The sequence below is a fragment of the Schistocerca piceifrons genome, chromosome 6, assembly GCF_021461385.2.
Source record: "Schistocerca piceifrons isolate TAMUIC-IGC-003096 chromosome 6, iqSchPice1.1, whole genome shotgun sequence".
In the NCBI taxonomy this organism is placed as follows: Eukaryota; Metazoa; Arthropoda; class Insecta; order Orthoptera; family Acrididae; genus Schistocerca; species Schistocerca piceifrons.
Window position 1 is genome coordinate 513106199 of NC_060143.1, and position 144179 is coordinate 513250377.

A 144179-nucleotide genomic window follows, 5' to 3' on the forward strand; every position below is an offset into this window, starting at 1 on the left:
TTAAACGCTAAGCCCAAGTAAAAAAGCAAAACTGCGGCCTACTCGTAAGTACAATGAAAGCTACTTAAGCTATGGTTTCGCTTAGACTGGGAGTGAAGATTATCCTTTCCCCCTACGTTTGGTATGTGGGTATAAAATGGAAAATGAATCTCTGCTGCCTAGTAAACTGAGCAAACATTTTAAAACAATGCATTCACATTTGCAAGATAAACCTGTAAGGTGTTTCAAGAGATTGTCTGAACAGCACACAACGGCAGAAAATTCTTTTAAAAGTGTAATATCTGATAAAGCTCTGATCGCTTCCTACCAAGTCTTCTAACTAATAGCAAAGAGTATGAGAGCTCATACTATAGGTGAGTCACTTATTTTGCCTGCTTGCAAAAAAATAGTCATGACAATGCTAGGAAATGAAGCAACTATGAAAATAAGCAATATTCCTTAGTCAAGTGATACAGTCCACAGGGGTATTATAGAAATGTCTAATGATATTGAGAAAAATGTACGCAGTAATAAATCAAGCACTCAACCTTTGTATTACAAGTTGATGAATCAACAGACATTATCAACCAATCGCAATTCTTAGCGTTTGTCCATTTCATTAATCAAGATCAAATAGAAAATCAGTTTCTTTTTTGCAAAGAATTAAGTATATCTGCTAAAGGTGAGGACGTTTTCAACATTTAAAATCATTATCTTAATAAGTGTCAGTTAACACAGAAGTCGCGTGTAGGCATTTGTACAGATGGCGCCCCCTCAGTGATAGGCTGTGTTAAGGAGATTATTTCTTTTGTAAAAAGCAAATTGAAGATGTTATCGTAACTCACTGCTTTCTTCATAGGGAGGCCTTAATAGCAAAAACGTTGGCAGAAAAACTGAGAGAAGTCTTAGAGCAAGTTGTTCAGATGTTAAATTTTATTAAAACAAGACCTATCAAAACCCGTTTATTCGAAAAACTTTGTATCGATATGGATTCAGAACACAGACGGTTGCTTTTACACACAGAAGTCAGGTACTTGTCGAGGGGGAAAGTACTTACTCGTGTTCATGAGCTACGACAAGAACTTCTCGTGTTTTTCGAAGAAATTAAACATTTACATTTTTGAAACCTCCTTCAGAGTGAATTTTGGATTGCCACATTGCAGTATTTGGCCGATATATTTCAACAGTTCAACACTAGCATTTTCGAGGTCATATTTATATGAATTAGGATTTTCTGCCCTCACCACAATTAAATGTAAAAAGAAAATATCCTCACATGCACCGACAAAATTAAAGGCGTTTCGCAGAAAACTACAAATATGGAAAAGAAAATATGTTCAAGGTAACTTGGAAATGTTCCGATTGATGAGGAGCACGTGCATAAATGACATACGTCCAATAGTAGTAGATCATTTAATAAGATTGGAAGAGAAACTGAGTTCATATGTTCCATCGGTCAACACTGAACTGTACGACTGGATTTCAAACCCATTCATGGAAACTTCAAGTGATCTCGTCTTAGCAATAACTGAAGAAGAGAAGAAGAACTGGCAGCTATTTCTACTAATCGTGGACTGATGATTAATCATAAGGAACTGTCTCGAAGGCTTTTGGATTTCTATAAAAGAAGAATGTGTGTCGATATCTAAAAACGGCTTTGAACATTTTACTTCAATTTTCGAGGTCATATTTATATGAATTAGGATTTTCTGCCCTCACCACAATTAAATGTAAAAAGAGAGGAACTCTCCCATGTATTGACGAGGAAATGAGTGTCTATCTTTCAAATATATCTCTAAACATTGAAGAAATAGCGAGGACAAAACGGACTCGTGTTTCTCATAAACACTATTAAGAGTAGACGTAAGGTACGTTTCATTTGTATTGCATTACTACTTTTCTCTATAATTTGAATTAATGGTTAGTTTTATTGCATTATTTCATTTCAACACGTTTCACTTAGTAGTTCCTCTTGCCTTTCGTCTAGGCAGGGTAGGAGGCAACACTACGCTCGGCCGCCGCATTTGAGTGACAATCGTGCTTCATGAATATCTCACATTTTTATACAAAAATTTATTGTTCATGCGTTTTTTATTAATATAAATTGTATTTTCTGTAGTCTGGACGCGGATTTCAAAATAAAATGACTTAATTTTTGTTTTATCACAATATTTCCTGTTTTGACTGTCGTAAAGTAGTCCTCAGAAATGTGTACATAGTGCGCCCACAATTATTTGCTGCCTTTTAAATGCGCCCGAAGCTCAAAAACTTTGAGAACCACAGGTCTACGCACTAATGTTCTAATAATGAGAAATCTGTGTTAGCAGAACATACTCCATTCAACCGTACAAAGCACGCTTGAAGACTTTCAAGATACATTGACCTCCACAGAAACGCGCGAGGTTGACAAGTGGGAAAGAAGATATGTTCATTCACTCTGTCATACATTCATATTTACGTACGCACAGGATATGGACAGTACTAAAGATGCTCATAATATTCATATCGGGTCTCCAGCCGGGACATAACACCATCATGACGAAATATTTCGGCGGTCCACTTAGCCATCATCTTCAGGTGATTAATCCGTCGCGCTAATTCGCCGGAGCAGAAATCAAACAACAGCGGCGGTTCCTTTGTACACCGCCCGTAGGTCCACCCCTCTAGCGCAGAAACCCAAAGCCCAGCAGCGTTCTAGTCTTAGCAGACGCACTAAGTACACTTTAATGTCAAATTTCTTTAAGATTCTCTCACACCCCCGATCCCGTCCGGGTGCTTAGATGCCTTCAATGTAAGTTTTCCTCAAATCTGCTCTCTCATCTGCGCTTCAGAGTGAAATTCCCAATGCACTCCTAATGTAGATGCCCTCGTACCGAATGTTGTTTCGACTTTTCTGAATCAGTTCTTCCCACGACCATTTCTTCATCGATTTTTTCATATTTTTCCTCAGCCATTTCTTCCCGTGAAAGATAGGAACGCCACCGATTTGCTTGTTTCTTCTTTTGGTTCCCATGAACGCTCAATCTGTACAGCACGACGGATTTGTCGGTATAACCATTCTGCTTGAATACCGCTTTTAAATTATCCAGTTCTTTTGTCAAACTATCTGCATCTTAGACGGCATAAGCTCTTTTTACTGACTTACGTAGGATATCTTTGCGTTGCTACGATGGATGAGAGTCTGAGGCATGAAGATTTCGGTCCGTATGCGTGGGCTTAAGATAATGACTGTGTCCTAATATACCATCGTACCTCCTGTAGCCCAAACAATCTAAAAATGGGAGTTTTCCATTTTCAAAAATAGGAAGAATTTTAAAGGGATGTAATATTAAAAGTATATTATGTCCGCTGGCTAAGACTAGAGGCTGCAGGGCTCAGTGAAGGATGATTTGGGTTTGAGGAAGCCCGTTGTCTACAAAATTCTCTGCCATTGCGGGAAAGCCTATATTGGGCAGACGATTCGTACAGTCCAAGATCGACGCGGGGAGCACCATAGCCACACGCGTCTATTCCAGCCAGAAAAATCTGCGATACGGAACATTGTCGTACTGAAGGACGTCAAATGTTGTGCGATGAGACAAGTGGTTCCCAGTGCATGGTGCTATAGTATTATAAACAGAGACAAGAGGGTATCCATTAAGTGAGACTTAGAATCCTGTTTTGTTTGACATTAAAAAACAATGCTCTTTCTTTCGGTCATCAGAAGGAGTCAACATTGATACTGATTTATCCTTTCCGTGTGTTTTCACCACCGGTGCGGTGTTGTGCTTTGCGCTAGAGGGCAGTTATGTTCTCTTAAGCGCGGTGGACCTACAGGCGGTAAGAAAAATTGGGGGGGGGGGGGGGGTTCGATTTTAGTTCAGCAAGATAATGCAACGGCTTAAGCACTGAAAGACGGTGGGCAGGTGGAAAGCCGAAATGTGGTAAGGTGACTGAGCCAGATCGCTGGTCGATCATCAGCGATCGGCTTGTTATCTTTGGCGCGTCCCCGGGCATGAGCATCTTTGCCTTTTCGGTTGGGGCGCGCGGGACGGCGAGAGGCAGTCGGTTTGGGGCGGCCAATGGGACTGGCGGAGTTGCGGCTCGGGCGTAAGCACACGTGTGATGTCTGTTACGCTGGGGCTGTTTGCTAATCGTGAAACTCCTGTGGCTGTTACTGGTTGCCTGGAAGGCATTTCATATAAACTGTGCCAAGCCTCGCAGTGAGAGGGGAGTCCGGAGTTGGTGTTGGCCCAGATGATTGTACAAATTGAGGTGCCTGTGTGAGAAGCACGGCGTGGGCATGTTGTTTGCTTCGTCCTTCTGGCAGCCACTGCAAGCGGATGTTCGGCCAGAATGTCTACAGTTTGTGGTGAGCATAATGTGAACAAGTTCTCGTAGGATGTGCTCCCAGCCTGACTCTTAGCCTGTGTTATTTGTGGATGCCGACCCCTTGTCTGTTACTGCTTCCCGGTGTCCTGTAAGATTTCACAGCAAAACTGTGTGTTTGGGGCATTCTGTGTTTCTGGCTCAGCCTCTGCCTAGAAAGGGGAAAGAGTTGTGCCTCAACTGAAAAGGGGGGGGGGGTGTTGGATTGGACATCTTTTGGAATTCCTTAATGCTGTAATTTAAACATGTAAAAAAAATTGTTCTTTCAGAATAAGCGCATCTTTCTTTGGGACACCGTAGTTCAAACAGGAGTGGCGTAATGTTAATGACTGTTTGTTATTCGTCAAATGAAGTGTATTTAATGTCTTGCTGTTTTCTGGGGCAGGCAGCTGTGTTATTGAACTCATTTTGAAGTGCTCTGTCGGGTGAATGATTGCTCCCCACTTCAGTGTATTCTTTTGAGTACTACTGTACGGTTTTTTTGGATATTTGTCAGTGGGGTGTATTGATTCAAATTTGCTTTTCTCTTTCTTTTAAATTACGGTGAATTGTTTATCTGGTTATTGGCTTAAGTCCTGCTTCACGCACTAAATCAGCTGATATTGAAATTCCTGTTTAATGTCAGACAGATTCAAGTGTAACTTGATTTATGTTATTTGAAATAAATGTGTTGCATTGACCTTAATGAATTATGTGCAATCGAAGTAAGGGACCCAGTCCTTCATTAGTGCTTCACAGTGGCGTGTGGTTCGGGTTGTGAGCCCCGTGCTCGAGCCAGTGACATTATTTTACGGCTGGAGAATCGATATGAATATCATTTACTACGCCGGAAAAGTTTACGGAACCACAATGCTGCTGGTACTTTTCATAGAGTGAAATGAACCACACTCCTTTTCAGCAGGTACGCTACTGTCACAATTGTGAAACGATTGGCAGAAACGGCTACACAGAACGCTTAAGAATTATGAAAGAGTTCTAATGGACATCATTCAGTCTTAACACGTCATATGACGTCTCCCTTCTTGCTGACGGTGTTTTCCATATGTTGCTTTCTACGCCGATTTTTCGAAGAGCCTCCTCATTCCTTAGCTTATCAGTCCACCCCTAATATTCACCGTTCTTCTGTAGCACCATTTCGATGCTCTTCTGTTCCGGTATGCCCACAGTCCATTATTCACTACCATACAGTGTCGCGCTTAAAACGTACCACCTTCTTCAGATTAAGCCAGACTTCACTTTTGGCCAGTAACGGTCTCTTTGCCTGTGCTAATCTAATATCGTCCTTGCTCCGTCCGTTATGTATCACTACATTTCCAATGTAGCAGTATTCCTCAATTCTGTGGTCCCCACATTTGATATTATGTTTACCGCGAATATTATATTTGTTACTCCTCATTACTTTCGTTTCTTTTTTTATTTTACCCTGAGTCCATGATCTCTACTCATTAGACTGTTCTTTCTATTTAAAGCGTCCTGTAATCTTCTCTGCTTCCACTATGGTTACCAGTGTCAGCAAATCTTATCATTGGTATCTTTCGCCCAGATCTCAAATTTTTCTTTTATGTCTGTTTTTGATTTTTCTAAGTATAAACTGGACGGTGGGTGCGATAACTTGAGACCCTGTCCCACACTATATTCAATCCGTACACTTCGTTTCGGAGCTGCCAACCTTAATGTTCCCCCTTGGTTCTTGTACATGTTGTGTATTACCCGCCTCTCCCTATACCTTGCTCCTATTTTTCTCAGACCTTCGAACAGCTTTCACCATTTTCCATCGTTAAATGCTTTATCCAGATCGACAAATCCTATGAACGTGTCTTGAGTCCCCTTACTTCTATCAACAGCAACATCAGAACTGCATATCTAGTGCCTTTACCTTTTCTACAGCCAAACTGACCGTCATCTGACAGATCCTTAATTTTGTTTTCCATTCTTCTGTGTATTATTCTTGTCATAAAATTGGATGTATGAGCTGTTAAGCTGATTTTGCGATAGTTCTCGCACTTACCTGCTCTTCCTGTCGTCGGAACTGTGTGGATGAAATTTTTCCGAAAGTTTGCTGGTATGTCTCCAGACGCATTGACTCTGAATACCAACTTGGATATTTACTTGGTTGGTACTTCCCCCAATGATTCCAAAAGAATGATATCTAGCATTCCGCCTTATTTGAGCGCAAATCTTTGTGGAATCCTATGTCTTTCATATCGACTCCCAATCCTCCCTCAGTCAGATCACGCAAGTCCACACCCACGATCCCTCCCGGGTCGTAGATGCCTTCAGTGCACGTTTTCCTCAAATCTGCTCTCTCATCTGCGCTTAACAGTGAAATTACCCATGCACACTTAATGTAATGAAATGAGTGATTGGCGTCATTGACCGGGAGGCCCCTTACGGGGCAGGTCCGGCCGCCTTGGTGCAGGTCTTATTACATTCGACGCCACATTGGGCGACCTGCGCGCTGGATGGGGATGAAATGATGATGAAGACAACACAACACCCAGCCCCTGAGCGGAGAAAATCCCCGACCCAGCCGGGAATCGAACCCGGGCCCGTAGGACGGCAATCCATCACGCTGACCATTCAGCTATCGGGGCGGAGCACATCTAATGTAGATGCCCTTGCACCGAATGTTGTTTTGAGTTTTCTATATGCTGAATAAGTTCTTCCACGACCATTTCTTCCTCGATTTCTTCTTATTTTTCCTCAGCCACATCGCCTTGACATCCCTGCACTGTCTAGTTATTTCATTCCCAAGTGACTTATTTCTGTATACCTCAATATCCTTGAACATTATGTTCTTCCTTCTTTCGTGGATAAAGTAAAGTATTTATTCTGTTACCCAAGGTAACAGTATCTACGTCCGTCAGCACATCAGGTGTAAGTAGGCTGTTTATGTTTTCTTGTTGGCAACGTCGTGCGCCCTGTATGAAAATCACTGGCTATGCTGTGTGCAGTCTGTGGCTAGTTTGCATTGTTGTCTGCCATTGTAGTGTTGGGCAGCGGCAGCTGGATGTGAACAGCGCGTAGCGTTGCGCAGTTGGAGGTGAGCCGCCAGCAGTGGTGGATGTGGAGAGAGAAATGGCGGAGTTTTGATATTTGTAAGAATGGATGTTATGGACTCCTATATATATTATGACTTTTGATGATATTAAGGTAAATACATTGTTTGTTCTCTATTAATATCTTTCATTTGCTAACTATCCCTATCAGTAGTTAGTGCCTTCCGTAGTTTGAATCTTTTATTTAGCTGGCAGTAGTGGTGCTCGCTGTATTGCAGTAGTTCGAGTAACCAAGATTTTTGTGAGGTAAGTGATTTGTGAAACGTATAGGTTAATGTTAGTCAGGGCCATTCTTTTGTAGGGACTTTTGAAAGTCAGATTGCGTTGCGCTAAAAATATTGTATGTCAGTTTAAGCACAGTCATGTATAATTTTTCTAAGGGGACGTTTCATATGTCGACCCTTAGCCGAGGATACCTCACTGGAATCTTCTGATTTTTTCTTGTAGTTTGTGTAATTAGTGTAGCTTTTGTTTATTGCTAGCGCGTAATTGTAGAGAAAATCTCCTTTGTAGTTGCAGTCTTTCGTTGTTGTACAGTAAAACAGTTGTGGCATGCATGTAGATTTGCACGAAGTATTTCGCAGCTGCAATTAACTAGATATCATTTTCAGTATTATGTTAATGTGTTCGCTTATTTTTGCTCTTCAAATTGTGCTTTTCTGTGTTAACGTGTGAAATATTGTGACAATAATGGCGTGTGAAAAACGTAACACTAGGGTCCTAAGTAAACTGAGAAATAATAGTGACGACGAGTGTAGCTTACCAGCACCGCTGTGTAATGAATTAACAGACATTGAAAGTAGTAATTTGGTAACTGTGCATAGGGAAATGGAGCGGGTGTCAAATAATGGTGTAGACAGTGAAACAGGTAGTGAACAGGGAAGCATTATCGATCGATCGGTCGGCAACAGCTCGCCTCAGGAATCGGGAATGACAGAACACAATATTGCAAATACTGTAGACTCGGGTTTTGGGTTCTCACCGTTTTCTCAAATGAGTCAAGAAACATTTTCTGTTTGTCAAAATGTGAATGTTGCCGGTGCAACTTCACTGCCGAAAAGCACTGAGGAACATGTTTCAGACACCAGTGCATTGTTATTACAGTTAATGCAACAAATGGGACAAAGGCTACAAAAATTAGACACAATGGAACAAAATCTTCAAAAGTTAGACACCACACTTGAACAAACACGTGAAGATTTAACTACTGAGTTACATAACATTGAATCGAAATGTCAAAAAGTCTGTAATGACGTAAAAACACAAATTTGTGAGCATTTTCAACCTATTTTTTCGCGGCATGAAAATGCATTACAGAATCACGAAGCAGCCATAAAAGAACTGCAAAACCATTGTTCATGAAAATCATGAGACCTTGTGGGCTAAAATTGACTCAGTTGCATCTAACGATTCGGTTACGCAACTTGCAAAAACTCAGGAAATCTTGAAGGACTCAGTAGATTCGATTTCAACACAAATGGACACTCTGAAACTTGGTTCAGAAAAACACATTGAGGAAATGTGTTCACTATCGGAGAAAGTAGCCGAACTTTCGGATCAGATCACTAACTTATCTACAAAGGTAGATGATGATCTGAATAACACAAGACCTGTAGCCTTCACTGACACAGAAGAGTATGAACAAATTAGAAAATACAAACAAAATCAAAATCAAATCAATACACAGTACAAAAGAGAAATCCGGGAAGTACAAGATCAGTTGACGCAGGTAATACAAGAATTACATATTTCAGAGGACACTCGCGCTCCAGTACGGGAAGAGGGACATAGAAATACGGAACAACCACAAAATAATAACACAGGACACTTCGGAAATTATGAAAGAAATTGGCAAGGCGCATTGGATTTTGAGATGGAACCGCTGACACAACGTAACAATGACCGATATGCTACTCGCCGACACGATGATTTTGACTATAAGCTGTTCATTACTACACATAAATTCAAAACGTTTAAGAATTCTTCCAATGACATTCATCCACAAGCGTGGCTCCATCAATTCTCTCATTGTTTTCCTCCCAACTGGTCACTGGAGCACAGGTTGAATTTGTATGTGGCTACTTGGAGAATGAACCAGCTGTAAGAATGCGATCGGTCATTCACGATTCTCACAGTGAAGGAGAATTTTATCATGCCTTCCTCTCAGCGTATTGGTCTCAAGCTACACAAGACCGAGTAAAACATAGCATCATTATGATGAAACGTTTCGAACAATCTGAATTTTCCAGTCTTATGAAATATTTTGAAGACATGTTGCATAAGAATCAGTATCTTTCAAACCCATACAGCCCCTCAGAACTCATCCGCATTTGCTTAATCAAATTACCTGAACATTTAAGACATATTATTTTGGCAGGACGTCGCAAAGACGACATTGAAGCTTTTCAGGGACTCTTACAAGAATTAGAAATTGACACTGACAGTCGCGGGATGCGAAAACAGGAAAACAATCACTACAGGTCACATCCGTCACAATTCCGTGACGACAGAAGCAATAACTGGACACAAGCCTATTCTTACAACGTAAATTGTGACCAAAACAGACACCACCCGTATGACAACCGTTGGCAGAGTAGTAATAATTACAGGGAAAGATCACCTCTCCGCGGTAATGACTACCACAGAGACAATCAGAGAAACAGGCAATATGGGAACCAAAATAATTATTATCAAGGGAGACAGAATAACTTCAGATGCAACGGTCCAGCGCGCAGTTACGATTCAGGGAGAAATTCTCCACCACTTAACCGACAAGAAAGAAACTACACGAACTACCGACATGACGACAGACGATGTGATCGTAACGACAGACCTGAATTGCATCAGAACTGGCAGGATTTAAACAGGGCAGGGCCCTCTCGTCACGGTGAATTTGTAGAAGTTAGGTCTCCAAATCCCAATAACGACGCGCGCCAACAAAGAGACAATAGGCAATGACTCACACCGCTGGCAGCCACAAATCGTACTTATGAAACTGACGACGCAGCTGCCGTAGCTAGTAATTACGTAAAAATGGAAGACATTAGGGACATCTTACTCCAGGAACACGACGTAAAACATAACAACAGTGCATATCCTGTGATTCACATTACTGTAATTGACTTAAAATTTACGGCAGTACTTGACTCTGGCAGTCCCATTTCAGTAATTAGTGAAACAGCCTTTAGCAAATGCAACAAATCGAACGATTGCCCCACACTTCCGTTACGTAAGACTAAATTACAAGGTGCAATCTTTGGAAAAAGTGTAGATGTACGCCAACAAACCAATTTAGAATTCTTTTGCCAAAGCCACAGCTTCTCTATGAACTTTCTTATTGTTTCTTTATTGTCGACGGAAATTATATTGGGAGTAGACTTTTTGAATGAATACAAAGCAATCTTAAACTTTCACGATGCTGAAATAAGTTTAGAGAAGGAAGGTAAGTCAATAGCTTTGAAATTTGAAGATTGGCTCTCAAACCATGACGAAGAAATTAATCAGCTTTACCTTCTGTTGGACAACAGTTCGGAATTTTCTACGGAACTAGACACTAACAATCACTCTGCAAGTACTGACAGGGATGATATCGACGGCATATTTGAAATTAATGAGTTAATTCACAATAAAATTCAAACAATTGAGAATTGTAATGACACTGATAGGCAGGACCTTTTTCAGATTTTACAAGAACATTCCACAGTTCTTACTCACAAAACAGGAACAATCAAGGGATTTCAATACCAATTTCGTGTTCGTGAGCATACTAAATTTTGTGTTAGACCATACGTAATTCCAGCACATTATAGGGACCGTGTTAGAACAGAAATACAATCTATGCTTGACGAGGGCATTATTGAGCCTGCAGTAAGCTCATACAACAATCCATTACATGTTGTTGAGAAGAAAAATGGATCGATCAGGCTTGTCTTAGATTCGAGACAAATCAATACTATCATTATTCCTGAAACAGACAGGCCGCAAACGTTGGAAGAACTTCTTCAAAATTTTAATGGTGTAAAAGTGTTGTCTTCCATTGATCTCAGATCCAGCTTTTATCAGATCGAACTTCATCCAGAATGTAGAAAATACACAGCTTTCCTTTGTTTCGGCGTTTGTTATCAGTTTCGGAAACTTCCTTTTGGTTTGAACATTTCTTCGGCAGCATTCATTCGTGGGCTAAATTCCATATTACCTGAGTTCTTAAAACGTCACATCACCTTATATGTGGACGATATTCTAATAGCAGAAGCTTCATGGGAACAGCATAATCGCATCCTCAACAGTTTGTTACGTATTTTTGCAGAATCAGGAATTACAGTTAACTTGGAAAAGTCTGAATTCGGTAGGTCAAAGGTGAGGTTTTTGGGACATATTATTTCTTCTGAAGGTATTCAGCCGGATCCTGAAAAGTTAGATGCAGTAAGAGCCATTCCAGTTCCATCCACAAAAAAACAAGTCCGCATTTTTCTAGGTCTTGTAAATTTTTATCGTCGTTTTCTGAATATGCAAATTCTAGTTACACCAAAACTTTGTTCACTCACTGGAAAAAATACTATTTAGAACTGGGACGAACAAGCACAGTTGGAATTCAATTCTTTGAAAGAATCGCTACTTAACGCGCCAATACTAGCTCATCCTGATCTGTCACAAGATTTCTGCCTTAACACGGATTCTTCTAAAGTCGGTCTTGGTGCCTATTTATTTCAAGAAACCACAGAAAATGACACTACTGTTCAGAAAACCATTGCTTTTGCTAGCCGAGTGCTAACAAAATCTGAAAAAAATTGTTCCGTTACCGAATTAGAAGCTTTAGCTATCGTTTGGGCATTTAACAAGTTCCGTTTCTTTCTTTCTGGTAAGCACGTAAAAGTATACAGTGATCATCGTGCATTACAATTTCTTATGTCTTCAAAACTAAATCATGAAAGGTTAAAACGTTGGGCATTCTTTCTGCAAGAATTTCACTTCACAATAGTCTACATTCCCGGCAAGGAGAACATTGTTGCGGACGCACTGTCACGCGCACCGGCTAGGCTTGAGAAAAGTAACACAGAAGGCAACCTCGAAAAAAATTTCAGTATTCTTTACATTCAGAAAGTCGCCTTTGAAAACTTCATCACCACATCTTTAAAGGACATTGCTCATGAACAAGATAAAGATCCGATTTGGAAAGACATCAAGAGCAAATGGCATGGGAAGACACACACACAGATTCGGCATTATTATCTGGTTAGAAACAACATACTGTTCAAACGCTACACTGTTGATGGCAAGCTATGGGTACTTTGCATTCCAGATGATTTTGTTAATAAGCTCATTTGGTACATTCATTTCAGCTATGCACATTTTGGCCCACGAAAATGTTATCATATTCTTCGAACGACTTGTTATTTTAACAATATTGAAAAGAGAATTCGAAGAGTCTTGTCTATTTGTAAACTTTGTCAAAAGGCGAAACCATCTACCATCTCCCATCGTGCTCCGCTGTTTCCTATCATTCCTTCTAAATTAAAAGAATTTGCTGCTGTTGATCTCTTGGGACCGCTTGTCAGAACATCTAATGGATTTGTGTACGTTCTAGTTGCTGTTGAACTCACTTCAAAATTTGTTTCTTTCACTCCGTTACGTAAAGCCACTGGACGGTCTGTATCCAACGCCTTTGTTAAAAATTTCTTACGTGAAGTTGGCCACGTTGCTAAAGTCATTTCAGATAATGGACCGCAATTCAGATCTGCTGTTTGGTCACGCATGCTTCAGAATCATAAAATCAAACCTGTTTTTATTTCATTGTACTCACCACATTGTAACCCGTCTGAACGGATTATGAAAGAAATCAATAAGCTGTGCAGACTTTATTGTGACAGAAAGCATCAGCATTGGGACAGATATTTACACTTATTTCAAAATGTGCTGAATGAAATGCCTCATGATTCCACTGCTTTACCACCTACTCTTGTACTAAAGAATGAAGAACCACCAAACAGAATCAGAGAGCTTGTACCTTTCCCGAATACACGTAAACTTCGACACAAAGGCATAATTGATTTGGCTCTTAAAAATATAAAATCTGCAGCAGACAAAAGGAGAAAACTACACGGTAAAGCAAATGCAAAGAAATTGTATATTGGTCAAAAAGTTCTCATTAAAGCTCATTCATTGTCACATAAGAAGAAACACTTGAGTCACAAATTCTTTCTAGTTTTCAATGGACCTTACAGAATCCGACGTATACCACATGATAATTGCGTTGAATTTGAAACTCTGCGTACTAGGAAGAGTAAAGGTGTACACCACATTTCACATGTAAAACCGTTTATTGAAAGATAATCTGCTTTTTAACTTTGTCTTTGCCATATAACTTTTCACTTTACATTGCTAGTATGCTTTGCCAGACTTAGAATCTGTTAACATACAACTATGTTTGAAGTTAAATATCCAATCAAGAACCAAGAGAACTTATTTAAACAGAAATTACGAATGCATTGTTATAGTGAACAGACAACACAGTGTTGTATTTGTACGTTCTTGCTTGTTAGTTGCATGATTATGTAATGACTAGAAGGCTTACATACTTAGAACATTTACCAGTACTGCTAATGAGATTTTAATGCAACATTTTGGTATACTTGAAAATACATTCTGGATTTAAAGTACTTTCAGTGAGATACCAGATGACACAGTGGTTAGTTTATGTGACAGCTACACGATTTTATCACGACGCTACTAATGAGTGACAATTTACAATGTTGCTTTTGCAGTGTTTCTGTTTTATATCTGCACAGTTTTCTGTTTTATTCTGGAAAGTAAAACATGTTTTAGTAGTAACTTTTGTGGTATAGCTAAAATGAGACTGCTTTTTCCGTAGCACAACAATACGTTACAGCACAGTGCTTTCTTCATCATGGCAATAAGCGTAATAACTAAGATATCTATACGCAAAGCATTTCACTTTTGTTTATCATGAGGTAAGTACATTGACTTCTGCAGAACTTAGCTTTCGGAGGACGACAACTATGACACTTCCACAGAGATTATCTTACAACAAGACGCACAGTTTAGCGCTACATTACATGTATTTGAGTGATTAATTTTATACTTAAAACATTTATTTTTAAAGGTTTTTGAATTACAAAGAAAGTTTTCTGTGATACATTTTATTCCATTGCAATAATCTGTAACACCTGAGGGTATAATTACATTAATCCTCAGGGGGGTACATGCTTACTTTGTGTATCATGTGTTTGGCAAGCACAAGGAGCCCTAGCTAATATGGTATTTGCTTATACAACTTTACACATTGGTACCATATTTCTCTAACACAGAATTACACAGCTATCTGATCGTTTAACAGAGAAAGAAACTTTTTTTTACTACATCAGTGACACATGTTTACGCAATTACACAGTTGGGTAACTTCACACCTATGAAATTGTATTTTGTCTGTACTTTGTGAACTGTTCATATTTTTTCAGAACCATTGTGATACTATGAGAGCTTTGAATGATGTATTTGGTAAGGGAGCATGATTTTAAAGTACGTTTGAGGTAGATGACACTATTGAAATCAGCAGAGAATTTTCTTTAGGTTTTGAAATTATTGCATAAAGCTACGACGTTTTTGAGATTTGACTGAGGTGTTTTGATGTTATTTTTATGACGACGAATATGTATATGTTTAATAAGGTAAGGAATAATGAGTAGTGGTTAGGGACTCTGACTTGTGAAAAAGGATGTTGGAAACCAAGAATCGTACTTTGAGTTATGAAATGTGTGTAAATGCGTGAATGTATCACAATGCAATTTTTTGAACACTGTTATATTCATAGGATTTTGCTTCTACACATTTGTAACGCAAATTCTCAACCTGTGATTTTTTTTCATATGAGACTGTCACTGTAGCGGAAACTGGTGTCGTAAATATTTCGGTAAGAAAGTTAAGTGACCACCTGCACGTAATGCGTCGTGGGCACCCAGCTGGGCGACAGTCGCCTGGAAAAAAAGCCATTAGCATGTGCCCCTTTCAGAGGCACAGGTGGAGAAAAAAAGGGAGGCCATTATCCTCGCTATTGACATTCCTTTGTAGAATCTCCGCAAATACGACACGCTCATTACTTGGAAAGATACTTACATCTGCACACCTGATTATGACAAGCGTCTTTCTCGAGAATTGAGAGAATTTTTTACTACCTTATGAAATGCCATATGGCTAATGAATGATGTTTCATGCCTTCCTTTGTACATATTTGCTCATTTTCTTTAATATCTAGTTTCTAGCTGCATTGCAGCATTGATTATTATAAAATTTAATAGATGTACTAATATCACTATTTTCTGTCTACAGACCCAGTAAAGAATACGTTTCTGATAAACGTTCTTAGAATAGAGAGCACAAATAGACACTTCCCTTCACAGGAATTGCATAAATACTATTTTTAATGACTTGGTAATTTCTTTTCTAGAATTAATTGTGATGCATCACTCTAGTATTAAGATGTGACATAGGATTAGACATGGCCATTTTTAGTGTAATATTTTTTCTGCTTGAGCTATGTCATGTTTAGATATAAGTTTTTGCATTGCTGCTGCTGCTTGCCAGGCATAGTGTTACTGAATTTGACTTTGTATTACTCTGTTAAGCCAGTTTTACTACTGATTCATTTTTATTGTTTGCTGCACATTGCCTTATATTAGTTGTAATATTGCAATTGCTCTGCTAATTTATGCTGCTTGCTTTGGCATTTGTATTTTTTATCATTGCTGTTTGTGTTAATTTATGTGCTGCTGCATTGCCTCATACCTTGGTATATATATCTGAGCTCAGTAGATTTAAGTTAGCTTAAGAGGGGGTAGACTATATAAGAAACTAACTATGATGAATGGGAAGAAATGCATTGAGAAGCTATAAGAAAATGGTTTGGCCAAAAAGTAGTGTATAGTGGAGAAAAACTATTTTTTTGAAAGAGGATGTGAACAGAATACAGAAAGCATGCTTGGATAGGATTTTTTTTTGGCTGGAGCAAATGTTGAAATAAGAGGGACGATCTATGGAATGAAGTTTTGGGTTGGACTGCAGTACCAAATATTACACTGAAAACAAACCCTACCCTTTTCTCTTGTGTTATCCTGCTGTGTGTTTGTGTACACTTGTGTATTTGTGTTTTTCCTGTCTTTATCTGTTTAGCTGATGAGATTTACGTTGTAGAATTTTTCTAATACTATGTTATTTACTTTGTAAAGATGTTTATACATTATTTATCTGTTCTGTTCTGTTGCTCATATGTGAAGTTGATGTTTCGAAAGTTATTCTGATCTTTTATGTATGTACTTATGTCATAATTCTTGTAACACTGATGTACATGTTTATTTCTATTCTTATGTAAAGCCTGCATTACCACAAATGTTACCTGTATTGTTATGTTCTTTAATGATGTATTTTGTACCTTTGTTATTGTATTCTTATGTTATAAAATTGTAATTGACACCAGTTCATCAAATTAAGTAACTTGTAAGTTACATTTCACTGCACACGTTTCTGTTGGTCATAGTATATGGACAATATGTGAGAAGTAGGGACAGTTAGTGTTTGCACGTGTGTTAATAATTCAGCAAGGGACTGGATAAAAGCATTGCTGGTTCTAAGAACATTTCAAAAAAAATTTTTGTGAGTGCACAAGTGGTGGTTCATGGACTTGCTATATTGTCCACAAGACTCTTCTATGGTAATTGTGCACCTGCACAGTTGCAACAGATGGCTGCTGGCCGTCTCTACAAGGACTACAGTGGGTCTGCATTTTTGATGGCCCACCAATACCATTATTTCTGCAAGGACTGCAGTGGGTCTGCATCCCTGGTGGCCCACCAATACCATAATCTCTACCAGGACTACAGTGGGTCTACTCTGTGATGACCTACGTACCAATATTCTTCAAAACTTCGACTGACTCTGTGGTGGGTTTGCTCTGTTGTGGCCCATTACCTGTCTGCATGTCAAGAGTCAGCACTGTCTTTTCGTTGGAAGGACAACACTACTTCTTCCAGACTGCATGGAAATCCACTACTTCCGTGTGCATTTTCTGTTACTACTCAGATTTTGAGAAAAACGCTGCTATTTTACTGTGATGAACGATCAGGACTGTCTTTAGGACTGTGAGAAAATTTTAGCTTTTGACCAACATTGTATCAATAAGTGTGTGCATTTGATTTCTTTATTATTGTAATTATGAAAAATTTTATCAAATCATTATTGGCCACTGCCCAAAACAATTTGTAAAATTTTTTGTGGGGAGCATGGGGGCTATGTAAGTAGGCTGTTTATGTTTTCTTATTGGCAGTGTTATGTAGCGCACTGTATGAAAATCACTGGTTATGCTGTGTGCAGTCTGTGGCTAGTTTGCATTGTTGTCTGCCATTGTAGTGTTGGGCAGCGGCAGCTGGATGTGAACAGCGCGTAGCGTTGCGCAGTTGGAGGTGAGCCGCCAGCAGTGGTGGATGTGGAGAGAGAAATGGCGGAGTTTTGATATTTGTAAGAATGGATGTTATGAACTCCTATGTATATTATGACTTTTGATGATATTAAGGTAAATACATTGTTTGTTCTCTATTAATATCTTTCATTTGCTAACTATCCCTATCAGTAGTTAGTGCCTTCCGTAGTTTGAATCTTTTATTTAGCTGGCAGTAGTGGTGCTCGCTGTATTGCAGTAGTTCGAGTAACCAAGATTTTTGTGAGGTAAGTGATTTGTGAAACGTATAGGTTAATGTTAGTCAGGGCCATTCTTTTGTAGGGATTTTTGAAAGTCAGATTGAGTTGCGCTAAAAATATTGTATGTCAGTTTAAGCACAGTCATGTATAATTTTTCTAAGGGGACGTTTCACAGGGCCACTCTTTTTTGCACATTGATTCTTCGCGACAAGTCTGTTACACTCTTGCATACTCTTCATCATTACTATGTAGCCATCAGAGGCTACATCTGCTCCTTATAATTCCATTATGTGATATCGTCTGAAGCGTAACTGCAGTTCTCAATTAGGCATTCTCTTCTTTCATTCCTGCTACCAAATCCATATTCGTTTGCTGCTCTTTCTCCTATTCATCCTCCTACTAAAGTGTTCCAGTACGTCATGTTTATTAGATTATCATTTACTTTTAGGTACGGAAGTACACTTTCAGTGACCTCATAATTCCTCCACCTGTTGATCTGTTTGTGACTTCGGCATACGTACCTATACAGTTGTTGGTGTTTGTTTGCTGTCAATTCTGAACAGAACTAGGCTATCACTGACATCTTCTCAGTAACTCCCTCTGTGCACTAGTTCCCATTCATACCGAGTCCTACACCCGTTGTACCATTTTCTGTTGCTGTTGACGTTACCTTTAATTCGTCTGACCAGAAATCCTTATGTTCTTTCCATTTCACTATATCTAGACTGAGCATTTGCGTTGCCCTTTTGAGATTTTCTATCTTCCTTACCACGTTCAAACTTCTGACGTACTACAGTCAGACCCTTAGTATGTTTCCATTTCGTTGTTTATTCAGTCTTCTTTTCTCGGTCACTTCCCATTTGCCAGCCCCCTGTTTGCGACACTAACAAGGAACTAAAGTGGAACCTTTTGCCAGTGACGATATTATCATATCACTTTTACTATTATAAGCCACATGTCCCGTGTATGTGCATTGTGCGTCATTGCGTCCTGCATCGTCGTGTGGTTGATGATTGCCCACCACTGGGGCAAATGTTTGCCCTGAAACTGTATCCACTACACCGCCCTCTTGACACGGCCGTTTGTAGAATGATCAGGAGTCTTTGGCCGCTATTGCTGGAGATTTTTATTAAAATCTGTGGCAGTGGTATGTTCGAATCAGGGACTGATGCGGCGTGATCATTTGTCAAAGACGTTTCCCCCATAGTGCAGGTTCTAACCTGTTACGTAACAACGAACGGTAGTGTCACTACATCAAAAGTTAAAAACTCGAACAAGGGTTGTTACTAGGCACACGATCACAGCGCTTATACTTCCTTTGTTCACCTGTATGTAGTTTCATTTCCAACTAATTAATTTTCGATTGGTTTTTGCTTAAATTAGCGAACACTAATCAAACATTTTAAATGTGTGATTGGGAGGAGGGATATTTACTACATCTACTATTAAGCTCTAAATTAACGCAGCAGCAGTTGCCTCAGTGTTGAATTGCATGAGGAAGATAATCACGCAATCTGAAGCGCAGAGGTTTAACGTGATAGCGCAGCTCTTAGCCGTGCAGTACCCGTTTTGCTGAGCATCGAATCCGCCCTCTGCGGTAAATGCAACTTAATACCTTACAATTTACATGATTTCCCTCCTCTCGTTCGCTTGCAACGTAACTGCTGGCGTGGTGTCGGAAACTCTGTCTCATACTCTAATTTAATTGAGCATGAGTTTCGCTATGACTTCCCGCATTGCAGTGTCACTCCACATATAACAATTCAACTGTTCGTTGTTTGTTATATTCTAGCTTGGCATGGTTTTGAATCAGAATAAAAGGAGGATTTCCAGTTGTGAACATTTCTGTGTTTAATTTTGTCTTTGCTCGTAACTTCGACAACCGCCACCTGGAATGTAATGCCGGTAGTATTTTCACACAACTACAGACACGAAGGACGTTCAGGGAGTAGCGCATAATATTTTCAAATGATTCAAATGGTTCAAATGGCTCTAAGCACTATGGGACTTAACATATGAGGTCATCAGTCCCCTAGAACTTAGAACTACTTAAACCTAACTAACCTATGGACATCACCCACATCCATGCCCGATGCAGGATTCGAACCTGCGGCCGTAGCAGCAGTGCGGTTCCGGACTAAAGCGCCTAGAACCGCTTAGCCACTGCGGCCGACCATAATTTCTTTTTCTCGTCCAATTTCTATTGAACAAAATATATAATTAGTTCTGGGACATGATGGAATGTTCTCACTTCAGCCCCTATAGTTTTACAAAGTTCCGATAGACGGCGGCGCTCTATGTAGCCTCCAAAATGTCTTCTATAACTGAGGTGCGTTCCGAGCAGAGAGCTGTCATTGAACTTTTTTGGCGGAAAACCACAGAATCGCAGATATTCAGAGGCCCTAGTAGAATGCCGACGGAGACCTGCCGGTGAACAATGTTGTTTTGGTCTAGGGGCATCCACTTTGATGCAAATCTCGCTGCCGCTGAAGAAGACTAATAATAATGTCCTGGTAGGATGGATTCGTGGGTTCTAGGACAGCACATACACAATGAAAGTAACCCAGAATAGTGAATAGTAAAATATATTACTCAACCGTGGTAACACTGGTTTCAACAAGACTGCAAGTTTAACTTAGCCGCCCTGCTCTGACTACGATTCCAGACACAAAAACTAAATGTTCTCTGGTCTAAAGTCGTAAGAAAACTAAGCTTCTGTCTTGATGTACTATTTGAAGAACAGTTCCAGACCAACAGCGCTTAGATAAATCTCCAGGCAGGCGGTCTCCGAGCATACACGATAATTCTATTAACTGTTCTGTTCTTACTGAAGGCTAAACGCTGCCTGTCGGCCACTGTCTATCTGACTCGACGACTTTAAGGCGAATGCACGACGAACTTTCTGCAAGAACTCCTTAGCAATACCCGGACTGACTTACAACTTGCAACTGACGACTTCTGCTGGTGCACGTTTATTTAAGCGCACGTCTGTTCCTGGTTGCTCTGTCGCCCCAGAAGGCGTGATTATCACGGGCAGTGTGGTTTGCGCACAGCGATGTTTCTGCTGCGGACGGACATCCACGCTACTTCTCGTACCAACTGGCAGCCCATTCTTCACGGACTGCTGCACTGAAGAGATGTATCTATGTCGGTCGGCCTGGCACGAAGTCGGCGTCAGAAAACATCCGAAAGGTGTCCTACAAGATTTCGGTCAGGACTCTGTGCAAGACAGTCCATTATTGTCGTGTGACCACTTCGCCACAGGCCGTTCATTATGAACAGGTGCTCGATCGTGGTTGAAAGATGCAATCGCCATCCCCGAATTGCTCTTCAACAGTGAGAAGCAAGAAGGTGCTTAAAACATCAATGTAGGCCTGTGCTGTGAAAGTACCACGCAAAAGAACAAGGGGTGCAAGGCCCCTCCGTGTAAAACGCGACCACACCACTCGCCACTGCCTCCGAATTTTACTGTTGGCACTACATAATGGCAGATCACGTTCACCGGGAATTCGCCATACCCATACCCTGCCGTCGGATCGCCACATTGCGTAGTTAGGAATTCCTATGTGATGGTCTGGGTAGATGTCTGCCTATTATACATTACGACCCTCTTCAACTGTCGCCGTCTCTGTCAGTCAACAGACGAGGTTGACCTGTACGCTTTTGTGCTGTACGTTTCCACTATCACATCGGAAACAATGGACCCATGGATGTTTAGGCGTGTGGAAATCTCGCATACAGACGTATAACACAACAGACACCCGATCAGCTAACCACGTTCAAAGTCCGTGAGTTCTGCGGAGCGCCCAATTCTTCTCTCAGAATATCTAATCACTACTGACGTCGCTGATGTGGTGTACCTGGCAGTAGGTGGCAGCACAAGGCACCTAATATGAAAGACGTATGTTTTTGTGGGTGTCCGGATACTTTTGATCGCATAGTGTACATAGTCGCACGTCTAAGAATATTTATAAGGTAATAAATACAGTCTCTGTATCTAATCCATTGTGTTCTGTTTTCTCTCTAAGTACCAACGTGTCTCACAAGTAACTGTTTGTCGCTCCTTCCATGTTTAACTGTTACAAGGCGTTTCTTGAAGAAACCTTTTCTTCTGTTTATGTTCTTATTTATGCACAGTGTTGGCTATTTCTTTGTCCAGGTCTTGTAAAACCTAAAGCTTACACGCTTTCAAATATTTGGTCTCTATTGTAGAGAAACATTAAGCAAAAACTACGAAGTCCTCACGTAACTATCGAAATCATGAAAAAACGCAAAGAAATAAAACGAAGATTAAGAAGACACAAAACTAGAGTGAGTACGGCGTAAACGGGTAACTTCTGATGTTAGTAGATGACATCACAGTTGCCCCACAAACATCAAAGTCAAAACGTTTTTCCAGAGGCTTCTCGATGTTCGCGCCCCGTTTCGTTGATGGTATGTGTGAATGCTGGCGTTTGAAATGCATTGTGGAGTGTTTTGATACTCAATTACGTTCCGTTCAGATCCTTGACGTATTGTGCGAATCGACCTCAGTGGATAAAAAGCAAAGGTAAGCTGGGTGAAAGAAGAAAAAATCAGCGTGGATCAGCAAGAAATAGTCCGCAGCTCGTGGTTGTGCGGTGGCGTTCTCGCTTCCCGAGCCCGGGTTCCGGGGTTTTATTCCCGGCGGGGTCAGGGATTTTCTCTGCCTCGTGATGACTGGGTGTTGTGTGATGTCCTTAGATTAGTTAGGTTTAAGTAGTTCTAAGTTCTAGGGGACTTATGACCATAGATGTTAAGTCCCATAGTGCTCAGAGCCATTTTGAAAAAAATGGAAATGAAGTCCCATGCTTCTTTACAGAGCGTAGGGGAACGATGCGGGAGACCCGCACCGCTTTACTAGGCAAGGTCCTAGTGGAGGTGGTTTGCCATTGCCTTCCTCCGACCGTAATGGGAATGAATGGATGAATGATGAAGATGAAGACGCTACAACACCCAGTCATCTCGAGGCAGGAAAAATTCCTGACCCCCGCCGGGAATCGAACCCGTGACCCCGTGCTGGGGAAGCGAGAACGCTACCGCGAGACCACGAGCAGCGGACCAGAGCCATTTTAGCCAACAAGAAATAATTGAACGTGTAATCAATGTTGTAAATAATGTAATGCAGAGCTTACAGAGCCTAAGCAAAACGATCTCAATGTCGGAAGGGGCGTTTATGGAACGCGGGGCAGGTCACGAAGCATCGACGTTGAGTCATCGTGTCTATCAGCGCTTGCACAGCCAGTGTCCACGGCAGGCGAGACGCAACTGGCGCGTCGTGCGTGCGCCGGTAGTGGCCACCGGCGACTTTATTGTGTTAGTCTGCTCCAGTGACGGCCTTTGTACGCACGCGCCCGCTCTCCGTAATTAGGCAGGCAGAAAGGGCGACCCGGAGTGGCTCGCAGGGCCGCAGCCTCTTACGTACTTAGCGGCGCTCTGGAAGCGACGGCCGGGATGCGGGGCCGCCGTAAAGTAGCGTGTTTAGAGGCTCTCTGTTTAGCTGGCCGCCAAAGGCCGGCTGATCCTCTGGGCTGCCTGCTGATCTTTAGATCCTACCTCTGTGACGTTGCCGCGAGTATTACGTGGTAACGTCTGTCCTCTGTTTACGGTTAATGCTACACCTGTTAAATGTTGCGAGTAATGAGAGAGCTGCTAAACAAATTAATATAATGTGGTGTGCGTACTGTAAGACCTTCGGTACACACACCGTCAGATTATTTGACTTGTCGCTCTAACGAAGTAGGCGAGTGTCAGCAATATGTCTCATGGTCTTATCGTGGCGTGTTTACCTTCTGCCGTTAGTCAGACGATAGAAATGCCACTTGCACGCTTAGAGTAGCAGATTGACGGTGACCAACTTTAAACAGAACTTGATTGATTTTCACACACATTTATTAAAATAACAAGCATAAAAATAACTTAACTTAGTTCTGGATGCTATTTACAATCGACAATCTGAAGTTCCTTTGGTCTTGGTACGTTAATCTTATTCTCACATATGTCTGATACTTGACAAATGGTCTATACGTTTCTCTTCAAGGCTTTGTACAGGAATATGGTAATCTTATTAGGCGCAGACTGAAACTTGACTAGAGACTAATGCAGACTAATGCAGACTGGTGCAGACAAATGCAGACAGGCTAATCGGAGGTCTGTACACTCGTTATAATACCTCGCGTGTTCAGGTATCACTGCGCGAGTGTGATCCGCGAGGAGAAAAGGTTCTACGTTAGCAACAATCTCATTGGCTGCGTTACATATTAATACGCGGATCGGCGGAAGCAGAATTTGGTCCGTCTCTAAGATAGCGCCATCTCGTAATGCGGAGACGGACGAGCGCTGCGCCTGCGCTGTTGTGCTTTGCGGGGCGCGCTCTATTGGGAAAGTTGTGTACGCGCTGACTACGCAGAACTATGTACACAACATATAATAAAGGGCATATGACATGAGTTTCCTACAGTGACGAAAGCACGAATAGAAACCCAGGAAACACACACCAATCTTCATCAACGGGCCACCCTTTTTCAAGAGAATTAATGGCAGAAGTAAGGCTGTGAGGACGCAGTGTGTGTCGTGCATGGGTAGCTCAGCCGGTAGAGCACTTGCCCGCGAAAGGCAAAGGTCCCGAGTTCGAGTCTCGGTCCGGCACACAGTTTTGATCTGCCAGGAAGTTTCATATCAGCTGCAGAGTGAAAATCTCATTCTGGAATTAATGGACCAGATTTTTGATAGGTTATGGAGAAAACAAGTGACTTGTAATGTAACTAGTCATTGTTACTGAAGAGTGATGAAAATGCCAATCTGCTTACCTCCAGATTGACGAACGAGTAACCTTTAAACGAAGTCTGGACATCAAAATGTTATCAGTGTTAGTTGCTAGACTCCGCTTCAGACTGAACTTACTCAATCAAAAGAACATTGTTAGCTGAAATCAGCAGGTATATCGCCATGACTTTGCCACGCAGAGGGGTTGTCAGTCGCAGCATAGAGATAGTGCTTACCGTTGGGCAATTTCATAACAGGAAGTATATCAAAGGAGACACTGGTAAGGTGGTGCGTAAACAACATGTGCCGATGCAGGATACAATGTAATTTTTTTGCCTTTTACTACACTGCCTCCACCCCCACCCCCTAAAAAAAGAGAGAAAAAAAAAAGAAATAAGCGCTCAAACCAGAAAACGCGGTCGAATGTCAGTGTAACTTCATAGTCATGCACACCATCGGCCAGTTTGTAAACAGTTGTGACAGGTAGAAAGGTATATAAGTGGGGTGAACAGTGTCAGATGTTGAGTGACCGGTGTGCCAGCCGATGTGGCCGAGCGGTTCTAGGCGCTACGGTCTGGAACCGCGAGACCGCTACGGTCACAGGTTCGAATCCTGCCTCGGGCATGGATGTATGTGATGTCCTTAGGTTGGTTAGGTTTAAGTAGTTCTAAGTTCTAGGGAACTGATGACCTCAGATGTTAAGTCCCACAGCGCTCAGAGCCATTTTTAGTGACCGGTGTGAAGGACATGAAGAGGCTGCGAACTTATGTGAGACAGCGTTAGCAGCATCTGATTGAAGTCTGCAGGCTTTCGTGGCCGTTGTCACTGAAGTTGAAATCTTCTGGGTTATTAGGCGTCGTCATGTTTCTTCTAAAATTTTCGACGTTTCGACCCCTCTGCTGGGATCTTCCTCAGGGTCTTTTGGTGTCCACTACTGCTAAAACCCTGCTAGAGTGTTCTAGCAGTAGTGGACACAAAAATATCCTGAGGAATATCCCAGCAGAGTGGTCGAAACGTCGAAAATTTTACAAGAAACATGTCGCGGCCTAATAACCTAGAAGATTTTAACTTCAGCATCTGATACAGTTTGGCAGGGGCATAGTGATGTGTCTATTTGTCCAGTTGGCGATTCAAACAACATCCAGATTTGTGGGACATTCCAGTGTGACAGTGGTCAGGTGTCGCACTGCACTGGAACATGAGGGCAGGCTTACTCGCCATCAAGGTTCCAGTCGATCACGTTTGACTACCATACGGGAGGATCGCCACATAATACTGAAACGGCTGCGTTTGGATTGGTGACCTGACCGGGAAGGATGTTCATCAATGAATCGCCGTTATGTAGTACCCCAGATGACAATCGCCGATGGGTATGGTGGCGAACTGAGAAGTGATCTGTTTATTTCAAGAGTGAGAGCTGTGTTACTCGTGGCATTATGGTGGGGTAAGCCATCAGGTTTGATTTCAGGTCAAGGCCCTTGGTGACTAACTCTGGCGGCACAAACGGTAAACGACAACCATCCTGCATTCAGATATGTAACCTCTCGCGCGATAGTATCGTGGTGCCATTTTCAGCAGGACAACGCTCATCCACACTGCCTGATGCTGAGGAACTCCCGTGGCTATGAAGATCTCCATCTGTCGCTCACTGAGCATGTGTGGAACCAGCTCAGTCATCAGCTCCGTTCCCTTGCCAGCTTTCAGGATATCAAGGAGCAGTTAAAACAGTCGTGAGGCACCTCGATCCACAAGAGGATGTTACAGTCTTATGACACCTTTCCCAACCCAATCAACACTCTCATCAGCAGGCCGTAGGGGTTGCAACGTCATAATGATAAAAGGACTAATGTTCATAATGATAAAAGGACTAATGTTGTCAAGTTCCTTGTAAATTTGGATCGATTTTATGATTACTGAAATAACATTGCATACGATCTCAGTCTGTGAAGTTTCAGTTGGTTTTCTCTTCTGGATGCTTCACTTTTTTTCGGACTTCGTGTATTCATTACAAGATTATAGAAACTTGGAACAGATTGGGCCTCGCAAAATTTAGTTAAATAAAATAAATAATGAGTAAGAGAACTGCTAATTATGTAGCCTATGTTACTACTGTAAAGCAGTCTCACAGTATTACTCCTAGCTGCCTAAGAAAGGTTTTACACCATCCTCGTAATTCACGTTGTTTTGTTGATTGGAGACCGTTTTATCAGTATTCTTCTGCCCACAAAAAATAACTAGGTACATTGAATGTATAATGATGGTAACAGTAAACATGTACTCTGTGCACTGTAATCGACTGTGCTGTTTTCCAATCGTGAACGAGACAACGCAGCTTCAGTATACTGTTCAGTGGGTCGATACCCCTCCAACGTAGCTTAGACTGTGCACTCATTAGAACTTTACGTTACAAGGGTTGTCAGCACAAGAAGCTGCCCGCAGAATTGTACATTACAGTAATGCCGATGCTACGAGACACAGTTCGTCGTAGATTGGTCTAGAAGTCATCGCTCGCGACCGAGAACACCAGCTGACAATCAGTACCCAGATATTATGGCTAGTAGACATTTCGAGTAGAAAGGAACAGAAAAGGCCACTCCCTTTTTGAAGGCAACTCAGGGGTCGATGCTGGCCCAGACACTGCATAACGGAGCAACTTTGCAGCGGAGGGCAACAGCAGCTGAGGGAAATTGTGAATAAGAGGAAAAGCACTCAATAAACAACCAATTGCAACAAAAATTATAACAACTAAAAAAAGTCAAAAATGAATAGTTGTTCCCAAAAACCGCATACCTGGATCCCTGTTCACATTGGCGTCCTATTCACTATTTGCTCCGTGATTTATTCCTAAGTCTAACTCGTTTAGTAGTTTCTGACAAACAGCTTTTGGGTGTACTCAATTTTATTACGACAAACCACCAGTGTGGTTTAACTTTTAACGTGGAACCCCACAGTGAATGAAGCTGGTTAAGTCGTGTTTAGCACCAGCATCCTGTCTGAATATCGGAGGCCTCTTATCAGTGCCGAGGATAGTTTGAGGGCTGTGCAGTATCGGGTAGGGATCATCCAACATTGTTTAGCCATACGGTCAACATTTCGGCAATGCTTTCGAGACGACAACGCACGAACAAATCTCGGCTACCTCGTGGACGCCTTCCTCCACGAGTCATGGATAAAATAAATGGAATATCCGGCGGCATCTGAGGAAACGAATACTTTTCAACATGCTTGATCCAAATTAAGAACAAAAATTAAAATACAATAAACTGTCCTTTGAAATGGAACGGTCGATTTCCTTCCCCGACTTTGAAGTATTTCGAGCTTATGCTCCATCTCTTCCTCTTTTACAGGTTAAAATTGCCAGTACGTCGTCCAAGGAACCAAAGCACGCTATCGAACAGAAGGCAAGATGGAAGAGCAACGTCTCGTAAATCTTGTTTACAGCATGCCAATGGCGATCCCAGCAAGATACGATGGACGGGATGTCGCAACACATTGTAATATAACCACTACTGTTGTTTCCTTGTTCATTGGATGTCATATCTGAAGTTCCCAGTGCCTAGCGGAATTACACACTACTTTGAAATGTTAACATGTCAAATTGAGACACTTCAATACTTCACTTGCTGTCCATCATTGAATAATGGGTGGATGGTTTGTCTTTTAGCTACCCCAAAAATGTTGCCTGTGCTTCCATCTTTTTTGCACTGCCAGGCTACTTGAGACGCATTACCTATAAAATGATTAACTCGGAATCCAGTATGTGTGGCTTTAAAACATTTATTACAGATTTTTAGCATCACGAAACGCAGTCTCGATACAACAAAACGTATTACAAAGCTGCTTCCAATCGTAGATTATATGAAGTTGCAATAATGAATATCCAACAATACATTGTTGTTTACTGTATTATCACAAATTAAAGTTATATAATTTCAAATAATTGATTAGTAAATGTAGAAGATGTTTTATATGAACTTTCGTACGTAATATGCTTAAAAGAAATGCACTGGCTAACTTGTGTGAATATGAGATCTAAGTTGTGTGAACAATACAATAAAATGTTAATTAATTCTCTATAATGTAATATTTCCTAGTGTATATTTCCTGCACTCTTCTTATACGTTATCTGATGCTAAATTACTCTCCTGGCGTTTTTTTTAAAAATCTTATGGGACTTAACTGCTAAGGTCATCAGTCCCTAAGCTTACACATTATTTAACCTAAATTATCCTAAGGACAAACAGACACATCCATGCCCGAGGGAGGACTCGAACCTCCGGTGGGACCAGCCTCACAGTCCACGACTGCAGCGTCTGAGACCGCTCGGCTAGTTCCGCGCGGCTCTGCCGGTTTTGTAAGTATATGAATAACTATGTTTCTTTACATTACTGGCATCAACAAAGATCCTTACAGTACAGTATGGAGGCAAATTCATTGAAATAACCTAGTATATTGACTAATTACATCTCTCCCCCTGCGAGTCCGGGGTAAGAATAGGCCTGAGGTATTCCTGCCTGTCGTAAGAGGTGACTAAAAGGAATTTCAACCGTTTCGGCCTTTCATGTGATGGTCCCCCTTGGGGTTTGACCTCCATTTTTCAAAATTCTACAGAAGTACGAGCCTTTTCGGGAAGGACGCCTTACGTGGTGTATCACTGGTCCTCAGTGCACTAAGACCTTGGCACTCAGCATTGTAACGGCGTTGTAACCACACCCACTATTCCTCAAATTGGGCCTAAACGCCTGATGGGTTGCACAAGTTATGCCCATAGTGCGTCCCTATCTGCACCTACGATCATGATGGACTTTCCATGGCACCCGAAATCCAGCACGGTAGCCAGCCCGTTGTGGTGGGGTCGTCATGTACCCCCTAGGTTGTAGCCCCCTGACAACACAGGGATCGTACTGCCGATACCTGAGCTGCACCCTCCCCACGTCAGCCAAGGAGTAGATACCCGTCTCCTTGGGGCATCAGGACTCCCGGCAACGGTCATCCTGCCAGGTGGCCCTTGCTGAGGCTGGGTGGCGCCCGTGGGGAGAGCCCCTGGTCGGAGTGGATGGTATGGGGCGGACGTTTCGCAGATGAAACGTCAACATGTATCAGGTCGCTCTGCGGCCGAGTCTTTTAAAAAGAAAGGTACTGTCTCTGGTTCTGGTTCTCCTGCCCTTTCCCCCTTGGCCGCTCCCTGGGAGGAAGGACAGGCCCACCGGCTTGGGGCGAAGTACTTCCCCCATTATTTAGTCTGTTCTCGGACCGATGGGGGGACGTTCGCCACCTCCAAGCCCATGTTCTTTGTCCAGCACATCGAGTACATCTTCAGGGAAATCGAGACTCTCAGTAAAATGCGTTCGGGGTCCGTTCTTATAAAGACTACCTCCGCCACTCAGTCGGCGGCGCTCCAGGCGTGCGACCGACTAGGGGACATCCCAGTGTCCATTGTCCCGCATCTGGCACTGAATAGGACGCAGGGGGTTATTTTTCATTGGGACCTCCTGCTGCAATCTGATGAGGAGCTGAGGGCCAACCTGGAGCGCCGAGGCGTGCATTTCGTCCGGCGAGTCCAGCGCGGCCCCAAAGACCGTCGCATCGACACCGGGGCCTTTATCCTCGCCTTCGAGGGGGACGTTCTCCCAGAGAAGGTAAAGGTGATGTGCTACCGGTGCGGCGTGTGACCTTACGTCCCGCCTCCTATGCTGCCCTTCCTACGCAACCCGGGAAAGCGGCCGCAGCTGGCGACGACTCGATGGAACGGGATGCGCCTCCCGCCAGTTGTAGCATTGTTCCCTCGAAACCTGGCCCTGTGCGGCCGTCAAGATGACCAGCTCTTCACCCGTTTCGTTCCCCCTTTTTTCTGACTAGCGATGGCTTTGTTACATTGGAACATCAGAGGTATTCGATCTAATCGGGAAGAATTACAACTGCTCCTCCGCCTGCACTGTCCACTCGTCCTTGGTCTCCAGGAAACCAAGTTGCGCCCAACTGACCATATAGCTTTTACCCACTATACCTCGGAGCGGTCTGACCTCACCCCTGTGGACGGTATTCCAGCTCATGGTGGGGTCATGTTGCTCGTTCGAGACGATGTCTATTACCATCCCATCCCATTGACCACCCCACTCCAAGCAATAGCTGTCTGTATTACTCTTTCTGCCTTTACTTTTTCCGTTTGTACTGTCTACACTCCATCGTCATCCGCAGTTAGTCGGGCTGACATGATGCACCTGATTGTTCAGCTTCCTCCGCCGTTTTTATTGTTTGGCGACTTCAATGCCCATCATCCCCTCTGGGGCTATCCTGCATCCTGTCAGAGAGGCTCCCTCTTGGCGGATGTCTTCAACCATCTTAATCTTGTCTGCCTCAATACTGGCGCCCCGACTTTCCTCTCGGACTCTACTCATACCTACTCCCACTTGGACCTCTCGATCTGTTCTACCACTCTTGCCCGTCAGTTCGAGTGATATGTCCTTTCAGACGCCTATTCGAGCGACCACTTCCCCTGTGTCGTTCATCTCCTGCACCACACCCCATCCCCACGTCCTTCGAGCTGGAACATACCGAAAGCTGACTGGGGACTTTACTCCTCCCTGGCGACCTTTCCGGACCACGATTTTCTTAGTTGTGACAGTCAGGTCGAATACCTCACTGCTGTTATCAATGCTGCCGAACGTTCCATTCCTTGTACTACCTCTTCTTCACGTCGCGTTTCCATCCCCTGGTGGAATGTGACTTGTAGAGACGCTATCCGTGCTCGACGACGTGCTTTACGCACCTTTCGCCGCCATCCTACGTTGGCGAATTGTATTGGATACAAACGACTCCGAGCGCAATGCCGTAGAGTCATCAGCTACAGCAAAAAAGCTTGTTGGGCCACTTTCACCAGCTCCTTTAGCAGTTTTACTCCCTCTTCTGTCGTCTGGGGTGGCCTGCGCCAGCTGTCGGGCATTAAGGCCCACTCCTTGGTACCTGGCCTGACTTCAGGTAATGAGGTCTTTGTTAATCCTGTGTATGTCTCCAACGCCTTTGGCCGCTTTTTCGCGGAGGTTTCAAGCTCCGCCCATTACCACCCTGCCTTCCTTCCCAGGAAAAAGGCAGAAGAGGCTCGGCGACCTTCCTTCCGCTCGCTGAATCTGGAAAATTATAATGCCCCCTTTACTATGCGGGAACTCGAACATGCACTTGTACTGTCCCGGTCCTCTGCTCTGGGGCCAGATGCCATTCACGTTCAGATGCTGGCCCACCTTTCTCTGGCAGGCAAAAGCTTCCTTCTTCGTACCTACAATCTCGTCTGGACCGAAGGTCACGTCCCCATGCGTTGGTGTGACACCGTCGTTGTTCCTATACCCAAACCCGGGAAGGATAGACACCTTCCTTCTAGTTACCGCCCCATTTCTCTTACAAGCTGTGTCTGTAAGGTGATGGAGCACATGGTTAATGCTTGGTTAGTTTGGATTCTTGAATCTCGACGGCTACTTACCAATGTTCAATGCGGCTTTCGTCGCCGCCGCTCCGCTGATGACCACCTTGTGACCTTGTCGACATTCATCATGAACAACTTTTTGCGAAAGCGCCAAACGGTAGCCGTGTTCTTCGATTTGGAGAAGGCTTATGATACCTGTTGGAGAGGAGGTATCCTCCGCACTATGCACAGGTGGGGTCTACGCGGTCGCCATCCCCTTTTTATTGATTCCTTTTTAACAGATCGCAAGTTTAGGGTATGTGTGGGTTCCGTATTGTCCGACGTCTTCCTCCAGGAGAACGGAGTGCCTCAGGGCTCCGTCTTGAGCGTAGCCCTTTTTGCCATAGCGATCAATCCAATTGTGGATTGCATTCCACCTAATGTCTCAGGCTCTCTTTTTGTCGATGACTTCGCGATCTATTGCAGTGCCCAGAGAACATGCCTCCTGGAGCGCTGCCTTCAGCGTTGTCTAGACAGCCTATACTCATGGAGTGTGGCAAATGGCTTCCGGTTCTCTGAAGAGAAGACGGTTTGCATCAACTTTTGGCGATATAAAGCGTTCCTTCCGCCATCCTTACATCTCGGTCCCGTTGTTCTCCAATTCGTGGAAACAACTAAGTTTCTAGGGCTCACACTGGACAGGAAACTTTGTTGGTCTCCGCACGTCTCTTATTTGGCTGCCCGTTGTACACGTTCCCTTAATGTCCTCAGAGTTCTTAGTGGTTCATCTTGGGGAGCGGATCGCACTGTCCTGCTTCGCTTGTATCGGTCCATAGTCCGATCAAAGCTGGATTATGGGAGCCTCGTCTACTCGTCTGCTCGGCCATCCCTCTTACGCCATCTCAACTCCATCCACCATTGGGGGTTACGTCTTGCGACCTGAGCATTCTACACCAGTCCCGTCGAGAGTCTTTATGCTGAAGCTGCCGAATTACCATTGACCTACCGGCGCGACGTACTGCTTTGTCGGTACGCCTGCCAGCTGTTGTCAATGCCCGACCACCCCTCTTATCAGTCCTTCTTCGCCGATTCTCTCGACCATCAGTATGGGTTGTATGTGTCTGCCCTGTTGCCCCCTGGAGTCCGCTTTCGTCGCCTACTTTGACAATTGGATTTTGCCCTCCCTACCACCTTCAGAGAGGGTGAGAGCTCGACACCACCGTGGCTCCAGGCTCCGGTTCATATCTATCTCGACCTCAGCTCGCTCCCGAAGGATGGTACTCCGGTTGCAGTGTATTGCTCACGGTTTGTCGAACTTCGTGCGCGACTTGCCAGTCACACCTTTATTTACACTGATGGCTCCAAAACTGACGATGGTGTCGGCTGTGCCTTTGTCGTCGGGGCCGGCACCTTTAAATACCGGCTCCTCGATCAGTGTTCCAGCTTTACGGCTGAGCTTTTTGCTCTCCATCAGGCCGTTCAGTATGCCCGCCGCCACCGCCATTCATCGTATGTACTCTGCTCTGATTCACTCAGTGCTCTTCAGAGCCTTGGAGCTCCATATGCAGTCCATCCCTTGGTGCAACGGATCCAGCAGTCCCTCCATTCTTCTGCTGCTGATGGCTCTCCTGTCAGCTTTCTGTGGGTTCCCGGCCATGTAGGAGTGCCTGAGAATGAGGCTGCTGATGCTGCAGCCAAGGCTGCAGTCCTCCCGCCTCGGCCAGCCTCCCATTGTGTCCCGTCATCTGACATTAGTGGGGTTGTTTGTAAGAGGCTTGTGTCTTTGTGGTGGGATACTTGGTCATCACTTCAAGGAAACAAGCTTCGGGCAACGAAACCGTTCCCAACTGCTTGGACAACTGCCTCATGACCATCTCGGCGAGAAGAGGTCCTTCTGACCAGGTTGCGGATTGGGCATTGCCGGTTTAGCCACCGCTACCTGCTCTCCGGTGACCCAGCCCCGCAGCGCCCTTGTGGTCATACATTAACAGTGCGCCATGTTTTATTGTCGTGTCCCCGTTTTAGTCAATCTCGTGTTGTCCTGTCTCTGCCATCTACTTTAAAGGATATTTTAGCTGATGACGCTCGAGCAGCTGCTCGTGTTCTTCGTTTCATTACTTTGACTGTCTTGTCCAAAGACATCTAACTCCTTCACTTATTTTATCTGCATCTTTGTAAGAACTTACTGTTGTCCCCCCCTCCCCCCTTGAGTTTTACTAGATTCTATGTGCTCTAACAATTGTGACTGGGCGCTAATGACCTCAGTAGTTGAACGCCCTTAAACCCCAAACAAAAAAAAACAAAAAAAATAATTACATCCCAAACTGTTGTTTGTGAATAATACAAAACATTGGAAACACGGAAATTGTATAGGGACGCAGCAACTACTGAGGTATCACAAATTTCAGTGAACCTGGTATCAATACGTCCTTAATGTGTATTACAGAATCTATCCTTCCTTAATACATGTCTGTGGATGACACTGATTTGCTTATTCTCCATCAGCAAACTTATGAAACAATAGTGAAATCTATATTATTTCACATACCTGTTGACACTTTCCATTGAAGCTGCAGCATTGCACTGTTGCTTGTCACCTACTGTGCAGCATCTGTTTTGTTGTTCCGTGACATTTTGTGACTTTCATACTATGTAGCAGAACGACTTTGGCAGAATAATTGGCTATTCTACTCTACCTAGTGGTGTATCAGTGGTTGAGGTTATAAAGGCACATTTGCATGCCGTGCGTGAGTTTCCTCGGAAACGCGAAATCTTAATTAAATAATTAATCTCTGACAAATAAATAAAGCCTATGACACAGAACTGCAGCGCTATGCCGCTGATAAAACAAATTACAATTAGGACACTCTTATGCTTGATTAAGAAGGGGGAGGTCTTGCAGAACAGCTGGTGCGGAAAGCACGTATATTTTATTAACTGGCACACCGCCATATTTGAAGTTATATAAGAACACTGCGAGTTGCAATCTTACTAGGCACTCGATTCTGTAAAGTATTTATATTCATGAAAGTAAGTAGAATTATTCAACTGTAGGCTTATTCGTTGAATATATCTGATTTAACTAACTGTGTAAACTTTTTTATGTTTAGTAGACAGTCACCTCTGTACGACGTATTGACGTGGCTCGCAAATTATTCTAATATTGAGATTTAGATTTTGAGTCCGCATCTACCGCAGCAGTCTTTGGAAACGGTTTATATACGAAGTCCGATTATTTGAATCACATTTCACGGTCAACTACGAATAACATTGCATTTACGAAAAAGCCATTGTCAAGCGTCTGATACCAAATAATTAAACGTCCACGTCCCAGATAAGCAAATATTAATTACAACCAATCACTATCATTCATATACAATAATTAATACTTTATTATATTTTATTTATTTTATAAGGTGGCCAATAGTACAATAATCTACAAAAGGGTAACACATTAATAAGTTTATTTACAATATGTACACTTAATAATTGAAGTATACGTAACTTTATATATCTGTGATATTCTTTTGTGCCGCTGATAATGAGAGTATTCTTGGTAGAAAAAGTCTTGTACGCTGATAGAATGCAGTGAGACACTGCCAACTAATCATTCTTTGTAGTGTTGTACTACGACGTCATAATTTTCTCACTGTATTCTTCCTTACTGAGGTTTATCTGAGTCTGAAAGTTCACTGAATCTCGGGTGAAGCTCTGAGTAAAGGTGTTTAAAAAGGTGCTGCCGTAAAAGGCAGTGAGCTCATCAGAATTCTGCGTCGTCTGGCGGTGTGTATGCCTGACGTCTGCCATCGTACACAATAAGCGATGTTAAAACGACCTTTGCCGGCCTCGGTGGCCGAGCGGTTCTAGGCGCTTCAGTCCGGAACCGCGCTGTCCGGAACACGTTCGAATCCTGCCTCGGGCGTGGATGTGTGTGATGTCCTTAGGTTAGTTAGGTTTAAGTAGTTCTAAGTCTAGGCGACTGGTGACCTCAGATGTTAAGTCCCATAGTGCTTAGAGCCATTTAGTGCGACCTTGCCCGGCGGCCTGCTGTTGAGAGACTTGGAAATGCCGTCTTTCTTCCGTATAGCTGTGAGTGGCAGTGAAGACGCTGTCGATACCGAACTTACAACAGAACACTTCTTTATGTACGACACACATTTATTTAGGCTTGTGTCTTATGATGTTGGCAGTTCAGTATCGACGTCAGTCTGAATATACACGGAATATACATAATTACGTCATCAAATTAACATACAGTATTCGGTTCGTGACATTATTTGTACATAAATTACAGATCTAACTGTCTTAAGCTGAACAATTCAGATAATACTTCTGTTGCATGCAGAGGCCACAACTCCATTACACTATGCCCATCATCTGATAATTTTGATTGCCACTCTGAAACTCCCAAATAATTTTTTTTTACTTAAACTGACATAACTGAGAAGGTGAAACTTCTACGGGTTTTACTTAAATTGCTTAAAGCAACTGAACCTTGTAAAACTGCAGAGTGAAACTGGACGTACTGTCACTTTGCTTGTCTTTATCGTTTCAACATTTTTGCTTGACTAATACAGCCCAAACTTATACTATTCAATTATGAGCCACAATATACAAACGCAACGCAATCTGTCTAATAAGGGGAGCCAGAACGATCCATCTCCTCCATGTTAATTTTAGCAAACAGAAGGAACATTTTATGTAAAACAATTAGACATATTGCTCTGAAATTTGAACTACATGTTCAGTGAATATTTCTCTACAAAGTTATAATGCCATGTTAAGAAATAGCTATTGGTTTTTGTTTTACAATTTTTTTTAACATATGCTTATTTTCTTCTCTAAAATTTTGCACTTTTTCTTCTATAACTCTTGAATTATACAATATTTTTTTACAATTTGTTATAAAAGTGAAGGAAGAGAAGTAAGAAATATAGTTTATAAACTTCATTGATATACTGTTAGCAGTTTTTGGGAAATTGTTATTCAAAGATGAAAATTTTAAAGTTACAGGAAATGGCTTCCAAAGTTTTTAATGCATTGCTGCCCCATACGATGGATTATCAGCATCCTCTTCTTTTTCCAGTGTCAGTTTCTTTTCACTGGTCTTTTCTTCCATTTAGCTGCATGTGTTAAGCTTTTGTCTCTTCTTCCTGCACCTCTTAGTCCTTCTTCATCAATTAGGTGCATTGTGGAAATGGTGTTGTGTCCTGGTTGGAAACCTAAACGTTTCAGTACATCACATTTGATAATGTTTTCTTCATTCTATGTTGGCACTGCATCATACCCTCCAAAATGTAGTGTTTTTATCTGTACAAACACTCTTTTGGGATTCCTAATGCAACTTAAATTATTTAAACCTTTATTTGGATTTTGTGTTTTCCCATGTAAACACTTTTCCAATAAACTTGGCTGTGATAAATCTCTGAATATGAGCTTAAATACATCAATTACAGCATTTGGCAAGCCCGCATCTCGTGGTCGTGCGGTAGCGTTCTCGCTTCCCACTCCCGGGTTCCCGGGTTCGATTCCCGGCGGGGTCAGGGATTTTCTCTGCCTCGTGATGGCTGGGTGTTGTGTGCTGTCCTTAGGTTAGTTAGGTTTAATTAGTTCTAAGTTCTAGGCGACTGATGACCTCAGCAGTTGAGTCGCATAGTGCTCAGAGCCATTTGAGCCATTTTTTTGAGCATTTGGCAAACTATTTTTATGGGCATGTTCCTTTCCCGATTGGTACTTAGTACAGTGCATGTTGTGGGTTCTCATTTGTCGATGCAGTATGAAAAATTAATGCCCATACTGCTCTCCTCATATGCTCAATGCTTCTTGTATTTTGCCTAACTGCACACCCATAATACCTCTGCAAACCATCAATTGCTTCATCTGTCAATCTTCGTCTTCCTCCAAGGGTCTTACCATCACTAAGCTTCTGGGATCCTTATGTCAACTTTAGTTTGCACAAGGAGCCCCCATGCGCTTCTGCACATGTCCAGTGCACTCCTGTTTTTTAATGTGAATTTCATTGCCATAAGGTTTGAGTTCCTCTACAGCTATATATCACTTAGAATCACCATCTCCTAGATAGTTAGTATATCGTACATTATACCACTACTGTGATCTGGAAAAAATTGCTTTCGCTCCCTCTACTTCCATTGCTCCACTTGTGCCGTGAAAATTTGTTTCACAAATTTCACTATGTTCGTCCTTGGTATTGCCCTTACATCTATAAAGGTTTGAGAGAATAGCAACCTTTGCAACTGTCTCCACTGGTAGCTGTCACAACTCCATTTAGAGATTTATGACCTCTACGTTGCTATGATTCATCTAAAGCAATAGTTAAATCTCTACAATTCCCAATATCTGTCACAGCTTCTTCAACTTTTCTTCATTGTTGCTTGAGCAATATCTTCAGCAGAAGGTCCCACCAATTCACTATAAAATCCAAACTTGGTTGGTGGTTTTGGCAAGTTCATAATTCCACATAACATTGTCCCTGCAGCACTGCCCTTGCCAATGCAATGCAAACCATACACTAGCCTAACTTTCATATCATACATCTTCTTTCCACTATTACCACTACGAGGAATACTGTTATAATTAGCAAACGAAATTTCTGCACCACATTTGTTACACTTCAATAACATTTTACATGCCAAACCAATGTGTGAAGTTATTTTCAATTCCAGTCCTCTTTCTTTGCAAACTTGGCATAGTACGTTATGTTTCAAAATATTAGAGAGCAAGGAAATGCTACTTATTTCATTCACAATTACTGTCACTTTCATAGTTTTCAGATTTTTGTTTGCTGTCACAAAGTTTCTTGCTGGAAGAAGTTCTATCACATTCATTTGGAGTAGTTGGTGAAGCAGTCTGTGCAGCATCTCCCTTCGAAACAACAAAAGATTTCTTCTTCCACTCATTGTGCCTTTTCTTAAACACTTTTTTGCTGAAACGGGGCATATTGATATCCACAAGCCAAATATGTAAAACAGGTGCGAGCAAAATTCGTCAAATACGCAGAATTGAACAGCTAAACAACACAAAGCAAACTCCACAACTCAACACACACAGTATAGCGTTTATGTTTACTGATATGAACAGTCACTTGTCACAGAGATAAAGCCATACAACGTTGGAAAACAAAACCCTGTCTAATTCCGCAATGATACCCCGCTTGCAGCTAGTGAGTGGCGCTGTCAGGGGTGACACAGCAAGTCGCGTCAACCGTTTACGTGTTTACAGCGATAAAAAACACACTTAGAATTCACTTATAAGGGTGAAACTTGATTTGTTTTATTCAGAAAACTCCAAATAATTTTATAGTGAAAAACCAAAAAACGTTAATTTTGTCATTTTCATCATTACGGCTCCCCTTAAGTATCACAAAAGAGTGGCCCTGAATCAGAAGAAATCCTAACAATAACCCATACATTTCATAAGTCACTTACCTCACATAAAATTTTCATGACACGAACTACAACAAATACAGCAAGTATACAGCCAGCTAAATAAAAAGATTCTAACTACTGTAGGCTCTAACTACTAACAGGCATGTGGTTTGCAAAGGAAAGATTTTGTTGCAGAGCAAACAATGTATTTAGCAGATTTTACCTTAATCATGTGACATACAGTTCGGAAAATTATATATTCGTCGATAATTGCATTACCCACATTTTACAATCCATGTCCAACAAATGACAGAGACACGTCCAGACCGTCCGCTCGCACTAACACTTGCCACAGTGCTGTCAGTGATATTAATGCAGTCTAAAGTGTTGCCATTATACAAACATATAAACATGCTACTTACATAGCCCCCTGCTCTTCTCAAAAATTTTACAAACTATTTTAGGCAGTGGCCAATACACGTAATGGCAGCGAAAACTCCGCCTATGTTTTGAGTAATCGAAAAACTGCATTGCCACGCGAACACAGGCAAAGAAGTGTGTAGAAACCAATTCTCATGAATAACAGCGTCCAAAAATTTTCGTCCGCTTCGTGGTACTCTTGTTCACATTTATACTCACATTTCATAACTCTTAAAGTACAATTCTTGGCTTCCAACATCCTTTTCCACAAACCAGAGTCACTAACCCCTACTCATTATTCATATACATATACGTCGATACTGCTTCAATACTTCATCATAATAAACATGTAGCATAATCACATTCCTCATATGGCATCGCCTTATTGATCGTAAACATATCTCAACATCATCATAACAGATGAATCAAATCTCAAAATCATCGTAGCTTCCTTCAATAATCTCAAAACCCCTAAAAAATTCTCTCTACTTTAAACGTACTTCAATAATCATGATTCCATACAAAATATATCTCTCAAAGCTCTCACAGTATCACAATGGTTCTAAAAATATGTGAACTGTTCACAAAGTACAGACAAAGTACAATTTCATAAATGCAAAGTAATTGAACTGTGTAATTACGTAAATATGTGTCAATGACGTAGTAAAATGTTTATTTCTCTCAGTTAAATGACCAGATAGCTGTGTAATTCTGTGGTAGAGAATTATGGTACCGATGTATACAACTGTATAAGGAAATACTATATTAGCTAGGGCTGCTTATGGTTTCCACATGCATGGTACACAAAGTAGGCGTACCCCCATGAGGGATAATGTGATGTCACAGATTAAGACTGTGGAATCAGATGTATTGCCATAAACCTTCTCTCTACCGTTGTGATTCAAAAATTTTTTTAAAAATGTTCCAGGTACAAATATTAATCACTCAAATGCGTGTCCTGTAGCGCTAAACTATGTTCTTGCTGAAAGATAATTTCTGCCATTCGGTAACGGTAAAAATGTACCAAGTGTCGTAGTTATCGTCGTTCATAAGCAAAGTTCTCAAAAAATCACTGTACGCACTTTTGTCATACACAAAAGTAAAGCACTATGCATATAAATGTCATGGGTATTACGTTCATTGCCGTGACCTTGAAAGTACTATACTGTAACGTATTGTTGTGTTATGAAAAATACCTGTCTCGTTGTACCTGTGCCACAAAAGTCATTTCCAAAACATGTTTTACTTTCCAGAAGAACGTAGAAAAACTGTGCAGACATAAAACAGATACAGCGCAAAAGCAGTAATGAAGATTGTGACACTACTAAGTAATGTCGTACTATAATCGTGTAGCTATCAAACAAACCAAATACTCTATCATCTGTGACCTCTCAGAAAGTACTTTAAATAAAAATGTCTTTTCAGGTAAACCAAAATGTTGCAATAAAACCACATTAGCAGTTTATCTTCCAAGAATGTAAACCTTATAGTCGTTACATAATCGTGCAACTAACAAGAAAAAATGTACACACAATGAGACTTTGTCGTCTGTTCCCTATAAAAGTGAACTCGTGAATTTACTGTATTAATTGATATTCATGCCTGCTACGTCGTCAGTTTCATAGGTACGTTTTGTGGCTGCTTGCGGTGTGAGTCATGGTATATTATCTCTTTGTTGTCGCTTGTCGTTACTGGGATTTGGAGGTCTAATTTCTACAATATAGGCTTGTCGAGAGACTCCTGCCCTATTTGAATCGCGCCATTTCTGATTAAATTCAGGTCTGTTGTCATGACTATAGCGTCTGTCGTCGTGTCGGTAATTTCTGAAATTTCTTCCTTGTCGATCACATGGTGGAGAATCTCTCCCAGAATCGTAATTACGAGGTGGGCTGTTGCGTCTGAAGTCATATTGTCTCCGTTGATAATAATTGTTCTGGATCCCGTATCTCTGTCGTAGTAAACGCCATGGATATGTGATCTTTCTCTGTAACTATTATTATTTTGCCAATGGTTGTCGTACGAGTGGTGTCTGTTTTGATCACGATTTGCGTTATAAGAAAAGCCTTGTCTTGTCCGGTTATTATTTCCGTTGTCACTGAATTGTGACTGATGTGACCTGTAATTTTTGTTTTCCCGTTTTCGCATCATGCGATTGTCGGTGTCAATTTCCAATTCTTGCAAAAGTCCCTGAAAAGCTTCGATGTCATCTTCACAACGTCCTGCCAAAATAATGTGTCTTAAATGTTCAGGCAACTTAATGAAGCAAATGCGAATAGTTGGCTCTGAGCACAATGCGACTCAACTGCTGAGGTCATCAGTCGCCTAGAACTTAGAACTAATTAAACCTAACTAACCTAAGGACATCACACACATCCATGCCCGAGGCAGGATTCGAACCTGCGACCGTAGCGGTCACGCGGATCCAGACTGAAGCGCCTTTAACCGCACGGCCACACCGGCCGGCTGCGAATAGTTCCGAGGGGCTGTACGTGTTTGACAAATACTGATTCTTGTGCAACATATCTTCAAAACATTTTATAGGGCTGGAACATTCTGACTGTTAGAAATGCTTCATCATTATAATGCTGTGTTTTACTCGATCTTGAGTAGCCTGAGACCAATATCAAGAAAGTAAGGCACGATAAAAATCTTCTTCATTGTCACAGTCACGAATAACCGAACGCATTCTTACAGCTGGTTCATTTTCTAAATAACCACACATGATTTCTAATCTGTGCTCTAATGACCAATTAGGAGGAAAAAATGACAATACTGATGAAGACAAACATGCGGATGAATGTCATTACTGGAATTCTTGAATGTTTTAAATCTGCGCGTTGTGATGAAGAGCTTATAGTCAAAGCCATCATGTAAGTGAGTCGCAAATCGGTCATTCTTACTTCGTGTCGGCGGTTCCATTTAAAGGCTCGCTGCACCTTGCCGACCCCTTTCAGAATCTCCGAAATATCCTGTGTTATTGCTTTGTGACATTTCCGTATTTCTAAATCCCACTTCCCGTGTCGGAGTGCGAATAACCTCTGAAAAATGCAATTCTTGTGTCACATGTGCCAACTGATCTTGTACTTCCCGCATTTCTCTTTCGTGTAGCGTATTACTTAGATTTTGACTTTGTTTAAATTTCATAATTTCCTTGTACTCCTGTGTGTCAGTGAAGGCTACCGGTCTTGTATCATTCAGATCATCCTCTACCTTAGTGGATAAATTTGTTAACTGGTCCGAAAGTTCGGCTACTTTTTACCATAATATGCTGATTTCATCCATGTGTTCTTCTAAATCAAGTTTTGAGTATCTACTGTGTCCTTTAAGATTTCCTGATCTTTTACAACTTGCGCGACCGTATCGGTAAAACTGAGTCAGTTTTAGCCTGAAAAGTGTCGTGATTTTCGTGAACAGTGATCTGCAGTTCTTTTATGGTTGCTTTACGATTCTGTAATGCGTTTTTATGTCGCGAAAAAAATAGGCTGAAAATACTCACAAAATTGTGTTTTTACATCTTTACAAATTTTTAGACATTTCGATTCGATTTTAAGTAACTCAGCTGTTAAACCATCAAGTGTTTGTTCCGGGGTCCAGAGTCCTTGAGCCACGAGCCTCGAAGCAATGGGAACAGCACCACACACTCCGACACTGCATAGAGGCTGCCAGCGGAGATTTCCTCGCTGCTCCACGCCAACCGACCAACTGCCCGCACACAGCCCAGCTGGAAACAATAAGCGCCAGGCCAAAGGTAGTCCAAGCTGCCAATATTGATGCACACCGCTGCTGCCACCCGCGCAAAGAGGGATAACAGAATAATCGCGATAACCGCGTGAGAATAAACACAGAAAATCAACAAAGGTTTAATCCAACGCATAGCATGAGCCAGCCACGACTCAAGTAGCACCGACGGTTCTGAGGTTCAAAGTATTGACTCATGCTGCATTACCACGTGGTGTAGCCTCCACGGCGGCAATGCAGGCACGTACTCTGGAATCCAATCAATCGTACAGTTGACTAATACTATCCTGGGATACATTACATTATGCCTGCTCGACCTGTCCACGTAGTTCTATAAGAGTTGCTGGTTGACGAGTCACGCGAGTTACTTCTCGTCCCGTCAGTCCCACACACCTGCTCGATTGGAGACAAGTGCGGAGATTGTGCTGGCCAGGGAAATTGCTGCCCGTCTTGAAGAGCACGTTGAGCTTCACGGGGACTGTGTAGGCGAGCTTTATCCTGTTGTAAACAACACACCAACTTCCTGTTTCAAGAACGGCGAAAGGACGGGTCTAACAACATTCTGTTTGTATCCAGTGGAGGTTAGCGTCCCATCCAGAAACACCAAAGGTGAACGAGAACTGTAGCTTGTCACAAGCCAGACCTTAAGGCCTGGGGTACGGCTAGTGTGTCTTGGAAGAACGCTCTCTGTGAGACAGCGCTCACCATCTCTATGTCGTGCACGCAGACGACCGTCACTTGTCTGCAGGCAGAATCTGCTTTCATTGCTGAAGGCCACGACGTGCCATTCCATTTTGAGCCGTGTCACGGCTCAGCTCATTTGATTTACCCGCGAGATTATTCACTTGTCTTCGCTGCAGCGATAGGGGGCGTGATCGCTGAGCACTGTTGGCGTGCGCGAAGGAAGAGTTTTTGGAGGACGGCTCGTTCGGGAGATGGCGAGAGGGTCAGTCAGTCAGTCAGCCTCGGCGAGTCTGGTCAGTCGGTTAGTCGCCCAGTCTGGGAGTCGGTGCAGTGCGGTGACAGAGTCAGTCAGAAGGCAGACACTCGCATGTTAGTCGGTCGGCTCTAAGTCTCAGTCGTTGTTGGCTTGTGCACTGACAAGGGGAGCCGCCAATTGTGAAATTCAGATTCGATTCATACTGCGCATAATAAAAGCTCATGGCCAGAGGTGTAATGTGGCAAAGCGCCAAGATGCACTTCTCAGCCGTTGTCGAGAAAATCGACAGTTAAAATAAACCGTTGCGGCGAAATATTCTATACGATTAATAATTTTGTACAGCGTCGTGGTGCAGCGGTAAGCGCTCGGGTTCGTAATCCGAAGGTCACCGGATCGAATCTCGCGCCATGCAACCTTTTTTTTTTTAGTATTTGTTTTTCGTAATTCAAATGTCTGTATACACACACACACACACACACACACACACACATATATATATATATATATATATATATATATATATATATATATATATATATATATAATATTTCCGGCAATCAGTTGCAACAATTATGCATATAATAAGTTGTTGAAAGTCGTTTGTCGTGGAAAAACTGGCGACGTCGAACATCATTATGTTTTCCGCCAACAATGTTGTATTTCACAAATGTTATTAATTGTCTTCATAATGTTAACCACGTGTAGTTAACGGAAGACGTAGAAACGATATTCCGAAACGAATACGTATAGCGTAAGTCAAACGTTCGAATTAGAATAGAGACCCCACGAACACAAATTCGCTGTGGCAGGTATGAAATGTAAACTCCGTTACTCGCTCGTTACACTTGAAGGACAGATGTTGAATGGGCCGAAACGAGCCGCCGCATAATAGCGTAACTGCCTGATAACTTCGAAAGAAGGTAGATGCGGTCCCTAGCGCAACTTATAACATCGTCGAAAATCAGTGCGGACGTGAGAGCTTTGCTACAACCTGTTAAACAAATGGAAAAATGGAGGCGATACAGCTGGCCGAAGTGGCCGTGCGGTTAAAGGCGCTGCAGTCTGGAACCGCAAGACCGCTACGGTCGCAGGTTCGCATCCTGCCTCGGGCATGGATGTTTGTGATGTCCTTAGGTTAGTTAGGTTTAACTAGTTTTAAGTTCTAGGGGACTAATGACCTCAGCAGTTGAGTCCCATAGTGCTCAGAGCCATTTGAACCATTTTTTGGAGGCGATACAACTGGAGAGCGATCCGCCTTCACCAACATGCATAAGCAATTCATTTGAATTACAAAAAGCTAATAATAAAAAAATGTTGCATGGCGCGAGATTCGATCCGGCGACCTTCGCATTACGAACCCGAGCGCTTACCGCAGTGCCACGACGCTGTAGAAAGTTATTTATCGTAGAGATTATTTCACCGCAACGGTTTCTTTTAACTGTCGATTTTCTCGACAACGGCTGAGAAATGCATCTTGGTGCTTTGCCACATTACACCTCTGGCCATGAGCTTTTATTATGCGCAGTATGAATCGAATCTGAATTTCACAATTGGCGGCCTCCCCTTGTGAGTCGAGTTCGTCGTTACTCCGCGGTTGGACGACTTGGCAGACAGTAGCAGGCGGGTCCGCTTGGTGCAAGTACGCGCTGGGGCCGTGGTCGACGCAGACGGAAGGCCGTTGGTCGATCGGTCGGCTGGTCGTCGGATGGCGACAGGACGGAAGCGGCTGGGAGTCAACTGGTGCCTGCCGATTTAGGACTGCGATTAGTGTGGCTGTTTGCGAGCATGTGGGGAGGACGGAATGCTCGCTTGCTTAGCGTGGTTCTCCATGACCAGCTGTTGTTTGTTCGGCCTAGCACTGGAGTGTATCAGGAAACTGTATTGGTGTGGTTCTCGTCACCTGGCTAAAGTCGAAATTTTCATACTTACTATTATTACAGTCCTGGAAATTGAAATAAGAACACCGTGAATTCATTGTCCCAGGAAGGGGAAACTTTATTGACACATTCCTGGGGTCAGATACATCACATGATCATACTGACAGAACCACAGGCACATAGACACAGCCAACAGAGCATGCACAATGTCGGCACTAGTACAGTGTATATCCACCTTTCGCAGCAATGCAGGCTGCTATTCTCCCATGGAGACGATCGTAGAGATGCTGGATGTAGTCCTGTGGAACGGTTTGCCATGCCATTTCCATCTGGCGCCTCAGTTGGACCAGCGTTCGAGCTGGACGTGCAGACCGCGTGAGACGACGCTTCATCCAGTCCCAAACATGCTCAATGGGGGACAGATCCGGAGATCTTGCTGGCCGGGGTAGTTGACTTACACCTTCTAGAGCACGTTGGGTGGCACGGGATACATGCGGACGTGCATTGTCCTGTTGGAACAGCAAGTTCCCTTGCCGGTCTAGGAATGGTAGAACGATGGGTTCGATGACGGTGTGGATGTACCGTGCACTATTCAGTGTCCCCTCGACGATCTCCAGTGGTGTACTGCCAGTGTAGGAGATCGGCCCCACACCATGATGCCGGGTGTTGGCCCTGTGTGCCTCGGTCGTATGCAGTCCTGATTGTGGCGCTCACCTGCACGGCGCCAAACACGCATACGACCATCATTGGCACCAAGGCAGAAGCGACTCTCATCGCTGAAGACGACACGTCTCCATTCGTCCCTCCATTCACGCCTGTCGCGACACCACTGGAGGCGGGCTGCACGATGTTGGGGCGTGAGCGGAAGACGGCCTAACGGTGTGCGGGACCGTAGCCCAGCTTCATGGAGACGGTTGCGAATGGTCCTCGCCGATACCCCAGGAGCAACAGTGTCCCTAATTTGCTGGGAAGTGGCGGTGCGGTCCCCTACGGCACTGCGTAGGATCCTACGGTCTTGGCGTGCATCCGTGCGTCGCTGCGGTCCGGTCCCAGGTCGACGGGCACGTGCACCTTCCGCCGACCACTGGCGACAACATCGATGTACTGTGGAGACCTCACGCCCCACGTGTTGAGCAATTCGGCGGTACGTCCACCCGGCCTCCCGCATGCCCACTATACGCCCTCGCTCAAAGTCCGTCAACTGCACATACGGCTCACGTCCACGCTGTCGCGGCATGCTACCAGTGTTAAAGACTGCGATGGAGCTCCGAATGCCACGGCAAACTGGCTGACACTGACGGCGGCGGTGCACAAATGCTGCGCAGCTAGCGCCATTCGACGGCCAACACCGCGGTTCCTGGTGTGTCCGCTGTGCCGTGCGTGTGATCATTGCTTGTACAGCCCTCTCGCAGTGTCCGGAGCAAGTATGGTGGGTCTGACACACCGGTGTCAATGTGTTCTTTTTTCCATTTCCAGGAGTGTATATTAGATCTTGTTAAACTTGGTGCGTTTAAACTGCAAATTTACAATTCTACTAATATTGCTTAGAATATAGATTTTGAGCTGTGTTGTGTAAGCACTTAAAATAACTGTTGTGAGTGAGAAGCATACTTGAGTGTGTAATGTTTTTTAGTTCCATTGCTACGAATTGACCATTATTTATATTGCGTGATTTGTTGGATTTTGTAGTGAGTGGAACTTCAATTCGTGTGATTCTGTTTTGTAGAATGTTTTTCGTGGCGGCATTTGAGAATCAGTTGTTACAAGAAGTTGCTAGCTCTGAAGTGCCACCTCGATAATCAATCATTTATTGACGGATGTGTTTGTCTGTCTGTAGCAAGTAAGAGGCAGCAACTGTAGGTTGTTCGTATAAAACTTTTATGGAAAAATTTGAATGGGAGAAAAAGCAGTCATCTTTTATTATAAAGTTGTTTTATAGTATGTTGGAAGATCATTCTTTTGAGCTGTGTTTATTCTGTATCAACCAAATTTAGGTATCACACAGCTGGCAGAAATGACTATTGAACTCATAATAGACTGTATGTGTGAAATAATTCGTGTAGTTTTGTGAGTGATGCGTTAAATTATTTATTTGAAAGTTGTTTTGAAGATGTGCATTTTTGGTGTTTTCACCTTATGTTGAACCAAAACTATTCTTGAGGTCTTGACGACTGCACATGATATACCTTTTACTAACAGTAACTTTATGTAATGTTTCAGAGTGGGGCTGCATGTTCTTCTGGAGGAAAAAAAACATTTTCTGTTGCTGAAATTTCCTTTAAACTGTTAACTGTATTAACTTGGATGTACGAGGTGTATTCAAGTTCTAAGGCCTCCGATTTTTTTTCTAATTAACTACTCACCCGAAATCGATGAAACTGGCGTTACTTCTCGACGTAATCGCCCTGCAGACGTACACATTTTTCACAACGCTGATGCCATGATTGCATGGCAGCGGCGAAAGCTTCTTTAGGAGTCTGTTTTGACCACTGGAAAATCGCTGAGGCAATAGCAGCACGGCTGGTGAATGTGCGGCCACGGAGAGTGTCTTTCATTGTTGGAAAAAGCCAAAAGTCACTAGGAGCCAGGTCAGGTGAGTAGGGACCATGAGGAATCACATCAAAGTTTTTATCACGAAGAAACTGTTGCGTAACGTTAGTTCGACGTGCGGGTGCGTTGTCTTGGTGAAACAGCACACACGCATCCCGTTCCGGACGTTTTTGTTGCAGTGGAGGAAGGAATTTGTTCTTCAAAACATTTTCGTAGGATGCACCTGTTACCGTAGTGCCCTTTGGAACGCAATGGGTAAGGATTACGCCCTCGCTGTCCCAGAACATGGACACCATCATTTTTTCAGCACTGGCGGTTACCCGAAACTTTTTTGGTGGCGGTGAATCTGTGTGCTTCCATTGAGCTGACTGGCGCTTTGTTTCTGGATTGAAAAATGGCATCCACGTCTCATCCATTGTCACAACCGACGAAAAGAAAGTCCCATTCATGCTGTCGTTGCGCGTCAACATTGCTTGGCAACATGCCACACGGGCAGCCATGTGGTCGTCCGTCAGCATTCGTGGTACCCACCTGGACGACACTTTTCGCATTTTCAGGTCGTCATGCAGGATTTTGTGCACAGAACCCACAGAAATGCCAACTCTGGAGGCGATCTGTTCAACAGTCATTCGGCGATCCCCCAAAACAATTCTCTCCACTTTCTCGATCATGTCGTCAGACCGGCTTGCGCGAGCCCGAGGTTGTTTTGGTTTGTTGTCATACGATGTTCTGCCTTCATTAAACTGTCGCACCCACGAACGCACTTTCGACACATCCATAACTCCATCACCACATGTCTCCTTCAAATGTCGATGAATTTAAATTGGTTTCACACCACGCAAATTCAGAAAACGAATGATTGCACGCTGTTCAAGTAAGGAAAACGTCGCCATTTTAAGTATTTAAAACGGTTCTCATTCTCGCCGCTGGTGGTAAAATTCCATCAGCCATACGGTGCTGCCATCTCTGGTACGTATTGACAATGAACGCGGCCTCATTTTAAAACAATGTGCGTGTTTCTATCTCTTTCCAGTCCGGAGAAAAAAATCGGAGGCCTTAGAACTTGAATGCACCTCGTATAACCAATTATTTTTAAATAATAAATTTGTGTCAATAAGGCTTGGACCAAATAAATGTGCCTACACCTTCCTCATCCTGGCTCTGCTACGGTCAGTACAACTCACATTTACCAAGCGATCATCTGACGGCACCAGTCGAGCTGTGCACGTCAGTTCTGTGGTGTGAGTGGGAGGCGGGCAAGAGGTGTGCGTGCTCGTAGTCCCAATGCTAATAACCTGTTCTAAACGGTTCGTGTTGCCACGTCTGGGCCCACAAGCCGTCTTATCTGTGCTGTGGCAGCTGTACGATCCGCCACTGCTGTCCTTACAATGCGAAGATTCTGGCGGGCATCTGTGCTGCGTGGACGTACAGAACCTTGTGTACGAGTGTGAGAATGTTCACGTGACCACTGACACTAGCATCGTTGCACAGCTTACGCAGCAAGTTCAACTCGGTGGCAGTCCTCTGAAAGGAAAATACCGCCACTCGGAAGGCCACAATTTGTTCCCTTTCAGACTCTCTCATTTAGCTGTAGGAAGCACGCGTGCGTCGCCATGGCATGGTCGTCTGCTTGCTTCAAACGTTTGCACCACACTGAGCCTTCGGGCTGCGAGCGTTCCCTATTAAAGAGTAGACGCAGATGGCGCTCTGGAAGCTATGCCACTAACAAGGGGAGGCCGCCAATTGTGAAATTCAGATTCTACTCATACTGCGCATAATAAAAGCTCATGGCCAGAGGTGATAGCCGGCACGATAGCTCAGCGTGTTCGGTCAGAGACCCGGTTGGCCTCTGTAATAAAAAAAACTGAGTCGAAGGATCAACCACCGAACTTGAACAGGATGTCTTGCGACGCCCGCAACGACCATACACAACGATCAATAACGAACAAAATGAAAAAAAAAACTCACGCCATGCAAAATTTTTTTATTATTAGTTTTTTGTAATTCATATATATATATATATATATATATATATATATATATATATATATATATATATACATTAATGAATTGCTTATGCATGTTGGTGAAGGCGGATCGCTCTCCACTTGCACCGCCTCCATTTTTCCGTTTTTTTAACAGGGTGTACGAAAGCTCTCCCGTCCGCACTGATTTTCGACGTTGTTATAAGTTGCGCTAGGGACCGCATTTACCTTCTTTCGAAGTTAGCAGGCAACTACGCTGTTATGCGGCGGCTCGTTTCGGCCCATTCAACATCTGTCCTTCAAGTGTAACGAGCGAGTAACGGAGTTTACATTTCATACCTGCCACAGCGAATTTGTGTTCGTGGGGTCTCTATTCTAATTCGAACGTTTGACTTACGCTATACGTATTCGTTTCGGAATATCGTTTCTACGTCTTCCGTTAACTATACGTGGTTAACGTTATGAAGACAATTACTAACATTTGTGAAATACAACTTTGTTTGCGGAAAACATAATGATGTTCGACGTCGCCAGTTTTTCCACTACAAACGACTTTCAACAACTTATTAAATGCATAATTGTTGCATCAGATTGCCGGGAATTATATATATATATATATATATATATATATATATATGTGTGTGTGTGTGTGTGTGTGTGTGTGTGTGTGTGTATGTGTGTGTGTGTGTGTATACACAATTGAATTACAAAAAACAAACACTAAAAAAAAAAAAGTCGAATGGTGCGAGATTCGATCCGGCGACCTTCGGATTACAAGCCCGAGCGCTTACCGCTGAACCACGACGCTGTGGAAAATTATTAATCGTAGAGAGTATTTCACCGCAACGGTTTCTTTTAACTGTCGATTTTCTCGACAACGGCTGAGAAGTGCATCTTGGTGCTTTGCCACATTACACCTCTGGCCATGAGCTTTTATCATGCGCCGTATGAATCGAATCTGAATTTCACAATTGGCGGCCTCCCCTTGTAAGCTGCCTGTTGGCGGACAACGACAAAACTATTATCACTACATCTACTAGTCTCCAAGTGGCATATGCTGTCATCGGAGCAAAATCCACGTCGTCTTTCGCGGAGTACTAATTTGTTTTCGGCAGTGTATTTTGCGTTGCTCGATTTCTTTGAAACAGCACTCCAGCATACTGATTATATGAGCTGATGGAACACAATCTGGACGTCATTACTTGTAACGACAGTAAAATATACTCCGTGGTGTGGCGATACTGACATGATTATAAAAATAGAAGATTTCAAGCTTATGGTTGTCCCTGACTAACCCATATCTGTAATGATGAATGATGATGAATCAGACTTAAACAACTGACAGACTTGCAGATCTAAAAATACGTTTAATGTTTCCTTTTTCTCTGTAAGACCATATGCCTCATGTTTTTTTAAGTCATCTACTATACTCCCAGACAGTTACGTAACAGTAAATCTCTTGTAGTTGACATTATGCACAACAACTATGGGAGGACAATACAAAACATCAAACTGACGTAGAACATACTTGTTAAAATCCATACCCAGCACCATGGTACAGCACAGACCTATTACTCTTTTGTTACTGCCACCTTCTCTTAGTAAGCGAAGCTAATTAGGGAAAGTAAATTAAATATTATTTGCTTTAAGTATTTAGTGAACTCTATAACACTATAAGCAGAATATCTGGTAGTGATGATCGGGGCCGTTTCGAGACCATTTTTCCACACACGTGCCTTATCATTAGGCGTCTGACTCCCTCCACCTACCCACCGGTCTCCCTCTTTCCCCTCACGCAATTTCAACCATGTAAATTTTCGCTGCTCTGATACGCACTGTTGTACATGTCTTGCACATGGACTGTCTTGGCGCTTGTGTCAACTTGGCGCACCCCACAGGCACTACTAAATGTTGTATGTCCTGTATGTAAGCCTCTAGCACCACTCTCAACTTGGCGCCGCAAGCGTCAGCTTTTGTCACTTGTGCCTTAAACCAGAACTGGTGACGACACCCTAAATGTTTGAGCCTAGCCTTGGATTCTCATGGAGGTTAAAAAGCTGTAATTTTAAGCTGACCATCACAAAACAGTAGTTAAACATCCTTGCTAGAACTGCACTAAATATTGCATTAACCCTCTCACATTTATAAGCATAGAATGAGATACCATAAATTCCTTCAGTCTCCATGTATACCTGAAAAACAGGCATACACTACAAATTTCTTAAGTGATCGAATAATATATATATTGTATACTCTGGTACAGTGCGTGCTGAAGAGGAAACACCCTTCTTATATCAATCTTTAGAGTATTGCAGTAATAGTTGGGAATAGTGAGTAATGATTTAATAATCTGATTGTGTTAGTTACAGTCTGATTATAGTCAGAGATTCTGCTGTGACTATGAACAGAAAGTTTCTTTCCTTATAAAGTTAATGTTCGAAAATTAATTTTAGCAAGATTCAGCATCTTCAGGTACCACATAATTGTTTCTGTTATCTAATTTCTACTACAGATATCTGCTGTTGACACAGTCTGTGAAAACAGAAGGCAGTCATGCTAAGTCCTGCTGTAAACACGTTCGTGTATGGCTCACTGCATGCAGAATAAACAGATCTGTATCTCCTGCCAGTTCACACTGACCTAATGTTCCAATCTAGTGTAAGTCCTGACACTGTAAATTCATTAGATCCGCCGTGAAAGTATACCATATACAGCTCCTCTAATATTACGCATTCTGAGAAAAGTGATGTTCTTCATTCCATCTTGATCCTTACACTGTAGCTATTAAAACTCAAATATTTGACGTATGTAAGAGGATCCTTCCAAAACAGAAATGGCTTCGTATGTCAGGAGGTTTGATGAGCTATGATATCCGAGTGTATTAAGTTGTTTGAGTTCTTTACCAAGCTAATGGAACATATGATTCTGTTTATGATTAGATGAGATGATTGGTATACAGGCATGTTCAGAATGAAACAGCATCGAACGAGATGAAAGTGTTATGACTCGGAAAACAATCGTTGTGCACCAATATAGGGAAATGAATGACTTCAATTTCTACCATTTTTAACTTGTTGCATATAATGGTACAGATAAAGTATTCACTGGAGTAAGACATCAGGAAATATATTGTCATGTTTTATAATGTAGATTTGGATCTTCTGTTTTTTGGCTTCATGATCTTTGGTTCCTCAACACAGCTGTAAACGAAATAAAATGATTTAGTTGGTGTAGCATGACTATGGTTAAAATGTTGCTATCACCTCTTCACTATATCTTCATTTTGTTTTGGTACTGTGAATGACTTGCCAACTGTATAACAATAACATTAACATATATTAAACAAATAATTTAGAAAGTTTGTTTATTTGATATGTCGTAAGTTACTGATGTGAGGAAAACCCGTTGAAAATTTCTGTGTAGTAGCGAACAGACCAATCAAATAAGCATAAGTATTACATGCTACCCAACTCTAAACTGTGTCTTAAGAGAGCAATTACATTTTTATTTCAGTAAGTAAAGAATGTAATTAAGTATTTTATGTTTCTTTTTTCCTTCATTCAAAAAATGCTGTACGTTTATTGACTGCTATGCACTCATGGAAATGAAAATCCAGCTTTATTTAAATTTTTAGTACACTACAGATAGTAAAAAAGTTACATAAGAAATGTTGGTATTCTAAAACTATTATTTACTACGAATACACATGGCTGTAAGGTCCACCGTGGGAGTAATGTGAGATATCAGTTGCTGCCATCAACATTTTAACTGTGGGCAGCACTGTGGGTATGGCAAGCTGGGATTCGGTGTGTCCAATACACATCCAGCCGCAACACCTATACTACCACATCTGCAACAAAATAACAAATTTTGAAAGAGAATATAATAACCATGACTTAACTACATAAAATATATAAAGCAGTGAATGCTGTAGACCAGCAACTGGAGCTAGAAATGGCAGTGGTGATGTCTTAAAAATAAAAAAAAAAATTAAAAGAAAATATTTTTAATTGTCTAGATCACGTACATTATAAAACAATAACGTGTGATGCCAAGTATCAATTCACTGAGCAAGTATCTTCAGCTCTGAGAACAAACTAAGAACGGAAAACTGCCTTAAGTTAAATTTTACAGACAAAACACGGAACTTATGACAATTTTTAAAGTGGTGAAGTAAATAAGAGTTAATGTACCACTCATGAAAAAATAAATGCCAGCTTGCAGCGTACTGTAAACCCTGCATCCTATATGTCGTTGGTTCTACTTAAGAGATTGGAAATGACCGTCAGATAAGCGTGGACTATATATAAATTAACAAAGTTACATCAAACAGGTTGTGTAAAACGTGCCATCTCCATGTGTGTGACACTTTCAATTTAAAACGGAATAACCAGCAACCTAAAACCAACTATTTCAAAACCTTTAATAACAAGAGAAACAAACAAAAATTTGTTCTAATCTGACAATGACTACAAAGATAAAAAAACGGTAGTGTACAAAAAGCAACCCACCATGTCTAATTAGATTGCAGTCAATCAAAACTGGTGTCAAGTTTTTACAAATCTAACCAGATAATAAACTGAGGTAGCACGAGAACATGAGTACATACGTTACCCAAAAAGCTCAGTTCTGCCTGCTTTGCACTTACAAATCTTTCTCACTGTGTGAAATTGCAAACAGTATTCCTGGCATGTGTAATGATAGCTGAACACCTTGAAAGTATCTTTAGGGACCTAGTGATTCTCATACTTGAGTGGCAACACATTTACTCCTAATAGTATTTATACTAAATACTGAGTGGATTTAGCGCGAACTATGAAATGCACAAGCACAATACCAGAATTGGACGCTTTATCCATTATTCTCATTGGGTTGACTGTTATGGATGTGTTGTACCCTCCATATCAGTGTACTTGTATCATCATCCAATGTCACTGGCCTTGAAAAGTCATCCACAGTCTTTGAGAAACAATTCACGAGAATGTAGGTCAAGAACAGGAGTGCGCCAAGCATCATACTCTGTGAGGAAACCATTTCCGAAGTTAGTTTTTCTTCTGGATCCTGTTTCTGTTCTGAAGCTACAAGCCCATCAATGCAAGGGAAACGTCTTCGATGCTGTACCATTTTAGAATTTTATGACGTTCGCAATTGAAGGGTTTGGTAGCATCATTGAAATGCCAACAGGATATTTTTTCTTCTTTAATTTAGCTTAGTTTCAAGACAATTGAGAGATATTTACTGTGAGACATATGCCACTGACAAACTGCCTACTGACTTCTTTCTCGGGTTCTTCGGCGGACGTTAGTCACATGATTTTTCTGACGTTTTGCCAGCACGGGAGGCTGGCATTGTCGAAGTTTCACCCTCCATTTCTGGTGGTGGACTGGAACCGGGCTTGCGGCCGCAGACTATATGTACCTGGCGCGCCCACGTCCAATGGCTTCTCCGCAGTCATTTCCGGTGCGGTTCTCCTCTTGCTGTTGCGACGGTCGTTCGCTGCACCACGGGAATCCAGGACCCGTGTGCCTTGAGACTTTCTTCTCTGTTGTTGAAGCTGTACTCGTGTTTATGTATTTCTACAGCTTCTCTGAGCAACGGATGTGTTAGTTCTTCTCTACAGCCACAACTTCCTTGGCGGCGGATTTTACTACGTGGTCCTTCTCACACAGCGCGTGCTCTGCCACAGCCGATTTCTCCACCTGACCCAACTTGCAATGCTGCTTATGATTTGTGATCCTGGTGTTAATTGATCGTCCAGTCATTCCGACATAAACTTATCCATATGTGCATGGTATGCAGTATATTCCCGACATTGCAAGTGGGTCCCTTTTCTCCTCTGCCGATCTGAGACACTCACCTTCATTATCGGTTTGAAATAGTCTTTACGCCGTGTTTGCGCCATATACGGCCGATTCTGTCTGTCTTTCTTTTTCTAATTTGTCATTTCGCCGAGAGTTTGGTTCTGTTGTATTTCTAATATAACTTGTGGAGTACCCATTGCTCCTCAGAACGCTTTCCAAGTGTTGTGTTTCGCGGCTGAAGTGCAGTGGCTCACATTTTCGTCTTGCTCGCGTTACGAACGTATTAATAATGCCATTTTTCTGGCTCGGTTATTGATTTGAAAGTTTGTGCAGGTATCTGTCTGTGTGTGTCGGTTTTCGGTGCACACCGTGTCTCAGGCTTTCACCATCCTTTGTGACCAGCACATCTAGAAATGGCAGTTCTTTGCCCTTTTCTACTTCCATGGTCAATTTTGATTTGGCATGGAGGCAGTTCAAATTTCTTAGGAAGTCAGCGAGCTTTTCTTCACCATGGCTCCACACGACGAAGGTATCATGGACGTATCTGTACCACACCTTAGGTTTACAAGGTACCAAATCCAGTGCCTATGCTTCGAAATGTTGCACTAGGAAACTGGCCACCACTGGACTAAGATGACTGCTCATGGCGACGTCTTCCAAGTGTTTGTGGAAGTTAATATTCTACTTGAAATAGCTCGTGGTGAGACATGCATGAAAGAGCTTCGCGATATCTTGCGGGAAAATGAACCGATGTACTCCAGAGAGTCACTGAGCGGCACTTTCGTAAACAAAGAAACAACACCAAAGCTGACCAGCATGTCGTTTGGTGCAGGTTTGAATTCCTTCAGTTTCTCAATGAAATGTCCTGAGTCATTTATGCATGCGCCAGTATTCCCCACCTACTGCTGGAACAGAGAGGCCAAGTGTTCTGACGGTTTATACATCGGTGAGCCAGGAGCGCTAACAATCGTTCTTAGTGGAGCGCTATTCTTATGCATCTTAGGTAATCCACACAGCCGAGGTGGTTGGGCTTCTGTGTTGCCCAGGTTCCTCAGTATGTCCGCAGGCAGACAAGACACCTTGATTAACCGATTCGTATCCCTTGCGATACGCTGTGGAGGATTTGTCCTTAGTTTTCGGCACGTCGTCGGATCTAATAGGTCCCGGATGTTCTGCTCATAATCTTCCGTCTTAATTACGACGGTGGCATTTTCCTTATCAGCAGGCAGTACCACATCCTCTTGTCGGCGTTAAGATCCTTGATAGCTTGTACCTCTTGTTTCTTCAGGTTCCAAGCCGGTGATTTTGCTCGGCGCAGTATTCTGGCTGTTTCAGTGCATATTTCCTCTGCTCTTTCACAAGGAAGGCCCCGAATGGCAGCTTCGGTTTTAGCAATGATGTCCTTGATAGGTACAGTTCTCGGGATGACAACGAAATTACCTCCTTTTCGAAGCACGGATACTTCCTCTTCGGTCAGTTGTCGTTCAGTGAGGTTGACCACTGTGCGTGACATGTTGGGAATCGCCTTGTCAGTCTGCTGCCGGCATCTTGCAAGTTTCTTCTTCTGCTGCTCAGTGCAACGCTCGAGTTCGTTCTGCATAGCCGCGCGGGATTAGCCGAACGGTCTTGGGCGCTGCAGTCATGGACTGTGTGGCTGGTCCCGGCGGAGGTTCGAGTCCTCCCTCGGGCATGGGTGTGTGTGTTTGTCCTTAGGATAATTTAGGTTAAGTAGTGTGTAAGCTTAGGGCCTGATGATATTAGCAGTTAAGTGCCATAAGATTTCACACACATTTGAAGATTTCGTTCTGCATGCTCCTGTGGGTGATGCTGTCGATTTTGTCCCAGTCGTCTCGATGCATGATGCTGCATAGTTGATAGAAAATGTCCAAAAGTTCCTGATCCGTTCTTGCCAAGTCTCTCCGTGTTGTATGAATTCGCTCACGAAGAAAAGCTCGTTCATTCTGTAGTAGATACGATGTGTTTGATCGGTAGTGAATAGGCGCTTAGGTTTGAAGAACTTCGGTGTAGCACCTTCATCCCGGCATCACGACAGAAAGGCGAGAGAGAGGACATCAATCGCGCTTCCTTCCTCCGTCGTTGATCAAGGCGTCGGTACAATCTGCAAATTTCCTCCCCGTAGCGGCGAAATACAAAAATTGTTAAGGCTTCCATGGCCGCTTGTTGACAAACTGCCTGCTGGCTTTTGTCTCGGATTCTTCGGCCGACGTCGCAGGTAGCAAGAGAGCCGTACCGGAAATGACCGCGGAGAAGCCCTTGGACATTGGCGTGCCATGTACGGTATGGTTTGTGGCCTCGAGCTCGGCTCCAGTTAACCACCAGCAATGGAGGGTGAAACTTTGAAAATGCAAGCCACTTCTTCTTCTTCTTCTTCTTCTTCTTCTTTATCGTCGCCTTGTCCCACGTCACGTAGGGTCGGCGTTGCTCTTCTGGATCCTTCTTCTCCATAGTACTCTATCCGTTGCCTCTTCCTTCTTCCATCCTTTCTCCCTTAGGTCCCGGATATCTTATCCTTCCACCTCATCTTCGGTCTTCCTCTCCTTCTCGCTCCTTCAGTCTTTATATCTTCAACTCTGTTTCCGATATACTCTTCCCCTTTTCTCTGTAAGTGTCCGTACCACCTTAGTCTGCTCTCTTGTATGCCCTTCCTGCCGCCAACCCCCTTCCCTTGTTAGAGGGGCGGAGGCTTGTTAGTTTTGGTCCGCCCTGGGTATTTTATTTCCCCAGTACCCACCATATCTGGTGAGCGTTTCCCTATCCGCCACCCGGGGAGGCGCCCGATGGGAGACTAGCAAATCCACACGGGCTTGAAAATACCAACCACTCATGCTGGTGAAACTTGGGAAAAATCATCAGACCAACGTCGGCCGAAGAACCCGAGACAGAAGCTAGCAGGCAGTTTCTCAATAAGCGGCCACGAATGCCTTAACAGCTTTTACATTTAACACTATTAGTTTTTATTCTTATGAGCTAAACTGAACAACAGCGTGGTAATAGTTATACCAGGTAAGCAGGATCCTATTGAGTTCTAAGGTCTCCCAAGCATGGAGTGCGCAATATGAGAAACAGCATAATAACTCCACGTGATATTTCATTTATGTTTTCCCTAAAACATTTCTGGCAAGTATTGCAGCAATTTGTTTAACAAGACCAATGCTGATACCTTTCCTCCCTTCCTCCTTTTGTAAAGTTACCCGTAAATTAGGCGAGCTAAACAACACCCCAGTACCGGTAAGAGATGAATTTGCTTGCACGCCTGAGCGCTGGTGGACAGCCCCAGGATCTCAAAGTGGCCGGCCGGTGTGGCCGAACGGTTCTAGGCGCTTCAGTCTGGAACCACGCGACGGCTACGGTCGCAGGTTCGAATCCTGCCTCGGGCATGGACGTGTGTGCTGTCCTTAGGTTAGTTAGGTTTAAGTAGTTCTAAGTTCTAAGGGACTGATGACCTGAGATGTTCGGTCCCACAGTGCTCAGAGCCATTTGAACCATTTTTGATCTCAAAGTGCCGCAGCTGGTCGAGAGGCAGCCGCCATTGCTGGCGAGCACATGTGTGGTGGGCGCAAAGGCTTCTTCGGAAATGAGGAAAATCCCGTTTCGACAACGCATCGATCGCTTAGGGGGACCGGCTAATCTCACAGCAATGGTGGGCTGAGACAAATTGAATGATTTCCTCTTACAGCTCTTTGACAATCTACAATAACTCACAGTCAAATAGTAGTGAAAATCTTAATATATCTTCGATCTCAGAAAAAATGAGGCACATCCAATGACACAACAGTATTTCAATATCTTTAAAACTACAGAAACTAATGTTTCACAGCGAATAAACATTTTCACAATGAACTTCCGATCAACAATTTTAATCGCTTCATGCAATAACAACAAACGATATATTAGATGATATCATTGGACGGCAGCTATCATACCTGAAAGCCACTCACCTGTATCTATTTTGTATATGGACTTATGACGTCTTTTATAAGTTGTTTGTTACGCAAATGTTTGTCAGAACATTGTACCCTCCACATTACACAGCAAATGAGACAGCAAGAATACCTCACATTTTGTCGTACTTGCGAATTTATTTAATGTATTTTGCCAGTAACTTCATTTAAATCTTGATTGCAGTTAATATTAAAAGAACTGTGCTGATTTAAAAATGGCCAGTCCTGTGTGCAAGTCGACACCACAATTGAACAGAGATCCAAAAGGCACTTGTGTCAAGCACGCCTAACAGTACAGAAAGACAATCTGTTGTCATTTATTGTGAGCACCTTTTTACAAGAATAGTGGCTTATTTATTAATGGAGAAATCTTGACTTATAATTACTATAAATTATCTGAGTGTGACAGAATGTTTATAAAAGTCCTTAATTTAAATGTTGCTGTCATGCGTTAGTTTAGTCCGGGAAGTGGTCAGCTTGAATCAAAAGAGACTTCTGGCGTACCCCAATGTAGTGTTATAGGCCATTTGCTGTTCCTTTTCTATATAAACGATTTGGGAGACAAACTGAGCAGCCGTCTTAGGTTGTTCGCAGATGACGCTGTCGTTTATGGACAAGTAAAGTCATCAGAAGATCAAAGCAAATTGCAAAACGATTTAGAAAATATTTCTTTATGGTGTGAAAATTTGCAATTGACTCTAAATAGCCGGCCGGCGTGGCCGAGTTATTCTAGGCGCTTCAGTCTGGAATCGCGCGACCGCTACGTTTCGAATCCTGCCTCGGGCATGGATGTGTGTGATTTCCTTAGGTTAGTTAGGTTTAAGTAGTTCTAAGTTCTAGGGGACTGATGACCTCAGATGTCCTATAGTGCTCAGAGCCATTTGAACCATTTTTTGATCCTAAATAACGAAAAGAGTGAGGTCATGCACATGAATGCTACAAGGAATCCGTTAAACTTCGGTTACACGATAAATCAGTCAAATGTAAAGGTCGTAAATTCAACTAAATACCTAGGAATGACAATTACGAACTTAAATTGAAAGGAACACATAGAAAATGTTGTGGGAAATGCTTACCTATGACTGCATTTTATTGGCAGAACACTCAGAAAATGTAACAGATCTACTAAAGAGACTGTCTACAGTACGCTTGTTCGTCCTGTTTGAGAATACTGCAGACTGGTGTGGTCCTTACCAGATAGAACTGACACAGTACATTGTAAAAGTTCAAAGAAGAGCAGCACTTTTTGTATTATCGCGAAGTAGGGGAGAAAGTGTCCCTGAAATGATACAGGATTTGGGATGGATATCATTGAAACACAGACGTTTTTCGTTGCGGAGGGATCTTCTCAAGAAATTCCAATCACCAACTTTCCCCTGTGAATGAGAAAATATTTTGTTGATGCCGACCTGCATAGGGAGAATCGATCACCATGATAAATTAAGGGAAATCAGAGCTCGCACGGTTAGATATAGATGTTCGTTCTTCCAGCTCGCTGTACGAGATTGGAATAACAGAGAATTGTGACGGTAGTTCGATAAACCGTCTGCCATTCAATTGAATGTAATTTGCGGAGTATCCTTGTAGATGTAGAAATCGAGTCTGTAGAACTTTTTTTTTTTGCTCATCAGTCTACTGACTGGTTTGATGCGGCCCACCACGAATTCCTTTCCTGTGCTAACCTCTTCATCTCAGAGTAGCACTTGCAACCTACGTCCTCAATTATTTGCATGACGTATTCCAATCTCTGTCTTCCTCTACAGTTTTTTGCCCTCTACAGCTCCCTCTAGTACCATGGAACTCATTCCCTCATGTCTTAGCAGATGTCCTATCATCCTGTCCCTTCTCCTTATCAGTGTTTTCCACATATTCTTTTCCTCTCCGATTCTGCGTAGAACCTCCTCATTCCTTACCTTATCAGTCCACCTAATTTTCAACATTCGTATATAGCACCACATCTCAAATGCTTCGATTCTCTTCTGTTCTGGTTTTCCCACAGTCCATGTTTCACTACCATACAATGCTGTACTCCAGACGTACATCCTCAGAAATTTCTTCCTCAAATTAAGGCCGGTATTTGATATTAGTAAACTTCTCTGGGCCAGAAATGCCTTTTTTGCCATAGCGAGTCTGCTTTTGGTGTCCTCCTTGCTCCGTCCGTCATTGGTTATTTTACTGCCTAGGTAGCAGAATTCCTTAACTTCATTGACTTCGTGACCATCAATCCTGATGTTAAGTTTCTCGTTGTTCTCATTTCTACTACTTCTTATTACCTTCGTCTTTCTCCGATTTACTCTCAAACCATACTGTGTACTCATTAGACTGTTCATTCCGTTCAGCAGATCACTTAATTCTTCTTCACTTTCACTCAGGATAGCAATGTCATCAGCGAATCGTATCATTGATATCCTTTCACCTTGTATTTTAATTCCACTCCTGAACCTTTCTTTTATGTACATCATTGCTTCCTCGATGTACAGATTGAAGAGTAGTGGCGAAAGGCTACAGCCTTGTCTTACACCCTTCTTAATACGAGCACTTCGTTCTTGATCGTCCACTCTTATTATTCCCTCTTGGTTGTTATACATAATGTATATGACCCGTCTCTCCCTATAGCTTACCCCTACTTTTTTCAGAATCTCGAACAGCTTGCACCATTTTATATTGTCGAACGCTTTTTCCAGGTCGACAAATCCTATGAAAGTGTCTTGATTTTTCTTTAGCCTTGCTTCCATTATTAGCCGTAACGTCAGAATTTTCCTAAAGCCAAACTGATCGTCATCTAGCGCATTCTCAATTTTCTTTTCCATTCTTATGTATATTATTCTTGTAAGCAGCTTCGATGCATGAGCTGTTAAGCTGATTGTGCGATAATTCTTGCACTTGTCAGCTCTTGCCGTCTTCGGAATTGTGTGGATGATGCTTTTCCGAAAGTCAGATGGTATGTCGCCAGACACATATATTCTACACACCAACGTGAATAGTCGTTTTGTTGCCACTTCCCCCCATGATTTTAGAAATTCTGATGGAATGTTATCTATACCTTCTGCCTTATTTGACCGTAAGTCCTCCAAAGCTCTTTTAAATTCCGATTCTAATACTGGATCCCCTATCTCTTCTAAATCGACTCCTGTTTCTTCTTCCATCACATCACACAAATCTTCACCCTCATAGTGGCTTTCAATGTATTCTTTCCACCTATCTGCTCTCTCCTCTGCATTTAACAGTGGGATTCCCGTTGCACTCTTAATGTTACCACCGTTGCTTTTAATGTCACCAAAGGTTGTTTTGACTATCCTGTATGCTGAGTCTGTCCTTCCGACAATCATGTCTTTTTCGATGTCTTCACATTTTTCTGCAGCCATTTCGTTTCAGCTTCCCTGCACTTCCTATTTATTTCATTCCTCAGCGACTTGTATTTCTGTATTCCTGATTTTCCCGGAACATGTTTGTACTTCCTCCTTTCATCAATCAACTGAAGTATTTCTTCTGTTACCCATGGTTTCTTCGCAGCTACCTTCTTTGAACCTATGTTTTCCTTCCCAACATCTGTGATGGCCCTTTTTAGAGATGTCCATTCCTCTTCAACTGTACTGCCTACTGCGCTATTCCTTATTGCTGCATCTATAGCGTTAGAGAACTTCAAACGTATCTCGTCATTCCTTAGTACTTCCGTATCCCACTTCTTTGCGCATTGATTCTTCCTGACTAATGTCTTGAACTTCAGCCTACTCCTCCTCTTGTGATTCTTGAACAGGGTATTCGCTATTACTAGCTGAAACTTGTTACAGAACTCAATTAGTCTTTCTCCTCTTTTATTCCTCGTCCCAAGCCCATGTTCTCCTGTAACCTTTTCTTCCACTCCTTCCCCTACAATTGCATTCCAGTCGCCCATGACTATTAGATTTTCGTCCCCCTTTACATACTGCATTACCGTTTCAATATCCTCATACACTTTCTCTATCTGTTCATCTTCAGCTTGCGACGTCGGCATGTATACCTGAACTATCGTTGTCGGTGTTGGTCTGATGTCGATTCTGATTAGAACAACCCGGTCACTGAACTGTTCACAGTAACACACCCTCTGCCCTACCTTCCTATTCATAACGAATCCTACACCTGTTATACCATTTTCTGCTGCTGTTGATATTACCCGATACTCATCTGACCAGAAATCCTTGTCTTCTTTCCACTTCACTTCACTGACCCCTACTATATCTAGATTGAGCCTTTGGATTTCCCTTTTCAGATTTTCTAGTTTCCCTACCACGTTCAAGCTTCTGACATTCCACGCCCCGACTCGTAGAACGTTATCCTTTCGTTGATTATTCAATCTTTTTCTCATGGTAACCTCCCCCTTGGCAGTCCCCTCCCGGAGATCCGAATGGGGGACTATTCCGGAATCTTTTGCCAATGGAGAGGTCTTCATGACACTTCTTCAATTACAGGCCACATGTCCTGTGGATACACGTTACGTGTCTTTAATGCAGTGGTTTCCATTGCCTTCTGCATCCTCATGTCGTTGATCATCGCTGATTCTTCCGCCTTTAGGGGCAATTTCCCACCCCTAGGACAAGAGAGTGCCCTGACCCTCTATCCGCTCCTCCGCCCTCTTTGACAAGGCCGTTGGCAGAATGAGGCTGACTTCTTATGCCGGAAGTCTTCAGCCGCCAACGCTGATTATTTATCAAAATTTAGGCAGTGGCGGGGATGGAACCCGGGACCGAAGACGTTTTGATTATGAATCAAAGACGCTACCTCATTTTTTTTACCAGGAACAGGGTAAATGAACAAAAGATCTTTATTGGTACAAACTTAAATACAACAGAAATGTCATCCTTCCGGCGAAAATAACACAAGACAATTACACTCGTACAAGGCGAGCAATTTGTTTTTTATGAACAAGGTGTAGGGAAAGAAAAAAAAAGAATAATAATATTGATGCAAGTTAAAAGGTGTGAAGCAATATACAGTGGAGTGAGGGGAAAACTAGTGCCGGCCGCGGTGGTCTAGCGGTTCAGGCGCTCAGTCCGGAACCGCGCGACTGCTACGGTCACAGGTTCGAATCCTGCCTCGGGCATGGATGTGTGTGATGTCCTTAGGTTAGTTAGGTTTAAGTAGTTCTAAGTTCTAGGGGACTGATGACCACAGATGTTAAGTCCCATAGTGCTCAGAGCCATTTGACCCATTTTGAAAAACTAGTGTTTTCTGGCGTAGTGCATAAAAGAAAGGAGGCGCGTGTCCATGTGCCTACTCCACTGTGGGTTACAATGTAGAAAGTAGCTTGGGGGGTCTCAGATGTCAGCAGGGGGGGCGGGCGTGTTGTCAGTGTGGGGCACCATCCAACTGAGCGGGGGTGACGTAAAGATCGCATGTAGGTAGTTGGCGAAGATGGCGCGGTAGCGCTGTCGGTGTTCGACTTCACTGTGGGCGGTTTGTAAGTACTGCCACAAATCAAGGCGAGATTTGTCGCCATCATTATACATGTAGGTGATCGTCCATCCCTTGACCCATACAATCGCATGATTTTTGGTGGCGGGGAAATAAGTATTCTGAGGATGGATAAAAGTCCGTGGGTCAATCGAGTCCGGCGGAATGCGGAGGTAACAGGCAACGAACTGTCGGGCAAGTTTCCAGACGTCACTGGTGGCAGCACAAGTCAGTTGATGGACATCGTCATCCACGAGGTGGCAAATGGAACAAAGTGGAGAGTCCTTTAGTCCGATGGCGTGAAGACGATGATTTGTGGCGAATTTTTCATTTGCGACTTGGTACCATGTTGCCCGGACGCTGGAGGGAAGAAAAGGCTCGTGGATGTGACGCCAAACCGTGGGCCACCGCGTGGACGGATGTCTCAGTTCGATATTGTTGCTGGATATGGAACGAAGGAGTGGGGTGTAAAAATATTTAGGTCGAGGAGAACGCGTGGTCGGTAAGTGTGTGTGAGCATAACTGAAGTCGACGATGAAATCAGAAATGTGCGTCAGCTGGTGCGTGATGTGTCCGACTGGTACTGGTGGTGTTATGGTCGCGGGCACAAGAATTTCCAGCAAGCTGCGCGTAAGGGAGGTGCCCCCGTGCCACTGCTTGTGCGTGGTGGACATGTACAAGGACGCCGCGCGGAGTCGCACATTGACAAGGCCGTGGCTCGCGGGGGAAGGGTGAGCGTGTCGTAGCGGACCTTAAAGAGCGTACCGGCCGTAAGGAAGTATCCGAAGGCAGCCTGGAGGCTGCGGCCAATAGTTGATGGCAGCGGGAGGACCTGTGCAATATGGACATGTTGATTGAGGTATTGGACACGTTGTAAAGAATCGAGTCGTCGGAGAAGATTTTGTCGCACCGTCGTGCGGATGGTTTGGAGTGCACGCCGAAAATTGATGGCAGCGGAGCGGTGCACGGTGGAGGTGAAAATGATACCAAGGTATCGTAGTTTTTGTACACACGGGAGAGGTGCTAAGTCGTCGTGTGAGAGGCCGCGTCCAATGGGCATCGCCGCGGATTTAGCCACATTCATGTTACTGCCCGCTGCAGTGCCGTACGTTGATATCAAATCAAGTACCGTGTGCGTTTCACTCCGTGAGCGGATCAAGAGGAGGAGGTCGTCCGCATACGCACGACATCGAAAACTGTGCTGTCGCAAAGTGAGACCAGAAAGGTGGCGCGTCAGACTCCCGATGAGTGGCTCCAGGCTTATGGCATAGAGTAGGGTCGAAAGTGGGCAGCCTTGCCGTACGGAACGCCGGATCGCCACTGGTCCCGCCACACGGCCATTAACCTGAATCAGCGATTCGGCGGTGCCGTACAGGCGCCGGATCACGTCGATAAAGGCTGGTGGGAAACCTATGCGGTTCATCACTGAGAACAGAAAAAGATGCCGCACTTTGTCGAATGCGCTGTCAAAATCAATGGCAACCACTGTGGCGCGGAGTCTGCACGCCGCTGTCAGTGCAATTAAATCGCGACATTCTCCTGTGGCCGTGTGTATATTAACTGAGCCGCCCGGAGTTGTCTGTTCCGGGGATAGAACGCTAGGCAGGACCTTGCGGCATCGCGTTGCCAGTAGGCGTGTAAAAATTTTACAGTCTGCGTTAAGCAGAGTCATGGGACGGTAATGTGCAGTCGTCACACCTGGTGTCGGTTTGTGGATGGGTATAATAATTCCCGTGACGAAGGACGGCGGTACGGCGTCAGCAGTTCATGAAACATCGTTGTCCACCGTGACGCCATTAGTGTGAAGAAAGCGCGATAAAATTCTATCGGCAATCCGTCGACACCAGGTGACTTATTCAGAGCACCTTTTTTGATTGGTTGGTTGGTTGGTTGTTTTGGGGAAAGAGACCAGACAGCGAGGTCATCGGTCTCATCGGTTTAGGGAAGGACGGGGAAGGAAGTCGGCCCTGCCCTTTGAGAGGAACCATCCCGGCATTTGCCTGGAGCGATTTAGGGAAATCACGGAAAACCTAAATCAGGATGGCCGGACGTGGGATTGAACCGTCGTCCTCCCGAATGCGAGTCCAGTGTCTAACCACTGCGCCACCTCGCTCGGTTTTTTTTGATTGCATCGTGGATTTCGTCACGCGTAATGGGCTCCATCAGCTCGTCCGCTTCGTCGCTGGTGAGGCTGCGAGTTACGTGTGGTAACACAGACTCCTCTGCGTGGTTGTTGGTAGTCTCCTCCTGGTACATTGTGCGGTAGTGGTCGACAAAGGCACTGACGATTTCGGCCTGGCAAGTGACGTGCTGGCCGCGACAGGTGGTGATCTCGGTGATGAGTTGTTGTCGTCGATGTTTCCTATCGGAGGCAATATGATGCATGGTCGGATGTTCTTGTTCCGCCGAATCTTGACATCGGGTTCGCACCACAGCCCTCTGCAGTCTACGGCGTGTCAAAGTTACAATTTGCGCCTTAATCCTGCTGCGTTCCATCTGGGTGTCGGGGGTGGGCGGTTGGGCGTCCAGGTCGCGGAGAACGGCGTAGAAATAGTCGGTAGTGTGCCGGCGCCACATAGCAACTTCCTTTCCATACTGAATCAAAGTACGTCGAATGGCAGGTTTGGCACATTCCAGCCACGAGGTCAAGGTCGTGCGGTATTTAGGTAAGCGACGTTCACAGGTGGCCCATGTCTCGGTAACACGTTGAAGACATTCGGGATCATGAAGATGGGAGGAGTTTAGCTTCCACGGTGCACGACTACGCCAGACCACTTGCTTGGGGAAGAGAATATTGCAGATGTAGGCACAGTGGTCCGAAAAGGCCAGGGGCCAAAGTTCTGCACCTGGGACTGCAGGTGTGAGTTCCCGAGAGACGTAAATTCTATCAAGGCGGCTCGCGGAGTGACTCGTCTGGTAAGTTTGTCCAGGCGCGTCGCCGTGCTGAACTTCCCAAGTGTCGCGGAGCAACAGATCTCGGACGACAAGACGCAGTTCTTGACAGGTGTTGTAGCGGGGCACTTGATCTTTGGGGTGCAAGACACAATTAAAATCACCCCCAAGCAAGTAATGGTCGCAGCGTCCAAGAAACAAAGGAGCGATTTCCTCTGAATAGAAGAGTGCCCTGTCGCGTCTGCGGGTGGAGCCTGACGGAGCGTAAATGTTGACGATACGCGTCCCCATGACGGTGACGGCCATGCCTCTGGCAGATGGAAGGTCTGTGATATCGGCCACTGGAATACCTTCTCTGGCGTAGATGGCTACGCCTCGTCCCAGGTGGTCACCAGGAGAAGGATAAGTGTTATATCCCGCGACGCCTGGAAGTGTGGCCAGGTGTACTTCCTGTAGCAGTGCGATGTCGTCGTCCGACGCCCATATCATCTCTCGCAGCAGTTGAAGTTTCACGGGAGAGCTATTCGGTAGGTTTGGAGCCGTACCCGGCCGTGGAGGGGAACTCCACCGGCGGAGGAAGAAGAGGGCGAGGCAACGGCGAGTCGTGCCGTACGCCGCCTGACGGTGTTATCAGCGGCGTAACGATGCTTCCGTCTGGGGTAACTCTGTCCCCAGCGTGTGGTCCGGCTCCTCATCGACGTCCTCACTCCACACCACTGAAGGCGTTGTCGTTGTGATGGTCGTACGTTCCACTTCGGTCGTAGGGGCGGAGGGCGTCTCGGCGGCAGTCGCATCGGTGGAGTCCATTGGTTCAGGAGCACCTGAGCGAGCCAGTAGAGTAGGCATCGACACATCCACAGTCGGCGTCATGTTGTCGTCATTCGTATCGTCGTGTAGGTTCTCCGAGGCCTCTTCGGGTCGGACGGCCTCTGGAGCATCAGGGGGAGGTGATCCGTCCCGTCCCGAGACCGTACGGCGCCTCCTCTTGCGCCTCTTAGGTGAACGTTGTTTGCGGGTTCGTCCCTCCGTGTCGGAAGACGGAAGGGAGTCGCGTCGCTCTGAGAGGAAAGCCGTCGCGGGAACGTCGAATGAAGGGGCGTCCGTATGTTCAGGCGGGTGGGTGTCGGAAGTCGTCTCTTTTGGTAGTGGCGCCGGAGTAGCGTCAGGCTTTATGCGCGACGGGTCGGCCCCGGCGGTATCCGTAGCAGCTGGAAGGGTCACCGGTACGTGGTCCGATGGGCGGCGGCCGGTGGGAGGAGAAGAGAGCGCCGATGCGTAGGGGAGCGGTAAAACCGTAGTCGGAGCCGGAGGTGCCACGGTAGCGGCTGGCAATTGGGTTATTCGTCGCTGAAGACACTCAGATCTGAGGTGGCCTTCTTTGCCGCACCCGGAACAGGTCTTGGGTTGGCCGTCGTATATGACAACCGCGCGGCACCCGCTAATTTGCAGGTATGATGGCACGTGGCGATGGAGGTCGATGGTGATCTGCCATACACCGTTAAGAACGGGGTACGTTTGGAATTGCGCCCAGCGTTCGGCAGTATGGCCATGTACAGTGCCATAGGGGCGGAAAGCCGCGATAACGTCTTCCGCCGGAAGCTCGAACGGGAGTTCGAAAACTCGTACGGTACGCATTCCTAAGCCGGCATGGTCGACAGTGACCGCTCCGACATTGCCGTCGGCGTGGCAAAAGCGTAATCCATGGTTGGTGTCAGGAAGTATTCTTTCACATACCGCGTCATTTCCGACTTTGACGTACACAGTACTGCTTAATATGGACAAATGGATGCCCAAGATGTCGGAAGCTGGGATCGTAGCAACGTCGCGTAGGAAGCGTTCCACTTCCAAGGCCTTTGGTCGTGCGTAGTCGTTGCAGAAGTTGAAACGTGAAGTTGATTTTCGAAAACGGTTGGCCGTGATTCTAGTGCACGTAAGCGACACGTAAGTGACGGCCGCTGAAATGTAAACAACAGCGAGCGCGCGCGCTCCGCAGGCGGAAATAACAACACGTCAGCACTGCACGGCGGCGAAAGCCGGACTGACACCTAGACCACGCGTCTAGGCCAAATTAAGAACGATGTATTTCTGGTGGGGATGGCCTTCAGCCAGTGGCAAATCACATAGTAGCGGAATACTATGGGAGTCGATAGAAGACCGGGACTTCTCGAATGAAGAAGTCAAGGGAGAGATTCCGGACACTTTATGTTTTGAAGAAGACAGACCTGCCTGCGGTAACGTGCGTAATTAGATCAAGGAAGTGTTTGATTCTGGGTGGTGAGCGTCCACTATCATACTTGTGAAGAGACCTTATATTTCGGGTGGTCTGAATGTGCTCCCGACTAGGGCTCTAACTTCTGCTCGTATCACGAAACTGACCATAGACAGAGTATGAGTAACTATTCGTTGCTTTGCGTGTGTCAGTTTGTGAATCATCACGCTGAACTTTGAACTGTTTTGAGCTGATGAATGTTTCGTGTGTTGTGATAACGAAATGGACTTCGTTTTAGTGAATCTTTCATGACTATTTGCTTTTGGCATTTCGCTACCATCCTCGTATTGCCATCAACGCGGCTTTACTGCGTTTGATAAGTGTATTTCCTCTCTGCATTTCAACTATATATCGTAGGACCACTTCCCTTTTATTTGAGATGTCCTTTCTAGAATAAACATTGTTCAACATAATCAATTACAGACTTTAGAACAGAACCTTTGTTATTAAGTTATTCATTTAAATTTTATTTTGCATTTCTGTATATTTCATAAACTTTCAATTCTATCCAATGCATAGATTGTTTGACTGCAGAATCACAGCTACAGTTTATTATTTGCGGCGAATTTTCTGCGGGGCATGAAAGCAGACGTGCGCAACTCGACTCTATGATTACGTCGAGCTATTCTTTTTAAACAGATCCGGACGTAGACCAAGTGCCTAAAATAGGAGTAACCACAGGTAAAGAGACAACTGGTCTGCTCGTATGGGAGGCTGTTTTGAAGAGCAACTACTCCGCAGTAACCATAGGGGACCTTCACACATTTTTCATAATACTCAGCCCCTTGCAACTGTGATGTCAAAACTCTTGTTTTGCATTTTAAATGGGTAATAAACCTTGTGCGCTTACTCACACTGATGACCTCATTTCTATAAATTTTCTGCAGCAGATTGTGGGTTTATTCCAATGACGTGACATGTTTCCAACTGTGGTGCACCAGTATTTTAACCCTTTGTTGCCTGACGGTACTTAAAAGTACCAGTAAGTTTTGACTCTCATTATTTTCTCGTGGTGCAGTTTCGTGATCTGAGAGCCTGTCGGTACGTAACAGTATCTCTGCTCTACTGTTTCATAGATGTTATTGTGCAATACATAGACCTCTCTGGCGGTCAGAGCTTGAAATTGTTTTTTGCGCGCTGCTGTGAAAACAGAAGATTGTATGTGATTGTTTCAATGGTGTTACCTGAGTTTGTGTGCAATTTATTGAAACTTCCGTTGAGTTTTCCATTGTACGTTCTTACCTTCTTTGCTTTTTTATAATACTTTGAAGCATTACGTTACAAGTGAATGAGATAAGGTGGAAAATACAAGTCGGACTTATTAGTACCGTCAGGTTGTGCGAACACTTTATTGTAGCAACAATGCGTTACCTCTCATTAGTTGTTCTGTTCACTTTTTCTCACACAGAAACAATTAGAACAAACAGGAAAGGTTTTCCAGGGAATTTACCTAAAGAAAAATGTCTAAACCATGGGGAATCAAATCACAGAGAGTCATCTTTAGACCTAACAGTATTTCAATGGAGGGAAAATAAAGTAGTGTATTTTGCGTCAAACTTCCATGGCACTGAACAGAGCGTAGTGACAAGAAAATAGAAAGATGGAACTAGTATGACTATACCACGACCGGTTATTGTATGTGAATACAATAAACACATGGGTGGTGTGGATCATACAGACAGATTACGTTCAACTTATGGTCTTGACAGGCGATCAAAGAAATGGTGGCACCGTCTCTTCTGGGGAGCAATAGAAATTGCTTTTGTCAATGCTTACGTCATTTTCAGTGATCTACATGGGGCACTGCCACTGCTGGAATTCAGGAGTGCTGTGGCACTAGGGCTAATGAATGAACAGCAAGTGCCAAATCTCAAAAAGAGAAACTCTGGTAAAGATGAAATAACTCCCCCAAAGAGAAGGAAGGATAACTTTTCTGTTCCGAAGAATGTACATCTTGGCAATCGAGAAAACCGTTTTGCAGTGTTCAGTTGTAAAAGAGGACGATGCGAAATGTGTGCGAAAATTAAAATTCAGTAGAGACCACATTCACAATGTAGTACATGTAAAGTGTATTTGTGCTCCAATGAGAAAAAGAACTGTTTCCTACAATTTCATGAGGTATCACTAACACGAAATATGTGATATGTATAGCTAAGTTACTATGTATTGTGAAGTTGCTCTAGAATAAATTTATGAGAAATTTAAAAAAAAATTCGGAAATATCATATCATATTTCTGTTAATTAATTTTCTAATGTAAAAATATTTAATGTTTATGTGGAATAAAGTACTAGTTATAAAAATTGGATCATTTTTCTGCGCATATTGTGATTCTGTCCAGGGAGTCTGACGGTACTTCTGAGTACCAGGAGAGAAAAAAGTTGTGAAAAATAAGATAAAATTTTACAAAAAATCCTACCGTCATTTGAGGCCACAATAGCATAAATTCTGCAAAGAAAATGATAAAAAGTAATTTTTTTCTTATGTCAGGAAACAAAGGGTTAAGAGACCCAAAATCGTACGTTGTTCCAGGTTAATTTTTTTTTACTTGGCCATCGAATATTACTTTATGTTCAACTACTGAAACACTAAGTTAGAAGAAGTACTTGAAACTTCGTATTGAAATTAGGCGTTGCTAGAACCCACTCGGTCATCTGCATGTGGGCGGAACTGGATAAACAGTTTTGTGACAACAGGAGTTACCATGTAATTCAGTGACACTATGTTTTGCTACAGTTTAGCAAGCAGTTCTACTCCATCTGTAATTACACTTGAAATTCAACCCCTGAACATTCACTTCCTATTTCTAATAAAAAATATGACAAAATATCTAATATAATCCACTACATAATATATATGGGAACGCTCCTCTGCATTCAACAAATTGTTTGAAAGGTTCGAGCTTTGTTAAGAAACAAGGTAAGTTATACAATATGTTGATCTGTAAGGCAGAAAGGATCTGTCACTCACTGCTCCTACTTCATATACCTAACATTTGATGTATTTGTGGGAAATAACTTCAGTGGACAGAAAAGGTAAATTAAAAGAAATGTTGATTAGGAATTACCTTCGGGAGGCCAAATGTAGGCATTGATATCCATATAAAAGTACATACACTATCCTAGCCTACGACAATATGGACAACATGCGGTCTGGTATTATTTCATTGAAGCACGATGTCACAGAGGTCTCAAAGGTAAGACATAGCTACTGGGCTTAATATTTCAGAAACGTAGTAGCTACCATCCAAGTTATTGGCTATACTTACCAGAAGTGACTGTATTGTATATCCAGTAGTAACACCTACAATCTTATCAATGAAATGCAAATCATCTGTATATTCAGGTTTGATGTTTGTCGCCTTCATGGTGTTGTAGTTTAAATGACCAGGATTCAAATTCTCCCGACATCAACTGGCGTACTTCAACTGCAGTTCGCTATTTTTGTTCTATTTCTGTTGATGCTTATCACATAACATCTTTGCAAATTACTAAGTGATGTTCATTGATATTGTAAATCTTTTTCTGTCTCCGACGGACTTACAGTGTCAACTGTAAAACTTAAATTTTTTTATTTATTCATGTTGAACTCCAATTTTCTTTCCATTTTTATTTCCTTTATTACTTATTGCGTTGTTTCCTTTCTCTTTTTTGAGTCATCAGTCCTCTGACAGGTTGATGCTGCAGGCTACGAATTTCTCTCCTGAGCCATTTTCTTCATCTCAGAGTAGCACTTGCAACCTCCGCCTTCAATTTATTTGCTGGATGTGCTCCGACCTCTTTCTTCTGCAGCTCCCTCCAGTACCATAGAAGTTATTCACTAATGTCCTAACAAATGCTATCATCCTATTCCTCCTTCGTGTCAGTATTTTCCATATGCTTGTTTCTTCCCCGATTCTGCGGAAAACCTCCTCACTTCTTACCTTATCACTCCAACATTCTTACGTGCATCACGTACCAAACTCTCCCATTCTCTCCTGTTCCGGTTTTCTACAGTCCATGGTTCACTGCTATATAACGTTTTGCTCTAAAATACAAGCCGGTTGATGTGGCCGAGCAGTTCTAGGCGCTTCTGTCTGGAACCACATGACCACTACGGTCGCAGGTTCGAATCCTGCCCCGGGTACGGATGTGTGTGATGTCCTTAGGTTAGTTAGGTTTAAGTAGTTCTAAGTCTAGGGGACTGATGACCTCAGATAGTGCTTAGAGCAGTTTGAACCTTTTTTTTTCTCTAAAGTACATCCTCGGAAAGTTCGTCTTCAAATGAAGACCTAAGTTTGAAAACTAGTGAACTTTTTTTGGCCAAGAGTGCCCTCTACGACTGAATTAGTCTGCTTTTTTGTGTCCTCGTTCCTTCGCCGGGCGCGGGTTTTTTGCTTCCAAGGAAGCAGAATTCCTCAACTTCGTCTATTTCATGATCTCAAATTCTGATTTAAAATTTGTCTGTGTTCTCGTTTCTGCTATTCCTAATTATTTTCGTCTGTCTGTTACTTTCGTCTTTCTTTGATTTACTCTCAGTCAATATTCTGTACTCATTTAGACTGTTCATTTCATTCGACAGCTCCTGTAAATCTTCTATACCTTCGCCGACATTATCAGTGTCATCAGCGAATCTTATGATTGATATTCTTTCACACTGAACTTTAATCGCACACATTTTCCTTTTCTCACTCATTGCTCATATGTATAGATTGAACAGTAGGGGCGAAACATTATATCTCTGTATTACAATTTTTTTTTAAAGCTGAGCACTTCACTCATGTCTCCCAGTCTTATTGTTCACTCTTGGTTCTTCTATATATTTTATATTGCTCGTCTTTCCCTATTGCTTACTCCAATTTCTCTCATAATTTCGAAAAGTTTGCACCATTTTACACTGCTGAAACGCTCTTTTTCCAGGCCGACAAATCCGAAGAATGTATCTCGATTTTTTTTTCAGTCTTGCTTCCAGAATCAAACTCAACGTCAGAACTGCCATTCTAGTGCCTTTACCTCTCCTAAACTCAAACTGACCTCATCTAACAGAGCCTCAAATTTCTTTCGCATTCTTTTATACACTTGGGTACAAGAACTATATGCACAGACTGAATTGCAAGGGAGACAGGCTACAACGACTCGACCTCTATGTACAGACTGAATTGCATGGGAGATAGGCTGTAACAATGATTAACTTCCTCTCAATTACTATCTCCCTTTCATATCCTTCGACTCTTACAAATGCAGTATGGTTTCTGTACAAGTCGTGGATGACGTTTCGCTCCCTGTATTTGTCCCTGAAACGCCTCAGAATTTTAAAGAGAGTTTTCATGTCATAATCGTGCAATGCATTTAGAAATCTAAAAAATCTACATAACATGAAATTGGTTCAAAATGGTTCAAATGGCTCTGAGCACTATGGGACTCAACTGCTGAGGTCATTAGTCCCCTAGAACTTAGAACTAGTTAAACCTAACTAACCTAAGGACATCACAAACATCCATGCCCGAGGCAGGATTCGAACCTGCGACCGTAGCGGTCTTGCGGTTCCAGACTGCAGCGCCTTTAACCGCACGGCCACTTCGGCCGGCTAACATGAAATTGAGTGAGTAATTAACCACTACAACATGCACATTAGTACTCACGAGCTGAAGAACAGCTGGAAGCCAGTGTCGGTAGTCCCACACGAGATGCGCACGCAGTCTCCTTTGGCGGGAGCGCTTTCACCAGGGGCGAGCACTAGCTGATTCTCTGGGTCGTAGCACTTCCCCGGATGGTCTACAAAGTACGAAACAAGCTACTTACAAGTTGTTAACTATACTGCTTAACAGCTGTCAGGTAACTACGAGATATTCATATCGTTGGTGCATCAGAGCGAAGTGTACGCCCTACGTTACAGGTAGCGTACAATGACAATCATTCTGTCTATAGAATAAAAATCCGCTTCAGTAGCGAAGCTTAAAGCTTCATCTTCAGATGACACAAAATAATTATGGGCACATAAATGTGTGGTGCAGCAGCCAGCGAACACATGACAGTGACCCGGAGACGCGTCTCCTTCGCCATGTCACGTCATGACCGTGGTCTACGGAGCGGGATAAAATTGGCCACACAGCGACAGAAAACCAGCATCTTATTCATATGACATGTGCACCGGCTTCCCTCTTGCTGACAACCTACACTGCGGGTTTGGACTACGTTTGGTGTTCGACTGGCTAGATTTCTCTTAGCAGTACGACGGACTTGGATTTTATTCGCGGAATTGCTGTATTTCGTAGTGTTGATTACTGACATAACAGCCATCCACAAGTTTGTGTTGTGCGACGAACTCTCAACCAGTACCGTACTTGTAGCTACTGTTTCTGTTCAAATAAAGAGGACAGAAGCAACATTCTAACGTTTGGATTTCTTGCTGTTTGTATTCGCAACACGTCTTCTATGTTTTGGAAAGCATATAATCTCCTTCTGTCTTCTGGCTGGCGCCTTTTATTGCCCACATGTGGGCAGACTGGCAGCTGCTAAAACCTACGCCACACATTGGTCCAATATGGCAAGGAACGTATGCAATGGCCGAGATACGACAGAATTGTACTACGTGATTCTCTGGCACCTTATGTAGCGCCCACTGTCACCAAACGTGAGGCCCAGGTTCAACACATCATCGCTAAGATGTTGGCCCTTACTGGCGTTTCCTTCGTTATCTGTATTCTGTAATTTCTAATCAATGAGTTAATTGTAGAGAAAGTGCCGTTGCATTTAAGAACTTTGATTATTATCTTCATGAACATAAATTTATTTGTTATCAGCATTCCTAATTGAAATATTGTACTTTGCTTTGCTGGAGTACAATTCTTGTAAAATTGAATTTCAAATTAAAGGCCTAAAAAGTTTGGAGGCCAACGTTAGTGGCCTGACTTTTTTTTGTATGTAGTTGAAATTTCTGCATGTTAAACAACTCTCTCTCTCTCCCCTTGTCTCTCTCGCTCTCAGTTATTGCTGTTCAAACGGTTTGCACGTTTTGATGATGTTGATGTTAGGCTAGGTTTTTATTTCTTAAAAAACTTGCTGAGTTCCCTGCGTTGTTCGGATAAGTATTTATTCTACGCTTCAATTACTCCATCTTCTCCTCTTTCCCACCCCACCCCACCCCCCTCTCTCTCACCACCTGCTCCACCCACAACTCTCGTCCACGTGCTGCTCCCTCCTCTATCTGCCCTCTCCTCTCTCCCCATTGTCACCCCCACCTGAATGGAAGTTTCCTGGTTCTTACACCGACAGTATTTATTGCCAGATAGTACCATGGGTATTAAGTTTGGTTGAAATCGATCTAAGGGTCTAGGTGGAGCTTTTTATCCCCGCATACTCAAATATCACATATATTTAACGTATTTCACACATACCGGGTGATCAAAAAGTCAGTATAAATTTGGAAACTGAATAAATCACGGAATAATGTAGATAGAGAAGTACAAATTGATACACATGCTTGGAATGACATGGGGTTTTACTAGAACCAAAAAAATACAAAAGTTAAAACAATGTCCGACAAATGGCGCTTCATCTGATCAGAATAGCAATAATTAGCATACCAAAGTAAGACAAAGCAAAGATGATGTTCTTTACAGGAAATGCTCAATATGTCCACCATCATTCCTCGACAATAGCTGTAGTCTTGGAATAGTGTTGTGAACAGCACTGTAAAGCATGTCCGGAGTTATGGTGAGGCATCGGCGTCGGATGTTGTCTTTCAGCATCAATAGAGATGTCGGTCGATCACGATACACTTGCGACTTCAGGTAACCCCAAAGCCAATAATCGCACGGACTGAGGTCTGGGGACCTGGGAGGCCAAGCAAGACGAAAGTGGCTACTGAGCACACGATCATCACCAAACGACACGTCTAGCAATATGGGATGGAGCGCCATCCTGCATAAACATCGTACGTTCCAGCAGGTGTTTATCAGCCAGGCTGGTGATGATGCGATTCTGTAACATACCGGCGTACCTCTCACCCGTCACGGTAGCAGTTAAAAAACCAGAATCACGCATTTCCTCGAAGAAAAAAGACCCGATAACGGTAGATGTGGTAAATCCAACCCATACCGTGAATTTTTCGTCGTGCAATGGAGTTTCCATGACAGTTCTAGGATTTTCGGTAGCCCAAATTCTGCAGTTGTGGGCGTTGACAGACCCTCGGAGCGTGAAATGAGCTTTGTCGGTACACAACACGTTACTCCACAAATCGTCATCTTCTGCCATCTTTTGAAACGCCCACACTGCAAATGGCCTCCGCTTCACTAAATCGCTAGGTAACAGTTCATGATGCCGATGGATTTTGTGCGGATAGCATCGGCGGGTACGCCTCAGCACCAACCAAACAGTAGTGTATGGGAGGCCGATGCGCCGTGTGATTGCACGAGCGCTGGCTTCCCCGTGCATGGACAAACCCGCTACAGTCTCCATTTCTTCCTAAACTGTCTCAGCAGCATTACGCCTTGTGCTCGGTCGGCCACTACGGGGTCTATCGTCTAAACAACCCGTGGCTTCGAACTTCGAAATCATTCTCGTCACAGCTGCATTTATCAACGGACCTTTACCCGTTCGAATACCCTTCCTATGGCGATAGGGTCGTAGCGCTGAACTAGCACATTCCCCACTCTGACAATACAGCTTCACTAAAAGCGCCTTTTCAGGTAACGTCAACATGCTGCGACTGCTGGCGCGTCTGATTCTCTCTCTCATTACAGCTCCTTCTATACACGATTGTCATGCACAGTCACTGACGTCTTGCTGTCCAGCGCCATCTGTCGGACATTCTGTGAACTTTTCTTTTTGTTATAATAAAACCACATGTCATTCCAAGCATGTGTGTCAATTTATACCTCTCTATCTACATTATTCCGTGGTTTATTAAGTTTTCAAATTTATACTGACTTTTTGATCACCCGGTATTTGTAGACGTATTTCACCATTTTCACACAGCTCAATGTTAATGGCGTCATATCTCCTGAACTATGTGTCGTACAATGATACAGTTCGCAATTTCATTTAGTGGCATATGTGAATACTGTCAGCAAAATGTGTTGCAAATCGAATTTATAATAAAGAACTAATAAATGGTCATGCCTAATGCGTACGTTTTATGCATAAAAAACGATTTTGTGACGGTGTCAGCGAGAAAACGTCTCTTAAAAGTTTTAAATTATGTGTAAATTTGGTTAGAAGTCACAAAGTGCTCTCATTCGAAAATACTGTCGGGATATACTCTGTTTTCGCCTCGTGAGGTGCGCTCCTTTCTCAACTACCCTTTTGAGAGTTAGGTACTTCTTAGCGCCACAGTGGTTCTTTCCATACATTAAGTGGTACCTGTACCAAGTTTTCTGAAACCGATCCAGTAGTTTAGGAGGAGTTGTGTAACATACATACATACACACACACACACATATATTTTTATACACGGTCCAGTCATGCTAATGAGACCACCGCATACATTCGACGTAAGCCATGGAAAGGGGGGGGGGGAATAATTTAGCCTTTGTCGTCATGCGGAAATGGAGCGATTTATCTGGCGTCCAAAACGACATTATCATTAACTTTCAGGTCAATGTCGTAACATTTTCGAAACGGCTAAGTTTGTAAACTGTTTTCAGGCCGCCGTGGTTCAAATATACTTTGTATGTGTAATGAAACTTGCCTTCTCAGAACTTTCGTGCTTCAGTTGAATGTTAGATTCCGTATACATTTCGGCCTGACTTGAGTTAATTTTTATATTTAAATTATACATTCCACATATGAAGATTTCATATATACACATCAAATAAAGTTTTGCATCACCTCGGTTCCGATAGTTCCGGAACCTGTACAGAAAATTGGAATAGAGATCAACATAAACATCATTTCCACCCTTTTTGTTGCTCATTGAAACCACACACTGCATGTTGTACCACCATACATCGAGACCTTCAAAAGTGGTGGTCCAGATTTCTGTACGCAATGGTACTTCTAAAACCCAGTAGCACTTCGTCTTGCGTTGATGCATGCCTGTATTCGTCGTGACATACTATCCACAACTTCATCAAGGCATTCTTAGTCCAGATTGTCCCACTCCTCAACGGCAATTCGGCGTAGATCCCTCACAGTGGTTGATGGGTCACGTCGTCCATGAACAGCCCTTTTCAATCCATCCTAGGCATGTTCGATAGGTTTCATGTCTAGAGAACATGCTGGCCACTCTAGTCGAGCGATGTCGTTGTCTTGAAGGAAGTCATTCACAAGATGTGCACGATGGGGGTGTGAATTTTAGTCTATGAAGACGAATGCCTCTCCAATATGCTGCCGATATGGTTACACTACAGGTCGGAGGATGGCATTCACGTATCGCACAGCCGTTACGGCGCCTTCCATGACCATCAGCGGCGTACGTCGTCCCCACTTAATGCCACCCCAAAACAGCAGAGAACCACCTCCTTGCTGCGCTCGTTGGTCAGTGTGTCTAAGGCGTTCAGTCTGACAGGATTGCCCCTAAACACGTCTCCGATGATTGTCTGGTTGAAGGCATAAGCAAAACTCATCGGTGAAGAGAACGTGATGCTAAACCTGAGCGGTCCATTCGGCATGTCGTTAGGCCCATCTGTACAGCGCAGCCGCGCGAGATTAGCCGAGCTGTCTGAGGCGCTGCAGTCATGGTCTGTGCGGCTGGTCCCGGCAGAGGTTCGAGTCCTCCCTCGGGCATGGGTGTGTGTGTTTGTCCTTAGGATAATTCAGGTTAAGTAGTGTGTAAGCTTAGGGACTGATGGCCTTAGCAGTTAAGTCCCATAAGATTTCACACACATCTGAGCACATTTGTACCGCGCTGCATGGTGTCGTGGTTGCAAAGATGGACCTCACCATGGATGTCGAGAGTGAAGTTGCGCATAATGCAGCGTATTCCGCACAGTTTGAGTCGTAACACGACTTCCTGTGGCTGCGGGAAAACTATTATTAAACATGGTGGCGTTGCTGTCAGGGCTCGTCCGAGCCATAATCCGTAGGTAGCGGTCATCCACTGCAGTAGTATCGTTGGGCGGCCTGAGCGAGGCATATCATCGACAGTTCCTGTCTCTCTGTATCTCCTCCATGTCCGAACAACATCACTTTGGTTCACTCCGAGACGCCCGTCCTGGCACAAAGTAACAGTGCGGACGCGACCGATCCGCGGTATTGACTGGCTAGGCATTGTTGAACTACAGAAAACACGAGCTTTGTACCTCCTTCCTGGTGGAATGACTGGAACTGATCGGCTGTCGGCCCCCCTCCGTGTAATAGGCACAGCTCATACATGGTTGTTTACATCTCTGGGCGGGTTTGGTTCAAAATGGCTCTGATCACTATGGGACTTAACATCTATGGTCATCAGTCCCCTAGAACTTAGAATTACTTAAACCTAACTAACCTAAGGACAGCACACAACACCCAGTCATCACGAGGCAGAGAAAATCCCTAACCCCGCCGGGAATCGAACCCGGGAACCCGGGCGCGGGAAGCGAGAACGCTACCGCACGACCACGAGCTGCGGACTGGGCGGGTTTACTGACATCTCTGAACAGTCAAGGGGACTGTGTCTGTGATACAATATCCACAGTCAACTTCTATCTTCAGGAGTTCTGGGAACCGGGGTGATGCAAAACTTTTTGATGTGTGTATTTGATCACCAAAACCCTTTTTTTTCTAATAACATAATTTTATTCTTCATATCGATCCATTTAGCGACATCGATCTTGTACCTTGAAAATTAGTAACTACAGTTGTTAACTTACGTGAGTCAAAAACAACTTTACAGTGAAACTAATGCTATTATGCTTTAATTTTCATACAAGCAATATCTCTGTTTTAATTTTTAATTTTTATACATTAATTTTACCATTGATAATTCAATCGATAAAGATACAAAGACAGGAAGATGAAATTTTTTATATTTTTAAGATCTGGAACTTTCATTATTAATTATTAAAAGCATAAATCTATATATTAATAATTAGTCCCAGAAAACATTATGTAATTTATATCTGAAAAATAATTTCAATTAAAACGTTCAAAATAAAATTCATTTGAACTACATCCTGTTCTAGAAGGATCTGGAAGCTACGTTCGTAATACGTACAGAAAATTTAGGTACCAAACGCGCCATAATAACGTCAGTTGTCGAGATTGGTCAACGTAACTATCAAGTCCTTGTGTTACGTTTTATCAGTAAATACTAACGATGTCAAAAAGCAACAATATTCCAGCGACTTCCACTGAAACAAAAAAAACCTAGAGCCTATTAATTGGAAAGCATAAACAGGAACCGACATTCTAGACAACGAGGCAGTCATAGAAAGATAACTAACGTTCATCTGCTAGCACAATATTCCTGCCCTTACGAAATTATATACCTGTTGACAACACTAGAATAGTTAGTTCAACGCAGCATATTTACTTTCTGTATATCTACGAACATTTCGATAGTACGTGATATGTAACATTGTACGTGGCAAAATGGCCCCAACCAGAAGCGGTGCTGAGGCCACTATGGCGCGCCACAGCCATAGATGACAGGGGTGAATGATGGTTGAAGAGATGTGTACAGTGAAATAGATGCGAAACTCATCAAACTACCTTTCATTAGGGAAATGGAATGAGCTCGACGATTGTGATATAACTTTCAAAAAATTAGTCGTCGTTTCCGTTTTAAGCTTTATTAGAGGAGATACAGATTACAGCTAGTAACTAGAGTTTATCAGTGCAACATTTCGGAGTTGTTATACATGCCTTAATACAGCTACACCTGTTGTTTATGCTCTTACCACACATTATTGAAGGCTCGAGTCTTTAATGAACTGTGACAATAACCTGGGCCGGCCGGGGTGGCCGTGCGGTTCTAGGCGCTGCAGTGTGGAACCGCGTGACCGCTACGGATGCAGGTTCGAATACTGCCTCGGGCATGGATGTGTGTGATGTCCTTAGGTTAGTTAGGTTTAAGTAGTTCTAAGTTCTAGGGGACTGATGACCTCAGAAGTTAAGTCCCATAGTGCTCAGAGCCATTTGACAATAGCCTGAGTAGGTGTAGACGTATTAGGGCATGTATAAAAACTCCGAAATAATGCATTGATAATGGCTAGTTACTAGCCGAAATCTATATCTGCTCTAATAAAGCTAGAACGGAAAAAAATGTTCAAATGTGTGTGAAATCTTATGGGACTTAAGTGCTAAGGTCATCAGTCCCTAAGCTTACACACTACGTAACGTAAATTATCCTAAGGACAAACACACACAACCATGTCCGACGGTGGACTCGAACCGCCGCTGGGACCAGCCGCACAGTCCATGACTGCAGCGCCCAAAACTGCTCCGCTAATCCCGCGCGGCTAGAACGGAAATGAAGACTGATTGTTGCTCTTTACCATGTTTAAAGATGCATAACTGTTGAGTCTCTGACCGCCCCGATGAACCAAGGGGCTACCAGTATTGACTCTTCAACTCCCATTCAGTAAACGTTCCTGCATATAGGCCTCCACAGCAGGCGTCTGCTTTCGTGCACCTACGCTGACCGCTGTTCATGGGCGACAAAGACTGGAATTTGCACGCCAATACCGTAAATGCATGTCCACTGAGTAGCGACAGGTGGCCTTTTCAAATGAATCACATTTTGTGCGCACCCGACATATGTCCCTTGGCGTATATGACACTGCAACAATCGTCGTAAGTGTCTAGGCCCGAGGAGGGAGCGTCGTGGTATGGGGGATGTTTTCGTGGCATTCCCTAGGTGATTTCGTCGTTCTGGAAGACAGAATGGATCAACAGAAGTACACTAATGGCCATTAAAATTCCTACACCAAAAAGAAATGCAGATAATAAACGAGTATTCATTGGACAAATATATTTTACTAGAAATGACATGTGATTACATTTTCACGCAAAATGGGTGCATAGATCCTGAGAAATCAGTACCCAGAGCAACCACCTCTGGCCGTAATAACGGCCTTGATACGCCTGGGCATTGAGTCAAACAGAGCTTGGATGGCGTGTACAGGTATAGCTGCCCATGCAGCTTCAACACGATACCACCGTTCATCAAGAGTAGGGACTGGCGTATTGTGACGAGCCATTTGCTCGGCCACCATTGACCAGAAGTTTTCAAATGGTGAGAGACCTGAAGAATGTGTTGGCCAGGGCAAAATTCTAACATTTTCTGTATCCAGAAAGGCCCGTACAGGACCTGCAACATGCGGTCGTGCATTATCCTGCTGAAATGTAGGGTTTCGCAGGGATCGAATGAAGAGTAGAACCACGGGTCGTAACACACTTGAAACGTAACGTCCACTGTTCAAAGTGCCGTCAATGCGAACAAGAGGTGACCGAGACGTGTAACCAATGGCACCCCATACCATCACGCCGGGTGATACGCCAGTATGGCGATGACGCTTCAAATGTGCTTTCACCGCGGTGTCGCCAAACACGGATGCGACCATCATGATGCTGTAAACAGAACCTGGATTCATCAGAAAAAATGACGTTTTGCCATTCGTGCACCCAGGTTCGTCGTTGAGTACACCATCGCAGGCGCTCCTGTCTGTGATGCAGCGTCAAGCGTAACCGCAGCCATGGTCCCCGAGCTGATACTCCATGCTGCTGCAAGCGTCGTCGAACTGTTCGTGCAGATGGTTTTTGTCTTGTAAACGTGCCCATCTGTTGACTCAGGGATCGAGACGTGGCTGCACGATCCGTTGCAGCCATGCGGATAAGATGCCTGTCATCTCGACCGTTAGTGATACGAGGCCGTTGGGATCCAGCACGGCGTTCCGTATTACCCTCCTAAACCCATCGATTCCATATTCTGCTAACAGTCATTGGATCTCGACCAACGCGAGCAGCAATGTCGCGATACGATAAACCGCAATCGCGATAGGTTACAATCCGACCTATATCAAAGTCGGAAACGTGATGGTTCGCATTTCTCCTCCTTACACGAGGCATCACAACAACGTTTCACGAGGCAACGCCGGTCAACTGCTGTATGTGTATGAGAAGTCGGTTGGAAACTTGTCAGCACGTTGTAGGTGTCGCCACCGGCGCCAACCTTGTGTGAATGCTCTCAAAAGCTAATGATTTGCATATCACAGCATCTTCTTCCTGTCGGTTAAATTTCGCGTCTGTAGCACGTCATCTTCGTGGTGTAGCACTTTTAATGGCCAGTAGTGTATGCATCTATATTTGGGGACCATGTCCACTCCTAAAAATAGTGTCTTTTTCCCTCGGCACGATGACACCTACCAGCGCAGCGTTTGTCATACTGCTCGCAGTGTGCGTGTGTTATTCGAAAAGCACAAGCGACCAGAATGAGTTTCCCGTACTCCCCTTGTCAACAAACTCCCCGAATTTAAACCGAGTCGAGAATCCATGGTACCACCACGGTCGGGCTGTTTGCGCCATGGGTCCTCGAAAGAGAAACCTAGCGCAGCTGCCTATGGCACTAGTGTCTGTATGTCTCCATACTCCTGTCGGAACCTTCCAGAACCTCACTGACTCTTTTCCAGCACGTCCGCGTAGCAAGAGGTTGTTATTCAGGCATTTTACAGATTGTCACATTAATGCGACCGGACTGTGTAGTACGTATGGGTATGGATCCAACTGTGGAGAGAAAGGAGAGTGTCTTGCAAGGATCCCTGTCTTAAGTCCTCTGGTTTCTCGGTATGTGGTTCTTGTTTTCCTGTTCATGACCCTGGTTTACCACTGTTGCTGGCAATTTGAACCACTGTTTCGTTTTTGTGCTTGGCGGCATTAATGATTCAGTACTAGTATTATCTCTAATTAAAATCTAAACTTATGATAAAATTTTGCGGTGACGGTTCTGATTTGTATAACCAGTGCAATATACCTACAACTTGACGTACTTCTGCTATGTCTCCCAGGGATAGGCTCTCAAAATCCGTCACAGTTCGATGTTTTCGATATGTTGTAATTGGCTCAGTTGGGGTTTTTAATGTGATTCCATACACTGTACACCCATATAACATGATAGGCACTTTTGTCACTTTGTAGAGACGAAGCTATGTTCTCGTTTTAAGATCTAGGCTAAGGAACACTGGCGACGTGTACTGGCCTTTTGTACACAGAAACAGTTGTTCGTCTGATATGCTACCTAAGTATTAACAGATGATGACCATGGGTGTTTGTGTCTAATATTCGGAGATTTTGTTTTAGCTGCGGACATTCTTTTTCCTTTTTGGGTAAATATAGCGCTGTGGTTATGTCTGCATTTAATTTAGTTCTGTTTTTCTGTTTTAAATGTTTCAAATGGCTCTAAGCATGATGGGAGTTAACGTCTGAGGTCATTAGTCCCCTAGACTTAGAACTACTGAAACCTAACTAACCTAAGGACATCACACACATCCATGCCCGAGGCAGGACTCGAACTTGCGACCGTAGCAGCAGCGTGGTTCCGGGCTGAAGCGCCTAGAACCGCTCGGCCACAGAGGCCGGCTTTCTGTTCTATGATGTGGTAACTTACTCTGTCTTTGCAGTCTTCAGATGTTTCCAGAGTGCGCCACACTTTATCGTATACTCTTTCCCAGTTTGGGAAAAGAGCCGAGCATTTCTTGATTCATTGAAATTGATGGTTATCTGTTCTCTAAGGCGAAGAACCTACATTTCTGTGACAGTTTTCTATTAAATACGAACAGTTTTGCACGGATAGAAGCGTTTTCCGATAACATGACATTTATTCTTTTTAAAGTAATCTTTCTTGAGTTTAGAAGGCTAATCGCACGATAACTGAAACACTGCTTCAAGTCTTAACCTGATTTTGGACTATAATAACTTTAGCTATCATCCACTTTTGAAGGAAATATGCTGGAAGTACGTATGCATTCATAATAACTAATGGCTTTCACGGTAATGCCTTTAGATGACTCATGTTTAAACGAGGGACACGGGATGAAATTTGACGAAACTGTGATTGTTGCCAATACTTCCGGTTTTTGTTACAGTGTTCATAAAAAGACAATTGAAATTAGGTTGGCAGATAACTTGATTAATTGAGACAATGGGTTTCCTTTTAAGAGGACGTGGAACCCTGTACTACCCGGTGCGGCCAGTCCGAGTGTTCGAAAATAGTCTCTGAGTGCGATATGTCGTTGCCGCATGTGTTCTACGAGGTGCATTCCAGTTCTAAGGCCTCCGATTTTTTTTCTTATTAACTACTCACCCGAAATCGATGAAACTGGCGTTACTTCTCGACGTAATCGTCCTGCAGACGTACACATTTTTCACAACGCTGACGCCATGATTCCATGGCAGTGGCGTAGGCTTCTTTAGGAGTCTGTTTTGACCACTGGAAAATCGCTGAGGCAATAGCAGCACGGCTGGTGAATGTGCGGCCACGGAGAGTGTCTTTCATTGTTGGAAAAAGCCAAAAGTCACTAGGAGCCAGGTCAGGTGAGTAGGGAGCATGAGGAATCACTTCAAAGTTGTTATCACGAAGAAACTGTTGCGTAACATTAGCTCGATGTGCGGGTGCGTTGTCTTGGTGAAACAGCACACGCGCAACCTTTCCCGGACGTTTTTGTTGCAGTGCAGGAAGGAATTTGTTTTTCAAAACATTTTCGTAGGATGCACCTGTTACCGTAGTGCCCTTTGGAACGCAATGGGTAAGGATTACGCCCTCGCTGTCCCAGAACATGGACACCATCATTTTTTCAGCACTGGCGGTTACCCGAAATTTTTTTGGTGGGGGTGAATCTGTGTGCTTCCATTGAGCTGACTGGCGCTTTGTTTCTGGATTGAAAAATGGCATCCACGTCTCATCCATTGTCACAACCGACGAAAAGAAAGTCCCATTCGTGCTGTTGTTGCGCGTCAACATTGCTTGGCAACATGCCACACGGGCAGCCATGTGGTCGTCCGTCAGCATTCGTGGCACCCACCTGGATGACACTTTCAGGACGTCATGCAGGATTGTGTGCGCAGAACCCACAGAAATGCCAACTCTGGAGGCGATCTGTTGAACAGTCATTCGGCGATCCCCCAAAACAATTCTCTCCACTTTCTCGATCATGTCGTCAGACCGGCTTGTGCGAGTCCGAGGTTGTTTCGGTTTGTTGTCACACGATGTTCGGCCTTCATTAAACTGTCGCACCCACGAACGCACTTTCGACACATCCATAACTCCATCACCACACGTCTCCTTCAACTGTCGATGAATTTCAGTTGGTTTCACACCACGCAAATTCAGAAAACGAATGATTGCACACTGTTCAAGTAAGGAAAACGTCGCCATTTTAAGTATTTAAAACAGTTCTCATTCTCGCCGCTGGCGCTAAAATTCCATCTGCCGTACGGTGTTTCCGTCTCTGGGATGTATTGACAATGAACGCAGCCTCATTTTAAAACAATGCGCATGTTTCTATCTCTTTCCAGTCCGGAGAAAAAAAATCGGAGGCCTTAGAACTTGAATGCACCTCGTACTAGGCTGGCGCCACTTGCCCAGTCTTGGAGGACAGCAACTGTGGTTGGGGGGCGCATGCGCCGTGTACGGTACGGAGGCCTATATAGGATCTTCGTATATCCAAAATTGAAACGAACGACTTGGGACGTCAGCTTGTGTAATATATGTTAAAAAATGAGAAAATTCCTCCAGCTGTATTAAGGTGTTGGTTTTATTGGCAACTAGTTTCGATGTTGTTACATCATCATCTTCTGGCCCATACTTGTTGACAGCAACCGTATGTGTCTAACACTAGTAGTCATTGGTGAGATAGGCGTGTTCCATGCGGAAGGCAGGTAGTAACTGCGTATATAGGACGTCGATTTGCAGCCTTGGCATACTGCGTCCCTCACACGTCCTTCCCTCCCCAGCCATCTTCGACGCGCCCTCGCCAGTCTCCCTCCCCCTCTACCCTCTACCCCCCTCCCACCCTTCTCCCCATCTCCCTCATCTCCACGCCCCTCGCAGATCCTGTGTTTTGCTCATCGTCATCAGTGTGCTACTTCAGTGTTGTGTTTGGTGCTGTTCTCCTGTGCGTCGAGAGCTGTGATTTTAATTGTGTGCTGGACTTGTACGTAGTGTTACTGTCAACGATTATTATGTGCTACGCCGTCCGTCAATACTTCTATGCTCCGGTGATACTTCGCGTTGTGTTCTTTTAATTGTCACAGTGTGTATTTTTTGTGTGTTCTACTTATTTACGGTTTTTATCTCCATTTTACAGTCACCCTCTTTTTGTCTGTTGCCTTCCACAAAGTTCCCCTCTCCTTTTATATCTATGTACACCATATTTTTCCTTTATGTTATTTTTAAATGTCTTCTATGTATGTTCTATGTCTTTCGGCTGAAGAGCAGCGCATATGTTGCTGCCAGCCCGCCCTGATGGGGAATTGAAATGCAATAAAGAAAAAAAAAAGCCTTGGCATCAGTTTTCAGCAGGACTCAGCAGCAGCAGCCTTCTCCTGAAGTTGGCGAACAGTTGATCGCCGAAATATTGAATCGGGTTTATTTTAGGATCCGGCAGCAAACCCGAAGAGACTTTCAAGACTTATGACGCCCGAAAAGCCTACGAACGCACATCCTTTAGATGTCTGTCATACCATCCACTTTGGACACCGAAATGCAGAAGCTTGTCGTCGCTTCCGCCTTATTTCTTCGAACGGTGGTTGCCAAGCTACACTGAGGGTGAAACCCCTGTCACAATTAACAAGATTTGGTATCACACGCAATTCAGTTGCCTCCTAAATAACACTGGCCAAGAAAAGAATCGTAGGACACGTAACAGAGGTCTCATCGAAATCTAATGAGTGCTCCTCCGTTGAGCTGTCCTCAGCCGATGACGAATTACGTACCAGGACGAGTCTTACGTTACTTTTACATTCAGTGCAAACTGCACTGTGTCAAGCCGAAGTAAGACTTGATGCATTAGCAAGGAATGCAATAGAGCTAGTTATCCGAAGCTCTATATTATTTTTCACAGTGCCAAAATCATTTTCTATTTTTGCAACTGGTCAGAAGATGGGTGCGGTTCCTCTCTTGTTTAGACGCTCTTTCGGAGGCTGCGCCAGCATGTGTCAGGAAGGCGATTCTCTTGTCTCTTTCACTGCTCTGGCCTCAGTGTCCTCAGAATCTTCTTAATGTTAGCACAAAATATCCGGGGGTGGTGACACTACATAGAGTGAAGCCTTCATCTCAGGCAACCAATCGGTAGTGTTCTTACGGAAAGAATGTTCTTACTTCAGGTTCTGCTAGTCGCATCTGCGGAAGACTGGGTCATATACAAACAGAAATCGTGAGTGCTGTCTGCTGGAATGAATGGAACAATACTTCCCGTACTGTGCAATATAGCTTCCAGGTTAACTATTACTACGTCGGCAAATTATCCTTACAAGGAATGCTTTTCATTCTCTTCTTATCGAATGGAGGCTCTACTTGAAAAATAAAATTTTACAAGGTCGGATCCGGCCCTTAGGTCATTCTCAAGAGTTCATAACTGACTTTAAAAGACAGACAAGTATCCCAAAACAATCAGCAACAGCTATTTTGCATAATGTTGCACAACAATTGATCATAAGTAAAATATGTGTCCAACTAGTTATAAGTACAATGCGTATTGACAAAATTATAAAAGTTAGACAACGGGAGCCCTTTTGTCAGTTGAAGTGTTGAAAACGCGCTTGGTGTAGCAGGAGAAGCTGTTATACTAATAACGACTAAAGGTAATAGCAGAGTGAGCCAGCAGAGGGCAGAGAAATCGGACTAAACAAAAGTTGAGTACAGATAAATCTTATCAACCACAATTTAAAATCACATGACGTTACAGCAATATAATAGAGAGTGAACCGAACCACACTGATAAAATTTCAGTGGTTGATCAGGGATATTTTCCGAATACCTTGGTATACGGAACCCGTGCCTTTCGTTGGCTCGTTACAGAGTAATTGCACTTCATTTCGTTTATTACTCCAGCGGCCTTGCCTCAGTGGTAACACTGGTTCCCGTAATATCACCGTAGTTAGGCGATGTCAGGCTTGGGCATACTTGGATGGGTAACCGTTCGGACTGCCGAGCGCTATTTGTAAGCGCTGTGTACTCAGCTCTTGTGAGGCCAGTTGAGTAGCTACTTGAGTAGGAAGTGGCTTCTCCCGTCACGAAAACATGCCACTCCTTATCCGCATCCAGTGATGCCTGTGGCCTGAGGAGGACACGGCGGTCGGTCGGTTCCGTTGGGCCTTCAATGCCTATTCGAAAGGAGCTTGGTCCATTTCTTATCCTCATTTATATTTGTGTCTGTAATGCACTGAAAATATCAGTATAACACTGCAAATGTCGGCGGTACACACTGTGTGTCCTGTTTGGTAAAACATATTCCGTTCACTCACGGCACTTGTTGACAATAGTGAAGCCTGCTTTACAACCCCTAGACTGCATTTAGTACTGCTAGGTTCTGAGTTAGTTGTTCGTTAACAGCGGTATATAGCAGTACGGATAGGTTTAATGATGACGAGTTTGCTAAAATGCAGCTCGTGAGTGGTCTCATTGAATTCAATGGTAGAGCGACAAAAGAAGACGTTGTTACGTTGCCACTTGTTACGTTCTATGTATAAAAAATTATATATATATATATATATATATATATATATATATATATATATATATATATATATATATATATATATAGGGTGAGTCACCTAACATTACCGCTGGATGTATTTCGTAAACCACATCAAATACTGACGAATCGATCCACAGACCGAACGTGAGGAGAGGGGCTAGTGTAATTGGTTAATACAAACCATAAAAAAATGCACGGAAGTATATTTTTTAACACAAACCTACGTTTTTTTAAATGGAACCCCGTTAGTTTTGTTAGCACATCTGAACATATAAACAAATACGTAATCAGTGCCGTTTGTTGCATTGTAAAATGTTAATTACATCCGGAGATATTGTAACCTAAAGTTGACGCTTGAGTACCACTCCTCCGCTGTTCGATCGTGTGTATCGGAGAGCACCGAATTACGTAGGGATCCAAAGGGAACGGTGATGGACCTTAGGTACAGAAGAGACTGGAGCAGCACATTACGTCCACATGCTAACACCTTTTTATTGGTCTTTTTCACTGACGCACATGTACATTACCATGAGGGGTGAGGTACACGTACACACGTGGTTTCCGTTTTCAATTACGGAGTGGAATAGAGTGTGTCCCGACATGTCAGACCAATAGATGTTCAATGTGGTGGCCATCATTTGCTGCACACAATTGCAATCTCTGGCGTAATGAATGTCGTACACGCCGCAGTACATCTGGTGTAATGTCGCCGCAGGCTGCCACAATACGTTGTTTCATATCCTCTGGGGTTGTAGGCACATCACGGTACACATTCTCCTTTAACGTACCCCACAGAAAGAAGTTCAGAGGTGCAAGATCAGGAGAACGGGCTGGCCAATTTATGCGTCCTCCACGTCCTATGAAACGCCCGTCGAACATCCTGTCAAGGGTCAGCCTAGTGTTAATTGCGGAATGTGCAGGTGCACCCTCATGCTGATACCACATACGTCGATGCGTTTCCAGTGGGACATTTTCGAGCAACGTTGGCAGATCATTCTGTAGAAACGCGACGTATGTTGCAGCTGTTTGGGCCCCTGCAATGAAGTGAGGACCAATGAGGTGGTCGCCAATGATTCCGCACCATACATTTACAGTCCACGGTCGCTGTCGCTCTACCTGTCTGAGCCAGCGAGGATTGTCCACGGACCAGTAATGCATGTTCCGTAGATTCACTGCCCCGTGGTTTGTGAAACCCGTTTCATCGGTAAACAGGTAGAACTGCAACGCAATCTCTGTTAATGCCCATTGACACAATTGCACTCGATGATTAAAGTCATCACCATGTAATTGCTGATGTAGCGACACATGAAACGGGTGAAAGCGGTGACGATGCAGTATGCGCATGACACTACTTTGACTCAGTCCACCGGCTCTCGCAATGTCCCGTGTACTCATGTGTGGGTTCATGGCAACAGCAGCTAACACACCAACTGCACCCGCTTCTTCTGTGACGGGCCTGTTACGGACCCGTTTGCGTGCTACGACCATACCTGTTGCATACAGTTGGCGGTAGATGTTTTGCAATGTGCGGCACGTTGGATGCTCTCTGTCCGGGTACCGTTCTGCATACAACCTGCAGGCTTCAGCTGCATTTCGTCGACACTCGCCGTAGATGAGTATCATCTCCGCCTTTTCAGAGTTCGAATACACCATGGTCACAGTTCCTACAACACTACACTATCACAGACGTCTGGTAACACGGTGTACTACAGTTGGTCTGCGTGCGGAGACGAATGCAGAATAATAATAGCAGCAAGCGCTACATGCGGACACTGCGACAGCTAGACCAAATCACAACAGTGCACTACAGCCACACTCGTAAACACGGTCGTCATCGTAAACATGTCCCTGCAGATGCTGCTCGCCGACCGTGGCCCGTGTTTGTTACAATACGCAGCTGAACGTCGGAGGTTCCAAGCGTCAACTTTAGGTTACAGTATCTCCGGATGTAATTAACATTTTACAATGCAACAAACGGCACTGATTACGTATTTGTTTATATGTTCAGATTTTCTAACAAAACTAACGTGGTTCCATTTAAAAAAACGTAGGTTTGTGTTAAAAACATACTTCCGTGCATTTTTGTATGGTTTGTATTAAACAATTACACCAGCCCCTCTCCTCACGTTCGGTCTGTGGAATCGGTTCGTCAGTATTTGATGTGGTTTACGAAATATACCGAGCGGTGACGTTAGGTGACTCACCCTGTATACATATATATATATATATATATATATATATATATATAATTTTTATTTATTTTTAATTTATCAGGTGAATTTTTCTTTTGTTAGAGCATATTCTTTCTCTCAGGGATATTATCTTTTGTTATCACCTTTACTTACGTGCATAAGTAAATGTGAAACGGGTTCTTGGAGGGCCGCTGTTATTCATGTACCAACTTTAGGTTTTGGACGTGATGACTAAAATATAGTTGCCGTTAACTGAATTGAATGTAATTTTGTTAATTTCTATTTATTGATTGCAAACCAAGGCTTGAGAGAATTTCGATTGTTGCCGTGGAGCGGCCAAGATGAAACTTACTGAACTCATGGAATCTGTATAATTTAAAAAATGAACTTTAATATAAATTAATTGTCTGTTGCAATCTAAAAAGGTTCTTACAACGAAATCTCTCGCAATTACAGTTACTGTTAACACTTTGAAAAATAAATTCATACTTCCGGGCGTAATGGCCGACCAGAGGCTGCATCGGAAGTTGAGCTTCCCGCAGCACAAATTACTGAAAACAATGCTTATTAAAAATAATTAGCCGCTGTGACCATTTGAGGTGACAACTGTTACAAATAAATTCATTTTGTGATAACAATAATTAGTTTATTTTAGCACAATACAGAATAACTTACATAAAATATGTATAGCCGCTCAATGGCTGCCTTCCGTATCGCGAAACAAAACAGTGTGAGTACCATAAAGTACGTCCTTCCTCCGCGGTCGTACAATCGCGTCTCTTTACTATCCCTTTTTATTTTCATAGACATGTTTTAAATAAAGATGCTACTTTTAAATTATCGCTGCATATCAGTTGTTTCAAGAACATTAACTGTATCTTTTGTACTAATTATGTTCATAAAATACAAATACGTAAAATAGAAATAATTTTTGGTTCATCCTTAACAATATTGTTCACTGTTTCCAACCGATAAAAATGTCTATATTTGTGAGACGTACGGTCACAACGTTCTCCCCTCGGCCATAACCCTACCATCCTATTTTTGCATTTGTTGGTCTGTTGTTGCATTACTCCTTGTCTTGTGCTATCGTATTACAGACTTTTTCACTGTTGTGAAGATATTTTCCCATAAATAAAGGTAACTGAGGTAATAAACCAAAAAAATGATAATTAAATCATTACTTCATAACCAGCCACCGGAGACCGCAGTCCCTTTTACTGAGATACTCGAAAAATATCCCTGAACAACGTTCGAAATTTTGACAGTGGAGTTCTGGTTCACCCTGTATAAATAGGACAGTGTTTGAAAGTGACATATCTACATCTACATCTACATTTACATAGCTACTCCGAATGTCACCATATTGTGCGTGGCGGAGGATACCCTGTACCACTACTAGTCATTTCCTTTTCTATTCCACTCGCAAATAGAGCGAGAGAAAGACGGCATTGTGGGTCGGATGTCGCCCATTGGGGGAAGTTCGGGCGCTGAGAGCAGGTACTTATTGCATGCGACGCCACATTGGGTGACTTGTGCGTCGGAGATGGGGATGAAATAATGATGAGGACAACACAACATCCAGTCCCTGAACGGAGAAACTCTCCTGTCCCAGCCGAGAATCGAACCCGGGGCCCTTCAAGTGGCAGTCCGCCGCGCAAACCACTCAGCTACCGGGGGCGGACTTATCTTCGTGGTCTTTACGTGCAATGCATGTTGGAAGCAGTAGAACCATTCGGCAGTCAGCTTCAAATGCCGGTTCTCTAAATGTTCTCAACAGTGTTTCTCTAAAAGAACGTCGCGTTCCCTTCGGGAATTCCCATTTGACTTTCCAAAGCATCTCCGTAACACTTACGTGTTGTTCGAACCTACCAGTACCAAATATAGCAGTACGCCTCTGAATTGCTTCGATGTCTAAACAGAGACTTTACATGTTAAAATTGTTCATGAACCATATCAAAAAGCACGTTCAAGGGAGGTGTATCAGTGAAGACGAGATGTCACGCTACATTAATGCTAAGTATGCCACAAATAACTGAAAGCGCATTTCTTTAGGATATTTCTTTTCGAAAATAACAGAGAGGATAAAGAAGATGAGGTCAGCCTTCTGCATGACGAGAGAGATATACAATAAAAAGAATATATCCACAGAGGCAAAGATAAGCCACTACAAGGCAACGGCGAGGAATGCAGTATTATATGCTGCTGAGACGATGACACTGGGGAGAAATGGGGCAGAACAACTAGAGAAAGAAGAGAGAAAAATACTGAGAAAAATACTACGTCCCAAAAGAGGTGGGGAGAGGTTGATGCGAAGACCTAGGGAAGAATTGTACGAGAAGAAGGAGAACACTATCCGAGGAAATCAGACACAAAAGGGCAAGATTTGCTGGACATGTAGTTAGGATGAGTATGGACAGAATGACGAAGAGCGTGTGGGAAACAACAAGGAGGACAAGGGGAAAGACAGGAACCAAGTGTGTTTTTGAACTTCGGAAGGACTGGCTGGAACTGGGGATCAGGATCGAAGGATAGGAAAATTGGAGGAACAAATATACACCGACCAATATGCCGGAGATCAATGACAGAGAAGAATATAGGAAAAGATTAGAGTGTCACCAGTGGAGTCGACAGGGGAAACGGTTCCCACGCCTGGGTTCCCGGGTTCGATTCCCGGCGGGGTCAGGGATTTTCACTGCCTCGTGATGACTGGGTGTTGTGTGATGTCCTTAGGTTAGTTAGGTTTAAGTAGTTCTAAGTTCTAGGGCACTGATGACCATAGATGTTAAGTCCCATAGTGCTCAGAGCCATTTAAACCATTTGAAGGGGAAACGGACACTGAAGATCTCGGAAGAAGAGCGGGAGAGAAGAAGAGAAAGAATGAAGAGATTCTGGGTGAAGAAGAGGAAAATGCAGTCCACCCGTGGTCCTACAGAGGCCGTAACGCAAGAAAAGAAGAAGATATTTCTTTTCTGCCTTTTGTCGTCTGATGCGAACAAGCAAAAATTGCATAAGGGGCAATAACCGACTGTATAAATTTTTTTGGTGCAACTGGAGCTGGCATTCACAAAACTGTTACGGAAAATTGTGGATGTCCTGTGTCAATGGGAAAAGAATGTTGGACACAAGAGTACGTTTCGTTCTTTGAAGAACGAAACTGTTTACCGGCAAGAGCTGCTGATGAAGTTTCTTTATTGAAAAGCTGGTTTAGGTCCACGGAACGCCATCAAATTCATAAATCATTTGCATCAAACAATGCGTCAAACAATAAAATGGATGAATTCTCCACTACTTTTATATCGCCTGGTATGATGTTGCAAACGTTTTATGAATCTGATAATGGTCTGTGGACCGAGACTGCTTGTTCATTAAATACGTTTTATGAGCAGTTCTTGGCGGTAAAACACTACGTTCTTTAAATATTTACGAACTAAGAGGCATTAAAGTGTTTCACGTTGTTATGTTAGTGACTTCAGAAATAAGGCGAAGAGAGTGTCTCTGAAGCATCACGGTAGTATTTTTCATGCTGTTTTCTTAGTGACTTTAACAAGACGCCGAGGAGCGTGTAGCTGGAATTTCTCAGAGGTGGGGTTTAACCGTGAAATGCTGCTGCGATCAGCCTCTAATAATAGGGAAGGTCAGCTGTTTCGAAAGTTGGCGCCAGTAACTGGACGGTTTGTGGAGGGCAGAGGTGAGTCGGTGAGTAATAAATCGTAGCTCCCGGTAATAAGCATTACAACATCTCATTGTCAACACATATGTACACGCCATCTTACTCTAAAGATAAAACGAACGTTGTGAGTCTAATAACCAATATCTCGCCACGTGACAAACAGCACTTCGAAAAACGAAGACTGAGGTTTAACCTCTCGTCGACAACAAAGTCACCACAGAATAAAATTCCATTCCGCGTCGTGGCGCGAAGGCTTCCTTCAGCTCACGGTAGCTGCAGGAATTACGTATATTTGCGTCGTTTGATTGCAATGATTTGAGAGATAAATCGTCTAGAAAGAGAATCACGTTCAGTAGTAACTACATTCAAAGACTCGCACTTTCTCCCTGAATTGCTCAACTCGAATTCTGAGACATTCGAACAAAAGCATTTATCACTAAACGTTTGTGGTGCAAATTATACAGTGTTTGCAGGATTTATACATAATGCTGTAATCTTTGTTCATTGGTGTTAAAGCAAGTAGGCGTTCTACAATGACGGTAATCAGTAATATCGCACCATGGACACCTCGACCGAACGTCACTAAACTAATGTTGCAGCATTTCCATGTCTGAGATGTCTATTAATTAAACTTTCATCCTTATGCGAGTCGATTTTCAGTATGGGAGAGTGTTGTACCTAGAGGATAGTGTACCTAGGAACACGCGACATGTTCTGCTCGGTACTTTAGCCTGGTGACTGAGTGCCCAGCATTGACTGGGTATGTATTTATTACATTTCTATTAGCGCATCACCTTCCTCCTCTCTGTCCATCTCCTACTCACCATGTCTCTGTACTTATGTTCCTATCCACTCTCTCTGTCCATATGCCTCTGTAGATCTCCTGCTTTCCTCTGACTCCAACTCTTCCTGCCTCGTCTGGTCCTCCCTGCCTCCATCACCTGCTGACCTCTTTCTCTGTCCATCTCCCCTCCTTCTGTCACCTCCTTCTCCTTTCCCTCTCTCTCCATCTCCTCATCTATTTCTCTGCCTATTTCCTCTTCCCACCTCTCAGTCTATCTCTTCCCTCATCATTCTGTTCATCTCCTCTCCCCTCTTTCTGTTCATCTCCTCCAATTTCCATCTGTTCCTCCTACTTGCTATGTCCGTCTGCTGCTTCCCCTCTGCCGATTTCCTTCTCCTCCCACTGAGTCCCCCCCACACCCTCCTCACTCCTTCTCTCTCCTTTCTCCGTACATCTCCTCTCCCCTTTCTCCAACTATCTCCTCATGCCTTCTCTTTCTGGTCATCTACTATGCCTTTTCTGTATCCATTTTCTCCTCTCCATCTCTCTAACCATCTCCTGCTCCCTCTCTCTCTCTGTTTGCTCCTCCTCCTCCTCTCTCTATCCATGTCCTCCTCTTTCCTTCCTCTGTCAATCTATTTCTCCCCCTTCTCTATCTGCCAATCGGCTCCTCTTCCCTTTCTCTGTTCATTTCTCCACCCACTTCACATCTGTGTCAGTGTCCGCCGTCCCTCTTTCTTCACATCTCTTCCTCCCTCCCCCACCTTTCTCTCTCGCCATGTCAACACCCCCAGTACAATAAGAGGTAGATGGTAGTTACATCTACAGTATTTCTTTCTGGATGGTAGGCAATATGTGTAGCAAGTTTGGTTCAAATCGATTCACGGGCTTAGAACGACTTTTTTCACATGCCTTTCCCCGCATATACACGCGTCATATACACTACTGGCCATTAAAATTGCTACAGCACGAAGATGACGTGCTACAGACACGAAATTTAACTGACAGGAAGAAGATGCTGTGATATGCAAATGATTGGCTTTTCAGAGCATTCACACAAGGTTGGCGCCGGTGGCGACACCTACAACGTGCTGACATGAGGAAAGTTTCCAACCGATTTCTCATACACAAACAGCAGTTGACCGGCGTTGCCTGGTGAAACGTTGTTGTGATGCCTCGTGTAAGGAGAAGAAATGCGTACCATCACGTTTCCGACTTTGATAAACGTCGGATTGTAGCCTATTGCGATTGCGGTTTGTTGTATCGCCACATTGCTGCTCGCGTTGGTCGAGATCCAATGACTGTTAGCAGAATTTGGAATCGGTGGGTTCAGGATGGCAATACGGAACGCCGTGCTGGATCCCAACGGCCTCGTATCACTAGCAGTCGAGATGACAGGCGTCGTATCCACATGGCTGTAACGGATCGTGCAGCCACGTCTCAATCCCTGAGTCAACAGATGAGGACGTTTGCAAGACGACAACCATCTGCACGAACAGTTCGACGACGCTTGCAGCAGCATGGACTATCAGCTCGGAGACCATGGCTGCGGTTACCCTCGACGCTTCATCACAGACAGGAGCGCGTGCGATGGTGGACTCAACGACGAACCTAGGTGCACGAATGCCAAACGTTATTTTTTCGGATGAATCCAGGTTCTGTTTACAACATCATGATGGTCGCATCCGTGTTTGGCGACATCGCGGTGAACGCACATTGGAAGCGTCCTCGCCATACTGGCGTATCACCCGGTGTGATGGTATGGGGTGCATTGGTTACACATCTCGGTCACCTCTTGTTCGCAATGACGGCACTTTGAACAGTGGACGTTACATTTCAGATGTGTTACGACCCGTGGCTCTACCCTTCATTCGATCCCTGCGAAACCCCACATTTCAGCAGGATAATGCACGACCGCATGTTGCAAGTCCTGTACGGGCCTTTCTGGATACAGAAAATATTCGACTGCTGCCCTGGCCAGCACATTCTCCAGATCTCGCACCAACTGAAAACGTCTGGTCAGTGGTGGCCAAGCAACTGGCTCGTCACAATACGCCAGTCACTACTCCTGATGAACTGTGGTATCTTGTTGAAGCTGCATGGGCAGCTGCACCTGTACACGCCATCCAAGCTCTGTTTGACTCAATGCCCAGGCGTATCAAGGTAGTTATTACGGCTAGAGGTGGTTGTTCTGTGTACTGATTTCTCAGGATATATGCACCCACATTGCGTGCAAATGTAATCACATGTCAGTTCTAGTATAATATATTTGTCCAATGAATACACGTATATCATCTGCATTTCTTCTTGGTGTAGCAATTTTAATGGCCAGTAGTCTAGGTTTCACAGATATTTGTACTCATATTTCATCTGTATCGCTAGCGAATATTGCCCTGCAGTTTCGTTTTGACACAGCTCAAAGTTTGTGACGTAATATCTCCTGAACTATGTGTCCTACAGCGATATAGTTTGTAACTGTCCGCCTGCTTAGCTGGGTGGTAGCGTGCTTGCCTCCCGTGCAAGCAGGCCCGTGTTCGCTTCCCGGCTGGGTTGAAGATTTTCTCCGCTCGTTGACTGGGTGTTGTGTTGTCCTCATCCTTATTTCATTTCCATCACCGGCGCGCAAGTCGCCCTATGTGGCGTGGACTGAAATAAGACTGGCATTTGGCGGCCGAAGTTCCCCGGATGGGGCCTCACAGCCAACGATTCCACACGCTTAATTCATTTCGTATTTAAAGAATATTTAGCGGCGCATATGAATACAATCTGCAAAATTTGTCGTGATTAGCGGTAGTAGTAAAAAAAAGTAATAAATTTAAACGTCACGCATAATACGGCAGTTTTCTGCAAGACCACGAAAATGTAGTAGGCAATAAAGTTCTTTGCTTTCATCGTTTTTTGGAGGTCGTCGTCGAGAAAAAGGTATCGTAATTTTTTGAAATTATGCGTAAACTCTGTTCTAAGTCACTAAGTGCTCTCATTCTAAAATATGAAGAACTGAAATTATGAAGAAATGGGTCAGTGGTAAAAAATCCTGCTCGAATGAGGGGATCATCGTTGAGATAAAGGTTCATTTTAGAGTTCTTGACACTGTTTTTTATTGAAAAGTTAAAACAATAGCCGGGGTATCTGAAAGTGTATACAGTGTGTTAACTGTAAATTCGGTGATAGGCACCACAGACCTGAATATGTACACTGCCCAACTGAATTCAAGATTCACTTTTTCGAAACCCAATATTTGCCTCCCATTTCTACTGTAACAGTAGAAAAGCGTAGAATCCCGCACGTCAACCTCTGGTTCGACAATGCTTCAAACAGCAAGATGTCGACACTTGTGAAAAAAAGGCCACAGATCGGAATTTATATGAGTTGTAAGGTGGGTTAATGATGTCACATTGGCACCAAATTTCACCATAATTCTGCCCAATGACACTGTGGATCTCACTCGATGAGCAGCTCGTCGCAGCCCCTCTTACCTAGATTTCACTCCTTCTTTTAACGTCTGTACGATGGAAGTTCGAACAGCGACACCCAGCGTAGAAGTCATGCGGTTTGCTAATGGGTGGCAGAAGATTACGTCTCAGACGTACCGCCGGTAAGAATCGACACGAAAAGGCCTAAGAGTGTGGCATAAATGGCGTCAATGAAAGCACCACTTGCCCTGGGGCGTTGTTTCCAGCACATTTCGTAGCTGAAAACGACAGTTCGCAGTGCGTTGAGCGAAGGGAAGAAGTTCTTGACAACGTCTGACATTTCAACCTTTGTCGAAGGATATTGTGAGGCTGCATCCCCATTGTTCTTTTTGCTCTCGTGTAAAGGTTGGAACCACTAAGGACCGTTCAAAACTAATCAACGAAATGTTATCGTGAACCGAAGCAGCAAAGGGCACTTAAGCTTTTTCAATCTTCCTGTGGCGTGATCGCACGGGTGTGAAACATTAATTTGTGTGTGAATAAAACGTCAAAGGTTCCCTCTAACACCGCCCCCCTGTTCGATAACACCCACGCACCTCTGTTGAGCACGTTAGAAATGTACCTTCAGGAATTTCGACAACAAATGGCCTGGTTTCAGGACTGGTGCCTGAGGATTTGGCAACCGATACCGCTTTGGTGGGATTTGCCTGACTTCAGGCGCTAGAGCAGCCGCGAAGCTAAACTGGTGTCAAAGTTTCTGACAGGTACATTTGTACTGGGGTGTGGGTGGGGGGGGGGAGGGGGGTCTTAGAGGGACCCTCTGTCGTTTCATTCACACACGTCTTCATCTTGGACTCCCGCGTAGTTGCACCACAGCAAACCGGACAATATGAAGGCTGAAAAAGCTGAAGTACCCTTTGCCGCTTCGGATCACGTTAATATTTCGTTGAATGGTTTTGAACGCTCTATAGTGGTTCCAGCCTGTACACGAGAGCAGAAATTGTGAACACGTTCAATTGGAATGCAGCCTCACAATGTCTTTCGAGAAGGGTTGAAACGCCCTAGGGTTTCATCGGTGCCAAAAGTTGTCAAGAACATCTTCCTGTCACACAAAACTCTGCGAACTGTTGTTTTAAACTGTGAAATGTGTGGGAACCAACGCCCCAGGGCCAGTGGTGGTTTCATTGAGGACATCTATGCCACCTCCTGAGGCCTTTTCATGTCGATTCTAAGCGGCGGTGTCTCTGAAATTTTTTCCTCTTCTACTCGTTAGCAAGCTCCGTGACTTCAAGGCTGGGTGTCGTTGTTCGGACCTCAGAAGAAGAGGTGAAATGTGTGTAACAGGAGCTCTGGCAACTTTCTCATCGTGTGACACATGCACTGTGGCGTTGGGCGGAATTGTAGTAAAATTTGGTGCCAATGTGACATCATTAACCCACTTTACAGCTCACGTGAATTTACGAGCTGTGGTTTTTCTTTGCATGTGTCGACACCTGACTATTAGAAGTATCGACGAGGCCGAGGGTGACGCCGTAGGGCACCACGCGTACGGAGAAAGATTTTCGGAATCTTTGAGCCGAATTTAAAATCTATACGCCGAAGGGTTCATTCAAGTGAGTGATCCTTTAATTTTGTTGCACAGTGCCCTCGGTGGCTCAGATGGATAGAGCGTCTGCCATGCAAGCAGGAGATACCGGGTTCGAGTCCCGGTCGGGGCACACATTTTCAATATGTCCCCAATGAAGAACATCAACGCCTGTTTGCAGCTAGGGTGTTCATTTAATTATCATTTCACTTCGTGTATTAGTTTATGAGAATAGGACAACTGAAAAATCATATGCTGAGGACTAGTTGGCTGAAAGAAGACACTCGTCGCCTTATAATTGCGGTCTAAACGTAACAGAATTAGCATCGGCGAAAAAGAAAGGGCTTGTTAGGGTGCGCAACATATCAGGGTACGTGTCTGCCGCAAATGTACGGAGTCTCGTAGACACTTCTTTTCCATCAGTTGCTGCTGAAGATTGTGACGGATACTGCAAAAAGCGTGCAAGAGACAGAGGAATAACGCTGGGCTGTTGTTCACTATATTGCTGTCGATGAATTTATCTTGAAAACAATCACATCTGAAGTAAGTGATGATGAGTCAGACACACACACACACACACACACACACACACACACACACACACGCAAGTGGATGATGGTAAAAGTGAAATGAAACTTCCTGGCATATTAAAACTTTGTGCCGGACCGAGACTCGATTTTAGGACCATTTTCTTTCGCGGGCAAGTGCTCTACCGTCTGAGCTACCTAAGCACGACTGAAAGTGAAATGGTTGTGCAAAGTTACCAGTATGTAAAGTATGACAGCTTCAATAAAAGGGAAAACGTCTTCCATGCACTGTGTTGCAAGTTTTACCTCTGAAGAAAGACATAACTCATCAGGCTGTAGTTGAAATACAAGGTGTAACAGGTGTAAGTACAGATATTTTTATACGTGGTGCCTTAATATGGCCGGCCGTGGTGGCCGAGCGGTTCTAGGCGCTGCAGTCTGGAACCGCGGGACTGCTACGGGCGCAGGTTCGAATCCTGCCTCGGGCATTGATGTGTGTGATGTCCTTAGGTTAGTTAGGTTTAAGTATTTCTAAGTTCTATGGGACTGATAACCTGAGAAGTTAAGTCCCATAGTGCTCAGAGCCATTTGAACCACTTTGAAGCCTTAATATGTACGCACATCAGTGTGTTGGTTGGTCTTTCTCGAAAAGTCGTTACACAAACACTTCAGAAACTTCAGCATCTGACGTTTTCTGCACTGCCGAAACTACACCTCTAAGTAAGTTTTGCGTACACACGTCCACATTTCAATACATGACCTTCTGTCCATGGGAAAACAAGCATTAGTGGCTTGCCTGTGCCACGTGTACGTGTAGGTACTATCCAACCTAAAAACAAAACTTGTATTAGCTGTAATTATTAGTCTGCAAACGGCGTAAATACTGATGTAATGTTGTCCAAGACACCGACCTCAGTCATCATTAGAAATATGTACATTTATACCCAGGACTCCCTATATTTATATGCACTACTTGTTTCGGGCTGTCGGGATCACCCATTAAAAAATGATAGTATTACTTCTATATGGTACTGTTTGCTTTCCATTTAGTACGTGCATGTAATTGTTGCAATTAATAAATTCGCTGATCATGTCGTTAATGAGATAATTTCAGTTTCGATTACGAACAATACATGAGCGATCTGTACTTCAGTTTGTGACTTCTGCTTCCGTGGAAGCATGAAACAGCGGTTTCGATGCCTGCTCACAGGGGGGTTGCTGTGTATCTAGGGGCCAGATTTGCTTCTTCTCCTTCCCTCAGAAATCCTCTTTCGTAGTCGCCAAATTATAGTTAACACTAGAATTACAGGCTGCATCGGGTATGATGCTAGTGCTATGTGTGGCATTAAGCGGGAAAAAATACCCAGACGGGGGAGGGGGGTATGTGTATGACAATAGCTGGAGGGACTTGCTGGGAGCAAAAGAGCCAAGCATGTCCCCTAGACAGACGGTGACATGGTGAGGAGCATTGAAGGGTGGTTCCCACTTGCCTCCCTTTGCGTGGTACTTCGGTGTTTGTTGCATGTATTCCAATCTCTGCCTTCCTCTTCAATTTTTACTCTCTACAGCTCCCTGTAATACCATGGAAGTCGCTACCTTGTATCTTAACGGATGTCCTATCATCTTGTCCCTTTTTCTTGTCAGAGTTTCCTAGAAGTTCCTTCCCTTGTCGATTCTGCGGAGAATCTCCTCATTTCTTACCTCTGCAGATCCGCATAATTTTCAGCATTCATGTCTAGCACTACATCCCAAATTCTTCACGTCTCTTCTGTTCCGGTTTTCCCACTGTCCATATTTCTGTGCTCCAAACGCACGTTCTCAGAAATTCCTTCTTCAAATTAGGGCCTGTGTTTGATACTAGTAGACTTCTCTTGGCCAGGTACGTCCTTCTTGCCAGTGCGAGTCTCCTTTTTATATCCCCCCTTGGTCGGTTAACCATTTCTGCTGCCTAGGTAGACGAATTCCTCGATTTCGTCTACTGCATCGTACATAATTGTGATGTTAAGTTTCTCTTAGTTCTCATTTCCGATACTCCTTATTACTTTCGTCTTTCTTCGGTTTACTGTCAATCCATATTCTGTTGTCATCAGACTGTTTACTCGATCCAGCATATCCTGTTATTCTTCTTCCCTTTAACTAAGGATAGCAACGTCGTTAGCGAATCTCTCATCATTGACACCCTCTCGCCTTGAATTTTAATCCCACTTTTGAACCTTTCTTTTACTTTTGTCACTGTTTCTTCGATGTACGAGTTTAAAACAGTAGTGGTGAAAGACAACATCCCTGTCTTATACTCGTTTTAATCCGAGTACTTCGTCGTTGATACTGCAGTCTCGTTGTTTCGTCTTACTTCTTGTATATGTTGTATATTACCAGTCCTTCACTATAGACTACCCTTATTTTCCTTAGAACATCTGACACCATTTTATGTTGTCGAACGCTTTCTTCCAGGTCGACAAATCCTATGTACGTTTCTTAATTTACCTTATGTACCTCTACCATTATCAGCTGCAACATTAGAACTGCCTCTCTGGTGCCTTTACCTTTCCTAAAGCCAAACTGGCTGTCATCGAACAGATCAGTTTTCTTTTCCTTTTCTGTATATTTTTCTTGTCTGCGCTGTTACACTGACTGTGCCATAATTTTCGCACGTGTCGGCTTTTGTCATCTTCGGAATTGTGTTGATGATACTCTTCTAAAAGTCAGTTGGTATATAGCGAGACTCATAGACTTTACACACGAACGTGAATAATCGTTTTGTTGCCACTTACCTCAATTATTTTAGAAATTCTGATAGATTGTTATCTGTATCTTCTTCCTTGTTTGATCTTAAGTCATTCAAAACCAAACTAAAACTAAACTCCGTCCGAACAGGCCTTGGAAGGCCGAACAGTACCGACCGGCCGCCGTGTCATCCTCAGACCACAGGCGTCACTGGATGCGGATACGGAAGCGCATGTGGTCAGCACACCGCTCTCCCGGCCGTGTCAGCTTACGAGACCAGAACCACTACTTCTCAATCAAGTAGCTCTTCAGTTTGCCTCACAAGGGCTGAGTGCACCCTGCTTGCCAACAGCGCTCAGCAGACCAATGGTCACCTATCCAAGTGCTAGCGCAGCCAGACAGCGCTTAACTTCGGTGATCTGACGGGGACCGGTGTTACCACTGTGGCAGGGCCGTTGGCGCTAAGTCATTCAAAGTTCTTTGAAATTCTGATTGTGATACTAGATCCCTTATCTCTTCGCTATCGCCGGCCGCTGTGGTCGAGCGGTTCTAGGCGCTTCAGTCCTGAACCGCGCGACCGCTACGGTCGCAGGTTCGATTCCTACCTCGGGCATGGTTGTGTGTGATGTCCTTGGGTTAGTTAGGTTTAAGTAGTTCTAAGGACTAGGGGACTGATGACCTCAGATGTTAAGTCCCATAGTGCTCAGAGCCATTTGAACCATTTTTTCTTCGCTATCGACTTCTGTTTCTTTTTCTGTCAAGTCACCAGACACGTCTTCTCCTCATAGAGGCTTTCATTGTAACCCGTCCATCCATCCGCTCTCTCCTCTGCATTTAATAGTGGTATTCTCACTGCACTGTTAACGTTACCATCAATGTTTTTAATTTCACCGAAGGTTGTTATGACTGCTCCGCATGCTGTGTCAGTCCTTCCAACAGTAATTTCTGTTTCGATTTCTTCACCTTTTTCATGCTTGCCTTAGCTGCCCTGTGCTCCTGATTTATTTCATTCCCAATTGACTTGTACAGTATTTCTGTATTGCTGAATTTCGCTGAACATTTTTACTTCCTTCATCCATTGATCAGATGGACTATTTTTTCTATTATTCATGGTTTTTTCGGAGATACCATGTGATAACAAGCTCGTAACACACTATTTGTACAAAAGTATCCAGACACCCCTACGTAGAGCATATTGGCCACCAGATTCCACGAGAGGAGGACCTGTCAGTGCAGAAGATGGCGGAGAGTATTGTGTTGAGGGTAGAAAATCAGAAAGAGCAGAATAAGTCGCTTATGAGAGTTCGGTGACTTTGAACGTGGAGTAGACATTGTGTGGCACCGGGGTAACACATCTATTAGGGACATTTCAACCACTGTAAAGGCTGCCCGGTTGGCTATGTGACTGTAAAGTGGAAATGCGAAGGAACAACTGCAGCTAAATCGAGATCAGACAGACCTCACCTATTAAAGGACACAGACTGTCGAGCGCGGCTGAAGATGAATGTAAAAACGGGATACAATCAATGGAAATAATCGCTCGTGAGTTGCAAAGCGTCAACGGCAGTCCAGTTAAAACAACGACAGTATGTAGGTGTAATGTCTCTTTCTGCTATAAGCTATATGAGGATTCTATTAAGTTCGTGAAGTTGAAATTTCGTAAAGCTGTCTTTCATAAAACCTCGTAAGAAACAATTACAAATAAGCAATATTATATTTGCAGTTTGCCAAATTAAACTTTAAATTCTGATTGAAAATGACCACCAGGTTCCCTACAAATAATATCACATACGTTAGCGTAATAAAATTTATGCAAAGAGGCACCCGACGCTTAATAAATTGTATCACTGAAAATAGTCACTTTATGATAAAATAAATCTTGTGATTTAATGCTAATTAATTTTGATAGTATTTTTAAATAAGTTCTTCTGCTCCGGCTTCGTCGTATTTCCTGTGGAAATAAAAAGTTTAAATGCGCCGCGTAATGGCGGCCAACTTTCTAAGTCAAAGATGATCGCAGCTAGCTCCGCAGCAGCTGCAAAAAATGCTACACAAACTCTTACGTTATAACAAATGTTGCGTGGGTTCCTTAAATGATTACTCTGCACTCCAGATTAGGATATTATATTTTCGTAACTCTTTTACACATCAATTCTGTTCTAGTAATTAAACGAGAGCAAGACAAAAGCTATCGCAATACAATCGTACTTTCTGCACTCAAACAATAGCTAAGACACAAGAAAACATCAGAAGACGACTAAGTTCATTGTCTTTCCGTCCTTTAATAATATAACAAAGATTATAGTGTTCTTTAGTTTACACATTTCATCTTATATCACGGAGAATAATGTCTTTTTTCTATTATCAGAATCGATAAATTGTCTTTCAAGTTATTTCGTCACTTTGTCCGTATTATAATTAGGCATTTAAGTTCACACAACATTATGCATGTATAGTTCTTTTGTCGTTATTTATACTGTTCATGTCAAATATATGGAAAGGAACACTATATAGGGAGTTAAGAAAAGTGGGGTACAGTTCTCGAGCAGCTTCTCATAAGCCGCACATCTTTGTACTCAATACTGAGCGACGATTGAAGTAAACGCCATTGAACGATGGATAACTGGAAGCAAGTGGTTTGGAATGGCGAATCACGCTAGGCCCTGTAGCAGTCCAATCGAAGTTTTTGGGTCTAGTGAATGCCTGGGAAACGTTACTTGTCATCATGTGTACTACCAACAGTGAAGTACGGAAGGGGTAGTTTACTGTACGGCGAGTTTTCGCGGTGTCCAAACTGCGCTTAACAAAACGCTAAATGCTGAAGGATATGAAGACATTTTACAGAATAGTGTTACGCGCATGGTAGAGGAGACAATGACTGTACTCGAATCGGCGTGATAGCGCATCATGCCGTAAAGCAGCACCTGTGAGGGTATGGTTTTTCGACAGTAACGTTCCTGAAATGTACTGGCCCTGCACAACTACACATGTTCCTGCCCAGGACACTTTTCGGATAAGTTAGAACGTCGACTTCGTTCCCGAAACCGGTTTGCTACATCTTACCTTCTCTAGTTTTGCTTTTGAGAAAGAATGACCGTTCATTTCTCCATGGACATTCAGACATCTCGTTGAAAGTGCCTCCAGAACAGTTCAAGCCGTCATAAAGCCAAGGGGTGCAGAGGCCCTATATTAATGTCCACTAACAGGTGTCAGGATCCATTTGATCAGATAATGTACTGTTATACACGCATCTGCAGTGTGTACTCTTGCGTTGTACTGCATGAAATAACGGCAGGTGTTTTAGTCAGTTGTTAGTTTTTGAAAAAAGTGGCAGATAAACAGCCCTCACCTGAAATTACCGGAATTAAATAAATCAGTTACCTATGGCAAAGTTTATGCAGTGCCGCGTAATTAACATAACTAGCAAATATAAACTATGTTTCCCAAATATTTTTGTGTGGCAGGATTAATCCCATGAATTAAAAGAGTTACAATTACTGCCACAGCTCCATCTAACAATGAAAATATTTTCAGATCACCACAATGAATTCTTATTTGTTTAAATTTTTTCCCGTCTTGCCGCAGCTACACAACGACGCTGACAATGCTACAATCACTAAGAACTGCGTACTATCTGATGATCGGTCGGTGGGCGACTCGAAACCCGTAATGGGAAAATAAAAACTGTAGCGTCAAAAAGGCGACTGGCAGCAGTTTCAATAGTGGGAAATAGTATAAATGTATGGATTTTTCCAGAAAAATTAACATTGTCGGTTGGGATAGTTGCGCGCAGTGTATTTGCAATAGTATGAGATACAGTATACTGACTAATGCAGTCAGATAGTATCGCAACTGATGTCAGTAGTACAGTACACAACAAGAACTCAACGATTTAGATGTCAGAACGTGGAACTTAGTATAAAGGCAGTCGGCTCCGTGCGATGTTAGTGTGTGCGTACATGCATTTCCTGCAGATAGGAAATAGACACCTTTAGTGACATTGCGAATCGTGTACACAAACAACGATTGTGACGTAGCCACTAGCAAAACAATTATCATGTAATGGAAAATCAAAAATCGGTGCGTGGAAGACAATGGGACTCTTGAACCGTTCAAATACAGTGATTTATAATTTGGTTAGATTCGGCCCACGATACGGACAAAACGGAAAATATGTGCAAAGTAATAAATTATCTCAAGCATCGAAACGGTTATTTTTGCGCAAAGTAAGGGCAACAAACCGTTATTCTTCTCAACTTGCTGCTCATTTACAATTGCCAGTAACTGCCTTACGTTTACGACAAATTTTGTCAGATGAAAACATCTTGCATTCAAGAAACGTTGCAGAAATCTAGTACAACACCAAAACTAAACAGGTTAGATTGGAGTTTGCTGAAAAACGTGTGCCCTGGACTTCAAAATGAGACAAACTGATCTTCAGTGATGACAAGAAGTTAAATTTAGATAGGTAGGATGAATTTAAATATGATTGACGTCATTTGTGGGCAGAGTAGCAGGTAGAAATGAACAGTGCAAGTGTTATTATTTCGGCAGCATTCTGCACTAAATGTAAATCACGCATTGCTTGGGTGACCACTAAAATGAACTGTAATATGTGCTGAGATTCTCGAGACAGAATAGATTAGAATGTACAAGCAACTAAGGGACGAAAGTCTAATTTTTCAACAAGATAATGGATCTCTACGTATTTCTGTACAACAAAAACGTGGTTTGAAGATAAAGATATCGACGTCTTGTACTTACTTGCACGTAGCCTGGATACGAAACCCGTAGCAAACCTTTGTGAAATACTTGCAAGGCGCGTTTGTCGCAATAAAAGACAATCTGAAGCCGTGTGTGAGCTGAAGTGAACGACACGAGAAAAGTGACAGTTTCACTACCTTAGCAAAAATCAATATCGAAGAGAATTTTTGACGTAATTAGAAAGAACAGAGGGTGGACAAAGTACATCTACATCCATATGGATTCTCTGCAAATCACATTTAAGTGCCTGGCAGAGGGTTCATCGAACCACCTTCACGATTCTGTTATTCCAATATCGTACAGCGCGCGGAAAGAACGAACACCTATGTCTTTCAGTACAAGCTCTGATTTCCCTTATTTTATCATGATCGTTTCTCCCTATGTAGGTCGGTGTCAACAAAATATTTTTGCATTTGGAGGAGAAAGTTGTTGATTGGAATTTCGTGAGAATATTACTCCGCAAAGAAAAACGTCTTCGTTTTATTGATGTCCATCCCAAATCCTGTATAATTTCAGTTACACTCTCTCCCCTATTTCGCGATAATACAAAATGTGCCGCCCTTCTATGAACTTTTTCGATGTACTCCGTCAGTTCTATCCGGTAAGGATCGCACACCGAACAGCAGTATTCTAGAAGAGGACGGACAAGCATAGTGTAGATAGTCTCCTTTGTAGATCTGTTACATTTCCTAAGTGTCCTGCCAATAACACTCAGTCTTTGGTTGGCCTTCCCCACAACCTTTTCTATGTGTTCCTTTCAATTTAAGTTGTTCGTAATTGTAATTCCTAAGTATTTAGTTGAATTTACGGTCTTTAGGTTTGACTGATTTATAGTGTAACCGAAGTTTAACGGATTCCTTTTAGCATTCATGTGGATGACCTCACACTTTTCGTTATTTTGGATCAGTTGCCAATTTTCGCACCATACAGATATCTTTTCTAAATCGATTTGCTATTTGTTTCGATCGTCTGATGACTTTACTAGTCGATAAACGACAGCGTCAGCTGCAAACAACCTAAGATGGATGCTCGGATTGTTTCCCAACTCGTTTACACAGATAAGGAACAGCAAAAGGCCTATCCCACTACCTTTGGTAACGCCACAAATCACTTCTGTTTTACTCAATGTTTTCCCGTCAGTTACTACGAAAGGTGACCTCTCTGACAGGAAATCGAGAATCCAGTCAAATAATTGAGACGATATTCCATAAACAAGCAATTTCACTACAAGCCGCTTGTGCGGTACGGTGTAAAAGGCCTTCCGGAAATCCAGAAATAAGGAATCAATTTGAAATCCCTGGTCAATAGCACTCAACACTTTGTGCTACGCAAGCACGACTCAGACCTCGTCCTCACAGCTTTACTTCAGCCAGTATCTCGTCTCCTACCTTCCAAACTTCACAGGAACACTCCTGCTACGAACCGTGCAATAACTCAACAGGACAGTGAGTGCCTTCATATCAATTTCCATCCAAGAAATGCAAACAGCTTATCTTGTAACTCGTTTTATGAAACGAACTACGTAATTCCGTCATGATTATGTCTTACGTGTATTTACTACTTTGACAATGAAAGAAAAAAAAAATGAAATGATCGTACGGCATTGTTGGGCGGGAGGTCCCATTAGGGTTTGGCCGCCAAGTGCAAAGTTGGCGGCACATTGGGCGCCTTGCAGCAGATGATGAGGACAACACAACACCACAACAGCCAGCCCACGAGTGGTGAAAAATCTCCAATGCGACCGGGAATCGAACCCGCTGCATGGTAGGCAAGCACGTTACCACATAGCGAAGCAGGCGACCACTTTCACAATAAATTCGATACATGTATGCTTCAGACATTGTGTATTTCGAGGGTCACTCCAAAAGAAATTCTCACTATTATTTTTTAATGCATCTTTTATTCTACTCGTTTGAAAGTTTTACAGTGTGTAGATACATCCTTTAGGAACAATACTTTCATTTCTCCACATAATTTCCATCCCTCTCAACTGCGTTACGCCATCTTGGAACCAGCGCCTGTGTACCCGCACGCTAAAATTCTGGACCAACCTGTTGGAGCCTCTGTTTTGCAGCGTCCACAAGGGAGTCATCATCTTCAAAGCTTGTTCCACGAAGAGAGTCTTTCAGTTTGCCAAAGAGATGATAGTCACATGGAGCCAGGTCAGGACTGTGTTGTCCATCCGAGTTTTGTGATCGCTTCCATGGATTTTTGACTGACACGTGGCCGTGCATTGTCCTCCTTTTGCCGATGTCGTCGAACACGACTCAGTCGAGCTTGAAGTTTCTCCAGTGTCGTCACATATGCATCAGAATTTATGGTGGCTCCACTTGGCATTATGTCCACAAGCAAAAGTCCTTCGGAATCGAAAAACACCGTAGCCATAACTTTTCCAGCAGAAGGTGTGGTTCTGAATTTTTTTTCCTTGGGTGAATTTGCATGTTGCCACTCCACTGATTGCCTCTTTGTCGCTGGTGAAAAATGATGGAGCCGTGTTTCATCACCTGTCACAGTTCTTCCAAGAAATTCATCTCCACCATTCTAGTACTGTTCCAAAAGTTCGCTGCATACCGCTTTTCTTGTTTCTTTGTGAGCCACTGTCAACATCCTGGGAACCCACCTGGCACAAACCTTTTTTAACGCCAACACTTTCAGTATTCTGCAAACACTTCCTTCCCCTATCCCAACATAGCATGACAATTGGTTCACTGTGATGCGTCTGTCAGCAGTGACCAATTCGTTAACTCTCTGCACATTGTCTGGAGTGTGTGCAGTATGAGGCCTGCCGCTGCGAGGACAGTCCTCAATATTGCCGTGCCCGCTTTCATCACGTAACCTGCTTGCCCACCGACTAACTGTACTGCGATCGACAGCAGCATCTCCATACAATTTTTTCAGCCTCTTGTGGATGTTTTCCACTGTCTCGTTTTCACAGCACAGAAATTCTATGACAGCACGTTGCTCCTGACGAAGTGTAGCAGCCACCTTGAAGACATGCTGTGACGATGCCACTCACGGGAACAGGTTGAAATAAGTTTGGAAACAAGCGGGGAGGATGTATCTACACACTGTAAAACTTTCACACTTGCAGAATGAAAACTGTATTTTTACAAAAATAGTGTGCGTTTCTTTTGGAGTGACCCTCGTACATGCGTAGGAACCTGGCCGTTACATTGATTTCCACTACTGTGTTACTGAAAAAAATTTGTACAGTCGTTTCTTTCTCGCTCCATTTGCAAGTGGAACATTAAAAGAAACGACTAGTAGTGATGCATGGTATGCTCTGCCATGTTTGCAGAGTACGTGTGGATCTACCGGGTGATCAAAAAATCAGTATAAATTTGAAAACTTAATAAACCACAGAATAATGTAGATAGAGAGGTAAAAATTGACACACATGCTTGGAATGACATGGGGTTTTATTAGAACAAAAAACAACAACAAAGTATTGCTAGACGCGTGAAAGATCTCTTGCGCGCGTCGTTTGGTGATGGTCTTGTGCTCAGCCGCCACTTTCGTCATGCTTGGCCTCCCAGGTCCACAGACCTCAGTCTGTGCGATTATTGGCTTTGGTGTTACCTGAAGTCGCAAGTGTATCGTGATTGACCGACATCTCTAGGGACACTGAAAGACAACATCCGACGCCAATTCCTCACCATAACTCCGGACATGATTTACAGTGCTTTTCACAACTTTATTCCTCGACTACAGCTATTGTTGAGCAATGATGATGGACACATTGAGCATTTCCTGTAAAGAACACCATCTTTGATTTGTCTTACTTTGTTATTCTAATTATTGCTATTCTGATCAGATGAAGCGCCATCTGTCGGAAATTTTTTGAACGTTTCCATTTTTTTGGTTCTAATAAAACCCCATGTTATTTCAAGCATGTGTGTCAATTTGTACTGAAACAGAACTTGTTGTACCGTTCCAATGTTTTATTAAATTTCTAGCACGCAGAAATTATTAGCAAGAGTTTCTTCTCTCGATGGTAATACCTCAGCTGGTATCCAAAAGGAGAGAATGGACTAAACATTGTTATTTATTGAATTTTTTTCTGTTGTGTACCTCGTTTCCCATTTTCCTTTCCTTTGTGTGGCTTGGACGGTATAAATGAGTGAGTGTGTGAACTAGCAGAAAGCTTTAGGCACAGATTGTAACACTGCATGAATGGTCTTTCTGGGGTAGGGTAGTACCAACCTCCCAAGCGTGAACAAGTTTAGCAGAGACCAAGTTTGCAAGTCAGGGCAAAGATGACACGTAGGCGCGCGTATTGGCTCTGTCAGGTTGGCGTGCCACCCCCACCATGTTTGTAGGCGGAACGGTTAGGCGAATTCGGTTGGAAGAGCACTTGTTCCTGGGTCGTGGTGCTGGACAGACATGGAGACGCAGCTCTCGTTTTGGTAATGTTAACGTAGGTATTAGATTGTCTGAAATCTGCTCTGTAATGAAGTCCAGATGTTGAAATCAGGTGCGAAATTACCACTGAAACCCCATACGGGAATGGATTTTCTTAATTTACTCGAATTTCAGTAGACCTTGCGTTAGTGCCTTGTTCAGGCAACGCACCATGTGCCTTAAGCTCACGGTCACGTTATTGCTCTGTGCTTCACGGAAATTCACTCATTCAATGTATTTTAATCTGGCCTTTCATTTAGAGTAATATTTTGGTTTTTTTATTTATTTTCCATATGTTTTCTTTGTGAACTTGCTTTCGCGCCACGTGGTCGTTTGGAGCAACCGCCGCATTGATAAATTGTAGTTTCGGTCTGAAAATATATTGTACACGATGAATAATCATACGATAGTGAGCGAATGTAAAATAGGGAAGGAATAATCGTGTGTGTCCATATTTTTCTGGGTTTCCGTTGGCTACTGAAACTTGGCCATGTGGGTTGAACAGCATTGAAGTGATGTTTCTTGCGCACCCCCATAACGAGTTGATTTGTTGGCGATGTTGTGCGTTAAGTAAAATACTCGTTCCACTAGGAAAAGTATTGGATTTTAATGCCCACTGATTTGATAAAGATTTGCAAAATACTCTTCCACCCTGATCTAGTTTTGCTTGTATTATCCTTGCGGAACTTGTTCTGAGTAATCTATAGTAACTGAATGTAATGACCGAGGGTTTAGGTATAATTGTGCGGTTGTATAGAATTAGATTGAAACCAGGTCTGCGCTCCTCTGTCCCATTCCATAATTACGTGGCGAAACTGAACCATGTTAACTAGAGACCAGTTTTAATGATGTACATTGCAAGAGAAACACGAATAGTTGTTGAAATACCATCGGTACTGTATAAATATCAAGTAATCTCTACCGTCGACTGATTATTTACTCCTTCCATCATAAAGAATAGGCGGCAGTCAGTACCACAGTCGAATTCTGGGTCATTAAAACAAATAAAAGCTATATAATGCCTATTAACCCCTGTGTAGGTGCCTTTTGTAGTGGTTCGAAAAAATGCGTTATCCGTTGCGTTCAAATTTCTACCGGTTCGTTAAAACCGTCCGTTAGAAATTATTTATACCCTGCAATAACTCGTAGGGGCCAGTAATTTCGTGGACTACACGAATTTAAGAAACCATTTACTATAGACGGTAGCTTGCAGGAGCGGTAGGACATGTCAAAGCGACGGTAATCTACCTACTTAGGTGGACTTATACCACCACCAGTACTTGAAGGTTACGTTGCAGTACCTCTCTATCTACATTATTCCGTGATTTTTCAGTTTTGAAATTTATACCGACTTTTTGATCTCCCGGTAGATGGAGCGCACTGTAAATCATAATTAAGTGGCAGGTTAAGTTGTGGTTTTACTCGTAGTGTTAATCTGTTTGTGGTCGGTACGAGCGCCGGTGGCTCACCTGCACTGGGTGACAGCGGCTTGATGGCCTGCGCCGCCTCCGCCACGGCCATCGCCGCCGCCAACAGCGCCAGCGCCGACACCAGGACACGGGATGCGCGCATTGCTCAGCCGGTGCTTCACAGGATAATAATGACCAGCGGGCAGAGCGGCGCGCGCTTTTAACACCGCAGCAGCAGCAGCAGCAGCACCAGCAGCCATTACTTCAGCGGCGGTGCTTTCCCGTCTTCTTATTTTTCACGCAAGGTGGCTGGCCTTGAGAAGTTCTCGTACCTGGGAACGCGATGACACCACAAGTTAACTCCATCACTTTCGACGTTTCATGTTGTTGTTTTTTATTTTTTTATTTTTCTCGGAACAGAAGGGAGAGTTAGCGAAAACTGACGAGGTTAAAAACACACGGTAAGTAGTGACTCCGGCCCGGCTTCATACGGGCAGCATTAAGTATCTACTACCAGACGACTTGTGCGCCGTAGCGTACTACGTTTTAAGGCCATCGCGTACAGTTACGAATAAAATTCACAGAACAACGACAGGTAACTGACTAAAATCACTTTGAACTACACCGTCCAGTCACATTAATGTGATCACCGGCTATGATCGATCTCAGCGGGCAGTAACCACTCACAGACAGCAGGTGGCAGCACCAGCAGTGGTGGGTACATAAAGCGTGTGTGTGTGTGGGGGGGGGGGGGGGGGGGACGCGGAAAGCAGTGAAGTCGTTGTCGGAATGCGCGAACCGAGTGCTTTATCTGACGTCCGAAAGAGGCGCGAACCGAGTGCTTTATCTGACGTCCGAAAGAGTATCATCATTGGATTTCGGGCCACAGCTGGAAGCATTTCCGTGCCGCTGCCGTCGTTAAAGTAGACCGTGCATGGCGAAATGGCGCTACCCTCAGGGTGTATTGCTAACTGCTGAATGAGCACTAGTTTAGCATCGACTAGTCTAGCATCCACTAGAGCGCGTCAGCACTCTGTGTACCCTCCACCGCTGACGCGCCCTAGTCAACACTAGACAGTTAGTAAAGAACGCTGAGCTGCAGTCGCCGCTCAGTTTCCTATTCTCCGATTTCCACCAGTGGCAAGCAATGAAGGAAGCTCCAATGGAAAACGCCTATTTGCGCCAATGACAACAAGCAATGCATAGACCAATAAAAGAACACCTAATACCCTTCCTCCTCAGCCTCATATCCAATGACAGCACTCCTCCATAGTATATAAATAACCAAATTAGTGCTCATACAGTAGTTACCAATACACCCTGACGGAGGCATCTTGCAATAGTTGCCGAAACGTCGCAGTGTTACAGTTAACAATGCGGCCTCAAACCCAGAAGAATTTTATTGACTGCGACAACGGCCGCGAAAGCCTACGTTTACATTCCCCACTACGTGTTCCTGTATGAAAGTTATCCGAAATTTACCTCCCACTATATAAAAGGTCTATTTATTACCAAAACAACAAAATGTTATCCGACTTAAACTCGTCTGCTAACCTTTGACTAAATACAAATAACCTGAATGGAACTGTAACTGATCTGAATACAACTTGTCTTTATATTAAATGTACAGCTGAAGTAAAACAATTACGTAGTCCAAACCAAAATTTCCATTTACCTCGCGTCTTGACAACACTGTTGCAGATTTCTCTAAAGCAAACAGCAATCAGGGAGCGGCTAAGCTAGATTGAAATTTCTAAATGAAATTTGCAAACAGTATTCAAAATGTTGCTTACCACATGGTGTAATGTGGTAATATGTAATCATAAACAGTGGGCTGGGGAGAGCAACTATTCCTATGAAATGATATTCCAAGACAACGATTTCAGAATGCCATATGTATTCAAAAATACAGAGTAATACTTCTCGTGATCTCGAGACATAACATTAGTCTGAACAATACTACGCTGAACAAAGTGAACAGTGATTTAAAAAGAGTATAATGTCAACAGAGAACAGCTTAATAAATTGATATTTGATTGGGTGACTCAGGGAAGTGGGGTGGTCTTACTCTCAGTTCTGAGCAAGTGAACAAAGTTAACTAGCTGACTTTCTTCATCTAACAGATACCATCACAAATCAAAAGAGCACTCCTGAATACGTCCGGCACCTGCCACACGTCAACTACGAGTGTGTCAGACTGCGCAGAGGCAAAGACTGTGCCGAAACAAGACCAATGACTGTTTAAAATAACTTCCTCTCTCTCTGACGTGCAAATCAATAACTTACAAACATGAAAATGACGTGCCCACCTTACAGTGCGTACGGACGAATAGAGGTGCAAGTGTTGAGGATGCCAGACGAACCAAGAATCTACCAACAGTGTCTCCTCAGCGAGCTTTCAGCGAAAGTTGCTACACACGGGCTTCCGCAGCGTCTGGTACACAAACCCATGCTGACTACGGTTCATCGGCGACGAAGTCTGGAATTTTCCAGTATTCGCAACTGGACGCCAAGTGAGTGGTGGGGGGTCGAGTTTTCAGATGAGTGAGGTTTGTGTTCCGTCGGACAGAAAGCAGACACCCTGCAACAGCTGTTGGAAGGGACCTAGCTGCAGCAGGGAGCGTTATGGTTTGGGAAATGTTAAAATGGCGTTCCCTGGATGATCTTGTCATTCTGGAAGGCACAACGGTTCAACACAATTACGCATCCATCGTTACAGGCAATATATGCCTCACTAGAGTGACAGTGTATGTTCCACGATAAGTTTTATCCGACTTGCGATTTGACCCTGACCCGTGATAGGATGTTGTTGTTGTGGTCTTCAGTCCTGAGACTGGTTTGATGCAGCTCTCCATGCTACTCTATCCTGTGCAAGCTTTTTCATCTCCCAGTACCTACTGCAACCTACATCCTTTTGAATCTGCTTAGTGTATTCATCTCTTGGTCTCCCTCTACGATTTTTACCCTCCACGCTGCCCTCCAATACTAAATTGGTGATCCCTTGATGCCTCAGAACATGTCCTACCAACCGATCCCTTCTTCTGGTCAAGTTGTGCCACAAACTTCTCTTCTCCCCAATCCTATTCAATACTTCCTCATTAGTTATGTGATCTACCCATCTAATCTTCAGCATTCTTCTGTAGCACCACATTTCGAAAGCTTCTATTCTCTTCTTGTCCAAACTATTTACCGTCCATGTTTCACTTCCATACATGGCTACACTCCATACGAATACTTTCAGAAATGACTTCCTGACACTTAAATCAATACTGGATGTTAACAAATTTCTCTTCTTCAGAAACGCTTTCCTTGCCATTGCCAGCCTACATTTTATATCCTCTCTACTTCGACCATCATCAGTTATTTTGCTCCCCAAATAGCAAAACTCCTTTACTACTTTAAGTGTCTCATTTCCTAATCTAATTCCCTCAGCATCACCAGACTTAATTAGACTACATTCCATTATCCTTGTTTTGCTTTTGTTGATGTTCATCTTATATCCTCCTTTCAAGACACTGTCCATTCCATTCAACTGCTCTTCCAAGTCCTTTGCTGTCTCTGACAGAATTACAATGTCATCGGCGAACCTCAAAGTTTTTATTTCTTCTCCATGAATTTTAATACCTACTCCGAATTTTTCTTTTATTTCCTTTACTGCTTGCTCAATATACAGATTGAACAACATCGGGGAGAGGCTACAACCCTGTCTTACTCCCTTCCCAACCACTGCTTCCCTTTCATGTCCCTCGACTCTTATAACTGCCATCTGGTTTCTGTACAAATTGTAAATAGCCTTTTGCTCCCTGTATTTTACCCCTGCCACCTTTAGAATTTGAAAGAGAGTATTCCAGTCAACATTGTCAAAAGCTTTCTCTAAGTCTACAAATGCTAGAAATGTAGGTTTGCCTTTCCTTAATCTTTCTTCTAAGATAAGTCGTAAGGTCAGTATTGCCTCACGTGTTCCAGTGTTTCTACGGAATCCAAACTGATCTTCCCCGAGGTTGGCTTCTACTAGTTTTTCCATTCGTCTGTAAAGAATTCGTGTTAGTATTTTGCAGCTGTGACTTATTAAGCTGATAGTTCGGTAATTTTCACATCTGTCAACACCTGCTTTCTTTGGGATTGGAATTATTATATTCTTCTTGAAGTCTGAGGGTATTTCGCCTGTTTCATACATCTTGCTCACCACATGGTAGAGTTTTGTCAGGACTGGCTCTCCCACGGCCGTCAGTAGTTCCAATGGAATACTGTCTACTCCGGGGGCCTTGTTTCGACTCAGGTCTTTCAGTGCTCTGTCAAACTCTTCACACAGTATCATATCTCCCATTTCATCTTCATCTACATCCTCTTCCATTTCCATAATATTGTCCTCAAGTACATCGCCCTTGTATAGACCCTCTATATACTCCTTCCACCTTTCTGCTTTCCCTTCTTTGCTTAGAACGTGATAGGATAACAACTTGAATAATTGGTTACTAATTGGTCTCTTACGTAACAGCACACTCTGTCTTTTCTCCTCTCAATCACACTCGTCTTTTCTCCTCTCAATCACTCCCTAGTGTTATTTTCTTTTTGGGGGGGGGGGGCGGAGTCCAATAGTGTTTGAGTATTGGCCAATGGGTTCCTGACCCCAGGGACACCGCGTGGAGAGTAGCATTTCACACTGGTGGCCGGATGAGTGCTGATAGCGCCAGTCGTACGTCAGCATTATCAGCAGCTTCAGTAGCCACATAAATTCCCAAAACCAACAAAAGACATTTTGGGCACCAGCAGTAGTCAGTAAATGTTTGTCAAATGTGGTAGTCATATTGTTGCTATTATCATTGTTTCTCATTGATACTGTTGCTATTATAATTGTTTACTTCAGCAGTTTTGCTTCCATCAGCAGCAGCGGGATGTCAGAGCGTGAAGCATCGGGAATATAGCCGGGTTAGCAACGAGAGGCACTGCCTGCAATTTACTTTCGCTACAACATGCAGTGTCGTAGCCAGGTGGTTGAAAACAATTAGTATTTCACTACCTGTCATTATGTGACTGTGGTGCCGGCTGGTAGCTGAAAAATTAATAGTCTTTCGTATGACAGTACACCTGTCAGGAGCAGTAATGCTAACGCACAGTGGTGTAGGTCGAATCCGGCCGGTGTGGCCGTGCGGTTATAGGCGCTTCAGTCTGGAACCGCGTGACCGCTACGGTCGCAGGTTCGAATCCTGCCTCGGGCATGGATGTGCGTGATGTCCTTAGGTTAGTTAGGTTTAAGTAGTTATAAGTTATAGGGGACTGATGACAAGAAGTTAAGTCCCATAGTGCTCAGAGCCATTTGAACCATTTTTTTGTAGGTCGAAAACAAAAACAAAAAAACAAAAAATGCTGCAAGGGCAGCATTATTTGGCGTTCTCTACTACAATTGCGTCTTTGTATCAGGCAGTGGACTCACTGTTCGACAGTGCTGTGGTACCAGTAGACACGGACTACTAGCAGCAAAAAAGGTTCAAATGGCTCTGAGCACTATGGGACTTAACTTCTAAGGTCATCAGTCCCCTAAAACTTAGAACTGCTTAAACCTAACTAACCTAAGGACATCACACACATCAATGCCCGATGCAGGATTCGAACCTGCGACCGTAGCGGTCGCGCGGTTCCAGACTCTAGCGCCTAGAACCGCTCGGCCACTCCGGCCGGCCTACTAGCAGCAATACCTGTTATAAAAAAGGACATTCTGGAGTAAGGGAGCGTAGGGAGAGAATCGGCAAGTGTCTGTTTGTTGTTAATAACAGATTACACATCATTTGAGCTTTACTACATCATTCGAGGCACGAGGCAGAAAAGTATGTACTCCCACAAGTTTACATATTTATTCATAGCATAATCCTATATACGCTAACACTGCAGTTGAGAGTCCATATGTTCGACAACAGCATACCAAAAGCCACTATTTACTAGCAGTAATAGCTGTTACATTCCAACTAAAAGGGTACTCTGGAGGAGAACAGTATGTGGGGGAGAGGATCAGACTGTGTCTATAACAAAATACGTAACTTGAGTTCTATTACGCCATTAGAGGTAGCAGGTAGATGTGTAAGTATTCACAACTATTTTACGTAATATTTTCCATGGGAAAAATTCTATAAGCACTATCGCACCGTTTGTGCACCAGTCTGCTCGCCATTATTGGGTCAGCAATAGCCACGCTAATAACTGTTCTAAAAAAGAGCACTCTGGAGCGGAACAGCGTAGGCGAGAGAGGATCAGATTGTGTCTATAACAAATTATGTCATTCGAGGCTTTAGGCAGGTGTATAAGTACTCTCACAATATTTTTTATGTATTTATACATGTTTCTTTAACCCCCGTGGCGTATAAACAAAAGGACTACCAAAACGCACCCCCTCCACAGGCCACAAGTGGCCCATCCGGACCATCCGACCGCCGTGTCATCCTCGGATGAGGATGTGGATAGCAGGGGCATGTGGTCAGCACTCCGCTCTCCCGGTCGTTACGATGGTTTTCTTTGACTGGAGCCGCTACTATTCGGTCGATTAGCACCCCAATTGGCATCACGAGGCTGAGTGCACCCACAAAAATGGCAACAGTGCATGGCGGCCCGGGTGGTCACCTATCCAAGTGCCCGCCATGCCCGACAGCGCTTAACTTCGGTGATCTGACGGAAACCGGTGCATCCACTGCGGCAAGGCCGTTGGCTACTACCAAAAGGACTAACGAAAAATACACTGATAAACAAGAATACCGTGTCCTCTGCTCCGCTGAACGCAACATCGCATCAGCGCTCCGCTGTAGCTGCAGCTATGCCACTATGTCTCCTACTCTTACTACGGGATGGGTAATGCACTTCGTTTAGAAAAGAATATGCATGAGCCGGCCGGGGTGGCCGAGCGGTTCTAGGCGCTACAGTCTGGAACCGCGCGACCTCTACGGTCGCAGGTTCGAATCCTGCCTCGAGCATGGATGTGTGTGATGTCGTTAGGTTAGTTAGGTTTAAGTGGTTGTAAGTTCTAGGGGACTGATGACCTCAGAAGTTAAGTCCCATAGTGCTCAGAGCCATTTGAACCAAGAATGTGTATAATATGTATGCCACAATCCGCGGACGACCATGTTGGCAATCTGGCTGTAGAGAGAGGGAGGGAGAGAGAGAGATGGAGAGAGAGAGAGTCATTTGAGGCTTCGACTGGAAGCAAGAGGAAGCATAGCGTCACAAAACAATTAAAGCAATGCTCCAGAATACGCACTTGCTACATTCTCCGTGGGTTATATTCAGTCAGCCCTACTGTCTTTCCCTAGCCGTAGCATAGGATAGGAAATACAATTTGTTTTTTTGAAAAAATATGTACCTCACAGTTCCTGTTGGTAAGCTGGGCTGGCTGGAAAGAAACCGACAGGCTCAGCTCGACTGTGGACCCTGAACTATCTGCCCCCTAGCAGTGCCGTCATAAGGGGGATTGACGCTTCTGGTCTTAAGAAGCGCGACGCTGCAGACGTGAACGTATACCGTGTTAAGACGTTACTAAGTTCTTATTACTAAAGCTCGCTATTTCTCACACAAAATAAAACGGAAATAACACATTGTCGCTGCTAGAATAGTATTCCTATAGTCGATAATCGAAGCCATGTCCTAAAAAATGTATTACAGCATATCCACCAATCACAGTGATTTAGAGGAGAACATCTAGCAGAAATATCATAAAACGATGTAAAAACTCTAACAAAGCCATTCCGTCAATAGCAGTACGTGTTAAAGAAACATTCTCACATCGGCTGGGAATAAACAAAAATAAAAAGTCTTACGCTTTCTACCGAAGATACTTTGTGTTGCGTCTCACAGCGCTACCAAATACGCATCTAGAGAGATGAACTGCATCTCAAACAACACTGCTAGGTGGTCAGCCCTTTAATTCCGACGTGCGACGAACACTGAACCAGAAAGTAATTACTGACATCAACTGTGGAATGCTTTCTATTGTATTTATTATAGGACTGACGTGTTACTGACATTGACAACACAGATTATACCAAAATGGAGCTCTCCTTATCGAGAAGTTCTCGCATGTGATCGCTACATCAGGTATACGATGGTGGCAACGTACTGGAATCATGTTGTTGTTGTGGTCTTCAGTCCTGAGACTGGTTTGATGCAGCTCTCCATGCTACCTATCCTGTGCAAGTTTCTTCATCTCCCAGTACCTACTGCAACCTACATCCTTCTGAATCTGCTTAGTGTATTCATCTCTTGGTCTCCCTCTACGATTTTTACCCTCCACGCTGCCCTCCAATGCTAAATTTGTGATCCCTTGATGCCTCAGAACATGTCCTACCAACCGGTCTCTTCTTCTCGTCAAGTTGTGCCACAGACTCCTCTTCTCCCCAATTCTATTCAATACCTCCTCATTAGTTATGTGATCTGCCCATCTAATCTTCAGCATTCTTCTGTAGCACCACATTTCGAAAGCTTCTATTCTCTTACTGTCCAAACTATTTATCGTCCATGTTTCACTTCCATACATGGCTACACTCCATACAAATACTTTCAGAAACGACTTCCTGACACTTAAATCTATACTCGATGTTAACAAATTTCTCTTCTTCAGAAACGCTTTCCTTGCCATTGCCAGTCTACATTTTATATCTTCTCTACTTCGACCATCATCAGTTATTTTGCTCCCCAAATAGTAAAACTCCTTTACTACTTCAAGTGTCTCATTTCCTAATCTAATACCCTCAGCATCACCTGACTTAATTCGACTACATTCCATTATCCTCGTTTTGCTTTTGTTTATGTTCATCTTATATCCTCCTTTCAAGACACTGTCCATTCCGTTCAACTGCTCTTCCAAGTCCTTTGCTGTCTCTGACAGAATTACAATGTCATCGGCGAACCTCAAAGTTTTTATTTCTTCTCCATGGATTTTAATACCTACTCAGAATTTTTCTTCTGTTTCCTTTACTGCATGCTCAATATACAGATTGAATAACATTGGGGAGAGGCTACAACCCTGTCTCACTCCCTTCCCAACCACTGCTTCCCTTTCATGCCCCTCGACTCTTATAACTGCCGCCTCGCTTCTGTACAAATTGTAAATAGCCTTTCGCTCCCTGTATTTTACCCCTGCCACCTTTAGAATTTAAAAGAGAGTGTTCCAGTCAACATTGTCAAAAGCTTTCTCTAAGTCTACAAATGCTAGGAACGTAGATTTACCTTTCCTTAATCTTTCTTCTAAGATAAGTCGTAAGGTCAGTATTGCCGCACGTGTTCCAATATTTCTACGGAATCCAAACTGATCTTCCCCGATGTCGGCTACTAGCAGTCTTTCCATTCGTCTGTAAAGAATTCGTGTTAGTATTTTGCAGCTGTGACTTATTAAACTGATAGTTCGGTAATTTTCACATCTGTCAACACCTGCTTTCTTTGGGATTGGAATTATTATATTCTTCTGGAATCATACTCGTCGAATATATTCCCTCCCTATAGTGTTTCGTGAGAAATGCACTCCTTTTTGTCGGCCACAACCGAGTATGATGATCGTTCTTAAAGTAATTTCGAAAGATGCATAGAATTCCAAAGAAACGCGGTGGACACTACAGTATTTGCTACGAAAATTTATCTGTTTACTAAGAATAATGAGTAACATCGCATCTTACAACAAGTAGATATTTACACAAGTAAACCCGGAAATATTATTAGTTTGTGACGATGATATAAGACTCGTAAATTCGTAAATGCGATACTGCGAGAATGCTGACTGTGGATGAGATCCGCCATGGGTCCCATACAGAATAGAAAGACATGTAATTCCCACAATATTGAGCTAATGGTTCTATACCAGCCCACAACCCAATAGAAGAGAATTCACATGGGTCCCATACAGAATAGAAAGACATGTAATTCCCACAATATTGAGCTAGTGGTTCTCTACCAGCCCACAACCCAATAGAAGAGAATTCACTGTGGAAATGTATTAGAGGCTGACAAACAGTATTTACTAATGTACAGAGCAGGTGAAGTAATGTGGTTAAGCTCCAGGTGCGGACTAAAGATATATAACAAATTTATATATCAAATCAAAAACCTGGGAGTGAGAAAAGTTGTCGGTAACCTCCTGATAGATTTTATAAAGTGTTTCAGACTACGAGAAACTTATATGTCCTCCTCTGCTCAAAAAAAGAACGTTGTATTTACAATGTACTCCAAGCCAATTGCTTCCAGGTGGCGTCAATGAACGAATATCTTACAGAATAGCTGCAGCACGGTGTTTATTAACGTTCTGCAGCTGTAATAAGAAAACACGAGAATTGACTGCTATGCACATATCAGATAAGCTTATAAATTATGTCCTGACTGCCGACAGTTTTAATTATCTACCAGCAGACTACTTGGCGAATCTTAACATCAACTCCAACAAAGACGATATACGTACTACACAGAACTGATATATTAAAGCAGGGGTGGCATATTTATCTCAGTCTAGAACAATGCTTTCCACGCTACCATCAAATATAGACATTATCGAATTAGCTCTGGTTACCACAAGAAATGTTATCCCTCGAGTTAATGTGTTATGTGCATTGCAACAAAAACTGGTGTATATGTCTAGAGCGCTGAATATAAATAGCAATTAGAAAAAAAGAGGCACCTATTGCAGACGAGGCTTACATACTGCTTTAAACACAGCGTATGTAGAAATGTGACTGTGACTGGAGAGTACAAGGTATAACTGCATTTAATGGACAATCGTTTGCAAAAGTTGTAAACTTAAAGTTGTATATACACTCCTGGAAATGGAAAAAAGAACACATTGACACCGGTGTGTCAGACCCACCATACTTGCTCCGGACACTGCGAGAGGGCTGTACAAGCAATGATCACACGCACGGCACAGCGGACACACCAGGAACCGCGATGTTGGCCGTCGAATGACGCTAGCTGCGCAGCATTTGTGCACCGCCGCCGTCAGTGTCAGCCAGTTTGCCGTGGCATACGGAGCTCCATCGCAGTCTTTAACACTGGTAGCATGCCGCGACAGCGTGGACGTGAACCGTATGTGCAGTTGACGGACTTTGAGCGAGGGCGTATAGTGGGCATGCGGGAGGCCGGGTGGACGTACCGCCGAATGGCTCAACACGTGGGGCGTGAGGTCTCCACAGTACATCGATGTTGTCGCCAGTGGTCGGCGGAAGGTGCACGTGCCCGTCGACTTGGGACCGGACCGCAGCGACGCACCACGGATGCACGCCAAGACCGTAGGATCCTACGCAGTGCCGTAGGGGACCGCACCGCCACTTCCCAGCAAATTAGGGACACTGTTGCTCCTGGGGTATCGGCGAGGACCATTCGCAACCGTCTCCATGAAGCTGGGCTACGGTCCCGCACACCGTTAGGCCGTCTTCCGCTGACGCCCCAACATCGTGCAGCCCGCCTCCAGTGGTGTCGCGACAGGTGTGAATGGAGGGACGAATGGAGACGTGTCGTCTTCAGCGATGAGAGTCGCTTCTGCCTTGGTGCCAATGATGGTCGTATGCGTGTTTGGCGCCGTGCATGTGAGCGCCACAATCCGGACTGCATACGACCGAGGCACACAGGGCCAACACCCGGCATCATGGTGTGGGGAGCGATCTCCTACACTGGCCGTACACCACTGGTGATCGTCGAGGGGACACTGAATAGTGCACGGTACATCCAAACCGTCATCGAACCCATCGTTCTACCATTCCTAGACCGGCAAGGGAGCTTGCTGTTCCAACAGGACAATGCACGTCCGCATGTATCCCGTGCCACCCAACGTGCTCTAGAAGGTGTAAGTCAACTACCCTGGCCAGCAAGATCTCCGGATCTGTCCCTCATTGAGCATGTTTGGGATTGGATGAAGCGTCGTCTCACGCGGTCTGCACGTCCAGCACGAACGCTGGTCCAACTGAGGCGCCAGGTGGAAATGGCATGGCAAGCCGTTCCACAGGACTACATCCAGCATCTCTACGATCGTCTCCATGGGAGAATAGCAGCCTGCATTGCTGCGAAAGGTGGATATACACTGTACTAGTGCCGACATTGTGCATGCTCTGTTGCCTGTGTCTATGTGCCTGTGGTTCTGTCAGTGTGATCATGTGATGTATCTGACCCCAGGAATGTGTCAATGAAGTTTCCCCTTCCTGGGACAATGAATTCACGGTGTTCTTATTTCAATTTCCAGGAGTGTAGATATTCCTCAAGAATGAACTACAAAAGAGCTGGCAGCGTGGCGTGCTTTAACAGCTCTATTATGCAGGAGGTATGAGGGTGAATTAAACTTCCCGAATGCTCTCAGGTAGAAGATTTGCAAGAAGGACTGAAACTAACTATTAAAGCTATAAACAGGTAGTTCGTGGCAAATACTATAAACAGCAGTGGTCTGCGGCCATATGTTAGTGCACTAGTGAAAAATGTTAAAACTGAGACCATTTACCATATTAAGGTATATATACAAAACTTTGTTTATAATGTTCCACACACATCTGGACTTGTTGTACTGGAGATGTTGTACATCTAAAAACATAACAACCGTTTGCAGAGTTTAAAACCGGTTCATAATGCTGTGGTGACCTATCGTCAGCTGTCTTTACATTTCTCCAACTAGATAGTTGTCCTTATTCTTAACACTAGCAAAGAAAACCAGCGATGCTTTTGCCAGCTTTAGTAGCTACTACTAGTAGTTGGACTACCGTTTGGAATCATAAACGATTACTACCTGCAGGGGCACACGAGAAAAAACAATTTATGCATCTAAACGTGACGACGATCTTATTGCGGGAATCAGAGTACGTCATGTACTAAGCCCTGTGCATAGATATAAAAGCAGTAGTTGCAGTTACACTGTGCGCTAATCAAAACTGTTGTATAGTCTATTCAAAATTACTTTTGTGTTGATTGCTGCGACGGAAGTGGTAGGGAGAATGCCGCGCCGGAGGCACGGCTCGGTTTCAGCCAATCCCGTGATGACTGTAGCCGCAGCCCAGCGGGCACGTGACCCCTGAGTTGCCAAATCTCAGTCCACAACACTTCCGCTGGTGCCGCGATTTAGTTGCAGTGAGTAAGTCAGTGCGATCGCTGCGCGCTGTGTTTGTTTCTTTGCAGTTTAGGTTCAAATGGCTCTGAGCACTACGGGACTTAACATCTGAGGTCATCAGTCCCCTAGAACCTAGAACTATTTAAACGTAACTAACCTAAGGACATCGCACACATCCATGCCCGAGGCAGGATTCGAACCTGCGACCGTAGCGGTCTCGCGGTTCCAGACTGAAGCCCCTAGAGCCGCTCGGCCACACCGGCCGGCTGCAGTTTAGGAGCTACCGTATTGTTTCTGTGACATTTGTTCTGTCTTATTTAACATGCCAGAAGAAAGTACATCGAAAGTAAGAAGTGGAAAAGTTCGACGTCGTTTTCGTTGACAGGTCATTGCTTTACGAGGACAGTGTAGAGAAATGGTTTGTTCCTTAAGAGCTTACTTTGATAATAAAAAAATTAATGGTGGCCCACTCTCTCCGTTAGCAAGGTAGTAGACAGCATGACAGCAGCCCTGAATATCAACCGAAACACTGTCGTAAGAATTGGGAAGGAACTGTTCGAGACAGAAAAGGAAGTTGGAGAACAATCCAAACTTGGTACTCCCAGGAAGAAACGTTCTATGGATAAGTGTGTTACGAATTTAGATTCATTTGCAGAGGATGCAATTCGTCGACATGTTTACGATTATTGTCCCAGAGAGGAATATCCCACACTCTCAAAGTTATTGGTGAAACTTGAAGAATCAGGACTTTTTCAGGGCAGTCAAACGTCGTTATTCACAGCTTTGCACAACGAAGGATTTCACTACGGAAAGTTTTGCGGTCGTAAGCTATTGATGGAAACGGAGGAAATTGCTGCATAACGATGCCGATTTTTAAGGGAAATATTTAGCATAAATGTTAATGACGTGGTTTGGCTCGATGAAACGTGGGTTAGTTCTGGTCACGTAGTTAATCAGGAGTGGACAGACAACACGATTAAAGGAACAATGCAGACGCCGTCCGGCAAGGGGGGGGGGGGGGGGCAGATTGATTCTACTGCATGCAGGCACCTCACAAGGTTTCGTACCAAACTGTCTCCTCCTCTTTATATCGAAGAACAAAAAATTTACGCTCTCCGCAGTAGAAGCACGCACTAAAGAAGCTATTACTCACGTTACCTCTGAAGACTGGAAGAAAGCCGTCAAACACACACATACACAACATTATGGAAAGAGCATGGCTGGATGAAGGCGCTTTGGAGACTTCAGTGGAGAGATGATTATCTATTTAAATGACAGTAGTGACAGTGAAACTTCAAGTGTCTGTAATAGCGACGTGAGCGATGTCAATGGAGTTTTACCATTATCCACATAGAGATGCAGCACAAACGGATTCAGCTCCACGTTTGGAGTGCACAGTTTGCACTTGTAAGCACTGGCATAACTAAATTAATTCACACTAAGTTTTGAAATTTTAATATGGCGGCATTATCAAATATTAATTCCAAAGAAAGTACATTTCCAGAATAGAATCTGTGCATAAATATTACAGTATACAAAATAATGTCTGCAATACATTGGCCGTTTTTGTATTGTTTTTGTTTCTCAGAATAGATGTTGTCCTATTTAAGATACCAAACAAACATTATTTTATTTTTTGTTGTTTTAGAAATAAGGACGCATATCAGAAATATATCAAGTCTTTACAAATGTAGAGATCTGCTGCCTGTCGCTACAGTACGCGAGCAGACGATTGCGCGTCATATTATTTACAGCCCTGTATCTCGCGTTAGGAATCTTCGACACCGCTAAGGTTTGAAACAGATGAAAATTTGATGTTTTCTGGACATTTCATTCGCATAATGTGTACACCTAACTTCAATAACAAAAAACTTTCTCGCATGTAGAAAATTTGATAATGTCGTCGGAAAGTTGTTTTTGAAAACTGTCGTTTTACTGTCTACATAAACTTTTTTAAAAATAAAAATGAAACCATCACATAGTGAAACTATTTCACAACGAATTACAGTCGGCACCACATTTAAAGATCTAGTTCGTGTCTGTGAGCGAGTTGAATGAAAAATGAGATTACGTGAGAGTTCTGTGCGGGACTTGACAACTCTGTTCCATGCTCACCTGTGCTACTTCCGAACTGTCAATCCTTACGTAATTCTGAATGCACTATAGTCGAGACCGTTTACTGGATTAAGGGACACTATAAACACTACAGTTGGAGGGATACGATGTAGATTTACATGCTGGTTTAAACACATGGAGGGGGGGGGGGGGCTCGCATTTAATGTAGGAAAATAGCAGTGGTGAACAGCCATACATTGTATTTGTAAGTGGAAATCAGTTGTATGTACTTTAATTCTCTGTAGGAGAGACACAGGACTATCTATGTCTTAGCATGACAAGAAGATGACGACATATCATCTTCTTCTGGTCACACCTTCTAAACGTGAATGGTCATGAAAATCCAGTTACACGCTGTTTTGTGTGTGTGCTGCTACGATACAGGTAATCGAATATGTGCCTTCTATTTGCTCCGTATTATGCTTGTGCAAACACTAAAATAGACTCGATGGAGGCAGCCACGTCCATTAATCCAACCTGACAAGTGTATTCGACAGTTGATCAAATCAAGTATTTTGTCGTAATACATACCACGAAAATCCTAAGGATCCAATGCATGTGGTAATTATGGACTCTAAGGTATATATTTACAGCATTATATGGATATTAGCATTTTGTGGTGACATATAACACATACCTGTCAGTCATAGCTGCTAACGCATCTACATCTACATCATACTCCGCAAGCCACCTAATGGTGTGTGGCGGAGAGTACTTTCGATACCACTATCTGATCCCTCCAATCCTGTTCCACTCGCAAATAGTGCGTGGGAAGAAAGATTGTCGGTAAGCCTCTGTATTGGCTCTAATTCTCGAATTTTCTCCTCGTGGTCTATACGTGAGATATATGTTGAGTAATATATTGTCTGACTCCTTCTGAAAAGTGCTGTCCCGAAATTTCAGTATTAAATCTCTCCGTGATGTACAACGACTCTCTTGTAATGTCTGCCAGTGGCGTTTGTTTAGCATCTCCGTAACACTCTCCCGCCAGCTAAACGACCCCGTGACGAAACGCGCTGCTCTTTGTTGGATCTTCTCTATCTCCTCTAGCAGTCCTATCTGATAGGGATCCCCGACAGATGAACAATACTCAACAATCGGGCGAACAAGCTCCTTATAAGCCAGTTCTTTCTTGGATGAGTTACATGTCCTTAAGATTCTTCCGATGAATCTGAGTCTTGTGTCTGCTTTTCCCACTACCTGTTTTATGTGGTCATTCCACTTAAGGTCGCTCTGGATAGTTGCGCCTAGATATTTTACTGCAAACGCCGTCTCCAACTCTTTGTCATCAGTAGTGTAGCTGTACAGTAGTGGATTTCGTTTCCTATGTATGCGCAATATGTTACATTTATTTCCGTTCAGGGTCAACTGCCAGAGTCTGCACCATTCATCAATTCCGTGCAGTCGTTCTGCAAAGTCTTACTATCTTCTGGCGTTGTTACTTTGGTATAAACAACCGCATCATCTGCGAATAGCCTTAAAGAGCATCTGTCGCTTTCTACTACATATGTATCGTGACCAGCAACGGTCCTATCACACTTCCCTGTGGTTCTCCGGATATTACCTTTACTCCTGTCGATTTAGTTCCGTTAAGAGCGACTTGTTGAGTCCTATCTGCAAGAAAATCTTGAATCCAATCGCAGGTCTGCTCCGATACCCCATAAGCTCGTATTATTTTCATTAAACAGCAATGCGGGACGGTGTCAAATGCCTTACTGAAATCAAGGAACACGGCATCAGCGTGAGCGCAGTTGTCCACTGCGCTGTGGATCTCATGGAGGAACAGAGCGCGCTGAGTTGCGCAGGATCTGTGTTTGCGGAATCCATGTTGATTTTTATAGTGGAGCTGTTCATTTTCCAAGATCGTCATAGTTCTTGAGCATGAAACATGTTCCATTATTCTACAACAGATTGACGTCAACGATATAGGTCTATAATTGTGTGGACCTGTCTTACGGCCTTTCTTAAAAACGGGAATGACCTGCGCTTTTTTCCAGTCGTTAGGTACCTTTCGTTGCTCATGCGATTTATGATAAATTACTGCTTGAAGGGAAGCAAGTTCTTTCGCATAATCTTTATAGAATCTTAAAGATATCTCATCTGGTCCTGAAGCCTTTACACTATTAAGCGATTGCAGCTGGTTTTCAATTTCGTGATCGGTTACCTCAATATCTGCCGTTTCGACGCATAATAATGTATGCTTCCCAGTTTCAGCTCTGCAGGAAGTAACAGATCAAACGAAATGATTCAAGATTAGGACTACAAAAAGAAAATTTTAATAGGTAATGGGTTAAAGCCTACTCGACAAACAAACCCTCCTTTACGAATCAGGAAGGCAAGACAGATGGGGCTCACCTTGGCATTGTCAGAATTACTGTTACTAGAATCTTCCATATTCTTAACATTCGTTTGCTTAAAATCAAATAGAACTTTAATTCCACTGTGTGTGTGTGTGTGTGTGTGTGTGTAACCCAAGACCAAGCACTCAAGTTTATAGTACATTTGATGTTCTAATGAATCGATGCTAACCAGTTTGTTCCACAGTTGAATCTTACAACGGTACAGAGAACGGATCGTACGTTTAAAAAGCAAACTCAGTTAAAGGATAAATACACATACGTAGATTCTGTTGCAAAAAATGACATTTTTATTGCGCGTAGGCTGCCTCTCTCCCTCTCACCGTTTCATTTTGTGTGACAAACAGATTTCTGCAATAAGAAGTTACTAACGTTTTCATACAGTTTATGTTAACGTCTGTAGCGTTGTGCTTCTTATGACTGGCAGCTTCGTGCCCACTGTCAGGGAGCAGAGAGTTCTTCGTCCACGGACGGAGCACACTGCATCAGTTTCTCTACAATCAGCTTGCCAAAAGGGCCAGGCGAGGACTGCGACGTACATACGAGATGGGTCAAATAAAAGTGGCCTGCACGAGTGGATACGATTGGACGTGAATTTGTGGGAGCATTACCGGAGGAAAGAAAGACCTATAGTTATTTCCAACACGATGAAAGAACTGCCTATGCAGCCGGTCGAATCTTGGAGCTCATTTACACAGTCTTCACGCCTGACAGAGTTGTTAGCAGAGGTCAGTCTGGTCGTGGCCCTAGCTGTCCACCCAGGTCACCTGACCTCTCAGTGTGCGATTACTTTGCGTGGGGAGCTCTCAAGTTTGAGGCGTACGGCAACAGATCTCATACTCTTCATGAATTGCAGCAGAACATTTCGGATGAGACTGCAGCAATTCCAGCAGCCCAACTTCGATCCACCTTCGGCAACTTGCTGACCAGGGCCCAAAAGTGCCAAGAGACGAATGGTGGTCACTTTCAAAAAAATGGTTCAAATGGCTCTGAGCACTATGGGACTTAACTTCAGAGGTCAATAGTCCAGTAGAACTCAGAACTACTTAAACCTAACTAAGCTAAGGACATCAACCACATCCGTGCTCGAGGCAGGATTCGAACCGGCGACCGTAGCGGTCGCGCAGTTCTAGACTGTAGCGCCTAGAACCGCTAGGCCACCCCGGCCGGCAGGTCACTTTCAACATCTGCCAAAGTCTGGTTAGTACTCTTGCCGGAGCATTTGATAATCTTTGGTGGCCCGCACTGTTTCAGAGGCTAAGACATCTGGAGGTACCGCAGTCACTGTACAACAGTTTTCTAGACTACTGTAAAGACCGAGTAGTCGAATGGCAGATGGACAGCCGGAAAGTAATTAAAAGAATTACAAAATGCTGTCCTCAGGGGTCGATCTGCGGCCCCATCTTCTGGGACATAACAATCGAACCCCTCCTACAACTTCTGGATGGGGATGACAGGTCAGACGGAATTTTCGCCTACGCAGATGACCTGTTAGTTGTAGTCACTGCAAACAACAGAGCCCAGTTAGAAGAGACAGCCAGTGGAATACTACAAACAATTACTCAGTGGTGTCACAACAACAAACTCAGGATAGCCGAAAACAAAACAACATACACTATACTGAAAGGATCACTCCAAAGGAATCCTTCGGTTAAAATTGGGGACACAAACATCAAACGAGCACTCATTTCGCGCTATCTTGGGGTACACATAGATGAAAAATTGAATTTCCACGCTCTGCCTCGTGATGACTGGGTGTTGTGTGCTGTCCTTAGGTTACTTAGGTTTAAGTAGTTCTAAGTTCTAGGGGACTGATGACCTAAGATGTTAAGTCCCATAGTGCTCAGAGCCATTTTTTTTTTTTTTTGAATTTCCACGAACACATAAGGCTAACAACAGACAAAGCAGAAAAAATACTCCACAAACTGATGAGGATAAATTCAAAACAGTACAGACTACCTCTACCAGTCATACGTACATACCACTGTGCGCTCTTCGAATCAGTACTCAGCTTCGCAGCTAACACGTGGGCACTTAGACTGAACGTGGTCACCAACAAAGCATCCGCCAGACGAATTCAGAGAAGTGTCCTACTTAGGCTATCTGGAGCCTTCGGTACCACCTCAGCAGATGCACTGTGTGTGGTGCTCTGAATATGCCCCATAGATATCACTATCAAATACAGAGCTGCGAGGTACTGGTTAAAGGTGGGGAGACTAGATAAGGTACACACAATAACCGGTGTGCCCATAGAGACGATACGTCACCTTAAAAGTTGGCGTTTGGATACATGGCAAGGTGAGTGGGATGTAAGTGATAAGGGACGTAGGCTGCACGACCTCCTCCCTGACATAAGGGAGCGGTTGAGAATGAAACATATCGATCCCAGCCGCGGCATGGTACATTTCTTAACCCTGACACGGACCTTATCCCACGCACTTAAACCGCGTGAGTCTGAGGCAGACACCTACATGCACATGCGGGGAAGAAGGTTCCCCAGAACACACTGTCTTTTTCTGCGGGCAATACGCGAACAGTAGACATACACTACTCTTAGATTACACAGATACAGACATAGATATATATGCAGCAATAAGAGACTAAGAACAATGGGCACAATTAAACGCACTGACAAACAGTATTTCAAAAACAACACATGAAGAATATAGGCGGACACGACATTACAGACATGCCTATGTGCAGCGTAACAGCAGTCTCCAGAGGATGGACAGCGATACCCACAGTGACAACGAAAATAGTGACAATGAGGAGGAACAGGAGGAGGAAGCTGAGATGTGACAGTAAATAAGCAAAAATGCTGGAAATCTAGCAAAGAAAACACCAAATGCTGTACATGGATGGGCACCTAAAGTAGTTAATACATAGGGTTAGTAATAAATAGGATAAGCAACATAATTTCTCTACTAAAAACCATTTGCGTGTGTGTGTGTGTGTGTGTGTGTGTGTGTGTGTGTGTGTGTGTGTGACTGGCGGTCAACGGCTCGAAGAAACCATTCCGAGGTATTCACCGTCAGTCATAAACAACGAAATTTTATTTATATTTCAACCTTAAATTATTGTTATTTTGAAAAGTATCATTCTGTGTAAATGTTGTAGATAAAATGAAAGGAAAGAAAACTGTAAAAAGCTGAAAAACGAAAACTGTAAGATGTACGACCTGTTTTAAACATCAGGTAACAGGTCTATAATTTGGCAATAAATAAATAAAAAAAATAAAAATAAATAGTACTCTGTTTCCTTTCCCTGGAACTCTGTTCTCCAGGCCACTTTTTATTGCCTCACACCGTATTTTTTAAATGAAGTACATTTCCTATTCTACACTGTGGCTGGGCAGAGAGGGCAACTGACGTATAATCCACGGAGAAAGTAGCATGTGCGTATTTTGATTCATTGCTTGTATTGTTTTGTGACTCTGTGCTTCCTCTTTTTTTTCAGCCGAAGCCTACAGTGACTGCTTCTCTCTTTGTTTCTACAGCCAGATGCCGCCAGAGTCGTCTGTGGACTGCGACATATATATTCTTTTTTAAAATGAAGTGCATTTCACACCCTATTCTATGGTTGGGATACATAATAGCATAACTACGGCTACAGCGGAGTACGCGGCAGTGCTATTGCATTGTGGTCCTGGGCAGACCATAGGACACAGTCTCGTGGTACTTTACTTATAGTGTTTGTGATACTGTGTAAAGAGGTGCCGCACCACTCTTTCACTTTAAAAACACTGTCAGTCGGATTAACATTCGTATTTTGGATCATGGTTCCTGTGTTCCCCAGCACTACTTTTGGCATCTGTGGTTTACGACCATTTTTACATTAGGAAATTGTGGCAAGAATGTTCATATAACTGCATGTTTAGTCTATATGGAACTTGTACCTTAGGGGCCATAGGGGCGGCGACAGAGAACAGGGGGGGGGGGGGGGGTGATGGATTGCGGGCCATATATGCTGAAGCCAACGACTTGGCTGTGCGAGTGATTCTGGGAAGCGGAGATCTGTGGATTGTACCTGCAGAGGGACCTTGGGCCATGGCATTCTCTGCTTTCCACTTACTGTCAGAGCTGGAGGGTGCCAGTTCGCAAAACATTTTACCTGCGCCAGGCAACAGTCTGCTGCGAAGATGATCAGTTGGTGAAAAGTGGGTGGAGGAAGTCATTTAAGAGGGACTGCTGTGGGCAGGCTATAAAACTCTGTGCATTCTCACGTTAGAACGTGGGACAATACGGACAGAGCAGTTGTTGGACATGTTTAGTGGAGACAAGGCTGTAACTCCCCTGACGCTAGGAGGTCGTCAAGTCCTTTTAGCGAGCGGCAAAAATATGTATTTCACGGGTACGACTGTCTGGAAGCTTAACAGCCTTCTTTCAGAAACTCGAAGGTCGACCTGGAAAGATTAAAATCTCCTATGAGGGACTGCGGTCCCGTCTAGGCAGACTTTTTTTGCCGAAAGATGGTCATGTTTACCGTGACAATGAAGCCTCCCTACTTTAAAATGTTTCTTTTTCAGACAAGAGAAATTCTGAATCTTTGGTTGGCTCCTCTTAGGCCATGGGAAGTGTAGGCTTGCTCCCCCAGCGTAAGAACACCAGTGCTGTGTCTGGATTGGCTACCGGTCCAACAGAACTGCCAAGAAGGGAGATTCAGTATGTAGGTGATAGTTCAGTTGGTGTGTACAATGTGGAAGCCGTTTCGTTTTTGCTAATTCGGCTCCCGTACCGAGGCTTGGTGAAAAGTGGTTGTGATTCTTTGCCTTTCTTCGTCTTCCGGTCCTCCCCTGGTGGAGAACTTCAGGTGTTTCGCTGGTGGGCGTGAATTGTGGTATGCAACTTGTGGTGAACTAAGAGCCAGTGGCAGTTTCCAGCTGTACCGACAGTGTATCCGCAAGTCATCTCGGACATGTTAGACGTCACGATAGTGAATTTATTCGTCCTGAGTCGACAGTCTGACATTTGACAATTCCAGCGCGCACCGTTGTGCCTGTGAGTCAAATTGGTTTAACCACACCAGCGATCGGGTGCACTTCACACTGAAATGTGCAGGAATATCAGGGCTCTGAAAGTTTCCCGCGCTCTAGTAATCAGATCACCAGTCCGCATAGTCTGTGAGTTTTAGTGGACGCGTCAGAACGTTACAGCTGCCGTAGCGCGTCACCACTAGCTCACGGCACGCTTTTTTCTGCTGCCGCCTGAATCAAAGTGGAAGAGTAAAATACTGCTGCAGCGGCGTAGGGTTGTTAAATGAGATTCACCACTCCCTGTTCTCCAGTGAACCGCAGTTTGTGGTGTACTTGGTCGTAGTTGATTCCATTTGAATGGAATTCGGGTTCACAGTGGATTCACTTAAACAAAGTGAGATTGCGTTGTAAAAGGGATTAATTCCGGGTATAGCTTCCACCCCAATGAATGCTTTGCCAATAAAGTACCATCCCTTTCCTGATTCATGTTTCTCATTTTTTGTAAGATTTATCAGCTCGTTGTAGTTATAAAAGGATTAATAAAGACTTGTCATTATTTTGATAAATTTAAATACGCCACTGCTCTCATTCTTACCCCCTCAACTATTCACTGTTTTTATTTTATTGTGCTGATACATGGGTACACCAGCAGTTAAAGGTTCAATTTTATTATATGAGTTAATTTGTTTATTAATTTTAGTTCTGAAAGTGACCGCAGATATAGGCAACAAAACTGCCATGAGTAAGTTATCTAATTTCATATACAAAAACTAAGGGTGTAGCTCACGATTTGAAGGTTATTGAGAAGATAAGACTTTTCTTTATGTAAAGATAATAAGATTAACCATCACTAGGATGTATATTTATGATTAAAGCAAGCGACGGCTTGCAGTGTTTCTTCTTGTTTATCGGTGGATTTTTTTTTTTAGAATCATGGAAAATAATACGGAAACGCGGATAAATACGTAAATAAATATTGTGAGACATCTGGTTGGTGCCTCGAATGATGTAACAGAACTTGAGTGGTGTTACTGAACGTAATTTGACAGAGAATAGAAGGTGTGTATTTCTCTCTAGTGCAGTGCTACGCAGCACCTTTGTTTGACAATAGGTAACTCGCTAAAGATCTGAATTCGATGTCACCCAATCTAGCATTTTAGGGATGGCTTTGCAAGAAAAATCAGGGATTGGTAGTTCTTATACGTTATCTTTGGTTAGAAATCAGTAATGATTATAGAAGTTTGCTATCGATAAATACGAAAAACTTGTCCTGGCAGTTATATATATATATATATATATATATATATATATATATATATATATATATATATATGTGTCTGGTGCCTCGAATGACATTGTTGTAGTCACAAACTGATCCTTTTTCCTCCATGCCGTCCCGCTCCGGAGTGTCCCTTTTTGGAACAGTTGTTACCGTTAGTAATTCGTGGCTGCTGCTGGCTCAGTATTGTCGTACAGACTAGCACAAACTCTCACAGAGTTGCTTACAGGATTTTTGTTGCGGAAGAAAATACATAAAATTATTAGGAGTACTTACACAGCTACGAGGTACCTCGAATGACGTAATAGAACTGACGTAATTTGTAATAGATAAAGTGTGCACAATATGATCCTCTCCACCTATGTATTTCTGCCCCAAGTGTATTTTAACTACAGTGCAACAGCTGCATAACGTGTATCCACACGATATGTGGCCTGTACTTGAACAACTGTCATGATGATCTGTCCATTGGCAAGAAATTCTGATCTATGAGAGGGGACTGCCAATGGAGAGGTGACTATGGAAAGAGTCACAGTCTAAGAACCGGGACGTGAATGTCAGAAATTTGAACGTGGTAGGGAAGGAAGAATATCTGAAAAGGAAAATACTCAAGATCATTCTATATATGGTAAGGGTCAGTGAAGTAAAATGGAAAGGTCAAATGAATGGAAGGTAATATCAACAGCAGCAGAAAACGGTAGAATGGGAGCACGATTCGATATCAATAGGAAGGAAGGACAGAGCGTGAGTTACTGTGAACATTCACTAACTGTTGTTCTCAATACGCCAGTCACTACTCTTGATGAACTGTGGTATGGTATTGAAGCTACATGGGCAGCTGTACCTGTACACGCCATCCAAGCTCTGTTTGACTCAATGCCCAGGCATATCATGGCCTTTATTACGGCCAGAGGTGGTTGTTCTGGGTACTGTTTTCTCAGGATCTATGCACCCATATTGCGTGATAATGTAATCACATATCAGTTCTAGTATAATATATTTGTCCAATGAATCCCCGTTGATCATCTGCATTCCTTTTTGGTGTAGCAATTTTAATGGCCAGTAGTGTATATTTTAAGAAAACTGTCCTAGCGTTAGATTCTATTAAACTATAGGCATTATCACAGTTGTCCATAAATTCAGAAAATTGGTCCCTATCTCCATCAAATTTTCTCAGAACTGTTTTAGCTGCTTCACTGTAACTCAGGTACACCTGACCCCTCTCGGTTGCTGGAGCACTATCAAGAGCATTTTCGTCTGTCACGTCCCTGGCGGTTGTGCTACAGGGATTATCGCTGTCTTCCATTGTCATTAACCTTGTCGATTGTCGTTGGCGTGGTGGACTTGGTGCTCATGTTGCCGGCCTGATGTGTTCCCTCTGATGTGGGAGTCGAATGCTCAAGGTCGTGTGGCAGTGCCAGCGTGAAGTGACCCCACGGCGGCAGCACGGTGCAGCGCCGTCTCGGAGCTGTGCTGGCGTGCTGCGATGGCTCTGTGGTTCAGCGATGGCGCGTTGTGATGCCTTCTTGGAGCTCTGCTACAAGGACGCTCGGTGACGTCCCTCTCGATACTGCGATGGAGTGTTGCGTCACTCTCGTTCTACCTATTCCTCCACTCGTAATTGCCTCTATTATCGATTAATTAACTAGTCTCCCCACACCTGGGACCACACTTCTAGCGCACCCTGTCGAGTTTTAAGAGGGAGTAAGACAGAGAATCGCAGAGTGAGGCCGCAGAACCTACCTCAGTTGGCGATTCCGATGATGCCCTGCTCTTGGGCAGCCTACGGTAGCCCCAAAATCGACTG

General features: G+C 43.6%; 1 protein-coding gene, 1 non-coding gene and 1 pseudogene across 2 annotated transcripts; 1 reads left to right on the top strand and 2 right to left on the bottom strand.

The window, feature by feature from the left end:
• Nucleotides 1-54785: 54785 nt before the first annotated feature.
• On the bottom strand, nt 54786-118812 carry LOC124802785. Its single transcript, XM_047263785.1, has 3 exons — nt 118662-118812; nt 77158-77290; nt 54786-55034 (listed from the first exon to the last, which is right to left on the bottom strand). Exons 1-3 carry the CDS (start codon nt 118762-118764, stop codon nt 54941-54943), a joined length of 330 nt encoding a protein of 109 aa, XP_047119741.1. The 5' UTR covers nt 118765-118812; the 3' UTR covers nt 54786-54940.
• Trnaa-ugc lies at nt 104835-104909 on the top strand. The gene has a single exon. It is a non-coding gene; the product is annotated as a tRNA-Ala (tRNA).
• Nucleotides 118813-125181: 6369 nt separating the features above from the next.
• On the bottom strand, nt 125182-125299 carry LOC124803973 (annotated as a pseudogene).
• Between the last annotated feature and the right edge of the window lie 18880 nt (nt 125300-144179).

Bases quoted from the DNA above. Each gene is read 5' to 3' on its own strand.
- LOC124802785 (XM_047263785.1), bottom strand. From the start codon at position 118,764: ATGCGCGCATCCCGTGTCCTGGTGTCGGCGCTGGCGCTGTTGGCGGCG. The intron at 77,291-118,661 runs GTGAGCCACCGG...CGTACTTTGTAG, and splicing joins GCCGCTGTCACCCAGTGCAG to ACCATCCGGGGAAGTGCTAC. The intron at 55,035-77,157 runs GTGAGTACTAAT...ATTTTGTTGCAG, and splicing joins TTCCAGCTGTTCTTCAGCTC to ATGTGGTAGTATAGGTGTTG.